Source organism: Electrona antarctica, assembly GCF_951216825.1.
Source record: "Electrona antarctica genome assembly, chromosome: 11".
Taxonomy (NCBI): domain Eukaryota; kingdom Metazoa; phylum Chordata; class Actinopteri; order Myctophiformes; family Myctophidae; genus Electrona; species Electrona antarctica.
The window spans coordinates 41,857,667-41,997,017 of record NC_136792.1 but is presented as its reverse complement, the minus strand read 5'-3'; the positions used below and the strand labels follow the sequence as shown (position 1 = coordinate 41,997,017).

Below are 139,351 nucleotides of genomic sequence, written 5' to 3'. Positions count from 1 at the left end.
GCTTGCGTGCGTGCGGGCGGGCGGGCGTGCGTGCGTGCGTGCGTGCGTGTATGTGTGTTAGAATATGGCCCATTATGCAAGTTCAGTTAACACTCCCACGCCCAGGACGAAGTACTTTGTCCTTTCTATTAGTAACGCCCGACGCCCAGGACGAAGTATTGTCCAAAAGACGAAGATTATTGATACGAGAACGGATCGCATGGCTCTATAGCCCAGGCGCGCCTCCTGCGCAATCCTTGGTGACGCGCAAGAGTGAGACGTCATCGAAAAACTCCCTCCTCTGTTTAGCTGATGAAAACGAAAATCTTAAAACGTTCATAACTCGCAATCTAAATCATCCCGTCTTTTTCTGAAGACGCTCCGCGGTCCAGTCGCTAGTCTCGATAGATTTATTCTTGTCTCCCGTTGTTGTCGATCAACTCTAGAGTGGTGTGGCTATTGTTAGCTGCTACACACACAGCAACAACTTCCGCCGGTCCGTCCGGGTTAAAGGTTAATACTTGAACCTTTAATGAAACTATAAAATAAGAATAAGAAAAATAAGAGGTAGTTAGAGGGAAATGGTTGGGACCAAAAACTGGACACTGCTTGAGCTTACACCCCTTTCTGAAGAGAGTATAACAACAGAACAAGTGGCAAGGCTATTGGGAATTGCCACAAGACAGTAAGACACAGAGATGTGCAGACTGGTGAAAAAGAATTGCTCAGTGGTGTGGTGGTGGTCAGCATGGGCTGACCAGTGAGGTCTGGCCATATGGCCTGGTAATAGAGGGTATGCTCGTGACATCATCATCATGCCCGGAAGTTATGCGGGAACGCCTACTGAGTGGCAAAAAAAACACTTTTCTGGCCTTGACAGCCCGTACATCCACACAGAAAGTCTGATCTGATTGCATTAAACGACGCTAAGCGGCATTAAACTCACTTTGCCATGTCACTTTGCCACTCGATTTACCATTCACTTTATGCATGTGCATACCCTCTATAGCAGGGGTGGGCAACTGGCGGTCCGGGGGCCACATGCGGCCCCCACCTTCACTTAATGCGGCCCTCAGGTTAATGTCAGAATTCTGATATAATATTGGTTTCAGCTGATTACAATTCCACAACATGCAAACATGACCCGCTTTAATTACTTCAGTCTAAATTAGTAGCTCAATGCTTCAACACAAGTATAATTAAAGGCATTTGAAATGACATAAAAATATTAATTTTCAGGATTCTGATTAAAAAAATAGCAAAAATTCAAGATTTCAATTCGAATATAGCAAAAATAGCCGATCTACAAGCTCAAAACGCGTCGCAGCGTGACGCGTTTTGAGCTTGTAGATCGGCTATTTTTGCGACGACCGTAATATATGGCCCTAGGGAGTGAGTGTTGAAATATAGTGGCCCTCTCCATTGTCAAAGTTGCCCACCGCTGCTCTATAGGCAGTGGCATGGCAGGCTGGCTGCATGGCTCCTATATAGTCCTGAGAATTCCAGTTACTTCCAGCTTCAGATTCCGCTAGGGAAAAGGTGAACTGATGAGTAACACGTGTGACACCAGGCAGCGAGCTCACCAACTGAAGGGGAGAGAGGCCTCAGTCACAGCTGTGGTCTGTTTTGTTGCACTCTTCTCAGCTGAGTTGATTGATCAGCCAGTAGACCAAAACAGATGGTAGAAAAGAGAAGATAGCATATCAAATAGTATTATTTATGGAAGTGTTTTGTGCCCTATTTTGGGACTCACTCCATTTACAGTAATGCGAGACAGCAAGTTTCTTGTTATATGGCGGAGAGCCGGAGACAGCCGTTGAAATGGAGTGTCCACAGCATTTTAGGTCCTCAGCTGTGAAAACATTTTGCCATAATAAGCTAGCTATGCAATGGCAACCCAAAAATGTATCTTCGGCAAGAAGTTATTTGAGTCATGGATGATTCCGAACTTGAATTAGGCAAGAGCAGACAACAGACAGATGTGATACAAACTACATGCAGACACACTGTATATCAGGGGTGCCCACACATTTATGACGTGAGATCTACTTTCAAAATGACCAGCTCAACAAGATCTACCCACTGAAAAAATAAGTGTACCATTGCTGAAAATAATTTAAATATATAATGTACCTGGGGGGGCTTTGGAATAGGGAACGCCCAATGCATTCTCAATGGCAATAGCACAAACTTTGGCATGCTACTAGTCCTACATACTTAGTAGGACCTAGAAACCCCATTCAAACCTATTTAGGTTCATCTTACGGTGGACATGTTTGCCTGAAAAGAAATCTTTGAAATGTTTCATAGTTTTAGAAATATAGTGCTTTCAAATTTGAGAAATTCACAATGGGGCTCAATGGCAGATATTGGCACGTCAAAAAAGCACTTTCACCTAGAAACTCCATTCACACTTTTTATAATTCAGCTTACTGTGGAGACACATGCTGGAACTTTTTACTTTGAAATGATTTGTAGTTTCGGTGTTATTTAACTTAAACGCCCAATGCATTCTCAAGTATATGATTACACAGCTTAAGTGTTATTTAAGTATGGTTATAAGATACTAGAGCGGTGTTATCAGGTTATTCTAGCACCATTTTCATATTATATGATACTGTACTGCTTTGATGTGCAAGTTTCTCAGCTCGACAATGCAAGTCAGAATTAGAAATTATATCATGGTTGGATCAGTAAAAGTACCAGCTTTATGTTAACTCAAATTTAAGGATGAGATCCTGTGCCTCTCGGATAGGGACCACAGTTTTTCCCCTCACTGTATATGTTTCTTTTCCCTTTTTACCTCCATTATGATGAATTCCTGTACTGTTCTTTGTCTATATAGAAGTGTCTATTTGTACGTCTCTAAATGTTTTGATGAATTGAACATGGTGGACCCATGTTGTAAACAAGTGTAATGCTTAATTGGGTCGTCCACTCACAGTTAACAGCCTTTGTATTGAGTTTGTGCTTGAAATGTACTGTAATTCTGCAAACTGCAGAATCAAGAATCTGGAGCACACGGATCATCTTAAAAGCTTTTTAGACAGTATAGTATCTTCATCGTATGAAGGAGACAGGGATCTGTTTCCCCCAGCCTTTTCCTTTTTGATACCTGCTTTATATTATGTTGTCTTGCTGTCTACAGTGGAAAGTAAAATGGTTGGCAATGTCAATCATTGGCCATTACATTTTCAACCTTTCTGACTAAATCTAATGTTCAACGTTATTACTGCCATAAAGTAATCTGATGGCGGCTGAAAATGATCTTCCCCATCAGTCTGGCTGCTCATGCCAGCTGCCAGCAACATCCCTACACTCATAAGATATTTCTTTTTACTACATTTGCCAAGTGTCACTCAGCTATGTTTAATACATTTCAAGAAACAAAAAACTAATTTAATGTAGTAATGTCTCATTTGTTTGTGTTTGAGGGAGAGAATGCAATGTATTGTAGGGGTTCGCACTAAAGTGTTGAAGGACACAGGATCCCAAGTGACAATGGTAGAAAAAATGGCAAAACTGATACTTATCAGACCATTACAAGAACGTATTGATTCATGGTGTATTGGATATCTCCACAGCTAATGGAACAGAGATACATAAGCCTATAGCTGCACAGTGGTGGACTTTAGTATGCCAGAGAACGGAAATAGCCTATCTGTATGTGCCAAGCCTGCAGTGTTGGCGGTCGCGTGCACGCGTGGCAGTATCTTGAGTGTACAGGGTTTGATGAGGGCCCAGGTAGGGCCGGGCCTTAATTTTCGGGCCTGTTGAGAACTCTAGTTTTCACCGGCTGCCGGGCGCGCCTGCTCTAATAACTTTGGGGTAGGCCCGTCTAGAGTTTGAAAGGACAGGTATCAGTCAAAAGGGAGACATCGAAGAGGAAGGATGGATGGGGAAGGATCAACATATGGAATGTCAGAACAGGTTCTGACATATCCATATATGGAGATCTAAGGGTTGGAGGTTTGAGGTCAGATGTAGAGTTGCTGGCCAATATTGATGACGTCAGGGATCTCCATATATGGGCTTAATTGTGACAGCAGGTCACATTTACTATGACATCAGGGATCTACATCACTGATGATGTCACGTGATGGCACGAGACCTGGGCACCATATATGGGGGCTTTCCCCAAGCCATGTATGGGGATTTTGAGTGATACACTGACTGACTGACGGACACATTTCATAGTAAATGTGACCTGCAGTCACAATTACAAGCCCAAAATGAAAAATATGTTTATGCACAGCCATGCTTCTGAATTGGGTGCAAGACCGACAAAGGTTGTACTAAAAAGGTCTACTCAGAAACCCAACCAAACCCTCCATGGCCTGTGGGCCTGCGGTTCAGCAGCTTATACAAAGATCTCAGGATATGGAAGCACATCTGTGAATCACACAGGAAGTGATCTTATACTACAGATCCAAACAGTGCCTGGCTGGCTCTATACCCAGTCGAGGCTATTATGCCCCATATGGACAAAACCGAAGTTTAACAGCTTAAGTGTTAAACTCTAAAAGTAAAACTACAGTAGTGGTGTGAATAAACATACAGAAGGTATACAGCACCTTAAGAAATGCTGTAGGCCTATACTGCTGCTATACTTTTTGTTTTCCTTCTTTTTTTAAATCACACCCGTGTGAACTGAGTGGTGCAAATCACCCCCCCCTCTCTCTCTCTCTCATTAGCAGGCAACAGTGCATCTCTCTGTCTCTGTTTCTGCCACAACAGCGCCCCTACTGGTACTCATGAGTCACACATGAGTCACACACATTAACACGAGTCACATAGGTTAACACGAGTCACATAGGTGGTGAACACGGACATTGCTGTTCCTTGGAGTGGTTCGGTTGCACCACTCAAAAAAGAAAAAAGAACAAACCTGCATACTGTATATGACGCTACTCTTCTATAATATAATGTGTATACCTGTTCTCCCTCTGTATAGAGGGCATAGCAGTGGCGGCCATTTTTAAGGCAATGCATTTTCCCCATAGAGATTCCATAAATATATAAATTTTAAGCCTATAATCAAGCCATCCAGGCCAGGGTCCTGGTGAATCATGACCATAAAACATTTGATTCTGTGAAAAAGAAAACCCCGTGTGGCTTGATTCTAGGCTTGAAATAACTTTGGGAATCTTTGGGGAAAACAAATCTTTGTGGAACCACAACATGGCCACCACTGCTATGGCCTATAGCCTATACTATATTACCCATCTTTATATTTGTTCAATTTAACCATTTTTCTATTCCCTTTTATCTGACTCTACCTCTCTTCTCATAGAATACTACAAATTGATAGAGCACACACAAGGAAAATAATTTCACCCACAGCTTTACACCTGTAAACCTGTGATGTGACACATAAAACTGATTTTGATTCTCTGATGAAAATTGCAAACTCGACCTGAAAATGTACGTTCTGTTTATTTAATAGGTGGCGAGATGGGGATACACTTGTTACAAACACGCATACTAGCAATGATCACTATCGGAAAGCTATTTAACACTAATTTTAACAAAATGATAATCACTAAACCACCTTTTACGATTTAAAATGAAAACAAAATTACTGTTTTACTCTGGGAGGACATTTCTATCACAGTTCTGTATCTTCTCCACTAGAGGACAGAACACTCTAAGGAAAAGATAACAGGTTTACACAGTAACCAGATCGGTTAAAAGGCATTGGCAATCTTAGGGGAAAGTTAGACATGTTGAAATTAAGAATCAACACATTTAGAAGGGCATTTTTTTCTAAGAGCTTTGTTGTTTATACCCCCTCTGCAAAATGCATTCATGCCAAGCCTTGTATGTTTTGAAAAAGAAGGCTGATTTCATTGGTAGCCTATCTTTGGGAGGGAGGGAGGAAGGGGGTGGCCCTTAACATGTTTCTAACATGCCATATGTGTACCACACAAGTTCGTTAAAATTGCACAGTTGCTTCTACAGTAGCCTATGTCTCAAAATAAAATCTCAAAGATTGTTGATAATTATGCAATCCTATAAAGGGGAGAAGCATCCCCATGGAGATCAGTTTAGAAAGTTCAGCCCCCTGTCGAGTGCATCTCTGGCTTAAGGCCTGACAGTTGGAACAGTGAAGCATGAGCCATGCAGGCAGCTTAATCCACGGGCCCCAAATCATGTGGATGCAATTACAGCGCAGCAGCAGCAGCACAGTCACCCTCGATTGCTCATTTCCGAGGTTCTCAATGGTGGAGACTGCGTCACCCATTTTATGAAAGGCCCTCTGCGTGTTCATCACTGATCTCAGATTTGTCATAAAAGGCACTACAATTTCAAAGCCGTAGATTAAAGCCTCCCAGAAGAGGAAGAGATAAGACATCTGCATTTTTAAACGGTGGTTTTGAGCTCCAAGCATCCACACCCAGAATATTGATGGTTTTCAGTAGTATATCTTAAAATAACGGTTTTCAGCAGCTTTAATTTACTTAGGGATGTCCCCATCATGTTTTTTTTGCTCCTGATCCAATTCCGATCATTTGATTTTGAATATCTGCCGATACCGATTTTTCCCGATCAGATATAGGCCTGTTATTTTTAGAACACTTTTAGAACTGCCATATCACAATAGTACAATATCCAATCTAATATCATGATATGGATATAATATTGATACTATAGGGATGTCCCGACCACGTTTTGCTCCTGATCCTGATCCGATTCCGATCATTTGAAACTGGCATGATCGGCCCCCAGATTTAAAATAAGTTTAGATGTGTCACAGTTTATGATGTTTTTTGATTGATTGTGTAGGCCTACTTGACAGTTTGCATGGACAAGCACAGGGAGATACAGTACAATACAAGGTCTGCTAAAACTATCCAAGAAAACCTATTGGATTTGATGTTGTACAATGCAACAATGTCAGACTTCAAATGTACTTACTTTACTTGTTTTTGTCTCCACCAGGCCGAAGGCATGGGGAGAGAGTATGTTTTGCACTCCGTCCGTGTGTGTGTGTGTGTGTGTGTCCGTCCGTCCGGACGGACACACACACCCCACATTTTCCAGAACGGCCTGTTATAGCGCCACCATGAGGCAGCTTTTCACATTTTTTTTTACCTAAAACTGCACCGATCTGCGTGAAACGTTGCATGCACACTCCCTAGAGGCCAAGGACAAACCGTTGACCTGCATTTTCCGCATCTGCCTTTTATAGCGCCACCAGGAGGCCGACTTTTGTAAAACACATTTTTCCAGATTCTGTCCAAAAATCTTTACACAGTATCTCTATGGTCATGTGCTCAAGTTGGATCTGTCCGATATTTCATATTCCATCCTAATTGGCTATAATTGGCTTTCACAGTTTGCAAGATTGCCCCGTTTTTAACAAAAGCCTCAAATCATGAACGCAGCATGCAATTTACGTGAAATCTTTCACACATTTTCTTACTAGGCTGAGGAATATATCCCACCCTTTTCACATTGGCCTGTTATAGCGCCACCAACAGGTTGATTTTTGCAAAACACATTTTTGGAACAAAATGCCTCAAAAACATGTTTATATTAATCCTAAACATTTTGCCAAACATCTCACAGTCCTATCCTCCTGGTGGAGACCTGTGCCCAGAAGGGCACTTTTTCTAGTTTTCTAATAAAGTTGTCCTTTCTTATGTTCCCCACCCCCGGCCCCCACAGATGTAAAGCCTCTTTGGGTATCATGAAAAGCACTATATAAGTCCCAGATATTATTAAATTGTGGCTTTTTTTTTCTTTTTCAAAAGAGTGGTGTGTGCCAAACATTAAATAGCAGACAACAGCTCATTGTTCTATGCAAACTCAACAGGTTAAGAATTGCCCAGGGATTACTGGTACTGTATAGCTACTCTTCCATACTGGGAAAGACTACAGAGTTGTGCTCAAAATGGTCTGATGTCCTTCCTTTCCCTCGTACTTTAACGATTCTGAACCTGTGGGACAGTGGGCTGCGAGGATATTTGCAAGTGCGACCCCAAATAATTGCCAAAACACTAACCATTTATTGATTTTATAATATATAAAAAGTATGTAAAAAAAAAAAGGTATTAAATGGTATTTAGTCTTTAAAACCTTGATTTAAAAAAAGTTTTCATTGCGAAAGTATATTACGTTACTTCCATTGATCCAAGCTGGAACACAATTGATTGATCATTAAAACAAACATTCTCCGAAAATGCACATGTCCTCAAGATTGGGACATTCACATGCTCACAACCGGTGGCTTTGCAATGTGTTGTGAGCTTGGTGGCATTTGAAATGGGGCTTAAATGGTTAAACATGATAGAGAAGTCAGATTTTGGAGAGTTGCTGGTTCAAATCCATTCTGAGGGAAAATCGGGAAGTAGGAGGTGAACATTATAAGTGCCCAGCAAATCTTTCCTGGTCAAATAAAAGCTGTGTAATGGGAAATGTCTGGGAAGTAGGTCAAGGGAAAATGGCAAGAGAAGAAAAGGTACCGAATCATTTGAGGAAACCCTGTGCATAGCCTGGCCCAACAGCTCCTGATGAAAACCAGATGGAACAGAAGGGAGAGGGCAACAATCTCAGGATGTATCCCTTTTCCTTAGGGGGAACTCCCTCCTCCGACCACCAATAGAGGAGGGTGATGCAAGAGTTCTCAAAACTACCCACAGTGAGCTGAGAAGTGATGATTGTTTTGAGAGGGAGCAGCTTTTTGGCCCTTTGTCTAGGAATACATTTATGGTGTTTCATCAACATTTTGGTAATGTACTGCTAATCCGTCACGGTCAAAACATGATGAAGTTAAAAAGAAAGAAACGGCATAACTAAAAAGACAAATGCAACCCTGCTGTCACTACCTGTCAGACTAGTATCAATCAGTGTATTCCCTATTGTGCAACTTAATTGCCATAGCATGAACTTACAGTGAGTGAGTGATGCATTGTGATCTTGCCACCTATTCTTTTGATTGTTGCTACGAAGTTCAAACAACTTTTAAAAGTTTATTTGAGGCATTACACTAGCGTTGCACTCTACTTGTGTGATTATTTAACCTTGTTTTTTGGGGGGGGTTTTAACCAAAGTTTTATGCTTACTCTGCTCAAGGGGTTATTCCAAATATAAATTAAATAAATAATCTCAACACACAAATCCAATCTCACACTGTAAATCACACTAGATAAGAGTTGTCTGCTAATTGCTTATGACAAGCTGAGTATTAAGTTGCATCGTTCTCAAGTAGGCCGGTGGCCGACGGGCACGTACAGGTCTAGTCTTATAAATTCATACTAGTCAACTTACTTACAGTATCAAACTGTTACAAAATCATGGATGATGATGATGATGATGATGATGATGATGATGATGATGATGATGATGATGAACATCTGAAAGAGTGAGACTGATTCATTCTCAAAAAACGATTAGACAATAGCCAGTCGCAGCAACACTGCTCTCATTTGGCTCAAACACCTCTCTTGGCCCAAACACTCTTGGTTTAACGTGGTACATAGTCCATGAGCCAGAGCCTCAAAATTGGGCTATGATTATCAAATTAGTGGGCTAAGAAATAGTTATCACCACTTCCCCAGTTGATTATTGACATGAAGACAATGATGTATTGTATTACAAGTTTTCTGAAATTGTACATTTAATATGAAAATCTGCCTCCTGAATCCCCACTTTCTGTTCACTAACTCATCTTACTTGATAAACTGAATAACTGATCATTTGGTCCTTCAAACGTTTTGGTTCATATGAACCAAACGCATTAGTCATTTTGACTTGAGGGGTTTAAAAAGGTAAAACAAGCATACAAAACTAGAATTTGGCCACCAAAAACATGTTTCTTTTACGCCTGCTCAAAGTATTTTCTAATTTTCATCTCATGTGTATGCATCCCACTGTTTCTCAACCAATGGTCCATTGATTATCATTTCCTAATAACAATGACTCAACCAGACAATCCAGTGCTTTTCCCCTCTTGAGATTGTAACTCCCTTTTTCTGTTGAATTTCTTGACCTCCAACTTGTCAGCGTGTATAACTCATAAATGGATGCTAAGCCCTCAACAATTGACCATTTAAAGATGGCGGCCACCACTATACTGAAATATATTACAGCATCTTTTTGACCAAAAAAAGAGGTATAGAAACTTCTTTTTTTTATTTTATTTTTAGGTTTTCATATATGGGGAATCCAATTAAATATTCAGATTTCAAATAAAGTGTGAGTAAATTGCGCAAAACTCATATATGTTGTCGCATAACGTTAACCTCTGCATGTTGTACTTTCACAATTACATCTGATAATCTGATATCATCATGATGTGTGACTGAGTGGCATAATTTACTAGCCTGGCTAATAAGCCAGACTCAAATCACACTGTCGTGTGGTATTTGAGTCTGGAGATGCTGTGTATGGATCTTGTTTCCCGGGGGGCGGGTTCAAACATTTTCTCTTTGACGCAATTGGTTAGAGCTACTGTCAGTCAAAGGTCTCAAGCATTGAACGTCACTGTACCAAAGCCCGCCCATATTGCATACCGTGTCCCGATTGGCCACACCAGTTCTCTGGTGTAGGAAATGGGCGTACAATTGAGCCTCTCCAGACCGTAATCCGCCGGCAGGCAATTTTAGCCAGGCTAATAATTTACTCCCCTGTTTTATTACTGTTAGTTGTGTAAAGAGATAAGAAATGTGGGTGGATGATTTCCATGAAACCATGTGGTTTCAAGAGAATAACCGTCCGATACACAGCTCAGCATATTTCCTGTCAGTAGGCTGGGGTGCAAAACCCAAACTCAACTGTACTACACCATGCCATACATATTAGGGATATTAGTAATACCAGTGGCCCTTGAGGGGGTTCCAGGTGGTCCCCAGCTAAATGATAGAGAGTAACCAAATGGAACCTTAGATCTTTAACTCTTGAGAGCATAAAATGAAACGAAATTTGGTTTCATTTTAAGCTCTCAAGAGTTACATTATTGTTAAACATCTGCATTACTAAATTTACAAGAAGTCTACACAATTAGAGAATGTAGAAGAATTGTCTTTCCTGTTCTCTCCTAATGGTACCAACATCAAATACAGCATGGAATTGTGGACAACAGCTTACATTTTGGTGGCTCAATTGCCGAAAAAATAATGGGCCTTGACATGAAAAAGGTTGAAAACCACTGCCCTATAGTACAACGAGACTATGGAGAACATACCATCATCACCATCATACCTTGTATTAAGGTTTTGCAAAAAAAAAGAACGGACAAAGGAATTGAAAAGAGAGAGAGAAAATAAATGAAAGAAAAGCATAAACAACAAGAAAAGAGAGAACAGGGCATGATTTCAAATCAATGAGTTACACTGCTAGAATATATCATATGGAAAGTGGAGGACACACAGATGCTGCATGCAGACTTAATGCGTGGGATCAGTGAGACATTTGAGCAATGTGTCCTAAGAATTGCTGCCAAATCGCATGGAACTTGCTTGAATTATCCATCATAACATAACACATTTTCTCCATGTGTAATATACAAGTCAGTTCAGATAACCAAGAGTGAGGTCTGTTATTTCTGAAATACTAGGACTGGATGTGAGGTCTGTTATTTCTGAAATACTAGGACTGGATGTGAGGTCTGTTATTTCTGAAATACTAGGACTGGATGCAGTGGCGTGCACAGACATTTAGAGGGGCAGGTGCGCAAGTGAAAAAGGGCACCTTGTGCAGCGCGTGGAACCGGCCGGTTGCCTTAATAGTGTGACTGAGATGTATAGATTTTGGGGCCTAAATAATATATTAGAAGCTATTTTATCAAGAATTGATCAATGTCACCATGGTCCACATACTGTAGTTAGTACTGTACAAAAAAAAGCTTTTTATGCTTGTCCTCCAACAGCATATTGTTAGGCTCATTAAAGGTGTAATTCACTGTCATGCACTTTAATGTCTAGACTTTGAGCTTCCTCCTTTTTGGCTGTTAGGTGACACACACACACACACACACACACACACACACACACACACACACACACACACACACACACACACACACACACACACACACACACACACACACACACACACACACACACACACACACACTAAATAAACATGAAACTAATAAAACTGCTTTTCATTCATGTGATTAAAATGATAAAACAATATATAGATAAGGTTTCACCCTGCTATCAGTTCAGAGTGATACAGAGAGAGGTGGGAGGTCAGGAGACACCACATCATGAAACTGAAAGTGTTTGTTATCTTTTATGAAGTAATAACAGGTCAAGGTCAAGGTCAAGGTAAACTTTATTGTCCACAAGGGAAATTTGTCTTGGGCTTTCACCCCAGCTACAACCACACATAAAACATCAATGACAAACAAAAATACATTACAGAGGAAGACACAACATTACACAATTGCACACATGATGTGGATAATCTAGCCTCACACAGTTACTGCTGTTTCAGAGCCTCGTTCAACATCTTAGTTGATGCTGGTACAAATGATTTTTTAAATCTGATGTACTTCCACTTTGGTTCTTTGTATCTTCTCCCAGAGGGCAGAAGTACAAACTCGCCATTTAAAACATGGGTAACATCACTGACGATTTTTTGAGCCTGTTTTAATGTAGCCTGCTCATAAATAGACTGCAGAGAGGGGAGTTGGTAGACACAGCAATGCTGCTGAAGACCTTTCTGTCTGTCGTTAACCTTTATTGAGTTTTATTGGAATTTATTCTGCACTGTAATTGTATTCCCCCCTTATTTTGTCTTTTAATATATGTTTTTTTCTTTTCTTATGTTTTAAACGGTACTAAAATGTCCTTTTATAATGTGTCTAGTGTTCTGCCTCTCAGTGTGTTCATGCTTAATGTGTTAATGTAAAGAACTTTGAATTGACTCGTTGTTGAAATGGTAAATGGTGCATGTAGCGCCTTTATCATCATAACAAATAATAAAAAAAAACATTATTAATTACTAAAGAGGCCAATTTTCACAATATAAATGATATAAAAGTGGTTCCTTCACAATTTATCTTAAATAGGAATATGTCAATGTATTGAAAACATAAAAAATGACATTTCAGTCTATTTTCTACCTTATTTAGTCAAACATAGTTTTATTATGTTTCAGCACAGTGGTGGCCGCCATCTTTAAATGGTCTATTTTGAGGGCTTAGCGGCCATTTTTTAGTTATACATACAGCAGATTTGGATTCAGCAGACCTTAATACCCCTAGAAAACATGTATGTAATAAATTAACACGATTTGCCTTCGGGGTTCATATTTTTGGGAAACGGACCCAGTCTGAAAGAGAGTTTGTTTCCCCCCAGATTGCCCTTACCTAAATCTGCCAGTTCAGATCACTTATTTGTTTATTTGAGAGGGACAATATATACATATTTTATTATTTTTAATTACTTTCACACAAGGGTTGTAAAATGTATGTTAAAGGGTCATGTAAAAATCCCTGCATGCTCCTTTTCGGGTCAAAGAGTTACAAGGTTTAGCCTTGATAAAGCAACCTTTGTCATGTACACAAACAGCTTAACAAACACGTTTGTGCAAAATAGCTCTCTCAGATTTCCCCTCTGCCCTCCCCAGAGACTGAAAGTAAAAACCGTTGCAGTGTTGAGAGAAATATGGGCCTATGGTTGAAACAAAGTGAATTATCTGCTTGGCCACTCTTTCGGGGAATGGTCCAGCAAGGTCACATTACAGTACATTTGCTTGATAGTCGCTCAAGCAAGCGTGGAGTGTTTAATAAAGACACCCTGGTCAAGCTTGCCTGAAGTAATTATGCACACTTCAAAACCTCCCTCTCTGCACTGAGTAATTACCGGTACATTTCAGAGCCAGATCTCTGCACAGAATGAAAACAATAAGAGCTTTCCTTCCTCAATCACACACCCTTAATCACACGCCAGACAAGACTCCGGCCTAATGGGAATATGAAACTTAGAGTTTTACTTTAAACAGATGGATGTACAGTACATGGGTATGCCGACACAGACCATGATACCCTGAAGAAGGCAGTTTTACTGCCGAAACGTTGGTTTTTACTCTGCATCCTAATAAATAATCGGCTCTTTGGCTCTGTGTGCAGCCACTCTTTTGTCTTTTTAAGACTTAACTCTTTAGATGTTTCTGCCGTGAGCTGGCACCACTACTACTACTACTAAGACTGGTGTGCGTTTAGCATCCTCCTGCACAGACACAGACCATCTGTCAGAATATCAGACTCATTTTCTCACTTTTGACACTTTAAATCGATCGTGGAATACTACAGCATGAGGAAAATGTGTGTAGTATCTGGGAGCCCCAATGCATGTGTGTATTGATGTCATGTAGCCTATATCATGTGGAACCAGTACGATGGTAACTCCAGACAGCCTGAGCAAGGCTAGGAACCCCTTCTCCCTCCCCCTGGTGAGATAATGCTATACTGTGATGCAAACATGCCTTTATACCATTTCACAAATTCACAGTCTATATGTTTACATGGACATATATGGTTCCATGTTACAAGTGATGGTATTTCTTTGTGAACTCATAGGCTACCAATAGTTTGATACTAAGGTGCACGACGGCTATCTTTGTCCTTAAATAAACGCTAAAACCTGAAATGAGGACAACGCCTTGGACTCTCCCTTCCTAATTGATTGCTTGGTCTAATGTTCAAGCAATCATAGCAATGAATAGTATAGGATTAGATTAGACTCTAATCCTATACTATTCACACCCGTGAGACTACATGTGAAGCATGGTTGAGGCAAGAGGTTGAATGCGTGCAAACAATTGTAGGCGTTCATGGTATGATAAAGCACATTCATCAAATGTCATATCCTTCTCACGGATATGTTGTGTGCCCTTGGAAGCTGTGTGTGCGTGTGTGTGTGTGTGTGTGTGTGTGTGTGTGTGTGTGTGTGTGTGTGTGTGTGTGTGTGTGTGTGTGTGTGTGTGTGTGTGTGTGTGTGTGTGTGTGTGTGTGTGTGCGTGCGCGCGCGTGTGTGCACGTGTGCATGCAGGTGTTCTACATTGCTATTTTCTGTCTCCATGTACCGATGTGATATGCTCTATTCTTTATAAAGCATGCATTATAAATTTTCCTGCTTTTCACGTGTGGTGTTCTTCAGCCGAAAGTATGCATCTTCATCACTCCCCCCCACCCCCCCCCCCCCCCCACCCCCCCCTTTCCATTCCATTTGAACCAACACAGAGACGTGTTCAACAATAGCATTGACTTGTGAAAAGATACTAACAGCTAGAGCAGTATACTTTTACAGCCAAATCCTTAATTTAACTCTGAGAGTGAAAATAACATAGATAGTGTGTGTTGGATGCGGTCAATAAGTGGATATCAACGTTACTTCTGTGTGCTTCGCCCTTATGTGTATATGTGATGTGATCCTCCGTTTGTTTGCAAGTGCACTGCAAACATCTAGAACATGTAAGATAAGCCTAGAGATAATTTTCCTTGGCTGCAAGGACTTAACTGTAGCACTACATGATCCTATCACTCACCGGTCCCTCCCTGCACTGAAGACACACAACATTCCAGCATTTCATATCTTTGCTGCCCCACTTTTAACTACTCTGTCGAGTGTAACCTGAAAAGACTGTAGGCTATCCTTTTTGTCTCCACCAGCTGAAGGCATGGGGAGAGTATGTTTTGCCCTCTGTCCGTCCGTGTGTGTGTGTGTGCGTCCGTGTGTCTGTCTATGGACAGCTAATCTCTGGCACCGTTGGCTTGATCACAGCCACACTCTGCACACACACTTCCTGGATGCCAGAGCTGAACCTCTGTCCCAAGTTTTTCACATTGGCCTGTTAGAGCGCCACCAGGAGGCTGCTTTCTGCAAAACACTATTTTGGACAGTACACCTAAAGATTTTGTCCAAACATCACCATTAAACGAAACGGGTCTTTGAGATTCTTCAGACTCCATCCTGATTGGCTAAGATTGGCCTCCAAAGTTCGTAGGAGTGCTCCATTTAGAAGAAAATGCCGCAAATCATGAACACATTGTGTGATTTCCGGGAAATTATGCACACACATTCCCACATTGAGCTGTTTCAATAACGATGTTATTATGACTTTTCTTTAATACAATTTCTTTATTCCTTTGAGACACTACTTGAAAAGTATTTTGTTGTGTACATATTATATAAAATCGACCTTGGGTAATAAGCGGATCAGGATTAATTTTGAATGCTACATGGAGCGAGTCTTGGTTTTCTTGTGTCTTAATTGCTTTGTTCTTGTGTCTTGCTTTGTGAGAATATTCCACTCACAAATCCAGAACATGTAAAAGTATAGGAACGTCATGTGCAAACTTTTTTTAAGGAGTGTTATCTCTTGGCAGTGTAGTGCCTTCTAATCTGTGAAGTTCTGCTCACATTGCATGTTGTGCGAGAGTATATTTTGTGTCAGTGTATGCAAGATATATTCATGTGCACAACTGCACATGTGTCCACACTTTCTCATACATTATTGAGTGACCTAAGCGCTTTCTTAGAGTCTCTAGGACATTCAGAATACAAATCATATTGTAGCTGCATTGCAAGACTCCCATGAGAGCAGAAACATTTGGCCTGGGTTTTCCTGGGGTTGCATTTATTAAAAGGAAACACCACTCAACATCGCTCCTTATGTAACCTACAAAATTAAATAGAAAACAGTCATGTTATATCAATGGTTCAGGACATTCCAATCAATACTGAATATGAACACAGCAAATTATTGGAATATCGATGTTAAAGGTGACTTGATGAGCACATTCGTTTTCAGAGCCAAGGATAGTTCTGTAGAATAAACCATCTACAACCTCACAAGTTTGAAGATTGGCTATTTTCTGTGATTGTTCGCCCCAGAATAGGTTTCATGTGTTTAAAATATTTTATATTTAATTTAATTTGTGCAAGCAAGTGATGAGTTGGTGTTACTTTATTTTTCTCCATAAGGTGTACATCACAAAAGAAATATAATTTAAAGCCTCAGAGCTGGGGTAATTTGATATTTGATTTGTTGAACCTACCTTTGCATTCCACAGATGACTCTGCAATTTCACAGTGTTGAAGTGAGAGATGAGAGTGAAAGCTGGGCTAGTTGTGATGGATGAATGGTTGGGTTTGTAGGTCTCTACATGCTTGAGCTTCAAGGAGAATTGACATGTCAAAACGTAAAGAAATAGACAAATGACCGTATTCGCTCAGTACAAGATATTGGAAAATGTAAATCATTGGGCCTGCTTTCTATCGTATGACTGCTGTCATATCCGTACCTTATGTTGTGTGATAGTAAATAGTCTACTGGTATATTCTATTTTTGTTTCAGAAGAGCAACTCATGAGTCGTGACACATGTCTACTTCTCTAACATAAAATAAACCAATGTGCTCTGACAAAAACAAGTTAAATCTACCTTTGAGCTTTGAAATAACATGCTTCCCACCTGGGTCAAACACGTGTAGCTTATTTACTCCATGATATTATGTTCATGCCAAGGCAAATAGTACTGGTCACATAGTGAACTATGTAAACATGACTTGTAAAAACTAGCTAGACCAAACTGACTGTCTGTCACTATACATTGAGATGAAATGACATACAGATAAAACAGACAGGATACACTGAACCGCCCAATATGAGATTGAGATGGACAAATGCTGCACACATCTGGAAATGTTTTCAGCAGTGGGGTCATCCACTAAGGAAAACCTTCTCAGACAACCTCTCACCCACTTGCCTGAAGAGACATGCACTCATACATACAAAGACACACACACACACACACACACACACACACACACACACACACACACACACACACACACACACACACGTATACACACAAACACACACACGTATACACATTACACAAACACATACGCCCAGAAATGAGAAATATAAGTAGACACGTGTTCTCAAGCACAAACAATCATAAGTACACTCTGGTTCATACAGTATCTCCCGAGGTCCCAACTTGTATGCTAAATGAAGTGTCTACGATTCTTTGCAGCCTTATGGACAGCAACAAAGCACAGTACTGTACTCAAGCAAAAAAAGTGTTTTGATTATTTGTAGTCTACTTCACTATTTGTATTGATTCTTTTGAGTCCACTACATTTCTAGGAAGGGAAAAAGTACATTATGAATCAACTATTTAGGTCCTATTTCAAATGTGATGAAAATAGCAGGCCTACAAGCTCACAACGCAACTCGTTCTGAGCTTAGATCTTTTTTTCTCACTATTATTGATATTTTTAGTACTTTGTAATTTTACTTTTTAATGCCTAGTATTTTAAAAAGCATGAACATTTCCTCCAATACTTAACTACTCAATTGGGTACAAATTTGACTGAGCAACTTCCACTTGCATTGCAGTAATATTTGACCAGGACAGGAGTATATCTATACTTTGTTGACTCAAGTACTGGAGTTGAATACTTTGTCCGCCACTGCATTTTGCAGGCCTCAACAACAGGCAACACGACAACAGGCTTCCTTTTTTTTTTTATATAACACATGTCCCTGTTGCAATATGTGAAAACCCCTTTGTTTAGTCAGCCCTTTTCTGCCTCTGTTTTTGGCTTATGGGTCTCTTGGTATTTCAAAGGAGCTGTGCTTTGGCAGTGTCACAGGAGCCAAAAGGGCATTATGTGAATGCTTCTCTGTGTCCGAGGAGGAGCTCACAATGGAACTCTCACTCCCAGGCACGCACACACACACACGCACGCACGCACGCACGCACGCACGCACGCACGCACGCACGCACGCACGCACGCACGCACGCACACACACACACACACACACACACACACACACGCAGCACAGAGCACACATGTCTGTGTGCTGCCATTACATACTCAGCCCTGTCTCTTTCTCCACTTTCCTTCTCCTCCTAGTATGCATATGCATGTAGATGCACAGATATGCTTAGGGACCCTCACTCACACACACTCTCTCTCTTTTAACCTGGCACTGAGTGTGCTCTCTCTATCTCTTTCTTCCTTTGCCCTACTCAGTTACCCACTTTCCTGTTGGGAGGCCTGCCAGCAGAGAATGATTCCCTACTAAAAGCACTTGTGAGTCTGGCCCCTTGTGTTGTAAAAGACCACTCAAGACCAATAGAGGAGCGGGTATCTGTGTGACTGTAGTGTCTCTGAAGTGAAGCAACATGTTACTAAATTGTTAAACTAAATAAACAGCTGTGAGCTCAAACCAGTTGAAAAAAAAGCTTTCTCCCTTTGCTGTGAATAGACACACCCTGTTATGAGTCACTATTGTGCCAGAATTTCCTTAAAATGTACATTGGGGATACTGACATCCAGCGTTGGTCCCACAATTGAGTTTTTAACAACATTAATCCTGGCATCTCTATTTTGGGCATATCATTATGGGCCTTTTTTAAGCTCACAATGTGGTGCGATGTGAACCATTGTGAGCTTGTAGATCAGAGTATTAGGGCTTAGTATATGGCTTAAGTTAAGTGTTTAAATGTTTCTACAAGGACACCTAGTAATTGTTAGAACAAACCAATAAGAGTGATGTAGTCACAGTATTTAGTTTCAGCAGACATGAGTTAAAAAGAAATGCTACAGAAACTGATACAATATCATTACATATATTACATTACAAATAATCTGAATGCCAAGTGTGAGAATAATCAATTTATTACCTATAATTTGTATGCAAAGCTATGTACAGTATAATTACACAATTATAAACCTCAACGTCGGACAATTCGTTTTCAATTTCACCCTGAATCAAATAACTGTGAATGAATGCTAGAACACAAATCATTGACTGACAGCTTCAATTAAAATCTTCAATTGATCTGAGGACAAAATGAACAGTGACTCCAGCCCTGTTTCACACAGATATCCGACATTCATCTGCAGTCATGAGGCAAATTGTCCTTTAAGGCCAACAATAATACCACAGTAATACCAACGCAAGTTTACATGTAGGCCTACACTATACAGCATAATGCAGGTTGATGTCTTATATGTTTCAACGTGAAAAATATCGGCAAACATAACTACACTTCTGATTACTTGTGATATTTAAATCTTCGTGGATATGTCAACAACATGGAACATTATTATTATAATATGATCACTGTCTCTTTCAGCCTATCAGATCATGATCAAACTTGTCTACATTTTTTCTGGAATACAACCTAGCCTAAGCCGATTTGCTTTGGCACGAGAAATGTTGCGTTTATGCTTGGTCATGGGGATGTGTCAGGCTTTGATGGGTCAGGTAAAACCTCTTGGCAATATAAACAGCATTATTGTTGCGTAATGTGTGTGAAAGGCAGCAGTTAATAAACCCCAAGCGATAGGCTGGAAACATGACTTGTTCTAGCTGTTGCTAGAACAAGTACCACCACTATGCCCAAATGGCACAAATTGACACCTTGTGTTTTGTTAATTAAAAACAAAAAAACTTTTCTACCCATTTTATATCACATCCCGGTCATATTGTGCACTAATATGACCAATGTCAATATGCACAATACGACCGGTATTCAATTTTCATCAGTATCAGTATGCCAACTTTCATACAGTGGTAAATGCATTACTTGTAGTCTATTCTATTGGCAATGGATAGTGGGACTTTACAAGAAATCTCTAAGAAGAGAATACCAGCACTCACGGACATGTCATTTAACCCATTTAGGCCTGACGTCGGGGAAAAAAAACGTTCGCTCTGAAAGAATATATATTCAAAAGATTTGTGCCGCATTTTTACGATTTTTCAAAAATAGCTAAAGTATAACATAATGCTTAGTTAAAACACCAAAAGGGGTTCCCGCCCAAAATGGGTTAATGGATAGTGGGAAACAATGTCATTACATACTAATGCTTACTGTGTGTGTGTGTATCAATTTCTGTAAGACAATATCTCCTTCTACATGAAAAAGAAAACCTGTAGTGGTTATAAGTAAGGATGGTAAGACACTACTAGATGGTACCAAAGCGGTGTCCTGGATATCATAATCATTGCAATAGTAGGTATTTGCATTGCCTGAGATTTGGGCCAAATAAGATTTGGCTAATAAAGGAGTGGCTCCTGAACCCAAAATGCATTTCATGATAGTCTTAGCGAAGCTGACCTAAATACACATACATTATAATGCTAATAAGGTTTTGTCTAGGCATTATGTTACACATTAAGTTCAGGTATAAGGCTACTAATGGGTATGTTTAGGCATTAGGTTAATACATGGTTATAGGCGTGTGTTTGTTTTGGTTACGGTAAGGGTTAAGGTGAGTTAGGTTTATCTGTAATCTGGGAGGTGAGCCAATGATATTGCATGACCTCAAACCCCCGGATTCAGAGCTTTTACCTGGGTACCGGTACTGGTTCAGAAGCCACAACCTACTAAATATCGCACATGCATTGGGTGAAAAGTACATTGTAACATTACTGAATAAAGACTGAATTTCCATGTACACAGTATCACCTTTTGGATTCAATAAACATCCATAAACGTGACCAAAGGCCTTTGGAACACATCTTCCGCACAGCTATCTTTAGAAAAATAATATGAATCATGACATGTTTATGTAATGGCGGAAATAGGCAGTGTGGGCATGCCAAGCTGATGCTTGCCTGCAAAAATGCATCATGGGACGCAGGAACACGGAGAAAGGCCAAAACAGACAGAAAGATGAATACACTAATACAGTGGAAAAATATGGTTTGCATAACTTCCAAGAGTACAAAAAGCACAGTTCTGGCACAGAAATGTTTGTCTTCAAGGCACAATCTCATGATGCAATGCCCTTGACATTACAGCTCAGCACGTCGTCATGTGTGACCTGCCCGAGCTGCCAATGGAACTGCCCCTGTTTGCGGGTCCTCCAGCAGTGGATGCCATGTCCTAGTGTAATATCCTTTATACTGGGCAAATGGCTCAGCAAGTTACTTGGCAAGGATGTCACCGCGGAGTTGGACAAATTCAGCTCCAGCAGCGAGTCCAGTCCACTGAAAACCATGGGGCTCAGCGTCTTCAGCTTGGGATTGTTGGATAGATCCAACACTTGAAGGCTCTGCAGGCCCTTGAAGCTGTGGGGTTGGATCTCCTGAAGCTCATGGAGACTGCTGAGAGACAAGTGAACCAGGTCCTTGAGTGAAGTGAAGGCCCCCTCTTCGATGCGGGTGATGGGGTTTCCATCCAGGTTCAGGTATCTCAGTGGAACGGCTTCAAGTTTGGGGATGGTGGTCAGCCTGTTTCCTGTCAGAGTTAAGCTCTGGACGTGTAGGACTCCGCCGGCCTGAGTCCTGGAGACTGATGTCAGCAGGTTATTAGACAGATCCACAGTGACAGGCTCACTGTGAGCTTTGGTGGTGAACGCATCCATGTCAAACTCCTGGAAGCGGTTGTAGCTGAGGTCAACTTCTGACAGAGGGAGGCCAAAGAAACAGCTGGGTGGGAGGCTCTCTAAGGAGTTGTGGCTCAAGTCAAGAGTCTCCAGGTAACGAAGCTTGGACAAGGCTTTCGGACTTATCTGGAAATTGGATGACAAGGAGGAGTTAAAGAAAGACATGTGACAAAAGTCATACTAATACAGTTTTCATTAGTAGTCAGTACCTTTTTTCTTTCCTTTTTTACCACATGAATGAACCTAGGCGAACATTCAAGCTCACAACAATGCGTGGTGAACATGTAGATCTGCTATTTCTGCTATTTCTTTAATGTACAACAAGTTTAAGTGCTTAATTGAATTGAATTACTGTGTGATACTAAGACAGACCTGGGTGATGTGGTCGCTACTGAGATCCAAGCTGACCAAGGTGGTATAGCCAGGACCTGTCAGCATGGCATCATTGAGTGGACCCACGGTGTTTGAGGACAGGTCCAGGTGAGCGGTATCCAGGGGTATGGGGATAGGCATGGTGGCACCGGGCCCCATCGCTTGGCATTCCACCCTGGTCAGGCTGAAGCTGTCGAACAGGCCAAAGCTCTCCACCTCACAGTGGCAGGCAGGGTGACAGTTCCTCACTGGAGTGCCAGCGTGGACGTCCAGCAGCGCCAGAGACAAGCCAAGCCACAGCAGTCGTGCCATTGTGTTCTGAGGAACAATTAATAGTGACCAGAGTTATATGAGGTAATGCACTCAATATTGCTCTCCCGCTAGCTGGAAATGTAAATGAGTTACTGGAACAGTGGGTTCCAGTCAGTGTTAACTGGGGATTTTCTTGACCCTTTTGACAGAAACCTATTTTTACAATTGGTACTTCTATGAGTAATTGAGAGAGACAGGCAATCGATTGTTATACATTGCTGAATGAAGCCCTGCTAGCTGGCATACAGGCTGTTCTGATCCTTCTTACACCCCCACATGACCTAAGTGATTTGAACTGACAGACCATGCTACCACTTGCCAGCATGGCTAAAAACACCAAATATTGTAAATAAACTATATCCTGAAAAGAGGTAGTTGATACAAAGTTACAAACATACTGTATTAATGAGGACAAAAGGTAGAGCAGGGAACATAACAACTACACAAGACTAGTCTTATGTAGCCAGACTACTATTTCACAATATCTGAATGCTCTATAGAGTTTGGAACTACACCACCCAAAAGCAGAGAAAGGGGAAGCTATCGTCATAATAGTTCTATGTTTGAAAATATCTTTAAATTTAAAACATACTTTTGAATTCCCATTTCTGCTAAGCTGTAAGATGGAAGCATTTGAAAATTGTGGGAGGCAACAGTCTGGCTTGGGGAGCTAACACAAGACTGGACAGGGCTTTATGGTACAACAAGAGCAGCTTCAGGCTATGTAGACCTAGACAGTATATGGCTTCTGTCATGGGAAAAAAAGCAACTGTAGTCCTTCGTTTTCTCATTTGATGTTAAAGGTTTATGAGGTCAATTAAGTCTCGAGTGACTTTTTACAACCCTGTTGTAAAGAAATCTGTGGAAAGGCTCAGCCACAAAACTAAAACAAACAAATTAGTTTATTTTAAGAAATTGTTTCATGTGTCAATGGAAGCCGACCATACTATAAGCAGAACATACTATATAACTATTTCATGAATACAGTGATTCATTACGGAGGTATAATGGTTAGGTAATCTGTGCACCAAGCAAAAGACTGTAGAGATTACATAACCTTTTTCTTTAATATATTTTTTATCCCACGATTTTGTAACTCATTTTTCACTCCTGTGTCAATTATCTAATGTGATCCTGGGCTCTACACACCCTCCGCCAACCTGGGGAGAGCAACAGACTTGAACTCATGCTTCCTTCATGCATGAGTGTCCAAGTCGCTCCTTTACGCCTGACAGTGGGGAGTTTCCCTGGTTGGACGTAGGGTGTGGAAGGAACACGTTATTCCAACCAGTTCCTTTCCCCTCCATCAGGCGCCCCGGCTGGCCAGGGGGAGGCAGTTTAGAGACCAGGATTACTGCATGTTTTTTGTGAGGGTACCAACCCTAGGGGACACGGGGAGAACATGCAAACTCCACACAGAAAGGCCCTTTCGCCAACCCCGCCTCGGGTATGAGCACTGATGGCGCGGAGGAGAGGACACACCGCCAGTGCGTTCGATTCCCGAGCGGGAATCGAACCCAGGACCTTCTAGCTGTGAGCGACAGCACTACCGACTGTGCCACCGTGCCCCCTACATAACTGAAAGAGAATTGGAGCTTGCTTAACCCATTTTGGGCGGGAACCCCTTTTGGTGTTTTAAACATTACTGTATGTTATAATTTAGCTATTGAAAAATAGCAGATCTACAAGCTCATAGCGCGCCACCGAGTGGCTCGCTACGAGCTTGTAGGTCTGCAATTTTTGAAAAATTGTGAAAATATTTATTTCAGAAAACTGGAGGATTAAATGCCTTAAATGCCTAAAGTGTCCAAGATAGCGGCTTTGAATGTATTTTTAACATCCATGTCGACATTCTCCTGCACCAAAAATCAAATCTCTATACAGCTACAGTAAGTTAGATTTTGAGCTTAATCCATGTACACTGCACCCCCCTGCACTCCACTTATTAACATTCCACATCAAAACCCTTAACCTTCAGCTTAAGGTCTCCTCTCATTTGTGGTTTTAGGGGAAATTGGAGAATAATGTTCCCATTTGAAACACCATCTTTTAGTCCCACCCTGCCACCCCAGGGGGACTCTTTGATCCTTGATCAAAGACTTCATTTGCACTTTCTAAGTGTGCACAATACAATGACAAAGCACATTTAAAACAACATCAACAAGATAAAGGATATAGAATGTCACATCTTCAGCAACTGATTAATGAGCCCTTGGAACTCTAGGTGCATTCACAAGACTTCACAAGACCAGAAAGAAAACTACTCATCATGGAAAAATAGACTCACTCGTATTTACTAGCTAAGGCTCAGTTACTGCATCGCTGCAAACCACAGAAAGAAATCCTCTAGAAAGTAACCAGAAAATGCGATCAAGTGAATGCTTTTGGATAACCATGTCAAGTTATGAGCAACTATTTTCAGAGAGAAGGGGGCTAATTAAATGCTCATTAGACAGTAATTTATCCCATTTAGGCCTGACGTAAAAAAGAAAAAAAGTCTTCTGAAAGAATATATATTCAAAGATTTGTGCCGCATTTTCACGATTTTTCAAAAATAGCAGACCTACAAGCTCGTAGCGTGCCACTCGGTGGCGCGCTATGAGCTTGTAGATCTGCTATTTTATCCCAGAATGGGTTAAACTAATATAAGAATATAATAACAATAAGTGCTTGCGGCTCCATTCAAAATCCTTCACAACACAATGGCATAGGTCTATATTATACTGTACCTCTGTTCACAGCTGTCACTGAGCACCAGGCCCCTCACAACTGTAAGTCAGATGTTAAATGGTAACAGCCAGACGTTTGAGAACACAATGTCTCACCTAATCTGCTTTTACACAAGCTTATCAAACACATTAGGCGCACTGTAATAGATCAGATATACTCCTAAACACACACGCACAATTTGGTCAGAGGTTATCATTGTGTAACTCATACAAAGCAGTCACAGCTAAGCCTAACCGAGGCATGACTTGGCATTTGGCACCAAATTAATAATTAAAGGCCCATGTTTTAAATGTAGAAATACATTCTGAAACAGTATGATTATATTTTGTATGGCAAATATGCCATTTGTACTTTTGTTTTCACAATATTAGTCAGTTTTATAACAATGATTACCAACTGAAACAAACGTATTATAGCCACAAAACAATGGCAGTGCACATAAGTAGAGCTCTGCTAATAACATACTGTACAAATGTTACATAACCTAAGTGTACAAACTTGAGACAAAAGAAACTTCCTTATTATGCAAATTGGGAAGTCAGAAATACAAACTTTAAAAAATATATATGTATATTTTTTCAATACACAAATCTCACCCTAAAAAAACCCGAAAAATGTGTATCATGATAAGAGAGGGAAATATATATTCAGTATTCACCACTAAAGATTAAACGCTTTGTAAGAAAATTGAAAGCATTATTCACACTAGAGCTAGTATACACGTAGCGAGTAGTTATGTAACAGGTATGTTATGTAGCGCATACTCCTTGAAATACAACATGTGAGCAGATTCCGATTCCAAAGATCAAAGTCTGCTCAAAGAGAGTTGCTGTTGCTGATTTGTTTTGCTTTCTTTTCTTCTGCCGTGATTTGGCTTTTACAGTTGCAACTGTAACAAGTTAAATTTACTTGTAAAAAGTATTGTACTGTTTTATTCATTCACCACCACTTAATTTTGCAGCTGTTATAAAGCATGGTGGTGGTTGTAATTTTCACTCCATTTCATTGGGCATATCGACCAAGGTGTCTGTGTGGTTGCATGTGTATATGTGCGTGTTTTGACCTGCGCTGTTCGTTTTGACCACCCTCATATGACCGTAAAATCAAGTACAAACAAGACATAACCTCCTAAAAAAAAGCTTAATGAGATACTCTTATCAAGCAACCCATTCTTCCTTTGGAATGCATAAGGGACTGGGATAACATCCTGGTCTTAAAATGTAGCCTTTTGTTCCCACATGAAATGTTCATCATTTGAAAGAAAAATTTAAAATACAAAAAACGTTCGCAGAAAATTGCAGATTACAAGCTTTCAGCTGAGATATTTACTGTCCATTGTTTTCACAGCACCAGCAGCAGTTTCATTTCCACTTTTCTTTTTGCCGCCTTTGCTCTTATAAAAATAATGACTCAGTGAAGGTTCCTGTAGGATATCATCATCCAACCCAATGTTAACAAGTCTGTCTCCCCTCACGCAAGCTATGAGACCATAAAAAACGCCTGCCTTGTCAAGAAACCACACCCAAGCTATACTGTACCCACTAGACTTGGGAAAATAACAGTGATACTGAGGGGTCATTAGGTAAAATGTCAGTCACTCTAGTTATCATGTCAGCATCCCCTATCCATTTGCCTTTCAGCCAGGTCTCTAATATATCTCTCTCGATCTCGCCTTCTTCACCTATATATTGCCCCATCTGTTCTTTTACTCGGGATCGTGAACTTTCAACACCAGGTGTTCCTCTCAACCTTCACCAATAAATCTCAGTTAACACCAATCTGCTTTTAACCCCCGGCTTCAAATCAAGACGCATTCTAACCACAGTAATTAGCAAATGGCAACAGCAGTTAGAGCTGCAAAGTCCCTGTAGAGGCCAATTGCCAGTGGCCTTTGAAGTCCCACCCTGATTGATACCATCTCACTTTCAGGTTTCCTGTTTTGACATCTTTATCTATAGTCATTCTAGTGGCAATCTGATAACCCATCGTCAAAAAGTAAAGGAAAAACAGCGCCCTCTTTTCTAGAGAGACTATTCTAGTGGCAACAGGTATCGTCGCCCATAATCCATCTCGCCCTAGTTTTTTTCCGCCGACCTCATGCTGACCGCTCGGTGCGGCGGTTCTTGTATTCTTTATTTTGTTTTACTGAGAATAAGGTTAGAAATAAGTTTAGGGTAGGCATAGGGTTAGGTTTCGGCACCGTTTTACTGAGGTTAAGGTTAGGAATAAGGTTAGGTTTAACCGTTTAATTCCAGGATGAGCAGTTCCGCCGGCTGTCCGCCCGGAGCGAGTTGGTAAAAGGAAAACTTTGCTGGTATTCTTTCATTCTACTGTGTTTAGTGTTGGACAAAGTGACATAAATATATTCTAAAGTGCAAATTACGATGTACATTTTCTGTTTTGAAATCAATGCATTGTTGTATTTAAATGTAGAACGTTTACCAATTTGAAATCGGTATTTGACTATATTTTAAATAGGGCATGAGTGATTGATTCATAATATATATATTTGTAAGTTTGAGACAAGTTTAAGACTCGCCTATTAGTTTGCATTGCACTCAGTGTGCTATTTCCAAACATGCCCAGTGTGACTGGCATGCTCAAATGCCCTATCTATAGTGCCCAAATAGTTGGCTTTGTGTTGTAAATCTCTCATTGTCTCGTTACCTGCAAGGTGTGTTTTTAAGCCTGTTAAAATAACATGAGAAATGTCCCTATAGGCTATACAGTACCAAGTTGGCCATACCACCCATGACCCATTTTAAAACAAAATGTGAGATGCCAGAGGGGGTTAATAACTAAATAATAGGCAATAGTAGGCCTCTGGTCAAATATGGCATTTAATAGCAACTTAAGTAGGCCTATTAGGTTACTAACCCCGTCCTGTCCTGTCCCACACAAGCGATACTTCTGTCCCTCAAATGAACAGTTTGGATCTAGATATACTGTGTGGACATTTTCCCTTTGGAGTATTTTAGACAGTTTAAGACAGTTCTGAACAAACGGGAACATAACAAAGAAAATCCTACAAGCAATAAGCATACATTTGTTAAATGGCCTCCCACAACAGTTCATTGTTAAATTATATGAGAGAGAGAGAGAGAGAGAGAGAGAACACGTGTGACCTCTTTGCCAAATATGTAGCCTATCTGCTTTGATGAGTCCACAGCAAAGGTGTGCACAGCAGCACAGGGCACTGAGGGCACACTACATTTCACGTGAGCTTGTACATGCTGTGGCAGACGGAACGGCAGTGCTGCTGTTCATTATCCACAGCCAGGCTGCCTGGCCGGCCTTATCATTTGATTAAAACACAGCATGAACCACAGGACCCCTGCCATACCCCTCCGGCTCGGGACGTTTTAGAGGCGGGCACATCGGGTAGCCTACCTATGCAGATCAGGTTTCTTGCAGCCGTGGCAGGCAGCTGTGTTAGACGACCGATCGCATCCCCGGCACTGGCAGCTACCTTTTTATGAAAATAATGGAACTTATACTGTTGTAAAGCAGCGTGTGTGCCACGTTAATTATAACTGTAGGCCTACTGTGCGTCTGCATCATTCCCCCGCCCCTTTCCGTTTTGTCAATCACAACTCCGCATGTCACTTCAGTGCGCATCATCAACAAAGTTATACAGGCCATTACACAGTTTGCGTTACAGAAGTAGATCATCTCACACTTCCATAACTTGCAGTAAAGGCTAAAATAGTCTAAATGCTTAACAACTAGTCGTATACCAAAACAGCGAAGCCAAGGTGGGTTTCTCAATTCTCTGATCCAGCAGCGAAATGTGAAATATGATCTGACCAGAGAGAGGTCTGTAGCTTTAGTGCTGCGCAGCGGTGTCCGAACTACTTACTGGTAGTAGCGGAAGACTTATTGGTGGCTATCAAACAAACCGCACTATAAAGGTTAGCTGCCGCGGTTGTGTTTTCTAACATTATCTCGTGTACATTCCGTCTTACCTTGACCATGATACGAGAGGGCAGAGTGGGTTCGGCTGCCGGACAGTCCGCTTCTTTTTGTATCTACTTCACGGAACCGCGCGACTCCGCTCCCATTTTCTTACTTCGTCCCCACATACAGCACTTCACAGCGTCCGTAGTTTAGTGTCACCTCTGGATTCAGTGTCTCTGGACGTCTGAGTCCGCCGTTGGCGATGTAACAATGAAGTGTCAAGAGGAGGAGGAGGAGGAGAGACTGCCGCCTCTTCTCCCATCTCTCAAAAAGTCTCCTGGTGTGGGGTTTCCGCCGCAATCCACTCCTTTTGGAGAAGCATATTATGCACGTTTGGGCATGCACACAATACGCACTCTAGTGGAGAGGCCGCAGAAAAGCCACATGAAATAAAAAATAATAATAATTAAAAAAAGAGGGAAAAACTGTACTATTATGCAACGAGGCGGCGGGTTCGACTCTTTTGATGGTTTTCATTTTATGGGGAAACTTGTATAAAAGAAAAAAGAAAAGAAAATACAATAAAAGCTCAAAGCTAGTCTGCATGGATATAGTCTAGACTAGACCCGAGTGGCATGGGGAGATGATGCAAAGTGTAGATTCCCACATCCCACTATGGGAAACAATGTTGCCAAGGAATCGGATTAATGATTATATGTGGCCAAGATGCAGTGATGGGGGAAAAAAGTATAGGCCTAATCAATTGTTTTACTTAAGTAAATGATTCACTACAATGTAGAAAAAGTCTGGAATTCAAAATGTAGGCTACTTGAGTAAAATAACAAGTAGGCCTATTGGCATTTGGCATCAACATGTACTTAAAGTACCAAAAGTAAAAGTACTCATTTAATTTCAAGTTTTCAAACGTATTAATATCTTTAGAAAATAGCTATCTACAAGCTCACGATGTAGCTATTTTCAAATGGCCACATGTTATACAGCTGAAGTGGTTACTGTATGTTTTGTATTATTAACCAAATTCTACAAAGTAACTAAACTAACGTTATCAAATAAACGTAGTGCAGTAAAAGCACAATATTTGGATCCGAGATGTAGTGGAGTAGAAGTAAAAGTATTGGAAATTAGAGTACAAATACCTCAAAAGTGTACGTAAGTAGGCCTAAATGTTACTTTCCACCACTGCCAAGATTAATACAGCCTTCTTTCAAGAATGCTATAAGAATGACTGTTTTGATTGATTGGTTGATTGATTGGTTGGTTGATTGATTGATTGATTAACAATTGATTAACAATTGTTTGTGTTATCCTTTTAGCATAACCTTTGACTGTAGCCTGTTAACAATGTGTTAATAAAGTATTCAATAAATCAACCAATCAATCAAATATCAAACTAAATATGCATGTTTAATGTTTAATGCAAACACAAACCATGTCAACTTCATCCAGGCTAATGTATCAAGTCCCTAAGGAGATGATCTGAGAGGATGAGGTCAAGTATGCAGAGGTCTGATTAACATCTGTTGCTACACTCTAAAACGTGGGTTTGTCCGGATTGCTAAGGGTCCCATAAGCACTGTTGTTGGACTTATGACCCTATATGCTTATATTGGGGCGACTGTGGCTCAAGAGGTAGAGCAGGTCGTCCAATGATCCATGGGTCGGCGGTTCGAATCCCGGCTCCTCCTGGCTACATGTCGAAGTGTCCTTGGGCAAGACACTGAACCCCAAATTGCTCCCGATGTGCTGGTTGGTACCTTGCATGGCTTCCGCCGCAATCGGTGTATGAATGTGTGTGTGAATGGGTGAATGTAATGCACAATCTATGTAAAGCGCCTTGGATAAAGGCGCTATATAAATGCACCATGACCATGAGAAACTCCCTACTAGACAGGGGCTATTAATAAAATCTGGGAAATGTGTTTGTAAATGTGTCAACTAACATATCCCACATTGGTTTCTATTCAACCACCCATTCCAAGCATTAGTTCTGCACGAAAAACACACCTTGGGCTAAATTTGTCCATAGCCAGTTGCCCAAATGTGCCCAAATGTGCCGACCTCATCACATTTGTGATGACGGCTATGGCTGTTTTTAGCCCAAGGAGTGTTTTTCGTGCAAAACTAATGCTTGGAATGGATTCAGAATCATGAAAACCCCCTATTGACACACATGCCACTTAAAGCATAATGAAATTTAGAACATTTTGTCTTATATTGGTTGTTGATGGTACCCCAACTTTCAGCAGCTGTCAAAAATGCCCCTATAGGGTGGTTGAATAGAAACCAATGTGGGATATGTTAGTAGACACCTTTACAAACATATTGGTAAAGAAAATTCTTGGTAAGAAATGTATTCCCAGATTTGACATTATTCTGATAATATTCCCTGACTATAAAGGAGAACGAACACAAAGAACACCTGCTCAAATGTAAGGGGTATGTGAAGAAGCAATTTTATGAAAGGGTTTTTGCCATGTGCTTGAAAAGCGCCAGGACTACATTTGCTACTTCTCTACTAGCGACCGTACTGACTACCTTAGTGGACACTTTTTCATGATTGGCTTATGGCAATATATCCAGTCTAGCTAACTCCTTGGACGCCCATTCCCATAGGGGGGCGGTAGGTGCCGAGTGCCAGCTAAATGTGCAACATGAGCAAAGAAGAGCGGCTCTTGTTGTTCTGTCTGAAACGAAAGTACCCATACCCCCTGGTCTACTGAGGCCCACAGAGGCCTACTAGCAATGTGATCATTGTTTTGTTTAGGGGGAGCTGAATGTGTTATTAGGCTCCGATCATGGTGCTTAATCTCATTATGAGCCATAATGTCACTAAAGATGCGGGGATTTTTTTTTTATGTTTTTTTGTGGCTTTCGCCTTTATTTTATATATTTTATGGAGGGACAGACAGTAGGCTGACAGGAAATGGGGAGAGAGATGGGGGGAAGACATGCAGTGAGGGCCGTCGCCGTCGGGATCGGGAGTCGAGCCCGCGGCACACTGCCAGACTGGATTGCCAGCCATGGCCCAGGCCGATTTTGGCTGTTTCTTACATGGATGCTAGCGGTGGCTAGCGACAAGGCTAAAATAAGGTAAATAATATTGTTTTAAACTCTGGATTAAGACACACGTCACACACACACACACACACACACACACACACACACACACACACACACACACACACACAGTATACTGCACATCCAAACACACTCACAGCACAGCTGTTGCGTTGTTTAGTCCTAATGTTGTGTTTGTATGTGTCTCCTCACATATTCTCCAAAGCTGTCATGCGGGGGTCATCTCCTTCAAATTGCTGGCCAGTGGCCACATACTCTCACCAGCTGTGTCATGACCTACACGCCCAGTGTCACCCTACATACTGAATGCACAAACCTCCAGATCCCAGACTGGGGTTCATCATCTATCCACACATGAGGCTATAATCATTTCATGAGCCATATGAACTCAAGCCCCTCTTTATTTTTTAAAAACAAACAAGATCAAGTGAAAGGACCTCTCTTCTGCTGTAAGAGAATCTGGGAATGTTGAAAGCTCTGTCTACTGTTTGGGTGGAGATAAGATAAGAGTTCAGACAGCTAGCATGTGTGATAGATTGAATACTAGCTCTTTCAAATGCTCATGCCTGTAGTAGAATACAGTGGGCGCTAACTAATGCTGTTCTCCGTCATTAATACAGTGAATGGAGACAAAGCAACACGTTGTCATAATGTCATTACTCATCTTTTCCCCTCATTCAAGGGAACTACGCAGAAAATGTGTTTGTGTGAGTGGGGGCTGGGTGATGTGCCAAAAGCACTCACTGTGTCCCTACTCCCTGGCGGGAATCGAACCCAGGACCTTCTAGCTGTGGTGCGACAGCTAAGATCTTTAAGTGAGGAAGGTATGCAGGGCCCTGAACGGCATGGCCAGTGTATGGAATTCCAACCTCCCCCGTCAATTTCAAACTCAGCTTCTATGCAACGGTAGAATCTGTTCTCCTATACGCCAGTGAAGCCGCAGGACCCTGAAACCAACCCTGCAGAAGTCTATGAGTCTAGACGGGTGCTACACCAGAATGTTGCATGCAGTAGCCTACTAAACATCAGCAAGAGTACACATGTTACAAACAAGAATCTGTATAATGGAATGCCATGGGTGAGCCAGGAAATATAGCAGCGAGAAGAATGAGACTAGCAGGACACTGCCAAAGACACAAAGAGCTGCCAGACAGCAAATTAGTGCTGTGGGAACTGGGAACCAACACATGGGCACCGGTCATTTTGGTTGTAATTCTTTAATAAATATTTATCTTCTTCTTTTTTTTCCTTCTTTTTTTAACATCTGTTTATTATGATTTTTGGTATACAGGCATTTCAAGAATGATTAACCAGTAAGTTACAGATTGGAAAAAATAGCAGAAACATAAATATTTATCATTAAAGGAGCATTCAGTGATTTGGGTGATTTGGAAAACCACCCAATCCGCCCCGGTAAGAAAATGTGCACATGCACGCTCTACAGTGGGGGGAAGTGCAACAGGCCAACAGCATGTGCACCAAGGCCCGCCCCCACTCGATCATGATTGGAGGAAGGCCCCTCTCATCCTGATTGGATGAAGGCTTTGCCACCCGCCACCAAAACTGAAACTAGGGCTTTTTGACCCCAGGGGCTCACTGGGGACAGGGAGGAACTCCTTATATGGTCAGCACACTCTATAGTAGGGAGGATTATCCAGAAAAAAAGAAAAAACAAGTGATATTTGAATTAAGTCAAATCACTGAATATACCTTTAATATCAGGATTTAGAAGGCATTTTTAGAATCAGCCTCAGGTCTAAATGGGTTAAAGGTATTGTAATTGTGTACTTTTTGATTTGCGATAGTTTTTTAACTTTAAAAAAAATTAAAGCACTAGTTCTGTATTCTAATTTTTGCTTTTGAATTAATGTTTGTTCGGTAACAATCTCTCCAGCGCTTTAGTAAACAATGAAAATACAATTTCAAGTCAGCATACCAATTTCATCCAATCCGGAGAGAGATCTCATACAGCGTACAGGATAAATAAGTGAAATTGGATGACGTGAATGAAATAAATAAATGAGCAGACACATTGGAATTGGAATAAAACATTTAAGATGATATAATTTGTAATTTCTCCTGTTTGGATGAAATTTAAACCCATCTGAACATTTATTTGTGTTTAATTTCCTGTGTCATTATATACAAATTCAAAAATAGAAAATCTACAAGCTCATATAGTGAAACATTTAGAAAATCTTTGAATATGTTTTCTTTTAAAGATTTTTTAACTCAAATCTGTGCTTCTGTGTAGGTTCCTGAATGTTTTGATTTAGGGAGCCGCGGCCAAATGCATATAATTTTGGGGTAGGCCTACTATTACTAGTTTGATCACCACTGATATAGAAACATTTGTTTTTAGAAAACGGCTAGGATTTAGAAGACATTTGTAGAATCGGCCTCAGGACATGGGGATGAAGTATTTGCAATGAACAAATACTGCAATGGTTACTTTCAGAACACAGAGCTTCAACAAAAAGTTTTAATCTTAACCAAAAACATATCTCAAAACACTGTTTACTTTATGTTGATGAAGTGATTTGAATAACAATCCAGATTTTTGAGGTCCACAGAGATAAAACAATGGCCGCCGCCTAACTAACAGTAAAAGTTGCATCTTTCTTTCTTTCTTTCTTTCTTTCTTTCTTTCTTTATTTCTTTTTTTCTTTCTTTCTTTCTTTCTTTCTTTCTTTTTCTTTGAGTGAAGGCTGATTTATCGTTTTGGATATGCACCAGTTTGTAGTACAAGACATTATCCAACAGATGGCGACAGAGTTATGCAAGAGCTATATGACATACTGAATTTACAGAATTTAGTATCAACTAGTCTACAACTAGTCTACAACAAAATCGATTTGGTACCAAATACAATTTGTTTTTAGAAAATGCTTGTCAGATTTTCTGGGGACAATCAGGGTTTTTGTCATTAGAATATGGTATCCATACAGTAGGTTTGTGTGCCTAAGACAGTCTATCTATAAATATCTATAAATATATCATATTTAATCTATAACGAATTATATGAGTTTGTCCATTCTGAGCTGTATGGATATCAAACTACAGTCATTGTTTGTGAGGATATGGAGGTCATGATCCTTTGCCTCGGATACTGTGTCGGATAAACTGCCCCTGTATCAACATCAGTTACCTTTCTCAGCTCCTTTGAGATGACCTCTGTGATGCTCTTTTACACACATTTTTAGTTGAGTTGTGATAGCATACACTGTCAAATAAATTACAGAACAGTACATTTGTACACTCGTGTTTATTTAGTGGATTGCAAGTGCTTTTGCAGGACAATGAATACTCTCATTCTCTGCAGGATGTATGCATCATCGGCTAGATCCTTGACATCACATAGGCCTGATTCTAGCATATATTAAAGGACCACTTCACCACTTTTCAACCTATCTTCATATAATAGGTCCTTACTAATAATCATGAAAAAATGGCGCAATTCTTTTCTACTTGGTCTGTGTCTCATAGGAGGGCTGTGGGCAGTTCAGAAACCGTCTTCCAGTGACATCATCGATGGGGAATACAAGCTAATAAAAACTGCAGGCTTTCTAGTCCTGAAAAGTTGCAATGCGAAAATGGAAGCCATCGTTCTCACGATAATGAAAATCTAAACATTTTTGTAAAAAAATCTTGTTTAAAAAATAATCTGCCTAATGATGATGTCACTGGAAGACGGTTTCTAAACTGCCCACAGCCCTCCTATGAGACACAGACTGAGTAGAAAAAAATCATGCCATTTTATCATGATTATTAGTGAGGACCTATTATATGAAGATAGGTTGGAAAGTGGTGAAGTGGTCCTTTAAAGATATACTTTAGGGCACGCTTCCAGACTGCTCCTACCTTGAACAAAGGTAGGAGCAATCAGGGGGAGTATGTCGTGACAGTGCAGTATAAGGTATGGGTATTGCCCATTGGTGTCCATTCACAGCAGGGGTGGTGTTCTGCTGAGCCGTCATTTTTCCCCTCTATTCCTGGATGTTGTACAGCGGTATCAAGGTGTTACATTTAAGAGGCTCATCGGCTTATGGGATATGGGTCAACAAAGGTGGAATGGTGATAGCCTGCCCTGGTGTCAGTGCACGATAGCATGATGTGAAGCATGCCTGCCTTTGTCTAAATGTTGACTTTTCCAAATAGTATTAATTTACGATATTATATTCATATTTTGATACATACAGCACATGTGTATATACAATTGTCTTGTAACTTAGATGTTAGGATATTTCACACCTAGTACATCCTAAACACCACAACCCACTGAGTAATAGTCAGCTATTAGACGTCTGTCTAAAAATGGGTTATATTAAACTTTCTAAAAATGTTTTTTTTTAGCGGTCTAAGCTTTTTTTAGCGGTCTAATCAACGTCTAAGCTAAGCTTAAGCTTAGCTTAGACGTTGATTAGCAGTTTTTTAAAAACGTCTATATATAGACGTTGAAACGACGTTGTTTCAACGTCTAACCTAAGCCTAGATAGCTAAAAAAAACGTTCATTTTTAGATCATTTATAACCGCCGCCATTTAGCCGTATATTATACGTCTATTAGACCAAAAATGCTCAGTGGGAACTCACATAATTGCTATTGGTAGGCCTATACTGGCTGATGCAAGGCCAAACAAGGGTCTAATCAAATTAGACAATGTTATTATTTGATCCTGTAAGTATAAATCAACATAGTCAGTCCTTTAAACTGACACCAGTGTTCATTCTTAGGTTGTAGCCTAGACGTTTTGGAGTGAACACTCTGCTCATGCTGCAGTTTCCCGGGTGGTGGTGTCAAAAGAGCTGAAAAGACTGACACACACAGATATGAAAAGCTCATGGGGCTCCTTGGCTGGGGTAACCCTTCGTTATCTCTAATTACTCCCTGCCCACCAAGGTGCAAATTCATTTAAAACTGCAGAGCCTGTGCAGTTGGTATATTAGACCAATTAAGGCGCGGTTCAGGTGTCTTCGTGCAACAAGGTGTCTCCATGGTAAAAAGCCTCGGCTGAACTTTGAGTTTGCATTTGTCTGTGTCATTTTTATCATGTTATCATCAGTTAATCTTAATATCTGATGATTTATGTTGCGAGTGTGGTGGGAAAGGTATTCACTTCTTCCTTATAGCAAGGTTTAGTTTCTCCCCAACCCCAGCCTACAGTATGTAGCCTATGCTGTCAATCCTCTTATATTGTGCCTTACAGAATATGGATTAGGTTAATGAGTCTACGCCTACGCTCGACATGCTCTCAGGTCACTTTGAAGGGATTGATTGGGCCTAGAGCCCATCTAGACCTGCTTTCTTATTAATTAATATATATCTTATAGATTCTTTTAATGTTTTTTTATTACTTTTCCATTTCCAATGTTTGGACCGGTTACCGCAACACTGTGGGGAAACAATCTTTATTGGGAAGTACTTTTTTATTTTATTTTATCCCTGTAAGAGACTAACTAGAGAAAGCTAAATTGTGTAAAGTGTAAATTGACCGATAGGTCTGTTATGGTTCCTTTTCAACCTGGGAGACGTTGCCTGCGAGTGGAGTGGACCTGTTTGCGAACAACTAAACTGCGAGACATAAGTAGCTCTCCAGGGTGCTGAAGTGGTCTCTGAACGCAACACATTGAAGATTTGCCCGTCACTCAGCCTATCTCAACATTATGACTTGTGGTGAGATTCGTGAGAATATACCTTTTGAGTTGAGTTCAGTGTGACTAGATGTTTGGAATGGTGAAGTGGGAATTGCTTGAGAAAGTCGGAGTGGGCAGTTGTAAGATTCTCTTCGGAGCTCGAAGCTGTGCAGGCGTGCCAGACATGGTAAGATTACACTTTTAGTTCATATTAAATATTACACATTTTTCGATTCATTGGACTCCTATAATACATTATGTTGATCTGTTTTGTAGGTGTCTTTGGACTCATCTGACCATGCTATAGTGAATATAAACATTCACTATTAAGGATATCCTGGAAGGAGGAAAATGCAACATATTCCTCAAAACTTTAAAAGGGCGTTATGGGAGTTTTCCAACTATCCATGTATACCTGTGATCCGAAGGAATAATCTTGCAATATTGCCATTGCATAATTTTATGCTATGGATTCTCCTTGGAACTTTGATGTTTCCATGTTGCGTCCGATGTATAATATTCAAAGTGGGTGTGCTTGGGCCCTGGAACTGCGACCCAATTTACTCCCGGGCCCTACCAACTGCGGCAGCCAAACTGGCTGTGAGCAGAATAAATGAGGACTACAGTTTAGATCTGGGTCTGAAAATGGACTTTATTATTCTTCAAGAGCCATGCAGGACCTCGCAAGCTCTCACCACTTTTATCTATTATGAGAAGATAGCTGATGCTTTTGTGGGACCCACGAACCCGGGTTATTGTAACGCAGCCTCACTTCTGGCCAAGAACTGGGATAAGGCTATCTTTTCTTACGGCTGCATCAACTATGAGCTGGACCGAATCGTTGGCTTCCCGACATTTGCCAGGACTTTGCCATCCCCCACAAAAGTCTTATTCACTGTGTTGAAATTCTTCAGTTGGGCCAACGTTGGGGTAGTGTCTTCCGATGAGGATATATGGATGGATACTGCCAGTGCTGTGGCCAGTGCTCTCAGGAGTAGGGGACTTCCTGTTGGTATAGTAACAGCTATTGGGATAAACGACACTGAGATTGAGAGAACACTGAGAAGGATCCAGGCTGCAGGAAAGATAAAGGGTGAGTCTGCATAACGAATCATTTAAGGGGACATGTTGGCTAGAACAGGTGACGACGATGAATCTGATTGAGGGATGTCTTAACTCTTTGGGAAGTATACAAAACAAATGCTTGCATCCAAAGAAGGAGTCTCCTGGGATCTGATATTCTATCAGTGCCACTGATATTCTATCAGTGCCACTGATATTCTATCAGTGCCACTGATAGTGGGTATCTCACCACTGTCTTGTGAGCAATGGAAAACAAATAAACAGGCTGTCTTAGATTGTGTGGTTGTCAAAATCGACAGTGGCGTGCACAGATAGACACTAGGGGGTGCTAGAGCACCCCCTGCCCTTTTGGCATTGTGCCCTTTTTGTTTTGTACACTGTACAGTCTGTGGACCATGGTGACATTGATCAATTCTTGATAAAAAAGCTTCTAGTATATTATTTAGGCCCCAAAATCTATAAATCTCACACTATTATGGCAACCGGCCGGTTCCACTCGCTGCACAAGGTGCCCTTTTTTCACTTGAGCACCTGCCCCTCTAAATGTCTGTGCACGCCACTGAAAATCGACAATGCATTGTATGAACAGCCAGAGTTGGAGTTTAGGCATTATAGTTTAGTTATATATTACTGAACAAACACTCTATAGCAATTATTACTATCAGACCTTTTAACAGGAAACCTTTTAACAGGAAGACTGCATTTAATAGGGGGAGACTGCAAACCTGGAGCAGGCTTAACACACCTTAACACAAAGTCAAATGAAAGTTAAGCAGAGCTTGTGGAACAGTTAGAACAGTTTGTACTGTAGATGAAGGTATAAATACCACCCTTAGAAATTAAAATCCATTCACTCTCATTGTTGCACTGTGGACGGTTCAGAAACCAATGACATCATCACTGGGGAGTCCAAGCTAATATAAACTACTAGCCTTTCGCTTCCTGTAAAGTTAGCATGCTGAAATAGAAACCATTGTTCTTACATTAAAAAAAAGGTTTAACTAGAAAAAATGCTCCTCGGAGCTCATGGTCTCCGCCAGTTCAGGTAGGTTATTGTGGGCCAGAAATGTTTGAAATGCACCAAACAGGATGGAATATGAAACATCTAACAGATCCGTCTTGATCACATGACATGCAAAGTTTTGTGCCGATCGGTCCAGGTATAGGTAAAAAGCGCCACCATAAGCACTATTTGAAAAATGTAGGGTGGCATTTTTTCCTTGGCCTAGTGGCAATGTGTGTGCAAAGTTTCACAGCAATCGCACACTGTTCATGATTTGAGGCATTTTGTTCAAAACGGACCACTCTAGAGATACTGTGCACCGATTTACATGATCTGTCCAAATATATATAAAAAATCACACCCGTGTGAACTGAGTGGTGCAACAGACTCCCCCCCCCCCCCCCCCCCCCCCCCTCTCTCATTAGCAGGCAACAGTGCAGCACTGGCACAACACTTTTGCCCCTACTGGTACTCATAGTCACACACAGGTTAACACACAGTCACATAGGTTAACACACAGTCACATAGGTTAACACACAGTCACATAGGTTAACATACAGTCACATAGGTTAACACACAGTCACATAGGTTAACACACAGTCACATAGGTTAACACACAGTCACATAGGTTAACACACAGTCACATAGGTTAACACACAGTCACATAGGTTAACACGGACATTGCTGTTCCTTGGAGTGGTTGCACCACTCAAAAATGTGTCTTACTGGTGGCGCTATAACAGGCCGATCTCTAATCGCGTCGTCACACGAACGGACAGGGTGCAAAGCACAGCCTTCGGCCTGGCGGAATCAAAAAGTTTGAAATCTTGTTTCAAATGACAAACAATGATGCCAACTGATGATGTTACTGGTAGGCTCTGAGGCTCTGACACATTCCTGTAGTGTAGAGTGAGTAGACAGAAATGGTGGCATCTTATAATGAATATTAGTGAGGCGCAATTATATGAGCATACGGTTGAAAATGGGGGAAGTGGTCTTTTAAGGATGTTGAAAGAGAGCTGCTCTGACAATAGCTCCGGGAGTTTAATTTCAAAACAATGTCTTTTGGCAGAATAAAAGCAGAATAAAAGTTTAGTAAACATTTAGTAGAGGCAGCAACGTTTAACCATAAGGTTGACTGCCCATGCATGCACATCCCTATAACCTCTATTTCACCTACAGGTATAGTACCCCAAATAATTCTGATAACATTTTGATCCAGATTTTTACATAATTTGAAAACAAGGCAGCCACACAAAAAAAGCAGGCTTAAGCCCTCCAGGCGCTAGCAGAGCGAGTGCCCGCACCAAGCAATATGATGGCAAGGCTGTTGACTCAGAGCCACCTGAGTTACATACTGATAGGGTGCCAGCTAATCTATTTTGAATTGCACAATTGCACTCGTACTCGACAATTATATTAAATGAGACTACTTTGGGCCGGCTTAGCGGTCCACGCCGGTCCAGGCACCTAGGCAGATAATCCTGACAGCGTGTCGCGGATTCGAGTCTCGATCCCGACGACCTTTGCTGCGTGTCACCCTCCCATCTATCTCTCTCCCCATTTCCTGTCACAGTACTATCTACCTATCAATAAAGGCATACAAAAAAAAAATGCTGATATGATACCTATTTATGCTCTTCAATATTGTTAAAAATAGATAAATACAAATAAACTGGCCATTGTAAATGTGAAATTGAATCAATACTTAGCAATTGCATGGCCTATTTCTCACATAATGTTATCTGGCTGTACTGGGCCATATACTGTAGGCCTATATCTCTGCTGTCGGGCAGAAACCAGCTTACTCCAAAATGCTTGTTTTTTAGGAAATTACTTTATATATTGTCAGAGGAATTAGCTGGTTTTGTCAAAAGCGCTTTTTAATACTTTTCATTGGTTCAATATTGTTTTAACCAAAACACAGACGTAAAGGGTGTTCAATAGTGTTGATGTGCTCCAGCTCTGCAGCCTCCACTTTCTCCGGTATTAAGCTCCACTTAATCACCCAATGCATGCTGGGTATCAACCTGCTGACCTATGCCTACCAGAGCCTTATAGTGGAGAGAGTTGTGTCAATGAGGGGGCAGAAACAGCGGCAGTCACGCGTGGTTCATGTACAACTCAAAATGGTGACGAAGGCTTGTAGACTCCAGTGCATTCCGTAAACCTCCAGTTCAGGGCTTTGTTACTATTCAAAGGTTCTGTAGAAGATGAAGTGAACGGAGGTAACACACCTCTCCTTATATCTGATGCACTATTTCACTTTAAAGGCCTCATACTCCAGTTTTAGGTGATAAGGATGACCTACGAAAACCACAACATGATATCACGCCGCGGTGGTAAGCGACTCACCGCTCACACAAACAGATATGTTTTTACTAGCCACCGTTTCGGTGGTCACCTTATACAACTGGAGTATGATTAGGCGCAATGGTGAATAGGCGAATAGGCAGCTGTGTGAACAAGTATAGTTGTGACCGCAGGTCGCATTTACTATGGAATCGTGCATTTCCTGTCAGTGTGTTGGTTGGTTGGTTGGTCACCCCAGGCAAGCCCCCATATATGGCGCCCAGGTCATCGTTACAAGAAGATCCTAGTGATCGAAACGTTGAATCAATAAACCAGTGGAGCTGAGTTTTTCATACCAGTGTTGCGGACTCTATTTCTTCCTCTTGTACTGCCATTTGTCCAGCACCTGGGCTAGAGTGGAGGTGCATTCTCTATTACCTTTATCACGTAACATCAGCCCACATATGGTGCCCAGGTCATCGTGACATCACGTGACATCATCAGGGATGGATATCATAATGGACATGGACATCCCTGGTGTCATAATGCGACCTGCTGTCGCAGTTAACCCCCCCTCCATATATGGAGATCCCTGATGTCATCAATATTGGCCAGCAACTCTACATCTGACCTCAAACCTCAAACCCTTAGATCTCCATATATGGATATATGTCAGAACCTGTTCTGACATTCCATATGTTGATCCTTCCCCATCCATCCTTCCTCTTCGATGTCTCCCTTTTGACTTATACCTGTCCATTCAAACTCTAGACGGGCCTGCCCCAAAGTTATTAGTGCAGCCGCCCGGCAGCCGGTGAAAACAGTTCTCAACAGGCCTGAAAATGAAGGCCCGGCCCTACCTGGGCCCTCATCAAACCGTGTACACTCAAGAGAATGTCCCCGCTACCACCCTTAGATCTCCATATACTGTATGGAGCTGACATGTTCTGACATTCCATATGTTGACCTGACCTCATCAAACCCTGTACACTCAAGACATGCTCCTTATATGGCCAGTACAGAATTCATTCCATGTTGGTCTGACCCCCCATGCCAAAGCGCCAGCACTCGCCCAGCAGTCTGCCGCCAACGAGGCGGATGCGTGCACGCTTCTCGCCCTCAGGCGTCTTACTGGTGTATAGTGTCATAAGTTGTCTACTTGGACCAAGCCCTACCCGAGCACGAGAGCAAGTTGAAGTTGAAGTGAGACACACAGTTCGCTGCAAGCGCATGTTTGATTAACACTGTATACATTTACCAGCAGTAAGATAAGACGCCCTGAGGGCGAGAAGGGTGAGGAATCCCCCTGGAACGGCAGACTGCTAAAGGAGCGCTGGCGTGTCACGAGGCGTGACCATATATGGAGGCGAGATGTCACAAGGCGTGACCATATATAGAGGCATGATGTCACGAGGCGTGACCATATATAGAGGTGTGATGTCACAAGGCGTGACCATACATGGAGGCGTGACTAACATACGGATATGCAGGTTTTCATAGTAAGTGCGACCAACGGTCGCAAAAACATGACTGTAGTCACCAAAACCTCCTAAACTACTACAGTCTTAATGTCTGTGCACATACACTTCAGAGCTGTTGTAAGTCAAAGAGAACAATGGAGAGAGTTTAATTTTATTTGTTGTTACAAATGTTTGTCAGTTTATGGCGGCAAGTTCTTACTTCCTCTTGCAAAGGACTCGCAAATGGAGTGTGTCAAAGGGACAAGGGGCATGTTACATTTGACATTGCAGCATACACATAATATGTTTATTTTGTCCACTTTCATGTTCATTGGAATGTCCACCCTGAGAATCTGAGGCCATGGGTTCAATTCTCACTCGAGTCATTTAAAAAAATATATATTATTATATAATTATTATATTTAATCAGCAAAAACACATTGATATAAAGTCCCTTTTTCAAGTGGGAACTAGCCAAGAAGCAGGATAAAATGACACAACTTTGACATGCATTACAAAACAACCAACAACAAACAACATAACATCCCATGATACCAAAATACCAAAAATTACATACAAAATCTCTAAAGTGATACACTTTAAAGATGGAGTGCCGTGATTTCCCCTCCCCTAAATTGCATCAGGTACTATGATTATACTAAGTTCATTAACTAAGTATACCTAGCCTGCAGGGAGCATTCCTTTCCAGGGTTTATAATCCGGTCGGGAGCGGATGATATTGTTACATCATGTTGTAGTCGTTGTTTTGTAGTCATCAATCTGGAACTTCCTTTCCTACCTTCCAAATAAAAGCGTGACTCGCACTACGCTTTTTTTTTTACTGCTTTTTTTGGGAAGGTATTATTCTTCCAGTTTGGGGTAAAGGATGTTCTGGTTTGAGGGTTCCAGCCCGATGACTATAAAACAATGACTACAACATGATGTAACGATATCATCTCCCGACCAATTAGCACCACCCACCTGAACTTAAGCCTCGCCCACAGCTGTTGTTGTATGATAATGGAGTAGGGGTTATGGGGTATTCCGATTGGGCCTTTTGACTCAAAGGCTTTCAGCTTTCAGGAAGAATCAAAAAATCACACCCGTATGAATGAGTGCAAGGTCTTATATAGTCTGATCAGCTATGTCAGTGACGTCACACACTAACCATGGTAACCATGCTCACCTGTGCACGGACACGTACACAGGTACACAAACATTGCACGGACACGTACACAGGTACACAAACATACAGACAAAGCTGGTTATTGGAGTGGTCTATTAGAGTAATGCTGACACCGTAGACACGTAAAAAAAGAAAAAGTTCAAAAATCACAGCACTCCATCTTTAAATAACGGAGACCCTTAATATAGGATCAGATCAGATTCAGAATACCCCTATTTGGTAGGGGAATCGTAATGTGCTCCAGAGTACAATATGATACAAAAGTGCATGTCCATGTATGCAGGTGGTGCCATCATTGACTGTACCTAGGCTGTGTCCACCAAAGTGTTTTTTTCTGAGCACAGAAAATGTTTTAAATTGGTTTTAAACCCTGGCTGTGGTCAGCAGGAGCAGGACAGCTGACAGGCAGGGAGAAGAAGTACAGACATTCTTGGTGCCCGTCTCTGCCAGCTTGTCTATAAACAATGTGTAGCCTACCTCTCCGAATTGTGATCGTCATTATTATGTTCCCCAATACAGATCCATCCAAAGTGGTGACCTACTTACAGTAAGCCTGTGGCTCCAGTGCTCACTGTTTGGCTATTTTAGCCACCACCAGGAGGCAGGAGCAGAAATTCCATCCAGATGTTTTGTCTGGTGAACAGGTCGGGTTAAACTTTATGGCCACTGGATTCGATTATCCTGACCTAGATGTAAATTCATAACTGCTGGAGTCACAGATTTCACCTATGTTTTGCAGTGAGTATATGGCTTACAAAAGAGAAGGTACTTATATAGTCCCATAGTATCACGCTTGGGTCCTTCCATTCATGTGATACACTGTGATCAGAGGGTTTAATTGGCTTCCTCATACTTATATAAATAACAAATGTCATTCAAATTCCCAGGCTTTTGCTTCCAGTCTGCCCCTGCCAGTTCATGTATGCTATGTCTGTACTATGAATTGGAATTTAGGCTTATAACATCATGTTTTCCCTAGTGATAAGATAATGACAAGTTGCCACACTACTTTTCAATATGTTCACTGTTCAAAGATGTGTCTCCAACTGTGGTTACACCATAATGATGTCATGAGTCATGACAGACATTTACCTCTTCCCCCTGAATCCCCCATGCCTTTTCATACAACAACAACATTGTCATCACATGATTCAGACAGAAAACAGAGGGAGGTCCTGGCTGAGATTTGTGCTCTAATAAATGCACTTGTCTAGTAGTTTAACTATGTTATTTATTATGTTAATTAAATTTGTTGAGTTATAGCCTACTGACTGAATTGACTTTTTGTCGGAAGTGCATAAAAACAAAACCCCAGACAACAGACAGCAGGCAGCCCATTTATAAGGTCTTGCATTACAATTTACAATTACAATTTAGGCATTTAGCAGACGCTCTTAATCCAGAGCGACTTACATGCCGACGACACCCAATTGTATCTCCCCATCAATCCTAAAGACCCCTCCAGTATACAAAAACTCCACGCATGCCTCGCAGACATAAAGAACTGGATGTCAATCAATTTTCTACAACTAAACGACTCTAAATCCGAGGTTCTCATTTTTGGTCCACCCCAAGAAAGAGCCATGTTAGCGCAAAACCTGGCCTCTCTTACCCCAAATGTAAAGCCCTCTGTGAGGAACCTTGGTGTTATCCTTGAACCCGACCTCAATTTTGAAGGCCATGTAAAAAAGGTCATTCAATTATCATTTTTTCACCTTAGAAATATTGTCAAAATCAAGCCCTTCCTATATCCACCCCTGATTTAACGAAAGTAATCCACGCATTAATTTATTCACGTCTCGATTATTGCAACTCCCTGTACTCCTGTCTCTCCAATAAATCCATCCAACACTTACAACTAGTTCAAAATGCTGCAGCCCGAGTCCTGACCGGTACACGAAAATACGACCACATCTCACCAATCCTGGCATCCCTGCACTGGCTCCCAATCACTTTTAGAATAGATTTTAAAATCCTACTTTTAACTTTTAAGGCCATTTCTGATCTGGCCCCATCCTACATATCTGACCTACTTAAGCCCTATATCCCACAGCGCACCTTAAGGTCCTCAGACAAGGCGCTGTTAGAGGTCCCAACATCTAAGTTAAAAACAAAAGGTGACCGGGCCTTTGCACTCAGAGCCCCAGCTCTCTGGAATGCCCTCCCCCTCGAGATAAGGCTTGCAGAATCTGTCCCCCGCTTTAAATCCCTCCTAAAAACTCACTTTTATAAAGCTGCTTTTAACACCTAAACGTTTTCTAAACATTCCCTATTGTTCTTATGTCCTACTGCATTTCTGTACATTGCCTGTTCTTTATTTTTTATTGTAAACTGTTGTTTTTGGTGTGCACTGCATTTGTTCTTATTTTATTTTTTGTAAAGCACTTTGTAACCTCGTTTTGAAAGGTGCTATATAAATAAAGGTTTATTATTATTATTATTACATTAAGCAATAACAAAAGCATGGCATATAAAAAGTAGTTATCATGAATCATGCGTAAACTAAGAACGTAACAGTTCTTCAAATCCTGACAATCCTCTGGTGTACAGAAAGTACTGTAGAATTGCTACTCATTTCACAAGTTGCATCTTGTTGTCCGCGTTCAGGCAATGGCAACTGGAAATGACACAGAGAGCAAACACACACAAGACTTATAGGACCACATTGCATGGTCAACTAAATTCACATATCACACACGGTTACTTTACTGTATGCAGTGCCGACAGTATAGAAGAGTCTTTCAGGATCATGGACATGCTTTAATAAATTAATGCATAATGTCTTGTTAAGCCTACCGGGTGTCTGGCGCTTTGCTCTGAATTAATTCTGACAAAAAGTCAATCATTGATAAATGTAGTTATTTTTCTCTTTAAGTTAAAAACAATCAGACCCGTCTGAAGTGGGTGGTGCTGTATTGTACTTGTGCTGTACTGTACTGTACTGTACTGTACTGTACTGTACTGTACTGTACTGTACTGTACTGTACTGTACTGTACTGTACTGTACTGTACTGTACTGTACTGTACAAGCCCTCCTCCCTGGCCTGTGTGTGTCTGTGTGTTAGGCTGTGCAACAGTGACACTTGGTGGTGAACAAACGCTATAACGCTATTTTATTTCGTGCTTAGACAGACAGACAGACAGACAGACAGACAGACAGACAGATCCAGGGACCCAGGGACACACATAGCTGTCTATAGGAGTGGTTGCACCACTCAAAAAAACAACAGCAGTCACAAGATAGCCTATTAACATGGTCACCATTGTGAGCACCTTTAACCACTCAGTTAGGCTATGAGAACAACATGGCAGATGTACAGTTATGCTGTCTCTTGAGTGCAATAGCAGTATAACTCCATGCACACACTTGACAACTCTCCACTGTGTTTTCTTTCTGTGTTGCAGTCATCATCATGTGCATGCACTCAGTCCTAATTGGAGGAGAGCCGCAGGCTAACTTTCTCCTCAAGGCCCGGGATATGGGCCTGACTCGGGGCCAGTATGTGTTTGTGCCCTACGACACTCTCCTTTACAGCCTACCCTACACAAACACCTCCTACTTCCCCCTGCAGAACAGCAGCAGGTTGCGGGAAGCCTATGATGCTGTGCTCACCATCACTGTTTCTTCAGAGCTCATGTCCTTCAACGAGGCATTGGACATGGCCACAAGTTCAGAGGAGCTGCAAATTGGCATGGAGCCAGAGGAGGTAAATTGATCATAGCATCAGAGTATAATAAGCCTTCCTTGACCAGGACAGTGATTTTATTTTCTAGAATGACATGGAAGTTCTGTAGAATATATGATTGTATGCATGTTCTTCTCTATTGTTACTTTTACCGAGAACTTCTGGGGTCACTGTGTGGAGAATCCCCTTGTTCATTCACTTCCATTTGTTTCACAAACCTGTGTGTGTAGCATGTGAAAATATGTAAGTGCTCCATCCTACTATAAATGCGCCACGTCTCTGTGGGTCGGACCCACGGTTCTCCAGAACCACCACAAAAAGCTCTGGTCAGGCTCTGCTAGTGGGCATATATCAGCCTAAATCCCCTCACCTGTGCAATTTCCAGCCTCTGCCTCAGCCAATTGATTGCCATGGCAACCCCCACACCTGCCAATTGAACCAGTCCACTTTTCACAGTCAGTTTGCAGCACTCTTCAGACATGCAGGCAGACAGACAGATACAGAGAGCTCATGTGGGACACAGACAGACAGTTAAAATGGGTGCTATGACAACAGGCATTGCATACTAGACAGGGGCGGAACAACTTTGTACCGGGCCGGGGGGGTGACCGCACGATCGGATCTCGCCGAAGTTCCAGACCCACAGGAACGTGGCCAGGGTGGCCAGTTCCGGCGACCTGCCCCGCATCCGAAACGGTCGAGAAATGACAGAGTTACCGTGTGGGGGTCCCCGATGGGTCCCTGTACTGTACTGTACTGTACTGTACTGTACTGTACTGTACTGTACTGTACTGTACTGTACTGTACTGTACTGTACTGTACTGTACTGTACGTAATGTAACACCCCAATCATCATATATGTGTGTGTGTGTGTGTGTGTGTGTGTGTGTGTGTGTGTGTGTGTGTGTGTGTGTGTGTGTGTGTGTGTGTGTGTGTGTGTGTGTGTGTGTGTTAGGCTGCGCAACAGTGACACTTGGTTGTGAAAACCAACCAAATGCTATTTCGTGCTCAGACAGACCCAGCCAGGGACACAGTAGCCTCGGTCCCAGGCTTACTTATCTGCGAAAAGAAAAGCATGGTCACAACGTAAGGCAGAGAAGCTATCGGCGGATGTATCCTCCGGAACATCCGTCAGATGTATTTCCCCCGGATACGATATTTTTCCCAACCAATCACAACACTTGTTTCATTCGCGGAGAATGTAAACTGATTTGTAAAGCATCAACGTAATTTCCTTGGGCGATACTTCCGCTAAAATCCTGCAACTTCTGCTGATAGTCTTTTCAGCGTAGGTCTTGCCCAGGGTGGGGACACAGCCAGGGACCCAGGGACATATAGCTATCTATAGGAGCACCACTCAAAAATCGAGGAAAATATACCTGCCGGAAAAGCATAATTTTCAAGATGCTGTCAATGATGGCTACCGGGAGCTTAAGAGCAGTGCAATGCAGCTCCAATAGAGCAATACTGTACATCCTCATCTCAGTGGTCATGTGTGATTCTATGACCTGATTGACCTCATCTTGTGTTGCAGGTCAACCCACTGTTTGGGACCATTTACAACAGCATCTACCTGCTGGCCAGGTCCATCAGCAACGCCAGGAAAGCTGGCAGGTGGCTGTCAGCCTCCAACCTGGCCTACTTCACCAGGAACACCACCCTCAATGGCTTCAACCAGAAGATCATGGTGGACCCCGGGGGAGAAGGAACCACCAGCTATGTCCTCCTGGATTCTAATAGGAGGGGGAGTCGGCTGTACAGCGCATACATACTGGACCTGACAGTGGAAGAACTTCGCTTCACTGGGACCGGGAGGTCTATTCAGTTCCCAGGAGGTTCCCCGCCAGCTGCTGACTCCAGCTGCTGGTTTGACCGCAGCATTATCTGCAATGGAGGTAAAAGGCCTTTGGTTTGGTGCGTGCCCGCCCACTGCCCGTGTGTGTGTGCGCGCATGCTCACGCACACGCACACGCGCATGCTCACGCACACGCACACGCGCACACACATTAATTCATTCAAGTTTGATTTATTCTCGAAATTACACTGATTAATTAAACTCATTTTCAGCGTCGTCGAGTAATACAATATCATATAAAAAACATCACAATACATCAGAAGATCAGGAAAAGGAAAACAACATATACAAACACACGCACGCACACACGCACGCACACACGCACGCACGCACGCACGCACGCACACATGCACAGTTGCACAGTTGCACAATGCACACACGCACGCACGGTTTTGCCATTGTATTATTACTGATAAAGCAGATGCAACTGAAATACATGTGTGTGTATAACATGTGGCCATGTTCACTTGATGTGATACATGTGTCTATTGACTGTTCAATTGCATTCCTCCTGTGTGTGAGATCTATCATCCACCTTCCCTTACCATCATTCTTTCGCCTATAGGTGTGGACATCACCTATGTCATCGCGATATTGGTTGTCATCGTCCTTCTCACTTTAGGAGGAATCGGTCTCAGTTGTTTTATAAGGTACATTACGTAAATAGCAATATGTTCTTGTGTATGTAAATTACTGATTAACCATGGTGTTCCTTTCCCCTATACTTCCTTTGTGCATTAGCTTATTTTCCACTAGTAACGTTAACTCAAATTCTGTATACAGACAGAATATAAAAGCATATATAATACATTTAACCCTGCATTATGATGTGAAAATAAATGTATAATCAATGGAAAATTGAAATTGAGAGTTGGGTTCAGCAAAAACTAAAATGAGAAATCATGGATAATCAAGGATATTGAGAATGATGGCTTTCATTGTGTTCTGAACACATTTTATTAATATAATAGCTGCTATAATTAACTATATAAATAGCTGCTAAAATAGCTATAATTGGTGTCACTTTCATGAAAGAAAAATTGTTTCATACTCATCAACTTGCACTAGTATTTCGAAATTCTAAGTATTTCGAGTAGGCTATACTACAACTGTACTATTGCCAAAGATTGGATAGATTTCTATATCTCATCTGAACCCTAATCTGGTTTGCAGGAGAAGAGTCCAGCATATGCAGATGGTCAAGGGGCCCAATCGGATTCTCCTGACCCTAGACGATCTCACTTTTATCGAAGTACAGATGAGCAGTACGGTAAGGCCCTTGTCTATCGTCTAGCAAACCGTCTTATTAACAAAAGTTTAGCACCTAAGTTTGAATATGTTCTAGCGTACTGTCCAGTGATCTACAGTACTTAAAACAGATTTTCTTTACTTACAGACTACTCAGCTACGTGTTTCAATAATATCGAAGAGATATTCTCAAAGTGTTGCTCAGTAGTCTGTAAGAACAATATAATATTGTTCTTTTGCCTATAAAAATCACACTCGTGTGACGTGAGGGGCGCCTAGATTTTTGGGGGACATGTTGATGTTCTCATATCCGTGAAAACTGAAATAATGAAATAAATGTATTACAAGATGGTATTTATATGAGCGAGATGTTGTCTTGCGTTGTCCTTAACTGCCCTAAACAAGTACATAGACTTGGCTGGCAAAAACATTCATCATAACTACCCTAAGCAAACATTAGTCCATAGATGTGGCCGGTGATGGGGCATTTATAATTATTAGGCTCTAAACAAACATTAAAAGTCCATAGACTTCACTTGGCTGCCACAATTTCGGAAAGACATGCATTGGAGGAGGGTCCCTCAAAAAGGTTGTAGTCCATATTTTGGGAACCTTTCTCACCTGTCTGTCATAATTGAAAATAAAGGATTATTTTACCTCAGTCTTTACAAAGTGATACACGTTTAATAATTCTTATAAATAGAATAAATCCCCATAATAACAAAGCCAGTGATCGGACAGCAGTGTTGCCCCATAAGCATTAAGCAGCAGCATACTGGTGATTGCAGACAGCCAGTTTTAATGTCAGTAATTCTGTTTGTGAGTCTGCTATGTCTAATCAACACTTACTGCACTCTGCACTGTATGAACTAAAGATTCATGATTACATGTATTCATCTCTGTTGTCCCACAGAAAGATTTTTCAGAGTCTAAGAGTGCAATCGAGGGGAATAGCGTAAAGTCTGGAGACAACTCTGTGAACAGCGCTCATTCAAATGGGGCAAGTAACATAGCTGTGTACGAGGTAAGTCACATTGAAATTACAGCTGACAATGACATCCGTGTGAATGTCCATTTGTAACTCTGAGTGTACAAACTACAAATATATTATTGCATTTGCACATTCTCAGAGCTAAATTCACACTGAGGATTTGACTGTGTTCCTTTCTGTACCTTGAGCTCTGCTGTGCTTATTATTAGTACAATAGACAATCATGCAAGCTTGCCTATATGTTTTCCTAACTGTGTTGTCGATCTCCCAGGGTGACTGGGTGTGGCTGAAGAGGTTTAAGGAGGGACAATTCAAGGAAGTGAAGCAGAAGAATGCCAGGATTTTTACAAAGGTAAAGCATTTGAGCTTATTCCAAAACTGTGTTCTTGCTCCAAATGACATCAAGTTTTAGAGGAATTCAATACCGCCCAAAGTCAAGGTCAGAGGTCAAGAACATTCATACTATAAATAGAAAAAGATTGCCATCATTCTACCGCCTTCATTCTTGCTCCGATTTGAATGACACTTTATACATACACTTTATACAGGGGCTTAGTACCAACCAGAGTAATCTAATCAGAGAGTGCGAGAGAGCGACACTAGCGTTGACTCCCATTGTAACAATGGAATGCGGAAGTGCTCATTCTATCTCAATGGGATAGTTCCAATGTTTGGAACTATAGGCCAGAGGTGCCCGCTTTGCGGCGAGATCAAAGCGTGTCGCCACTCTCTTACTAGATTACTCTGGTACCAAGATAGTGTTTCAGCATTCTGTATCCAAGGTCAAGGTCAAAGGTCAAATTCTGTCTGTCTGTCTGTCTGTCTGTCTGTCTGTCTGTCTGTCTGTCGCACGCATGCACGCACACACTCAATAGATATAATAGGTCTCTCTATATTGAAGATGTATCTGAAAGCCACATTGAAATGTTACCATTTGTTCCTTTTGTGATCTCATCCGCTGTGTTTACTTCCCTAGATGAAGGACCTGAGAAATGAGAACGTGAACCCTTTCCTTGGGTTCTTCTCGGACCCACCAGAGTTTGCGATAGTAACAGAGCATTGCTCGAGAGGCAGTCTGCAAGATCTGCTGAGGAATGAGGATGTCAAATTAGATTGGATGTTCAAGTCTTCACTGCTGCTTGATCTCATTAAGGTAAGTTGCCCATTGATTGGCAGTTGATCATCATCTTGGCATATTTGGCTGTCATTGTCATTGGCGTCAGAACAAGGCAACCATTTCTCAAGTTTACACAAAGGTTTCAACAGCAAAATAATGTATTTTACTGTCCTGCCAGGGTATGAAATACCTACACAATAGAGAATTCCCCCATGGCAGATTGAAATCTCGTAACTGCGTGGTAGACGGACGTTTTGTGTTGAAGATCACGGACTATGGCTTCAATGAGTTGCTGGAGTCCCAGAAAGCTCCTCGGGAAGAACCACGATCCGAAGGTAATACAGTACATACACACACACACACACACACACACACACACACACACACACACACACACACACACACACACACACACACACACACACACACTGTCAATTGAAGTATATGCTCAGTCACCTTCTTTCCTCACAGATCAATTTTGGACAGCTCCAGAGTTGCTGCGGGATCCAGAGATGTGCCATAAAGGGACCTTTAAGGGAGACGTGTACAGCTTCGCCATCATACTCCAAGAGGTGGTTGTTAGAGGACCACCCTATTCCATGTTGGGGCTAACGCCTGAGGGTAGGTGTGACTGATTGGTTGTTAGAGGACCACCCTATTCCATGTTGGGGCTAACGCCTGAGGGTAGGTGTGACTGATTGGTTGTTAGAGGACCACCCTATTCCATGTTGGGGCTACAGCCTGAGGGTAGGTGTGACTGTTTGGTTGTTAGAGGACCACCCTATCAAAGATGGTCTATTTATGAAGATGGGTCAACTTCATTGGAGCCACTATAGGCGAAATGGTACACAAAGCCTACAAATGGTCTCCTAAATATAGTAGGCGTGGTTTGCTTCTCCCCGACCTCCCCTCCCCTCTCCCAGGCTGACAACAACACTAACGTCATGTGAATGAGCATTGAGAGCATTATGGCAAATGTCAAAATCAGCCCCCATCAACCAAGAGTCTAGGAAAATTATATTATTAAGCATTGGAACACACATTTCACACATGTCCATTCATTTCACGTTATAATATTCACATATTGTCATCTTAAATATGGGGCCAGAGCCCCCTATGTGTTGTCCGTCAAATTGCAGATGGACAGAGAGAGGCTTCCGGACTCATCTCACATCTCACGAGAGTTTGTTGCTGGGATAAAGAAATGTCATTAACAAAGTAGATTTTCTCCCGATTTGTCTCGCTAAAAGAAGCCATTTTACTATGAATATCTTGTAAATATTGTGTGCCTTGTGATGATTGGGTCCAGTATTTAGTTCAGTGACCATGGAGTTAAGGAATGGTTCAGAAGCTGCGTTCACGTTCATTCTCCCATTGGAAATGAATAGACTCCAACATTCTTCCCGTCTCCTAATAATGTTTCCGCCCACCTCACGCAGATACGGGAAGTAAAGCAAAGTTGGCCTCTCTTGCTAATTTTCCTCTTGGACCCTATTCCATGTTGGGGCTACCGCCTGAGGGTAGGTGTGACTGGTTGGTTGTTAGAGGACCACCCTATTCCATGTTGGGGCTACCGCCTGAGGGTAGGTGTGACTGGTTGGTTGTTCGAGGACCACCCTATTCCATGTTGGGGCTACCGCCTGAGGGTAGGTGTGACTGGTTGGTTGTTCGAGGACCACCCTATTCCATGTTGGGGCTACAGCCTGAGGGTAGGTGTGACTGGTTGGTTGTTAGAGGACCACCATATTGCATGTTGGGGCTATCGCCTGAGGGTAGGTGTGACTGGTTGGTTGTTAGAGGACTATCCTATAGAGCGTTGCAGTCCCGCCCCCTCGAGAGACCCGGAAAAGAAATCCCCGTTCATTTTCCTCATAGACTTTTCAGAAAGTATTTATTTAAAGACGTTTACGCAGCGGACAAAGCCAACTCTTGTCGTGACAAATCATGACAACAAACACAATTTTTCGGGCCAAACAAAGAATTAGAAAGTAGAAAAAAACGGAAAAACGGATTCATTTCCTGGGCCTGGCGTCGTCATGAAAGGGGGCGGGACTGCGACGCTCTATTGCATGTTGGGGCTACCATAATGGAATGCCCGGTTGGAGCATTGGCCACACGAACTGTAAAATGTGTGGTCAGGACATTTAACTTAACTGACAGAGTGTACAACTGTAAGCAAATACGGGTCCAATTGGTTACAAATGGAAATTAAGACTGAGACAAATGTGTCCGTGGCAAGACTTGACCTTGTCTGTGGCAAATCTTTAGATGTTTTTCTTGTTGAGTGGTGTAGCCAATCCAATGCACAGCAATGTGTGTCCCTATGGTTTTGTCTGTTTAGGGTACCAACAGGTGACAAAGTGGATCTGTTGAGCTTCACACTGTGCACAGGTGCACAGTTTTTAGCAGCTATTTCGTCACACACACACACACACACACACACACACACACACACACACACACACACACACACACACACACACACACACACACACACACACACACACACGCAGTACAGTACAGTACAGTACAGTACAGTACAGTACAGTACAGTACAGTACAGTACAGTACAGTACAGTACAGTACAGTACAACTCAATTACTGAATGCCAGCCCTTTTCATCAGAATATGTATGACACTGATTTACTACATATATGACACTATGGCGCATTAGGACTTTTTATTTTCAATGACCCCATAACTCTGAGACATTCCCCATAACTTTGAGACATTTTTCTGAAACTGTGCACACATGGAACCACATGGATTCCAAAGGAACTTTGAAAAGATTTTGAAGACTTTCAAAATACTTTAATACTCTGTTCTGGAAGCCTGCAGAACCATGAACTAACCACACAATCTAGGTGACATTTCACCATTGCAATCACCAGATATTTCATTGTCAATTTTCCATTTTTTTCAAAATGTGGTTTTAGCCACCATTTTCCCTACTGCCACATATGCTTGCTACTTCCAATTTATTTAGAGGCCTTGATGACCTCTCCTCTCACCTCCACTCAATGCTGGCCAATTTGTTTAAATGTCCTCTGTCTGCCTTTCCATGTTGTACAGGGATACCTTGTTATCAGATAACCATGTGCTGATGCATAGGGAGCTCTGCGCTTAATCTGCTATCACTCAAGCTCAGTCTTACTTTGTAAGACCTGTGTTGTTGAATGAGTGGTATCCTTCTCACTCCCATAAACACATTTCCTGCCACTGATGTAAAAACTGCATTAATTTATAGGCAGTCTGAATAAAAAAAAGAAAACAAGACATGGTCTAATAACGGCGTGGCTTCCTTGTGTACTGTATATCTGATGTCAGTTCAGTACAGGGTGGTGAATAATTATTACATTATGAATTAAATATTCACACACAGAAAGAATAGTAGGGACATGTGGGACATATTCAGGGATTAACTGCCATGGCATCATTCACAGGAGATGTTCTGATTGGTGCAACAATTTGTGAGATTAGTTGTGAAACAGCTAAGGACAGACGGACACACGGACACTCTAAAGACAGCTCACCCCTTATTAGGCGCTATGCCATAAATTATGACTGCCTCTTTGCTAAATTGTTTTAGTTCTTCAGATTTACAACATAGGCCTACTTTATTTACTGATTGAACCAAAGGCTGTGATCTTTGTTTTACTTTTGCAGGATATGCAATATTTCAATATTTATTTGAAACCTTTTACGTTCATTCAACTATTTCCTCAGACCCACTGCTGTCTTTCTGTCAGTAATTTCCCCCCCTCTTAATTCCAATTATGTCTGCATAATATAATAGCTTGTTGAGTGTAATGACATCTTAAATCAATGTGCTTAGAACTGCCACAACTCTAAGAATTGTATTCACACAATGTTCTCCAATGTTCACCAGAGATCATCCGCAAGGTGAAGAAGCCTCCTCCCATGTGTCGCCCCACCGTAGCCCCTGACCAGGCTCCACTAGAGTGCATCCAGCTGATGAAGCAGTGTTGGAGTGAACTCCCTGACCGAAGGCCTGCTTTCGACGAGATCTTTGATCAGGTCAGTCAAGACCCTATAACAGTGTAACAGACTGTGGTTGAACTGGGATGTACCGATGCAAATTTGAATATTTGAGTACTAGAAGCACGAACCGCCCGTGTGTGTGATCGCAGTGCGATCCGAGTGAGATACACACACACTTTATTTTTTTATTTTTTCTCCACGAATGTCGTGTGCCCGCTGTCCGTGTATATTCTCGGAACATCGCATCACGGAAAGGGAAAACACAAAGCTAGGTTGAAAACGCAGGGGTCGATACGTCGATACGTCGGTACGTCACCGACGTATCGCGGCCGCGGAGCACGGGCGTAGGCGGCGCTTCCACATGCGTCACGGTCTCCAAACTTAACTGTGCACGAAGTGTGCGCTCACAACTTGTCACCGTCTCAATTGTATATAGATGAAGCAGGTCATTGTGGTTAAATAACTTACCGGTAGATAGATAGTTATAAATGTATAATTTTAAAAGAAGCTAGCTAGGTTTAATATTTCACATTATTATACATCTCATGTTAATTTAGAACACATTTTGCACTGGAATGAATAGTTGAGACATTGAGTGTGTGTTTACTGCACACCCACATGTTCATACTGTACATACTGGTAATAATCAGGTTATGGCATGCATTGCATTAGTGCTCTGATGTGATGCGATGCAAGAGTGTGGAATAGCTGACACCAACTCGGGACTGCTGAATCGCTGGCCTCCACACCCCTGTCTAGCATTGGGGTCTTGAGCTCTGCAGTTTTGCTAGCTCTGCTGTCCTGCCACATTGTGTCTAGAATAGATACCGGTAGTTGGTTCTGTATGCCTTTTCCCTAGCCTGACACATAACATCATGGATTCACTCACGCCTCCGGGGAGTACGCGTAGTGAATCTATACGTTATCAGTCTGGCCAAAGCCTGCTGTGCTGTGAGCACTGAGCATCCAATGTGTCTCGGCCCCATACAGCAGCAATGACTCCACTGTAGCATTAGTGCTAATACAGCTATAACATGTTTTACCCGGTTGCTCTACTATTACAAATACTTTGCTTGTAAATAGTAAATAATTTTGACCGTGCAATTTTGGAATTCGTATAATGTTGTGTTTGAATATTGCTTTAATTGAGCCAATATGCAAAGGTTGACCTGCATGGAACACACAGCATGATTGATGATTCCATGATTGAGTCCTGTCCGGCTGTGTTTTGTCCCACCAGTTCAAGCTTATCAACAAGGGTAAGAAGACCAACATCATTGACTCCATGCTGCGAATGCTGGAACAATACAGCTCCAACCTGGAAGACCTGATCAGAGAGAGGACAGATGAGCTAGAGGTGGAAAAACATAGGACCGAAAAACTATTAGCTGAGATGCTCCCACCGTGAGTTTTCACACATAATAGTATGGTTGCACGCACGCACGCAGGCACGCACGCACACACACACACACACACACACACACACACACACATTTAACATATTTATTTGCATTCACATTTTACAAGAAATTCTTGAACACAAACAATAGTGGATGTGCAAACTTGAAAAACTCTACAAGTGCTTCAGGATACAGATCACGGGTACAGAAAGCATCGCCTTCTCCATATATGGCGACTGCCAATATTGCAGACACTGAACAGAATTTTGCCGATGCCTTAGCTCTTGGCTTGGGCATGCCTGCAATCTGCAGGCCCCTCACTACCGAGGCTTCCAAATATGAACACAAGTAGTTTACATTTGTAGCCAAGCTGTATAATAGCATCATTAAGACGCTGGTACTTAAGCACCTTGGTAAGGAATGCCTCTTCCAGACTGTGGTCAAATGTACATGCCACTTCCAAAATGGTCACTTCTCTACTGTCCTCATCAACAACAACAATATCTGGTGTATTAGCTGTGACATCTGAAAAGGCATCATTTTCATTATTGTGCATGAACATGGCAGTTGAAACACGTGAGTGCTTATACATTTTAGATGATGAAACATATGAACTTATGTCCTTAGCTAATAGGTCAACAATTCTGTCGTGCCTAGCAATGTACATTCCCTTAGCAGCCATTAAGAATATGTGACAGTGTTTCTGTAACTGGAGTGTGGTCATGGTGCAGACAATGAGGAGGAAACGTGTTAGGGTACCACAGAGAGAGATTGAGTCTGGTTGGAAGGACCTGTAATCTGGCTTTGACTGTAAAGGTCCTCATCAACTGCATAATTCTTGAATATTGTATGAGATACGGTGTGGTCTGCATCGGGAAGGCAAGCAAGCTTCCCCTGTAGTTTTTAACCAGTCCAGTGTTGTTGTTGTTTTTGCTGTTGTAACATTACAAGGTACCTCCGTGCATTGACTGGTGATATATGGTGTTCCGCACCAATTACAGTACTCCTTACTGAGATCGAACAGTTGGTAATAATGTCCTCAGAAACTGCTACAGATTCAGAGTCAGGTCGAACCCAGCACAGAGATACTCCAGTTCTCACACAGAGGTCATTGAGGTCAGGGCGTCAGGTCAATCTGACGACACCCCAAACCCAGTAGCATGTGAGTCCATTTTAGGGTTGAGCTATCTTCTAAACCCCAAGAAACTTGGCTCGCCCTCTGCTGCCAGTGGCACTTTACGCCGTTTCATATCTAGAAACAGAGAAGATCTAGCAAGTTCCCTGACAGTCGTGTCATCACTGTTCAGCATGTTTATCAAGTGAGCCAGCCTTGTGGCGTTATATATCCACTCCACGTTCGGCACGCCAAACCCACCGTCCTGTTTGGACTGGAAAATAATGTCTCTGGTGGTGTGGGTGGTGTCTACATTGTCGTTTTACATGCTAGATGAACGTTGGAGAAGAGGTGTTGTACTCTAGTCAGGGCGCCCTGCCTAATAGCCTCCAACTTCATCAGCAGTGGTAGTGGTGAAGCGTCAATCAGGTTCAGCCTAGCTGTAAACTCGGATGTTATGTACTCAACCTGTTCTTTCCATTCCCTGATATTAAATCTATGCCCTAGGTTGTTGTATGACTCATGTAGGTCATACACACGTATGGGAGTTGATGGTGAACTCAGGGCTTTTGTCAGCCTTAGACTTATTACACACACACACACACACACACACACACACACACACACACACACACACACACACACACACACACACACACACACACACACACACACACACACACACACACACACAGTGAAAAAAATAATTACAAAATTATACCACACACGTGCAGATGTAAACATGCATTTTCTCTTCTCTTTTCTGCAGCTCTGTGGCAGAGGCTCTGAAGACAGGAGGCGTTGTGGAGCCAGAGTACTTTGACGAGGTGACAATTTACTTCAGCGACATTGTGGGCTTCACCACCATATCCTCACTCAGTGACCCCATCGAGGTGGTTGACCTCCTGAATGACCTCTACACCCTGTTTGACGCTGTCCTTAGTAACCATGATGTCTACAAGGTCAGCTTGTGTGTGGATGAGAACTACTTTGAGCAACACACATAAACAAGCGCTTTGGATAAAGGTGCTATAGAAATGCAGACCATTTTCACGATGTACCTTAAAGGCGTAGTGAAACGGAAATGGTGGACATTTTATTTTGAAGTTTCAGACGGTCTCAAATTGAAACACCGCTATGAAGTTTCTGAACCAATCAGAGCGTCGCATCCCTTCAGGGGATGGGACGGTAGCTAGGGACGGTAGCTATGCTACGCAGGACAGCGTGTGGATGTTTGTTTACAAATCAGATAGTCGTCCAGCTTTACCAGTTTACTCTTATGTGGCTTATTTCTACCCTATAATGTTTTCAGATACATTTTTTAGCGTGATGATTAAGTTAAAACCGAGTAATACACTCTCTGGATGTTATCTTGAATGGGAATAAAAACGGAAGATTAATCAGTAGCAGCTGTGCAGCCTGTGCTGGACGGATGCGGAGATATGGGGAATTAAACGGGTGAGCTTCATTTTTATTGGCTTTTATCGCTGTGGGCCTCGACACGTCATCACGCAGCACGTTTTCGTTTTCAGGAAGTAATAAAAAAAATATTTTTAGTTTGATATAAAAACACACAAAAATGAAAACTAAAACTTAAAACTTTCTTGCCGCCAGCATTAAATCGCGCATTGCCAAGGTTTTATCGCACGGAACACTTATTTTGAAGAGCCAAATATCCGTAACCGCATGTTACAATGACAAAATGCTGTATGTGGTGTCTTGACGTGTCTTGTGTTCTCTCGCTCGGTGCAGAAAAAACCCGACCGCGAGTATCACAGCGCCTGCTGTCGGCCGTTGAAAAACCTTGTTTTTTGAAAACGACATTCATTGCACCGATTTAACACCGTTTTCTACGGTTCTGGCGGGCTGCATGTTAATACTAATATTTTACAACTGAGTGAGACCCTCTCTCCAAAATACCTTTTGACACAGCAATCGACATGAGGGTTTATATAGTAATTCAGTAATTAATGATGCTCTTTGTTACAAATATGTCCATGTTTCCTGTAGGTGGAGACCATTGGCGATGCTTACATGGTGGCATCAGGTCTACCTAAGAGAAATGGCAACAAGCATGCTGCAGAGATTGCCAACATGTCTCTGAACATCCTCAGTTCAGTTGGAACCTTTCAGATGCGACACATGCCTGATGTACCTATCAGGATACGCATAGGGATGCATTCAGGTTGGGATATTGTTTTAGCTGGCATTTAATCAGAAAATAGAAAAATAGATGCGACACTCAACACTATTGAAAATATAAACCGGTAGCGTTTCAGCCCATCATTGGAAACTTGGAAAGCTGAGTTTGCTTTTTTATGGATATGGTAATGTGAAGCCATTATTGGACTCAGGCTGTTGAGTGCAAACCTTGGTAACGCTGGCATTTAACCCTACTTTCCTTTGCCCCATCACCCCAATCACCACAATCTCTGGTGTCATCTGTGATTTTCTTCAGTATTCATCAAAATACAGAACAGTTGTAGTGAATCAGGGAGAGGAATTCATCATCATTCATCATCTTTTGTTTTGATTTGTTATGCTTCATATGCCTATTCTCTTTATTCAGACCGCAGCCATCTTGCCAGCAAGGTGATACCTAGGTGACACTTCCCATAGAGAGCCCATTCATCCAAACAGAAAAGTCCTCTCTAATTATTATATTAAACACCGTCAAAATCACCAACATTGCAGCTGTAGGGAAAGCTTGAATTATCCTCTTTCAATCTGTAAAGTTTGTGTTTAATAAAAATCCACCGTAGACATTTTATGAGCTACTTCCTGTCAAGAAATTCCTTGCAAATGATTATTTTCTAAGTATCAGAGTATGGAAGCGCTCGTTATCAGTAATCCTGCTGCCTCCTGCATTATGTGCACATTCAAAACGGTGGTACGCATCGGCCGTTGAGTGATAGTCAACGAGCACTTCCAAACTCCAGCGCTTAGAAAAAATCATCTGCAAGGAATTTCTTGACAGGAAGTAGCTCATAAAATGTCTACGGTGGATTTCTATGAAACAAACACTTCACCGATTGAAAGAAGATAATTCAAGCTTTCCCTACAGCTGCAATGTTATTGATTGGTGATTTTGACGTTTAATATAATTAGAGAGGACGTTTGGATGAATGGGCTGTCTATGGGAAGTGTCACCTAGGTATCACCTTGCTGGCAAGATGGCTGCAGTCTGAATAAAGAGAATGCCTGAGCCTATGACAATCAATAACTTCTGTGTTTAGCTTGTTGTTGTTGCCTCTTCACAGGACTGTACAGTGTGGATGCATGGCAAGTTTACTCATTCCAAAAGGCCTCATTGATTTTAGAGATATTTGAGAGAGGAGAAAAACATATATGAATGTATTGTGATTACATTGTACTGATTAGCTTAAATGTATCAATGTATATTTGCAGGGTCCTGTGTAGCTGGGGTGGTGGGTCTGACCATGCCTCGCTACTGCCTTTTTGGAGACACAGTCAACACTGCCTCTCGTATGGAATCCACTGGGCTGCGTGAGTCTCCTACATACTCTGTTCTGTCTCCTATCCCTCTTCTCTTCTCTTCTCTTCTCTTCTCTTCTCTTCTCTTCTCTTCTCTTCTCTTCTCTTCTCTTCTCTTCTCTTCTCTTCTCTTCTCTTCTCTTCTCTTCTCTTCTCTTCTCTTCTCTTCTCTTCTCTTCTCTTCTCTTCTCCTCTCCTCTCCTCTCCTCTCCTCTCCTCTCCTCTTCTTGATGAATTATATGTTCATTATTCCCATTCTACATTGGGATGTTTTGTTGTTGGTTTTTCACATCAACTCTGTTTCTCCCTCAGCTTATAGAATCCATGTGAATATAAGCACTGTGAACATCCTCCGTTCTCTCAATACTGGTTATAAGATAGAGGTCAGGGGCAAAACTGAGCTGAAGGTAAGATTATCTCCACGTCTGCAATCCTCTTATCGCGATGCCTTATTCATAAAGTGGAAGTTGATTCTCACGTGTGAGAGTGAGTTGATTCTCACTCTCACACGTCTAACCCTAACCCACATTACACCTCACATGGCACCCCTTGTTAATGCTTGAGTAGTTTTCTCAAGACAAGTCTTAAGAGGTTTTGGTTAATTTCAAAACTGAAAACAGGATGAGACTAGATCTTGATTAAAATATACATGATACGATGTGTAATTTGTATTAAACAGGGACTAACATAAAAGACTAACCTGCCACATTTGTTATGATTTTATGTTACAAACCCTTTACTAACTTTTTCAAAGTTCTCCATCTAACACGGACCGAATGATTGATTTATTTATTTATTTATTTATTTATTTATTTATTTATTTATTTATTTATTTATTTATTTATTTATTTATTTATTTATTTATTTATTTATTTATTTATTTATTTATTTATTTATTTATTTATTTATTTATTTATTTATTTATTTTAAATCTTTTTCAGGGTAAAGGAATTGAAGAAACATACTGGCTAGTTGGAAAATCAGACTTTACAAAGCCTTTGCCAAAACCTCCAGTTATCAAACCAGGGTAAGAATACACGGTTTACTCTTTGTTTTTGCAATGGTTTTGTTTTTGTTTTGTCAGAAACGAATTATTGGACTCAGCATCACCTTACAGATTGTTGCCTTGTTTTAAATTACAAATAGTAATTTCAGAATTTTAGCTGATGACGACGACGATGACGACTATTATTATTACCACTGAGGGCGTGAAGCGCTGAAACAACAGAGCTTCTTAATACGACAGTTATTAATCTGGTGTCAGTGAGGTCAGATGTAGAGTTGCTTGCCGGCTCCATATATGCGGAAGTAGGTCCAGTCTTCTTCATCTATGGCCATCCAGGGCTTGATGAGGTTAGTGTCATGATCTTCATACAGTAAATGGAGATCCAGGTGATGATAGTCAGCTCCATATATGGAGCGGCTTGCGGCTCGCGACGGCGTCCTCCGTGAGACTCTGGTGGTGGCGCTGATGCTGCTCTCTGTTCAGGCGGCGCTGGCTCGCGATCCTCTAGATCGGGCGAACGCTGGCGCTTTGACATGGGATCAACTTTGACCAAAAAAATGCACAATGAAAACCAGGTTTTGATGCCATATATAGCGTGTCTTGAGTATAGGGTTTGATGAGGTCAGATCGACATATGGAGACGGCCATATATGGAGCGTAGCACAAGGCTTGACGGACTGAGAACCATATATGGAGCGTGGCATGAGGCGTGTCACGAGGTGGCGTGATCTTCATATATGGAGACGGCCATATATGGAGCGTGTCACGAAGCGTGACAGACTGACAACCATATATGGAGGTGTGACGCTTGACTGACAGGTATTGCTGGTTTTCATAGTAATCAGTGACCTACGGTCGCAATTATTACTGGACAACGGTGTATCCCACCGACTCAAGGCCGGGCACTGCACTCCCTGTGGTGATGTGGAACGCGCATGTGTCAAATTTGAAGTCGGTGGGGCGAACGTTTCTCGAGTTATGTGGATTACAGACGTACATGCATAGAGACGTGCTGCATTTATAGATAGATAGAGTAGTAGTAGTAGTAGTAGTAGTACTGTATTTGGCCCAAATTCAACTATTATTCAACTATTGCCTACTGCTCTGCTACCCAAATAATTTTGGTAGCAGAGCAGTGAATACTAGAAAGTCTGTTTAAATTCAAGGTGTAAGTTTTAGTAGTTGACTTGTCTCCCTGTTAACACTTTAGAATTTTATGTTAACAATGATCACCTGACTGAGGCTGCTGTTGCATTATTGAACAATGCATTGTGTAACAGTGACTAACTAAATTAATGATTCACTATAAATAAGAACTCTGAATGTGACTTTAGGGAAGACAACCATGGACTGAACCCGGACGATATAGCTGCGTATATGAAAAGGAAAGCGGAGAAAAAGCGTGATCATTCCCGCTCAGTCCAAACATAGGAGGTAGCTCTTGGTGTTGTGGTGAAAATCAAGCTGTAGATGCAGTGACGTATATTGTGGTGTTGTGGCTTTTGTAATCTGTCAGAATGTTGAAGCACTGCATGACACCATCACCCCCCGACACATGCACGCACGCACGCACGCACACACACACGCACGCACGCACGCACGCACGCACGCATGCACGCACGCACGCACGCACGCACGCACGCACGCACGCACGCACGCACGCACGCACTCACACTGAGATGTGTGAGCACAAACTCGTGCACATGCATACATACAAGAGGCACATCTGAATGTACACACGCACGCACGCACGCACGCACGCACGCACGCACATGCACACAGGTTCTAATGCACACACATAGACACATGTATGTGATCTCCATTATTTGCCTCTTGATCTACTTGTCTCATTAATCTCTTGATCTTATCACCTTCTAAATCTTTCTAAGCAGATTCATCTTTTCCCTGGGAGAGGTCCTCTTAATTTAGGTCAAGCATTTTTCAATGTGCCTGGTTTTGTTCAATTCTCCAATTTATTTTGTGGCGGTATTCTGTCTGTGATGTTTTCTAGCCTTCTTTTATTGTTGTTTTGTGGTTATCATTCTGCTGCAGTGGTTGTTATAAACATTTAATGAATATATGTCCATGCCTAGAATTGCACTTGCCATTTTAGTAGTGTAATTTGGAATATTACATCATACCAGAATGCATTGAGTGGCACAAATAAACCCAGAATCTAAACAATATGTGTCCAGACTGCAGCGTTATTGGTATTTTATATAGCGTAGATAAACAATATGGTAAAGTTGACCAAATCCAACCAGAGCCTTAACTGCGGGTTCTCCTCTACAATGACTCTGATTTTGGCTGTTGTTTGGCTACTTTGAAGGATAGTAAAGGAAAAGCATATCAGTATAGTGTTCCTTAGCTCTTTAAAAACTGTCCTATTGAAATGGCAAGTGCAACGCTGGCCCATAACATACTGAGGATGCTGAGCCCTAACTCTAACCTTTCCCCCATTCAGGGACAAATGGCAGGAGATGGTAACAGAGGAGATTAAGACCATATTTCGCAAGGCTCACAAAAAGACCTGAGCAAGAGGACACAAGGGTGAGATAAAAGCAAGAAAAAGGACATATTCGCACAACGAGAGCGGGCAGGGATGGCTGCAAGGGGTGAGCAGAGGATGGAAAGCACAACCATACGCACAGTAGGCTTAGGGCGGACTCCTATAATAGGATTGATCAGTGTCTGCGGGCTAATCTGCTGCAAGCTAGCACAGCAGAACAAAAACATCACTAATGTGATGAGAGCTGAAGGCTTTACCAGCCCGCACTGTACTCTACCAGTGGTGCCACAAGGAAAGTTGCACATCTTCACTCCTCTCTCTGTGCTCATTGGCCACTGAGTGGTCTCTTATGTCATATAGCAACCAGAATGAACAAATTGGAAGATAACACTCCACCTCTCGCCCATGGGAAAATATATATTGAGATATTATTTTCTTTACAAATGCATTGTTTCTTTGCTTTGCTGTGGAGGCACAACTTAGAGATATTTTGGGTGTTTTTCCTTGAGAAAGGAAGTAGTAAAGAACGAGGGTTTCTATGGTGGAAAAGGCTGCTACGTAACTCTATATATAATTATAGTGTCACTGAGCTACAGGACTCTATATTTCTATTGTGTTTGTATCAATGGGGTGGTGTGTGACAGAAGAATGAGACAACACCGTTCAAAGTTGCATTAACTACACAATGTTATGACTTCATTTGAACTGTGAAGCTGTATGTTGTTGTTTTTCCCAGATGTTGCACTCTTTAAAAGGAGAGAATTATAGTCTTGATGTCTGAGCCAGAAAAAACAATGTTTGGAGAAAAGAAAGGGTTGACATTTGGCTCTTCATTTAGGATGGAGGGATGTGCAATTGAAAGACATGGTTTGAAAGCAGTCTGCGATGGATTTTTTTCCATCCGTCACCACATGACTGGAAATCAGGTCATGAATAATGAACATAATATCCGCATGAAGTGCCCATAAAACAACATGGGTGTTCATGGGTTCACAAATATTTATACACAATATAGACAGTTTATACTTCTGTGTTATATGGAAGTATAATTATACTTATAGGCTACTACACAAGAATACAATTAGATAAAAAATGGAAACCCACACTGTTCTGACTGATGTACATCATGAGTAGCCTACTTAAATGTTACTCCACATGAGTCATCCTTAATGCTGCCTTCATTGACAAGAGCACCATCTGTCGTTCAGGTGATGTAAATGAACTCAATGTACTTAAGGACTCTGAAAATGGACAACTTACAAAAGAGAAATAATAATACATATAGTTGGCCGCTGCCTCATTATCTTTAGCAATGAAGCATGCATGTGGATGTTGGAGGAAATAGCACATAATCATAATAACGGGAATAAGAACACATTATTTATTCTTTATGTATAGTTAATATGAGCAGGATCACCTGGAAAAGTGTACAATATGCATTTTATTTTCAATATTCATTTCTTTCTTGTAATGTATATGTTTGTAAATGTATTAATGAGGTACATACACACATGTATGTATAATGGCATAATGAAGCAAATAAATCCTTTATTTGTAACAAGTTTGAGTTTACTCCATTGCACTATGCAACCAGCATCAGGAGATGGCGCCAAGACCTTCCCTCAGATATCATTCATTTGTTTAAATGTTCATTATTCACCCAAGCAGAGCCTTCAAGTTAATTTGTGTCTGAGATGAGTCACGGAAAGTGATACATTAAATGTTTGCTATTATACGCCATTCATTTGTAAATTAATTCCATACTTGGATTTCTTATTTTCTCCTTGGCAACCTCATTTGAATATGAATATGAATTTGAACATTGTATGACCTGCAAACAAATTTATCAGACGAAGATGAAAAACTCATCAAAGAACACTGCTGGGATACTATTATCACTATTATTTTATTATCTCAGCTGTGCTGGATTGGAACATATTTATAAGCTTCGTCTAGGTCTAGTCCATATATAGCCCTAATGCCGTTGCGGCATTATGGACCAGAACTATGGACCAGAACTATAGGCCTCTTCATACTCGCTCCATGAGACCCCTGCACTCCAGTTTCAACATTTCAAGCTTTGTGATTGATATAGCGAAAGATCAATCTGTCTCTGAATCAAAGACCTGCTGACTGTTTCTACTTAGAAATAGGCCTACTAATGTTTTGAATGTAAGAAAAGCTTGACGCAGACGTTTGGGTTGGAACTCTGGGTTGGTGTGTCCTTTAGGCCCATAGCCAGGAGGAGGAGTCAGTTGTCAAATCCCCACATTCCAGGAAAGGTTGGAATGCTCACCCTCCAGCCAACTGGAAACTATCTGTGTAAAGCCTGAGAACTGATTCCCCTGGTTAAATATTATAGCTAAATATTAGTATTGTATTGTATTTCAGTAGCATTTCTACTTTATGCACGCACGCGCATGCACACACACATACACACACACACACACACACACACACACACACACACACACACACACACACACTTCATCAGGAGTGTCCCCAAAAATTAGCAGATAACCACGGGTCACAATTTTCATTATTTTAAAACTTTAAAAAATATATATTAAAAGGAACATTTTTGGACATAATGATAATGCATGAAAACGCAGATAGCTTAGCCATGTAGCCTACCTGTTAGGCCTACTGCCAAAGACCAGGATAATAAAACGACATTGAAATGTAGAGCGATCATCCTTAATATAAGCATGCTGTCTGCAGTGTCTGCTGTTGATTTGCATAAGGCACATAATGGTGATTAGCCCGTGTTCTCAAATGCATTATTTACACCAAAACCACTTGTTTTAGTTCTTGCTAAAATCATTAAGCTCAGCCAACATACGCACGCACGCACGCACACACACACACACACACACACACACACACACACACACACACACACACACACACACACACACACACACACACACACACACACACACACACACACACACACACACACACACGCACAAACACATACACAAATATTTTGTTCATGTGATGATTTAACCTGTGAAAGTATATTAGTCACCCAAGTTACTCCCCAAAAAACAAAAAAATTACAGAAGAAACCGCACCAACATACACATTATTATAACTCATCACGCATCTTGTCTCCGTTGGGTCGCACCATTCTGCCAATGTAGAGGATGGAGTTGGTCTTGTTGTCCTTCACCAGGAAGATGAAGGGATGGTCGACGTAGAAGAGCCTTGGATCTTTCATCTTGTCCGTGGCGTACATGCTGGTGTCCATTGGGTTACCCTCTGTGCCCAGCTCAAAGGCGGAGGCATGGAAGACATCGGAGAGGTAGAGGTCCTTCTTGCCGGAGATATTGGACAGGTCAGCCTTGGCCTTGTCCACAGCCTCTGTCAGACCAAGCTCGCCAAGATTTTTCTGGAAAGAGGAGAGGAGATATTAATGGATGGAAATAAACCAGCAAACCGATAGATTGTGCATAGATTGTGCATCACCCATTCACGCACCGATGTCGGAGGAAACCATGCAAGGCACCAACCTGCACATCGGGAGCAATTAGGGGTTCAGAGTCTTGCTCAAGGACACTTCGACACTAACTCTGGGGGGACCGGCCACTCTACCCCCCTCTATTACAACAATTCCTTTGGCAATATTATTAAATTAGTTTTAGCCTTTACTTTAAAGGAGCATTCAGTGATTTGGGTGATTTGGGAAAAAAAACCGGTCCACCCGGTAACAAGATGTGCACATGCACACGCTCTACAGTGGGGGAAGTACAACAGACCAACAACACATGCACCAAGGCCCGCCCCACTCGATCATGATTGGAGGAAGGCCCCTCTCATCCTGATTGGATGAAGGCTTTGCCACCCAAAGCCCAAACCGAAACTAGGGTTTTTTGACCCCAGGGGTTAACTGGGGACAGGGAGGAACTCCTTATATGGTCAGCACACTTTATAGTAGGGAGGATTATCCAAAAAATAAGAAAAAATAAGTGATATTTGAATTAAGTGAAATCACTGAATATACCTTTAATGTATCACAGAGTGGAAATATACTTCTACAGTATGGACCTTTGTCTTCCTACTAAGAAACAACCAAAAAAACAACAACATAATCACTGCTTACCTGAAGGTTGTGGCTGACTTCCATGCTGACCTTCGGGAGGGAGATGGCCACGGCCCTCTGCTCCATCTTGCTGAGCCAGGTGTCCACCTGCTTCCTGGTGAGAAGCTTCTCCAGCCGCTTGAGGGGCTCCAGGTGCTGTGGCATGATCATGATCATGGAGGCCTGCTTCTTGCCCAGGGGCATGCTGAGCACAAAGACCCGGTTCTCTGCATCCTCGTGGAAGTCATAGAGACCTGCATGGTAGGAGCAGATATAGGAGAATCCCAATGTTTGTAAGTTGTAATAACATGTAATAAAAATGTGCTGCTCAGCTTTTTATGTGTTTTAATCGCTGCATTGTTGTGTGTTTCTCTCACTTTTGCCTTGTGTTATTCAACAATGTAACAATTTTAATTGAAATACAATAACATGGAATAATGCTATTTTGACTGATTTGGTCAAGTGGTACTGTATCTAAATAAAAGTAAAAATTGTATAACCCACCTGTGCGATGCATCATTTGCATAGTGATTTGCAATGACCGGGAAGACATGAAAATACGGTTGTCCACCATCTTCTCATGAAATCTCTCCTCCCAGTGAGCTGTGCATGGGCAAACAGGAAGAGATTCAGTTCTCTTTTACCGTTGCAAATTAACCACTTATTACCACTTTATTATTAACCACCTTACTCCAATAACTGGGGTCTATACTAGGCCTCCTCCTTTTTTCCCTCTACACCAAATCTCAATTGTCAAAGATATAGCCAATCTACAAGCTCACAACACGCCTTGATACTTATAGATCTTCTATTCTCAAATAGGGATGCTTCTTGCTTGATGATTTTTCAAAGGTTGGTGAAAAACACTCCTGACAGTCGATGTGTTCATTCTCTACTTACGCTTAAAGAACATGGCGTTGACAATCATGGCTCCATCTGCATTCTGCACATCCTTGGTGACCTCAGGCAGTTTGCCATCTGTTGAATTGGCCGCCCACTCATTGATGGAGTTGACGGCAGTCTTCTTGTCGCTGAAGTTGATCTTTAAATGGTCATAGTTGTAATGCTTCTTGCTGTTCTTCACAAAGTCATCGACAAAGGACACAGAACTGGGCCCATACAGGCGGTTGCTGATCTTCCAGGTACAGTTTCTTGTCTTGGCATCACTCAGCTGATGTCATGTTAATATAAAAGATGAGATGAGTTAGATATGGTTAAAAACATACATTTTCCTTAAAGGGAAATTGCTGAAGTCAGAAACATATTTGCAGTGTAATGTTTTGAGACCAATAGTTAATTAAGTACAATAGTTATCAGAAGTCTGTTGTTATCCAGATTATAACAGTTTTATAGGACAAATTAATACATTTGTTTTGGGGGGAATTTAGAAACAATGTAAACACAATTATTTCATTACGTTCCATTAAGCCTACCTCTGCCAGCAGCTCGGAGATGCCTGTGTGAACATGCTCGTCTTTCAACTTGTCAACGCTGAGGACAGTCTTCACCTGGGAAGCTGTGGAGGACTTGCCACCGAGGGCCACCATCCCCAGGGAAGAAGCCACCACTACAGGGGAGATGAGGATGTTCTCTGTGTCTTTCTCCTTTGCTATGTTGTGGTACAGGCTAAACCAGAAGCAGAGATACAGTATACAATTATTAATTACCATCATTCTGAGATGAAGAAAGAATATGTCACCTGACAAGTTGTACACATAATAAACTAGAAAAAGTGCCCTTCTGGGCACAGGTCTCCACCAGGAGGATAGGAGTGTGTGTGATGTTTGGCAAAATGTTTAGGAGTAATATAAACATGTTTTTTTGTTTGTTTGTTTCTTGCAACAATTTTCTTTTGTTGAGGAAATGCAGAGCCAGATCACTCATAGCATCTCTGAGGATAGAATTCTGGATGAGCAGGACACTCCAGGCTACTCCTGAAAACTTTGGAAGGCAATCTTAGCTAATCAGTGTAGAATCTGAGAAATCCAACAGGCTCGTCTTGATCACATGACTACAGAGATCATGTGTACCGATTTGCGTGAGATTTGGATGAAATCTGTGCATCTGTGCGACTAACATAAACAATGTGTTTTGCAGAAATCGGCCTCATGGTGGCGCTATAACCGGCAGATGTGGAGGGATGCAGGGAAAATGTTTTCCATGGCCTCTAGGGAGTGCGCATACATAAGTTGTATACAGATCGATGCAGTTATAGGTAAAAACAGGAATTGGCCTGTTATAGCGCCACCGTGAGGCTGATTTGGGGAAAAAATGTGTCATGTCGTCCTCAGCCTAGTGGAAATGTGTGTGTATAATTTCATGGAAATTGGACACTGTTTGTGATTTGTGGCATTTTGTTCGAAACGGACCAATCATGTGAGCTTTGGAAGCCAATCTTAGCCAATCAGGATGGAAGATGGGAAATTGTGCAGATCCGTGTTGATCACATGACTATGGAGATAGTGTATACCGAATTGTGTGATGTATGGATAAAATGTGTACGAGTTATCTACAAAAATGTGTTTTGCCTAAATCGGCCTCATGGTGGCGCTATAACAGGCCGTTGAGGAATATTTGGGGCAGAGGTTCGTCGTTGGCATCCAGGGAGTGTGTGTGCACAGTTTGGCATGGATCGGGCCAACGGTGCCGGAGATTAGCTGATAACGGACTGACAGAAGGACGGACGGACGGAAGGACACACACACGGACGGAGTGCAAAACATACTCTCTCCCCATGCCTTCGGCCTGGTGGAGACAATTAATATTAGGGCTTGTCGCCACGATCTGGATGATCCCCGGTTGCTAGGAGACACATACTACACTACAGGCAGGACGTGGGGAAAAGATCTCCGCTGGCCCTAGTATGTTGTATGTATCTTTTTCAGAAAAAGGGATTTATCTCAGATTTTTTGTTCCCAGGTTGTGTTTTTGGTCCAAACAAGCTTTGAAGAAGAAGAAGAAGAATTGAAGCTGTGAACTGAAACAAGATGGGGTTAAGCGTCTTGCTCAGGGACACTTTGACACGGCTGGGTGAACTTTGGACCTTCTGATTACCAAACGGCCTCTCTCTAGTCTACCCATTCAGCTGCAGCCCTCACCCCCCAAAAAGTATTTGGAGAATGCGGGCATCGATCCCGCTACTTCTCGCATGCTAAGCGAGCGCTCTACCATTTGAGCTAATTCCCCTTGTACTGTCTTTGTGCTGCAGTGTGCTCACTAAGTGCGGGGCTGGCCGAATTCCCTCCTAACCCCCCCCCCCAAAAAACAAATTAAAAAACTCCACTCTTGGGGGCTATTATTAATGTAGTAGCCAGGGAGAAGATGGGGTTAAAGGGTAAGACCACTTTTTTAGAGGTTTGGGTTGTTTTCTTACCTTATTATGGGCAAAATATTCCATCCCATGAGTTATTTCGCTCCGTTGTGTTGTTTATTAGCAATTTAAGAAATAAAAATAGTCGCTCATTGACTTCCATTGTAACGGGGAAACAGCTCTCAAAGTCACTCATTGGCACATGAACCAACGCAACAAAAGCTGATTCTGACAGTTTATGACATCAGGAAAACGCATGCGGTTTTATTTTTAATAAAAAATGTCAACTTTGTCTTGTTTTGACTAATTTGTGTAGAAAGAAGATCCGGTAGGTATGCCTACGCCGACCGAATCACTGCTGTAAAAAACGATCTGATTGGACCAAAACTGTACACCACTTCCTTATTGGAAACGACGGAGATGTAAACAAAAGGATTTGATCTCATCAGCTTGTCACTAAAAACATACACAATGGACGTGTTTGAGGGAGACACTTTAGAAGACACTTTAGAAGAAGTGTGTAAAGTGTCTGTGTCTGGGACTGCTCGTATGCGAGGCAGCAGCTGCAGCTGGGTGAATCTCAAACAGCGTGGAGACTTCTGTTTACAAACGAAACCTCGCAAGACGTCACCGCGAGAGTTGGGAACGCCGTAGTACTGCTCCAGTCTATCTCCGACTAAAATAGTAACTTTAAAAAATCTATCTTAAAAGACGAAAATAAAACCGCATGAGTTTTCCTGATGTCATAAACTGTCCGAATCAGCTTTTGTTGCGTTGGTTCATGTGCCAATGAGTGACTTTGAGAGCTGTTTCCCCGTTACAATGGAAGTCAATGAGCGACTATTTTTATTTTTTAAATTGCTAATAAACAACACAACGGAGCGAAATAACTCATGGAATGGAATAGTTTGCCCATAATAAGGTAAGAAAACAACCCAAACCTCAAATAAAGTGTCATGTGTCTTAGGGACACGTGAGCTATGTAGACTGGCAGGATCGGGAGCTGTACAATGTATTAACATTATATACAATAAAATGTTTGTTTAAACGGTATTATGCAATATACAATATGATATAATATAAATAAATATAAATATAGAATATAACGTCATCAATGTTAAATCATGAGCAATCTGAGAACCCATCGGCAAAAAACAAAGGAAAAACAGCGCCCTCATTTGAATACAACAGTCATGAGTAAATCAGTCAGTGTTGATGCTACAATACAAGTTGGTGTAAATTGCTTCCATGAGCAGAACAAATAGCTTTAACAAAAAAAAGTGTACACCAAATAGGCTACCACACATTTTGATGTGTTCAAGCTAAGCGTTAACAACACAGGATATCATCACACCTCAAAGCCAGGTTGAAGGTGTTGTCAGCCAGTGTGGTGGCATGGCTGCTCAGCTTCTTGACCTCTGCAGAGGTCATGTTGTCAGCCAGTGTGGTGGCATGGCTGCTCAGCTTCTTGACCTCTGCAGAGGTCATGTTGTCAGCCAGTGTGGTGGCATGGCTGCTCAGCTTCTTGACCTCTGCAGAGGTCATCAGGGCCATAAGGCACAGCACAACAATCCACATCCTGTTTGCCTCGTCAAGCAGCAATTACAGCCTGTAAAGAAGACAACAGTAAGTTAAGTGTGTAAAGGTTAGACCTCCAGAAAAACGCATGCAGAAATCCTTGATTATGCGTCTTAAAGTCCTTGATTATGCGGGCTAAAATACTTTTGCGGGTAGTTGTGAAATGTGTGGAAGGTTGCGAAAAGTTGAAAAAGTTGAAAAATCCGGAATGTTGCAAAATATGCGAAAAACATTTAAATGCGAAATATGCTGAAAGTTGTGAGTAATGCGAAATATGTGAAAAGTTGCAAAATATGCCATTTGGCTGATTATGCGGTAAATTATGCATACATGGATTTTTCTGGGGGGTCTAAAAGGTTATTCATGACCCAGAGTTGAAAAAAAAAAGTTTTACGTAAAGCAGCACATATGCACCAAGCCAAATTCATATCATACAACAGTGACGCCCTCCGAAAATAACTGATTTTCAACAGCAAAAGGGGGGCCGTTTTTCAATTGAAAATCAATTATTTAAAGAAGTTAGGATTGAGGTTGTGAAATGGGATATATGACCGATTCATCACAGTGCTCCATATTTAGCTGAAAGTTGTGTGGGAAAGGTCACAGGCTCAGCATGGATTGTAATCCTGTTACAAGGGCCCAGAGGAAAAAGGGGCAGGGTTTGTTGAGAAGCACACTGACTGAAGCCTCAAGCCGAGGGAAACCATTCCCCCTCCACCGCCCCAACTGCAGACATGTTGTTTCCTGCCATGTTAGCAGGAAGGAAGCCCTGAAGTCCAGGTTTTCTGCTGCAACTTACTACTACTTAACCATAGAGCTCTGTGTGCTGACACAATTTGTTCCTTCACTTGAGGGAGGCCAAATTGTTTGGTCGAAACGTTCTTGTACTCTGATGACCTGAGTCTTCTGACACTTTTTGCAAAATTGTCGGAGCAAAGATGTTGTGCGGATCTTTCTTTTAAATAATGAATTGCATTTTATAGCGCTTTTCCAAGTGCTCAAAGCGCTTTACAATGGTTCATTCATTCATACATTGGGAGGTGAAGCGGTGAACAGTCGACGGCAGCGTCCTCACTTCCCACATTCAATTTACAATTTACAATTTAGGCATTTAGCAGACGCTCTTAATCCAGAGCGATTTACATTAAGCAATAACAAAAAGCATGGCATACATCACATGTATAAAAAGTAGTTATCATGAATCATGCGTAAACTAAGAACGTAACAGTGGAGTATCTATGTAAACTATACATACTATACTATATAATATATTATACATGTGTACTATAAAGTGCTATGACTACATAAAGTGCAATTCTAGAGCTGTCTACATAACAAGCTATAAGTCTGTTTAAAATACTATCTAAGTCTACATAATGTGCTATCTAAGGGGCTAGGCTAGGGCAAGTGCTGCGGGCCATGGTGGAGTCTGAAGAGGTGGGTTTTCAGACTACGGCGGAAGATTGGGAGTGAGGCTGCAGTTCTGACTGCAATGGGAAGTGCATTCCATAGTTTTGGAGCCAGAAGGGAGAAGAGTTTGGGACGTGTGGAGCGTTGTCCCGGCGTTTTTAGTGAAGGTACCTCCAGCTTCCCTGCGTTGGCTGATCTGAGTGAGCGGGAGGGTTTGTAGGGTACGATCATACTTGTGAGATATGGGGGGGCCATGCCTTTGGTTGCTTTGAATGCCAGCATCAGAGTTTTGTATTCTGTGCGGGCAGCGACCGGGAGCCAATGGAGCGAGCGGAGAAGGGGGGAGACGTGTGAGAATTTTGGTTGGTTGAAGACCAAGCGTGCTGCGGCATTTTGGATCAGTTGGAGGGGCTTAAGTGCACATGCCGGTAGGCCAGTAAGGAGGGAGTTGCAATAGTCAAGTTTTGACAAGACTGTTGTCTGGATTAGGAGCTGGGCTGACTCCTGGGTGAGGAACGGTCTAATTCGTCGTATGTTGTAGAGTGTAAACCTACAGGATCTAGTGACAGCTGTGATGTGTGTTTTGAACGAGAGCTGACTGTCCAGGACAACACCAAGGTTCCTGGCTGTCGGGACAGACTTTACCAGGGCGTTGTCTACGGAGATAGTTAGCTCCCGCATAGGGCAGGACTTAGCTGGGAAGAACAGAAGCTCACACACCAATGGTGGCGAGCTCACACCGACCGACTCATTGGAGGCAATGTAGGGGTCAGTGTCTTGCCCAAGGACACTTCGACATGTGGACAAGAGGAGCCGGGATTCGAACCGCCAACCCAGGGATCATTGGACGACCTACTCTACCTCCTGAGCTGTGGCTTACACCAGCGACCAGCACCAGCGACTTACCTGAATGTGCACAACATTCGCCTTTGAACTATGTTCCTCTCGGGCTTTAGTTAATATGTATTCTATTCAGTATGCTACAAACATATTAATGTGAGAATTTAAAGAGGTCCCAAAAACATAATTTTCTTTCACCATGAAATATTATGGCAAATCCTTGTGCCCAGGATATTCTGTTTCTTACATTACAAAGGTTCTATGATCTATGATAATGATCTCCAAGTTCAGGGCATGTGCCAGCAAGTCTAATCTACACAATCACCCTTTTTTAGGCCAATAGCCTGGCATTTATCTGATGAAGACTCCAGTTGGCAGGCTCCTTTGCTCCTGTATATCCCTGTCTGAATGATAAATGTTACACACATTGCATTTGTTTTGTTTGGATACCTTGAATACTTTTCATACTGATCTGGTCTGCCATTTTCATTCTTTATAGATTCTGAAAGACAGACAAGAGGTGCATTTTGGTAATCTCCATAGACAGAGCAGACAGAAAGATGTTTATCTCCCAGCTAGTCAGGAAACCAAGCAGGGCAGAGCGAGGAGAGAAATGGATACAAGACGGGAGTCGGATTCAAACTCGAGGCCTTGCGATTCACAAGGAATATATAGTCTGTGCACAAAATGGAATCCAAGCAGAAATACATCATTTAAGCTCTGGTGGAGAAATATTCTTTCCTTAGTGTATGTTCTAATCTACAGCATTCTTCCTTTAGCTCTGCTTTTTAACCTTTGTGAGCCACACATGTATTCATGAATTAGCTATAATCTTGTTACCATCATGCAGAAACAAGCAGACACATTCGCTCTCATTGGGTTATATGTGATCCACACAAATAAAACACTTTTCATCCAGTTGAGTCCACAATACCCGAGTAAAGAAGGATCCAAATTCCAGAGATTCATTAGAACGTCCGACCACCCAAAGGAATGAACACAGAGTCATTCAATAAGGCTTACAGAATGTGTACATGCATATCGAATCTAGTCATGCGAATCAATATTCAACAATATGCATGCAACAGACTAACATCTTTAACATAATCTCTTAGTGAAGTTGCATGACAAATTCTGTTTTGTAGATCTACTTATACACAGTTTTCCTCTTTTCAGTGAAATCCAACAACAAAAAAGGTAAGAAGAAAAGGGTGCAGGTGGGAGTACAGGACAACCTATAAAAGCTCAAATGTAAAAAAGTGTATCACTGTTACTTTGTAGACAAAGCTCTTGTAGACAAAGCTCTCCTTTCAGAAAACAAAACCTTATCAGCAGTGATCATCCAATCCTTACCTGGCACAGAACTGCTAGATTTTCTCCTCCTTGTGTTTCTCGTAGAGTGTGTAGCTTTGAATGCAGGGTCAACTGCTCTATATACGCTTTCAGAGAAACTTCTGGAAATGGGTATGGGATATTCAAATGAGTTGGTCTGTCTTTCCCCAGGAATATTCTAGCTGGAAGTCTGGGACGTCCCACTTTATCCAGAGGCTACAATAGTAGGAGTGGACTACAGTAAAAATGAACCCCATATGAGCGCTGATCTGATCTCTGTATTGTGTATGAGTTCAAACCAAGGGGGTTGGGGGATCTGATCCCAGGTCAGTACCTAGAAATTCTCAACTCCCATAGTTTTTAAGGTCTTAATGTTGCTAGCTGACTCAATCACCCCCACTAGTTTCATCATATCTAAAAACAGAGATGAAATATAATTACGAAAATGCATTGATTTAATCCATAAAAGTACATAAAGTCAATGTCATTAGAGCATGTTCCTCCCTGGAGAGACGTAGCACTGAATCAGTGAATAGGCACATTGTGTGCATAGTGTACTAAACATCCACTCCCTCAAGAAAGACGAACAAAAGCTTATCCTGATTAACCTACAAACACAGATTCATTCTATTCAGGTATTCTTTTTACTTTTTGTTGCGGCAAAAGTATACAAGTTAAGCCCTTAAAGGACTTCAGAAAGAAGTTGCATTCTTTCAGCTCCGCCATCCCCCACACTGCCACGTCTACAACTGGTGGGTGGTTCAGGGTCAGGGATGTGGGTGGGATGAGGGAGAGGATGGGAGGGGAGCTGCAGTCAAGGAGGAACCATTGCCGTAAATAGTGGTCGTGAATTAAAGACCTGAATCCTCTCCTCTGGGAGAGACTTTACAGAAACAGATGTATGCTGAAAACCTGAAAACCATCATGCCTTTCTGAGTTCTCTGATGCAATGCATAATGCAGGACCAATAGTCATCTTTTTTCTTCTTTTTTTTAATGTTTATTCATTTTTTGTTTTTTACAAATATAGTAAAGTAAATTGAGAAATACAAACAGAGTAACAAATACAAAAAACTTAAACACACACAACAACACACAAATTCCAAATCAAGACAACCAAAGAACATTCAAAACAAAACAAAATAAAATAAAAATATATATAAAATAAAATAAAACCCACTCCAATATAGTCAATATACAAAGCAGTTCATGGTCACAAACATCATCCAGACAAGGCAGGTTGGCTAGTCAGGCGACAGCTATAGTCATCATTATAACACAAATCAGTGTCTGTCCTTTTCTGTGATTGTGCATATTCAATAAATGTACAAAATCTTGAATAATATTAATTTTAGAGTTACGTTAACAATGTTTATATGTCTAACTAAAACGTTTTCCTACCATGAGGATGTCCTTCTATTTGCAGCTCTACCATACATTGTCCTGACTTGCCTTCCATTGATGTGCAAGGCCAAGGGGAATTAAGCACCTGGGCCAGAAGCTTCTAGAACATTGTTTGATCTGCGCCGTGAACATACCTTTCTTCAATACTTGTTTATGAATAGCCTACCTAGATTTCAATATCCAGTTTACATAGATTTATATACTGGTGTACATTTGCATTGTATACATAGATTCATAATATACAGTAAACATAGATTTACAGTATATTGTACTAGTGATACTAAATGTGTGGCTCTGGCTCTGCTACATTGGTCGAGATCTGGTTAATGTCTTTCAGATGATTGAGAAGTTGGGGGCAGTTACCTCTACCTGATATCATTGCTGTATTTTCACAAACTCTCGCGATCTGACTGGAATGGGCATAACCACAATGGAATCACAGTGGAAACATATGGTCTAGCTACATATTATTTCCACCCCAACGTCAGTTTAGTTCACCTGAAAAGGCTGGATACATTTTGGTTTCATGTTGTTTCTCTCCCTTGTTTATGAGAAAATTATATACAAGTCCCACCGGGTTTGATTTATAAAGTAATACAAAAGAAAATGAATATGCTGACAAAAAAAAGTCTCAAAATACCCACTAACTTGCAATTATACAAGGGTAGTTTTTGTCTTGCAAAACAGTAGCTGTCAAAACATTTCTGTTGTTGTATTATATAACTTTAGAGAGCATCTAAACTCTAACATTTGAAGGCACTGCCTGTGAGGTCATCATGACACCTGCCAAACTTTCTACTGCTTCAGCAGCTTCACTCAGCCAGACGTTGGACACACCATACCATGCAGAGGACTGATTGTATGTTACCATGATGATGCAAGACCTAAGAATGTTCCATTTCCTCTGTGAAATGATGCAACCTTATTAAGGATTACTACGTGAGTACAGCTGGGAGTGAGTGTTAGCGCTGTAACCTAATTATGCAAGTTAAATGCACAATAAATCAAACTCGCATCATGTGTTTTGATTAGATAAAAAGCAATGGTAATAACCATCATCAATTTATTAATGAAAATCGGCTTTATTAAATGTAGCATACGAAAAGGTAAAGGCTGTTCTTATGTCCACTTTAGTTAGAAAATTACATGGTAATACATTTTGGAGACACTGATGCTGTGTAAATGTGTTCATGTGTGAATAAGATTCTATGCATTTATATATTTAAAAGTGGCCTTCCATTTTCCTTTTAATTTTTACTGTCAAGCTATAACGTCAAGGTTCACGTAAAATGTTGTAAGTATAAGAATGTAACTCACCAGTTTAAAACACGCAATTTACTATGAAAACCTGCATTTCCCATCAGTCGTCTCACGCCTCATGTCACGCATCGTGTCACGCCTCCATATATGGTCACGCCTCGTGACATCACGCCTTGTGACACGTCACGCCACCATTTATGGCCGTCTCCATATGAGATCATAACACCTCATCAAACCCTGTATAGCCATACATAGAGAAGACTGGATCATCACCTAGATCTGCATATATGGAGCTGGCCAGCAACTCTACATCTGACCTCAAACCTCAAACCCTTAGATCTTGCCCAGCAGTCTGCTGTCACCCAGGCGGATTCCTGCACGCTTCTCGCCCTCAGGGCGTCTTAAGGTTATTAATATAATAATAATAATAATAATAATCATCATCATCATCATCATCATCATCATCATCATCTCAGGCAAATAATTGAATACAAATATTTTGATAATAAAAATTCAAACAGGTAAAGCATAACATTATGAAACCTATGTGAAGAAATGTCTACTTCTGTAGAATAAAGAAATGTGAAGTAGCCTATAGTTGAGGAAAAGCCAGAGATCCAGATAGAATTAACATGCCCTCTAGTGGGAAAAGTTACACACTTTCCTGACAAGAGTCAAAGTTTCTTCAGAGCACACAGTGTTTTATAATTGAGGGCACACAGATTAGAGGAAAGTTTGGATTCCCCTTAATTGAAGTACTCTTCATGGCCAAAGGGCACCAATTCAGAATGACACCGCATTAAATATTAGGCTAATCCACAGACAGAGTTAATATTCTTTTTACCCTATAGGGTCATTGTACATTTTGCTAATCACTCCCAAAACACAGTTCTACAATAGTTCAACAATAATTCATTTTGAAATGAAGTTAGTTTTTCCTCCCGTGCAAGTTAGATAATGGTGAATACAAGCCCGCGGGGCTATATCTTGCGCCTTAACCCTTGTCCCTAAACTTATTTGCCATTTTTTACTATTTAAAAAAACCTTTTAAAATAGTTCAAATAGCTGATCTACAAGCTCACAACATGTAGATGTAGATCGGCTAGTTGAACTATTTTAAAATGATTTTCAAAATAGTAAAAAATGGCAAATAAGAGACAAGAGAGTCTCTTGAAGAGACTCAGATAAGGGATAAGGGTGGCGCAAGATGGGTCCGACGTCTGTTATCAATGGCACTGAATGGCACTGTGACCAAGTCACCACTAGATGGAGGCAAAACAGCACAAAATAAACTAAATTCCTTTCTGTGCAACAATCCTCGAATGAAAAAAATATTATTTTGAAAAGGTAGGTTCTGAGAGAATCCTATTATTATTATTATTATTATTATTATTATTATTATTATTATTATTATTATTATTATTATTATTATTATTATTATTATTTCAAACCTTTAAAATTGATCTTCTATCTTTCAACTTGAGTGGCCTAATAAAAATAATCCTCACTGAGACCCCCTTTCCACCAGTTGGTTCCCAATGGGAACCGGTTCAGTTCTTTTTGGTTCTTAGTCCATGAGCCAGAGCTCCAAAATTGGTGGGAAAAACTAGACCTATATATTAAATTGTTTATAGGATCAACACAAGTAAATTAATACATGATAACCCTTCCGCAGTAGTAGCTTTTTCATATTTCTATATTTCTATTATTTTGCATATTTTCCTACATAATGCCTCATTTGCATATTTCAAAATGTAAAATTTGTAATACAATAAATAATTGTCTTCGTGTAAGTAATCAATTTGGGAAATGTCATGGTGATAACAATCTAATATAGGTATGGTTTTGCACACTCAATTCATAATTAACGTTACAATTTTGGAGCTCTGGCTCATGGACTAAGAACCAAAAAGAGCTGGTTCCCATTGGGAACCAGCCGGTGGAAAAGGGGCCTCAGACTGTCACCTAGCTCCATTTGGAACCTCTATCTACGCTGCTGCGTTAAGCTCAGCAGCGTAGATATAGAGGTTCCAAACGGAGCTAACTGTCACCTAGCTCTGGTCCATAAGTAGAAGGAGTTCCTATATAGAGGGTCTTCACATAACACATTGCTCACACTCATCCTAGCTCCTTATCCACACATTGCCATTTGACAATCTCCACCGGTTGTTAGGTATAGGCCCCTGCAGGTAATCCCCTCTCCCTGGCTGTGTTGGCCTTTTGAAAGGGGGTGGAGTTCAGAATGAAACTACCAAATGGAGCTATTTTGACCCATGGAGTGTGGAGCAGGGGGGTGGAGCAGGGGGGTGGAGGGGGTGGAGCAGGGGCGTGGAGCAGGGGGTTGAGGCTGTGGGTTCAGTGAATTACCAGCAGGGAAATGTCACAGGAAATCTCCCCTGTGAATACTTTCACTCCTTTGCTTCCGCTCACTTGACACACACACACACACACACACACACACACACACACACACACACACACACACACACACGGGTCACTGGGTGGCCAAATCTAAAGTGGAAATAACGGTAATGGGTCGAATAAAAACTAAAATGCAGTCTTGGTGTGTGCAACCCATTACCGTCATTTCCACTATTATGATTTGAACGGGTAACGCACCATAAGTCAGAGCAGGTCACAAGAAAAGTTATCTGGCCAAATCTAAACAAATATGTTTTGTCTGCCAGTCTTGGGCCTCAGTCACATATAAAAGACAAACAAGAGGAACTAACCAGGTGCTCAATGGAGGTAGCAGGATGTGATAATGATAAAAAGGTGCTCACACGGATCAAAAAACGGGATCAATACATGATACAAAGAGAAGGATCCGGGAACACAAAGTTAAAACATGAGGAACGCCTTTATTGATTAAAAGGCAACTGCCAACATCAGGACAAGAAGGCATTCTTGCCCTGATGAAGACCTGTTAGGTCGAAACATGTTGGCAGTTGCCTTTTAATCAATAAAGGCGTTCCTCATGTTTTAACTTTGTGTGCCTGGATCCTTCTCTTCTTCTCTTTTTATCACATATAAAAGACAGCTGTCTTCTCAGTGTCTCTGGGGGAGAGAGGGGCTTGAAGCTTGAAGACAGCCATGGAGCACGCTTGTCTCGTCAAAACCACAACATTTATATTTACATTAATTGATTCATTCATAAATGTATTTTCCTTTGCCATCCTTTAGGCTTGGTCAGTAAGGTATACGGTACTATACGGTAAGGTATACGGTATAGGCTACCAATACCAGCGTTACAGTATACAAATCTAAATAGCTCAGGTTGTGCAGTGGGAAAGTCCCTGTCCACCACCACAGAGGTTGTGGGTTCGAATCCACCATGGTGCAACGGGCTTTGGCGGCCATCGATGCGAACACAATTTCGGGGGAGGGAAGCCAGGCGGGGAGGGTGTCAGGGTGATATTGGTTATTGCATGTACTCCCAAAGGCCCTCAGCATCATCAAGGATGCCTCCCACCCCAACAACAGACTGTTCCACCCCTCCCATTCACAGAGGAGAAAGGGCTACAGATGCCGCAAGACTTCAACCACCAGATCCAGAAACAGTTTCTTCCCCTCAGTCATTGTCCTCTTGAACTCTCTGACCAAGAGATAAGTATTATTGGTACCTACTGGGTGCTACTACTAACACATTATGATTACTTTTGTACTGCATTGGAGTGATGCAAACAGATCAATTTCGTTGTACATGTGTGTAAACAGTGTTCAATGATAAAATAAAATCCATCCATCCATCCATCCATCCATCCATCCATCCATCCATCCATCCATCCATCCATCCATCCATCCAAGGCTGGCACCTGTTAGCAGGGAGTGTTGGGCAGGAGGAGACTCCTGGTGGGGCTCCTCACTGGCAGGTGAGTCAGTAGGATGCAACAGCAGTGACAACACAGACGTATGTGGGCATAATGACTAGATTGGGGAGAAAAAGCAGGTAAAAACAATATTAAAAGAAAATCTTGTGTCTAAAATACAGATGCTCCTTTTTGTAAAACTGAAACGGATATCTCTAGGTCGTCCTCAGACGAGCCCTCAGCCCTCCATCGTCGGTTCTCCATACATGTGGCCTTACTTAGACTTAGACTTAGTTCCTCCCGTTCCTATTGGAACATTGGGCGACGAGTCCTCTCCATTTACTCCGGTCTCTGGCGACCCTTCTTGCTCCGTGCCAGCTGACACCCATCTCGCTTAGGTCTTCCTTAGCTGTCTGTCTCCATGTCTTCTTTGGCCTCCCTCTCTTCCTCTTTCCACCTTCTGGCATCCAGTCCATTGCCACACTTGCCGGTCTCTCTCTTGTGGCCAGTTTGTTGGTATTCTGCGCTTCTGCGTCGTTCTTGAGTACATCCACGTACATCCACGTGTGGGACGTCCTCGTGATCGATGCCCGTGTGCTGGTTCCCACAGCACCAATTTGCAGGCTGGCAGTTCTTGATGCCTTTGGCAGTGTCCTGCTAGTCTCATTCTCCTGGCTGCTATTTTCTGGCTCAACCTTGGTATTCCCTCATACAGAGTCTTGTTGGTAACATGTTGTGTACTCTTGCTGATGTTAAGTACGGCACGCAACATTCTGGTGTAGCACCCATCAAGAGACTTCTGCAGGGTTGACTTCAGGGTCCAGCATCCACTGCCATATAGAAGAACAGACTCCATCGCTGCATAGAAGAAGCTGAGTTTGATTTGACGGGAGAGGTTGGAGTTCCATACACATTTTACACAAATACTGTTATGTAGTATGTACTGTACTGTATATACACCGATGCAGGAATTCAAGATTCAAGATGTGATTGTGACTCACTCATACAAGTATACTGTGTAGTGAAATGCTTGATGACATGCTCCACAAATATAGACAAAATGATAAAAATAAATAAACATTTATTAAGTACAAACTTAGCAGCAATAGTAATAAAGTGAAATGGGTGTAACGTATATGTCAGTGTACACTGTTTATGTGTAGAAGAATACAATTGTATGCAAAAAGCACAGCTGAACAGGAAATTGTGACAAGGAGGAGAAGGGGGTGGAAAGATGATTTTCCATTATTTTTAAGAAATACGTGTGCTTGTTTTTGGTGTTTTTGGAGAAAGATTTGGATGAAGGCACACACCACACACATTATCATGCTGGATTTCCATCAGAATGATCAGCAGCAACCGTTTCCTTGGCGATAAATCTGACCACTGTTTGCAACAATTCCTCATACAAGATGAGAATAAATCTTTTAGTGATTAAAACAACAGAAAATATAGTATAGGCTAGTAATGTTCCCTGTCAGGGAACATTACTAGCTAATTGTCCCTGTCAGGCCGAAGGCGTTACCAAGACTTTGTCATCCATCCGTCCGCCCTGCGTGCGTGCGTGCGTGCGTGCGTGCGTGCGTGTGTGCGTGCGTCTGTCCTGTGTCTGTGTACAGCTAATCTCCGGCACCATTGAACCGATCAGCGTGAAACTTGCACATACACCTTGGAGGCCACATTTTTCACATCGGCCTGTTATAGCGCCACCAGCAGGCCTTTGCAAAACCTTTTTTTTACATCTACAGATTCCTACAGATTTCATTCATACATCACAGATTTATCATATTCCATCCTGATTGGCTAAGATTGGTTTAAAAAGTTTGCAGGAGTGGTCCTTTATTATGAAAAAAATGCCTCAAATCATGAACGCAGCGTCAAATTGCCATGAAACTTTGCACTCACATTCCCACTAGGCAAGAAATGTCACTACTATGCCATCGGCAGCCATTTTTCAACACTGGAGTCGCAGGGATGTGCTCAACTCTTCTTCTTGTTAGTGGTGTTCGGTGGCTGTGACCAAAAACATTAAAGGTTTTTGAAATTTTATTGGGAAAGACAATATGATCTAGTTCCCCCCAGTTTCAGGACACTCAAGGGAAAAAAATGCTTTTTTCTACGCAGCCACTACTCTGTGGAATGCACTCCCTCCAGCCCTGAAATCCTTAAATTCTCTTGCAAGATCCCGGGCGGCTGGCGTAGCCGTATGGGCACCCTGGCTGGTAATCCAGTCTGGCAGTGTGCCGCGGGTTCGACTCCCGATCCCGACGGCCTTTACTGCATGTCACCCCCCCATCTCTCTCCCCATTTCCTGTCAGCCTACTGTCTATCTCTCTAAAAAATATAAAATAAAGGCGAAAGCCACAAACAAATATCTTTAAAAAAAAATCTCTTGCTAGATTTAGGAAAGACCTTAAATCATGGCTCCATCTGCACACTAACTGGTTATAGCTTCCGACCCTGGATAGCCCTTATCTCCCATGCTTTGGACTCTTCTCTTAAGGTACCTCGATCTTGTCCCATGCGTATAGCTCCCAGCCTTATATATAAGGATTATTTGTTTCATGGTTGTTTTGTTTGTCCAGTCATGTTTGTGTATAGTTTCATGTTACAAGGTGGGCCACAATGGAAACAAGCGAAGGCTTTTTTTGTGTATATTTGGCCATTTGGTGTTTTTTTTAAATGATGTCATTTTCTGTAAATTTTCTTAAACTGCCAATAAAGTATTCTATCTATCTATCTATCTATCTATCTATCTATCTATCTATCTATCTATCTATCTATCTATCTATCTATCTATCTATCTAAAGATACCAAACTGCAACGAGTGCATTCATTATTGAAATAACTGCAACAAGTGCATTATTGAAATAACTAAAGATATTGTGAGCCAAACAGCAGTTAGTTACTTTGATTTGTGTATTGGTGTAATGTGTATTTCAGCCAAATGGGGCAATACACTATCATAAATCAGTGAGCTACGTGTCTGTAGCATTTAATTGTCAAAAGCAGGATTACAGGATAAATACAAAATTCTCTTGAGGGCAGTTTTTACAGATGAAAGGAGTACTGCTGATGACATACAAGTTTTCTTGTGATGAGTGCATTGTGAGTTCTTGTGACAAAACGCAATGCTGTTTAATAAGATGTCTTGTGGATAATGTCAATAGGCTGAGGTCACAATCTTTGACCTTTGGACAAAATCATGTAAGCCTACAGAACATGTGACACTTGTATTGAATAGCATCAAATGTATTGGATAAATATGATAGGGAAGGTTCAAGGTCAGGATGTAAACTTCCAAAAGGAAAAAGGTCAAAATGATCGAAATTACATTTTAGGAAAATGTTGCATCAACCGCATTGCCATGTGCGTGGAAAGAAGACATAGGCCTCCTATCATTCAGATATTATTCAGATGTTATTACCGTATCAGGTAATCACAAACCAAAACTGTAAATTTATGAAAAAAGTGAGTTGGCACGCGTGTGTGTGTGTGTGTGTGTGTGTGTGTGTGTGTGTGTGCGTGCGCGTGTCGTGTTGACAGGTCTCGTGGCGCTGTGCTGACTGTATTTGTCCCGTAGCTTGGTGACGCTCTCACACTGTACAAGAGGACAGGCGAACTCCTCCCACTAGTCTTCCGACTGAATGACTCGCCCGGGTGTTCACACACAGAGCTCACACACACCCACGGCATGCTGGCTTTACAGGGACAGTGCTCAAGCGGACGTAAAAACATTTTGGGACTACTAAAGTGAACAACATCAACATGACACAGAACAATTAGATCAAAGCTGCTGGCTGCAGGCTTTTCATAATTTACTAAAAGAGAGAAACCGTATCAAGTCCACTCGTCCTTGACGGGACGGGGTCTCTTTTGTTTTCGTTGTAGGGGCTGTTTTGGCTCAGCGTTTTGTCACTACGTTTCCAGACCACCCACCTATTACCTTTACGGTCCAGTTTTGTCGCTTGGGGGCAATAATTTGTCTGGAGGGGGACTTCTGAGGAGAGGAACACAACTTCACGGCGAAACGGGACCCAGCGTTGGAAGAAATATAAGTGGAAGCTTCGGACAGGTGAGGTGAGTGTTATGGATGTGGATCTATTGGATACCTTATAGTTACTTTATAGATAATAGCAGGACGTAAACTAGAGTAGTCTATTTGTGTGTTTTTACGTTTGTATAACAATGTCTGTGTTGTTGCAGCCATTAGGCTAAAGCGTATTTGTCCATTTAGTAGGCTCACGTTACTTCTCTCTCTCAGGTCTCGTGTAACGTTACAGGCTCAAGAAAAAAATAAAACAGTCGGCAGACACGCCCATGATGTTTGTGGACCTTGGCTTTTCAGGCGTCCCCTTTTGTGGACATTGGTTTAATTTGCATACATTATTTTACTATCTCCCAGACTCCCACGTGTCCTGTGCCTCTTTATCATATCAGAATGAATGGCGTTTGATTCATCATTCATCAGTCTGCCTTTGAACTCCTAGTAGTAACCTACACAGCTATAGGTGCTGAATCAGTGTGGGTGGGTTTCCTTTCCCCCACATAATAGCCCACTGGATATGCATTTGATGATGGAAATTTTGTGTGCTCATGTGCACCACCACCACTCATGGGTCTAATCCCCATGGATTAGGATTTTCATGAATTAATAACGCCACTGGATTTTTATTCACTTTACCCACCATGGTTGTGCCTCTGGGAATTTAACAGTTCCTTCCCATTTCCTAGAGCAGTGGCTTTCAACCCTTTTCATATCAAGGCCCATTATTTATTTGGAATTTAACCACCATTTGATGACATTTAGTCTCTCAGTCCTAAAATTAAAGGATATTTCGTTGTTGTTAATATAATATTTTGTCCACTATCCATGCTGTATTGATGTTGTACCATTTAGGAGAGATAACGGGCAAACTTTGATCAAAATAACAATTCTTCTACATTCTCTAATTGTGTAGACTTCTGGTAAATTAGGTAATGCAGATGTTTAACAATAATGTAACTCTTGAGAGTGTAAAATGAAACCAAATGGTTTCATTTTACACTCTCAATTTAAGAGTTAAATATCTATAAGGGTCCATTTGGTTATAACTCCACCATTTAGCTGGGGACCACCTGGAACCCCCCTCAAAGACCACTGTCCTAGAGGCTGGGAGGTGGTTATAGGAAGTGGTGGAATAGCTATATCCTTTTATTTTCATGGTTATTTAAAAAGTGACAAGTCAGAAATTGCATCTACTCAGAACATTCCTTGTATGAATCCCCATATAAACAATGATCACATCTGTCATTTAACACAGAAAGTGCAGAGGCCAAGTTGTACACTTCCATTTTACAGTAGTATAGGCTACTATTAGTGGAACACATCTATTTTAATTATTTGGCTAGTTAACAACTTTCAACCTGCCCTGTTCCTATTTCAAGCATGACATAGGAGAAAATACCAGCTCTACAGTAGATTGGCTATTTTCACCACACATCATTGTATGATGGCATTTAATAGAGATTATGGGGTTAAGCCATTTGCCACTCATTCCTAGCAATGTATGAGTGATTTGGTAACAAACATATACAAGTAAATGTATTTTTGCGTTTGGTAGAGTTTCAGTGTTTTTTCTATTTATTTCGTTTTTTATTTTTACGCAGTGGAAATAAAAGACATTATCTGACTACTTTGCCACTTGTCTTTGACAATGCTATAGAGCAAGAGGAGGATATGAACATCTTCATCAAGTGCACTGTCTGCAAAGTCCAGAGGGTTAATTAAAGGGATATTTCACTTTAAAAACATAGGCTTTATGAATAGGTTGGTTGGCCATCATTGGCTATGAGACGAGAACAACAGTTTTTCTTTAATATTTTTTGTTTATCAAAGCCTTACTTTGGGGTTTCTTAAGAAAGCCTTACTTAAGAAACCCCAATGTTCTGAACTGGGTAAGACGGCTTTTTATTACTACGCCCCTCACATGTGGAACTGTCTACAATCAGTTTTAAAACTGAAGAATTTCATTTCACTTTAAAAGGCTTGTAAGGAATACTTTGAGATCTAGCTGTACTTGTTCATTCTGAAATGTATATTATCTTGTAATATATTTGTGTTTAAATTGTATGCTGTTTACTGTAATCAGGGTGTCATTGGAAAAGAGAACTGGCTCTGAAAATAAAAGGTAATTTTATCATCTATTCTGGCTTTTGTGAGCACCACAGACAGTATTTATGTTGCTTGATTCAGTATTTAGATATTTGATATTCATTTTAGAAATGCACTCTGTCGAGGTGCCAAACTGCCAACTTGCGCCTTGCACACAATAGGCTATACATGGCCTACTTGTGCGCAAGCAGAGCGCGCAAGTACTGCTACTAAGTACTAACCAATGTCTGTTACAACTATTACTATTACTTTAGACCCGTTATAGACCTTTACCAACCAACGTACCTTAGTTATGTCACCAACGTAACACCAACATCAACAGCCAATAAGGGACCACCATTCTTACCCCAAATGGTGCATTTATATAGCACTGAGGGGCAGCAGTGGCCGAACGGTTTGCGGAGCAGTCTTGTTATCGGAAGGTCGCCAGTTCGAATCCCCAGACCGGCATGTTAAAATTACCACCGCTGAAGTGCCCTTGAGCAAGGCATTGAACCCCTACCATGAAATGTTCTATGAGCAGGGTCTGGCTGTAAACAAGCATCTCGAGCTTAGTCCATTCACCCTGGGTAAACAAAGAACTTTGCTTTGCTTACCTTTATCCAAGGCGATCACCAAACGTACCTTTGTTACATCATCAAGAATGGTGGTTCCCTATTGGCCGACGGATTACAGTACTTGCACGCTCTGCTTGCGCAAGTAATTACGTCACCATCAACAGCCAATTAGGGACCACCGAGGACAGGCCTACATACCATACATACGCAGCCGACCAAAGTACTTGCGCGCTCTGCTTGCGCAAGTAACAGGCGCACCTCACGTATTAGGAGGGCAGTATCAGTCACAAGAAGATGTGTGTATTCGTTGAATCTATCATGGTTAAAATGGAGGTTGAAGTTACAATGGGTTTGTATAGGAAGGGGGCGGGGCAGCTGAAATGAATAAAATATCTAAATACTGAATCAAGCAACTTAAAAACTGTCTGGGGTGTTCACAAAGGCCTGAGTAGATGATAAAATGACCAAAAGTCTTTTTTTAAAGTGAAATATGCCTTTAACTCGGAAAATGGAAATTGACCGATTAAAGAAAGGAAGAGAAAGAAAGTAAAAACATGTTATGCTGTTGTTACTTAGGTTTGAACTTGAAGTGAAACATTTTGAAGATAGCAAGAATGTACATAAAGAAAGAGTATAATTCAAATGTGACGAGAAGTGACTGGTCTGATCAAGATGTTGATACAATGTTTAATTATAAATTTAAGACAGGTCACAATCTGGCCTTTGGGAACGTTTTATTAGTAGAGAGCTATATTTGTTTCACAGTGGGACATGATTGACTTGAACTGGGAAGAATTCAGTGGAATGCACCTGTGTCCACAAGACTAATCCCAGATTACTGGCCAGTTTTCACACACACACACACACACACACACACACGCACACACGCACACACCGTTGAGATTACCTGGGTTTACCCCGAGTCGGCTCATTCTGTCAATTACTCGCTCTCAAAGGCACCAGAGAATCTCGGCCAGCCTACGACTACTGTTTTACGTAGGCTGTCAGAGATCGTTAAGTGCCTGCGAGGGTGAGCGCTGAGGGCACACAATGTGATTACAAATATTTTCACGTCCTCACACTAGAACGACGATTCATGTTAAATATCAGTTGCTCTTAGTTAAAGTCTGTGCTCAGATCATTTTGTGGTATTAAACAGGTTGATTTACTTTTGCCTACACTTCACTCGTCTTATGCATCATGCATGAGTGACTACAATTTTCACAACGACATTTAGTAGTCAAGTGCTTCTGCGAAGGGCCGCGTGCCAGTATCTACATCTTGCATTAACATCTTGTATTGATGTTTTTGGTATTTTCCAGGCTTTGTGCTTTGTCCAAGAATATTAAGCCTATATCTGCCTTAGGTATACTGTAAGTACTCCTCAGGGGAATAAGTAACTGACTGAATAATATGCTCTTATTCCTCATGCCAGATTGTTGTTGTCAGCGAGTGCTTACGAGAGAGACAAATGTCTACAGCTGTGAAATCGGCCCTCTTGCATGTAGGATCACCATTAACGCAAATGAGAGGCCACAGCATGATAGAATTATCCCAAATAACACATGGGTCCGGAAGACTGACTGTCAGGAATGGTCTGTTATTATTTCCTGTCCCGTGGGAGTGAAGTTGAAGTGTCTCGCTCTCGCTCTTTTCCCATACTAAAGCACCCATCTACCATGCCCACCACCGGTAAGAACACCGGACCCGTATCCTCCCCACAATGAGTAACATGAGTTCAAGAAGTGTGCCAAACCACGCCACTGTATCTACCATTAGCAGACAAATAACACAGAGGGGGGTCTACTCTGAACCACTGCAAGTCAACACTAGTAATTGGAACATAATATTTTCATTTCAGTTATTTAACCCATTTAGGCCTGACGTCGAAATAAAAAAAACGTTCGCTCTGAAAGAATATATATTCAAAGATGTGTGCCGCATTTTCACGATTTTTCAAAAATAGCAGACCTACAATCTCGTAGCGCGCCACTCGGTGGCGCGCTATGAGCTTGTAGATCTGCTATTTTTCAATAGCTAAAGTATAACATAATGCTTAGTTAAAACACCAAAAGGGGTTCCCGCCCAAAATAGGTTAACCTAGCAGTAGAAGATAACATACGTTAATATGTGTGCAAGATATGCACGCATATTTTGGGCTAGTAGCAGATGCTTTCATGATCCTCCTCAGTGATGTACCGTAATTGGAATCAGAATAAGTTAGTCAAGTACCAAGCCAGGTCAAATCTATCAAAATAAAATATTCGGACACACAACAAAAATCCCACATAATTAATAATGTACTGTCCCTTCCCATTGTGCGTGAAGCTGAACTTTCCTCTTCTAGCCTGGATTTGAACGCCAGTCTCCCGTACAAGTGCTGACATTTTTACCACTGAGCTACAGCCTGCCTGCTTGCTCAGGGGAGAAATATAATTTTGACTTTCTGGTTAAAATGCGTGTCAAGGATGCTTTAGAAGAAGATGGATCATTGACGAAGATCTGTGAGGTTGTTGTGAAGCAGTAAACTCAGTGGTGTGGCTTTCTCTCTCAAGATTTCAACCATAGCGTATAGAGTCGTTTTCTCACATAATCGCCTAAATTATTCTAACTGTAAAACCGCTTCAAGGAAAATAATGCAATGTGTAGGTAATTGAAGTTGAGAAGAACTTGTCAAAGAACTTGTCTCAGAACGTCTCAACATACCTGCAAATCAGCCGGTTGCTTTATAAAGGGAAAGCACTTGCAGATGAACATTGAACACAGATTGAGTGACTGACTATACTCTTCTATCAGACCAGAGGCCAAGTTGAATTTGGTGGTCCATCCAGCAGGGGAGAGGACTGGAGCTACACTCCTCCAACAAGGAGGAGTGTAGCTCTGGCTGTGGCGTTCATCGGATAGGTCCAGAGATCATGTGTACCGATTTTTGTGAGATTTGCACAAAAGATGTAGGTGGAAGGGCAAAAAGTGTGTTTTGAAGAAAATTCGAAATGACGGAAAATCTATCCCTACGGTTCAAGAGTTATAAGGCGAAATGTAAAGTTGGCTGTTATAGTGCCACCATGAGTCCGACTGATGTAATTATTCATTACATTAATTTTAATAATTATTATGAACCTCCCCTCCAAGTGTTGTAACTGTAGCTCAGACGGTATGTAAGTGGATGGGAATATTTAATTCACTAATAAATTCGTTATTAATTTATAATTTGGTAAATTGGAAAAAGGGCTTCGTTAAGACCTCCATATTATTATGGTCAATGCCTGTGTGAAAAGTGGGTGCGATTGGTGCAGGCAGTGAGGAGCTACGACAGTGATTCTGACACACATCAGACATTCATTCAGACAGACATTGAGTTAATTATAGTATGATTATAATATGATATGATATGATATAGTATGATGATATGATATGATATGATGATATGATGATATGATTTGATAACCTTACAATTTGTATTGCACATCATACAGTCCTATAACTTTGACCAACACATTTTTATATACCCCCACCCAAAAAAACAAACAAACAAACAAACAAACAAACAAACAAAAAAAAACATTTTCAAATACTTGTGCACAGTGCACCTCTCTGTCTTGAATAGAGCAATAGGAAATACGCTCTTATGAACATGTTGCCTTTGTTATTCGGGAACTTGAGCACGCTTCAAAGTCAAGCATTCAGACAAAGTAGTAGGCTGTGCTCCTTTCTGATAGTAGGTAACAGTACCTCCCTTGCTCTCTAGAATGAGGTGCTTGTGTTCCTTTCCTTCTGGAAGGAAAGGGCAGTGAGTGTGGGATATTCCCACCATACTGCACCATCAAAGCCACAGTCGGGTCAGTGTCCAGACTGTCCACAATTATCAACCAATCTACCAGCTATATACCTTGTTTTGCTGCAGTTGAAAATGTTCTAGACTATTTCTTCCCCACCAAAGGCAACAATAATGAATTGTAATCGTGTATCAAGGTATAGTAGGGATGCACACGCAGATCTGACACACCAAAGGTCCGACATGCGGAAACAACGGTCGGACATGCAGTCGAACATGTGCTGCTCCCGTGCTTGTGGTTTGAAATATCGGACAGATCCGTCTTGAAGACATGACTATAGAGATACTGTGTAACGATTTGCGGGACTACTCCAGACAGCGCGTCCGTCCGTCCGTCCGTCCGTCTGTTCGTTTTGTATGCTGCGGCTTCGTACACACATAAAGAACAACTGTGCTGTGCTCTGCCTGTGTTTCATGGCCGCCCCAATGCTTTTCCAATGGAAGTCACGTGGTTTGACCAAACACTTGTGTTTGATTGCCCCCCCCCTCCCCCCATCACACACAACTGTTTGGTCAAACCACGTGACTTCCATTGGAAAAGCATTGAGGCGGCCATAAAACACGGACAGCACAGAGCATGTTCGTCTGATATGTGTGTACGAAGCCTGCCAGTAAAGTAGACCAAAGTTACCTCCTTTTTTCACATTTTTAATGTCTTTAGGGCTTGGATTGGGCTAGCTGAAACCCCAAAGTCATACGTCAGATACAGATCTGCTGCCACGCCGTTCCCATGTGGACCTCAAGACCCACATGATTAATGAGTTAATATTGGAAGTGTTTTTATCTGACCTCTCTGCTGATGTCTGTGTGTTTACGGTTCCCCTCACAAGGGTAACAGAAAAACAGATTAATGACAGGCAAAGCTGTCTCTCAAAGATATGTGTAAGCCCACTTTCCCACTGATAAAAACATGCTGCTGTGGCCCTGACCTGGCTGGCACAGACAGTGGTCATAGCGCCTCAAACTGAGGACACATCACGCTGGCTGAGCACTGAACTCAGTGTGACATCAGCACATGGTGATGTCAGTGAAGTACCCTTGTCCAGACAGACATGCAGATGGCACCGTGCTAGTGGCTACCAAAATAATATTCGCCCATATTGCTCTCCCGCTTGGCTGTAAAATGCAAAAAGAGCAACGAGTGTGGCTGGGAGAGTGGCGTAGTGTTTTGAAACGTGGTTAGCCAAAAGGAGATGCATTATTGTTATTATTTGTTATTATTTTGATCCTGGCACCCAATCAGTCCTTGAACAAGACACTCAATTCTTACTGTGCACTGCACTGCACTCATTATAAGTCTCAGAGAGTTTCAGTTCAGTGACACAAATGAAAGTGCTGCAAAAAGTACCATCAACGAGGTCCCATTCGTTCACACTATAATAGCCTCCTGCCCCATGTGCCTGAATGCCATGGATGCTTATGTCAGCTGTTTCCTTTCCAAGCCACTGTATCAGCTGCACATAATTAGCAGCCAACATCGGAATGACTTTCCCATATCCCTGCGAGGACATCAGACAGTCTGGATTCTAGCCACAAGCTCCTCTGCCATTGTTTACTAGTTCTGACACAGACAGTGGGAGGGTTTAGGATACACACCATTATACTGTAGGTTGAATTGAGTGGAAGTACACTCAGTATGCACATTGTGGACTGTATCAATGCAATGCTTAGTTCACCCCATTTTAGAATAGCGTTTAGGCATTTACTTTTCTATAGACTGTAGAAGACGGTGAAGCGTGATCAACAATTTAGGTGAAAATTCAAAACAACCCACTGTATGTATGCCCAATGGTCTGTAGTAATATCACCTACTGTATGATATAACTTGGGTTAACGACAGCTGAGACTTTGTTGTACAAAACAATGTTACAAACTCGTTATAGGTGGAGGAAATGTTTGGATGTTTCAAGCGAGCATGATTATTTGTTTGTACCCTCCTCTCCCCAACCACCATCCTTTGCTTCCCACCTGGTCATGTTGTTGGTGTTTATGAGGAACATTTGACCCATATGAAGGAACTTGTTTTGTGTCATACATTTTCCTATGTATGACATGGAAATTCATATAGTCAAACTGTGTGTGTGTGTGTGCGTGTGCGCGTGCGCCTATATATATACACATACACATTCAGTTGTCATCTTACATGATCATGGTGAAAAGATGAGGTTTTTTAAACATTGTATCATGGTTAAAAGATAACATAAGTTGACAAATTAATTCATGAAGAAGTATATTCATTTTTTATTGGATGATGTACAACGACACTCTCACTTCACACGGGTGTGTGATTTTTGTTTTAGATTCGGTCTCTCATGTCTAAAAAAGGGATGCCACAGACATGGTATTTACATGCTTCTGGGTTTTTGTTTTTTAAGAAAAGCTTAATATAGACTAATGGTATGTTCCCAAGTGATCCCGCTCACTTCACAGTCATTTGTGGGCCCTGGACAGTTGGAATGGCAGTGTGGGTGGTAAGGGTAACTGTATCTCAGCTCCACTTGGCTGTGTGTCTATTTTCATTTTGGTTTACTGTGCTCATTAAAAAGCATTATTCTTTAGTGTTAATAATTTGTCCACTACACTACAATACCCAATACATAAGATAACATGATTGGTAAAACTGATGATCACAGTAGCAGAACGTATACTGTAGCTAAGACGCAAAAATACCAATGTTTGATGATTTTTGCACATGGAAATGAAGATCGATTCTGTGTTGGTGTTAGCATTATGTTATGCTTTAGCTATTGAAAAATAGCAGATCTACAAGCTCATAGCGCGCCACTCGGTGGCGCGCTATGAGCTTGTAGATCTGCTATTTTTGAAAAATCGAAGAACGACTGACATAGAAACATAGCTTTTTCAGAAAACTGTCAGGATGTAGAAGACATTTTTAGAATCTGATCTCAGGTCAAAATGGGTTAGAAAGCCGGTGCATTGCTGTGATGATAGGGACGTCATTTCTCTGATTAGTCCAGTGGCTGCTGAATATTACTACCGGCATGAAACAAATGTGCCTTGAGCTGTATATCCATTATCACACCAAACTAGGCTCCTTCCTGGAATATTATATCTTACCAGGACATTTCCCTCATTATTTCTGATTCTGGGAGTCAGGTTCTGCTCTGTAGTCGGATGCTGCTGCCATCATGTCTGGACTCTGGATAGTGTGCCTGGGAAATCACAGACTGTACCGACGTGAGAATGTTAACCCATTTAGGCCTCAAAATTAAAAAAAAGATCTTCTAAATTCTCCAGTTTTCTGAAATAAATATTTTCACGATTTTTCAAAAATAGCAGACCTACAAGCTCGTAGCGCGCCACTCGGTGGCGCGCTATGAGCTTGTAGATCTGCTATTTTTCAATAGCTAAATTATAACACCAAAAGGGGTTCCCGCCCAAAATGGGTTAAGGTGTGAAGCATGTTCAACTGGCACAGTTTTCTGTTGAAATGTGACAAAAATAAACAATCTCACACATTGTTAGGCTCAAGCAATTTTTCATTTATGAGATGATAAGATTTCAACCCCAAAAAATATCAGAACAGTTGTGTTTTAGCTTAGATGACCAATGCAAAGGTTTTTGAAATTATAATGATCTGTATCCAAGGAGCAAATGTTTTATATACATACAATACAAATACATTCCATTTATTTGTGGGCATCTGAAATCATAGGCTTTGATTCAAGCTTCCGACTGTGCTGGCAAGACTCTGTATATACAGTATCTGCCACAGTGTGGTTAGTGTGAAGATTATTGAATGCTGCACACACACATCCTTTGCTCAAACTATTATTAGTTTCCTCCCATTTGTTAAGATGAATAGAAAACACTAGGCAAATTCAGACTGGCAAAGCAACTGAGACTGACAATACATGTTTACCCAACATAGATCATATTTGTTTTGGAACATGTCCAATCATTTGTCTAATATTAACCCATTTTGGGCGGGAACCCCTTTTGGTGTTAGCATCATGTTATGCTTTAGCTATTGAAAAATAGCAGATCTACAAGCTCGGCGCGCTATGAGCTTGTATGTCTGCTATTTTTGAAAAATCGAAGAACGACTGACATAGAAACATAGCTTTTTCAGGAAAAAAAGACATTTTTAGAATCTGATCTCGGGTCAAAATGGGTTAATACTGACAGGCGGCAACTAACAATTGCTTCTAGCAGAGCTATAACAAATGAACAATCTGTGATGCAGAACCCTATTGCCAGACCATATATTTCCTCTTCAAAGTCCATCAGGGTGTCCACTTGTCCAGCTCTTTCCCCTGCTCCACCTGTTTCTGCTCCATGGTCCTTTTTTTCTGGATAGATCCTTGACCTGGAGTAGCACAGTAGCTCAGCATGACATCCAGAAGCCTAAATCTCCCCTGGCCAAGGGGGGGGGATTCCCTCTTGACCTAGTGGTAGATGTTTCGTTTCCCACAAAGGTGACCCGAGTGTGTACCGTGTCACACAATTTGCTCTCCAGGAGTAAATACACCTAGAGAGCAAAATATGCGCTATCAACTATAAAGGGGCAAAGTCCATTTATTCGCCACAATGACGGCCTGCATCCTGTAAGCCAGACTCCATTCCTGGCTGTTTGTGACGAACCCCTTATGTAGCAGGTTGTTTTAACACCTTTCTTTAACCCATTTTGACCTGAGATCAGATTCTAAAAATGTCTTCTACATCCTGACAGTTTTCTGAAAAAGCTATGTTTCTATGTCAGTCGCTCTTCGATTTTTCAAAAATAGCAGACCTACAAGCTCGTAGCGCGCCACTGGCGCGCTATGAGCTTGTAGATCTGCTATTTTTGAATAGCTAAAGCATAACATAATGCTAACACCAAAAGGGGTTCCCGCCCTGGGTTAATAAGGCACTGATCAAAGATAATGTATACTCTATATGGAGAATGTGAACTGGTGGACGTGGTTTTGATTATCATCATGATCATTATGAAAAGATACCTAAAATGTAATGATCTGCACCACCATGAAAGATTGTATTGTAGCTCCCTGCAGATTTCTGTCAAGTTGTTACTTCAACCTGATATCCTTCCTTTTTGTACTTTGCATAATACAGGCTGTCATCCAAACTATTCAGTAATTACCTTTCTTTCAAAAGAGAACAATGTAACCCAGTAGAAGTAGATCTAGGTGCTTGGTGTCACAGATTGTCATTTCCTTCTCATTTTTCCTGGGAACAGTCTACGGTGTCGCTGTATCCAAAATCACTAGTGATTCCGTAATTTTGAAGTGGTTTCCAAATATATCCTAGTGAACTTGTCTTACGTGTGTGCGTGCGTGCGTGCAGTTTTTTTCCCCTGATCGGTTAGTCCCCCACATAGAAGTCCTATAGGGGCCACGGTGGCACAGTTGGTAGTGATGTCGCCTCACAGCTAGAAGGTCCTGGGTTCGATTCCCGCTGGGGACGCTGTGGGCGCTGGCGCCGTGTTTCCTCCTCCGCGTCATCAGTGCCCATACCCGAGGCGGGGGTTGGCGAAAGGGCCTTTCTGTGTGGAGTTTGCATGTTCTCCCCGTGTCCCCTAGGGTAGGTACCCTCACAAAAAACATGCAGTAATCCTGGTCTCTAAACTGCCTCCCCCTGGCCTGATGGAGGGGAAAGGAACTGGTTGGAATAACACCCTGTCAGGTGGAAAGGAGCAACTTGGACACTCGGGCATGAAGGAAGCATGAGTTCAAGTCCGTTGCTCTCCCCATGTCCCCCATATATGGGGACTAGGTTGGCAGAGGGTGTGTAGAGCCCAGGATCACATTAGATAATTGACACGGGTGAAAAATGGGTTACAAAATCGTGGGATAAAAATTATTTAAAAAAAAAGAAGTCCTATAGGGACTAGGAGTAGGGTGTGAGTGAATTATTTGAGACAGTTATTCTCCGCCCTGAACTATCTCTGAAATTACATAAAGTGGTGTTCCAAACGTATGCATCCAGCATTTCGTCACTGTCGCCGGGTGGAAGCCGTATGTCCAAAATTGTTTATTTTTTTATTATTGTTTTAAAAACATTTAAATATAGTGAAAAGCTCAAACTCACTCACAACATATATATTTTAGGCCAATAAAAAAAGACTATATAGTATATACCAAATTTCCCGCTTTAAACAAAAGAAGCCTGTCGGCCGCCGGACTAATTTACATGAATTCAAATGTCTAATTTGCAGCCAGACAACTTTGGATGGAAATGTACTTTGTAGCTAGTAGTACAGTTAAATTTGCATAGCTATTAATTGATTGCTAACTGACCAACATCTGTTGGTTAATTGATTGCCATTGGTGTCTCTTGTCTCAGGTCTATTTAGTGTGCATTATGCATTTGTCATAGTCATTCACACAATGTCATTCACACCCTGATTTCAGATTTGAAGTGGAAACATTGGTGCAATATTAAATGTCACTGCAGTGCTATACTGTAATTGTGTGACTTTGCCCACTTTGTAATTCTTATCAAACCAAAACGATATATTAAATTCACACTGAGTTGAGGTACAGTAACAGTTCCATGGAGACTATTCCATCCTCAGTGATTCATCGGCTGCCCAGATGGTGACATCTAGACTATCCTTCATGACACCTGACCCAGTTTCACCCCTGTTGAGAGTGGACCAATATTCATAACCCAGTTTCACCCCTGTTGAGAGCGGACCAATATTCATAATCCAAATGAGCAGAGCGAATAGATTTCTAGTGTCCAGTTTGTCCACCCTTCATTCATTTGTTAATTTTTTATCATCTGAAATTGAGTGCCACACTAGCTTATACCGTACTGTTCGTCCTTTTATTTGGTGATATTAACGGAAAGCTATTTGGCATTTTGTTAGATCGACATCTGACCCATTTCTTTCTTCTTGATGAGCGGCCCACTTGATGAACATTGAGTGGAAGCAGTCAATTTTGTTTTCCTCCATTAAAGTGTATTTATATAATATATTATGCACACTATGTCAAAAAGACAACCACTTTGGCTGTACAAAAGTGTGTGTGTGTGTGTGCGTGTGTTTGTGTGTGTGCGTGCGTGCGTGCGTGCGTGCACAAGGCAAAGATATCCCCTTCCGTTGCGTCAGATTATGTCAATTGGCTGCAGGTGTTGCAGTGCTGCTTATTATCATTGATAAATTGTTAATTGTGTTACGGCATGCAGGAAATCAAGGTGCCTGCCCTGTATCTTGAGGCTATTCTTGACATGAGGCTACAATAGCATGAGTTTGATCCCAACCAAAGCATTCACAAACTATGCCATGTTTAAGCCATTCTGGGCGGGAACCCCTTTTGGTGTTAGCATTATGTTATGCTTTAGCTATTGAAAAATAGTAGATCTACAAGCTCATAGCGCGCCACCGAGTGGCGCGCTACGAGCTTGTAGGTCTGCTATTTTTGAAAAATCGAAGAACGACTGACATAGAAACATAGTTTTTTCAGAAAACTGTCTGATTTAGAAGACATTTATAGAATCGTACCCAGGTCAAAATAGGTTAAGCTAATTGAGCTTTCATTTTATATTGTGTTTCTTGGACTCCCTTCACAAACTGGACACAGCACCACACTGCTTATAACCGTGGTTCTTCCCAGTGCTGTAGTCTAGGTTTTTGCCAGCTGCTTGAAAAGCGGCTGGACAACATGTTGATCTACCTCTACTAGCGACTGTGGTAGAGACCTTTTCATCATTGGCTGCCTCTAGGCTGCCTCTAAGCCAATGGGAAACGTACCCATAAAGCCCATAGTCTGAACGGCATAAAGCCCATAGTCTGAATGCCGCAACGTGAAGCCATATTGGCTGCATACTCTGAACGCAGCAACGACTTTTGCCAGTAATAATGGCATGATATTTGTTTATTTATTTTCTTGCCATCTACGTTTATATTCGTAGCTAGGCTATTTGGACCTATCTATGCCAGCTACGCGTATAAGCGTAGACAACCGTTTAATCCATATATGAACGCGCCGACCGTTTGTTTACCTTTTAGCATTGCTCCGGGTAGAATAGCCCTCCTCCGTCACCACCAGCGACGTTGAGCCTCCATTATAACCCGATTTTCAAAGCGCCGTATCTCCAAAGGTTAGAGAGCTGTCCATGGTGAGCCGGCGCGCACCCGACGATCGTAAATCATTTGTGATTTTGTATCGCATCGCTGAGAAAATGTAGCTGGTTGTTCTGCTAGCTAAAGGCTGTGGGCTGTGTTGTGTTGTGTCGTTCCACTTCCGGAGGCCCCCACCTTCCTGTTTAACCCGGAAGGACAACAACTCCATAGAGTGGGCCTGGACGGGCGGCCCCTGGGGCAGTACCAGCATGCTAACACTAGGGGCAGCAAAAGAGTTGTTAAAGATATTATTTTTTTGCTTTTCTTTTTTTTATTGATAGAGGGATAGATGAAAGTAGGCTGACAAGAAATGGGGAGAGAGATGGAGGGTGACACGCAGTAAGTAAAGGCCGTTGGGATCGGGAGTCGAACCCGCGCCACACTGCCAGACTGGATTACCAGCCCAGACAGCTATGCCAGCCGCCCGGGTCTGGCATTTGTACGTTGTAATGGTGAATGATTTAGTAGCAAATTGATGTAATCTCTTTTCCCGCAGTCTTCTGTAAAAAGTCAGCCTGACTCTGTTTTACTCTGTCTTCGCTCCATCCTCCAGTACATGCATGCAGTAAATGCATGTGATTTGTAGCACAAGGCTGTGTTAATTTGCGTATTAATGGGGTATTTTGTGGTTGTTTGACAACTGAAGTGTGTGTGTGTGTGTGTGTGTGTGTGTGTGTGTGTGTGTGTGTGTGTGTGTGTGTGTGTGTGTGTGTGTGTGTGTGTGTGTGTGTGTGTGTGTGTGTGTGTGTGTGTGTGTGTGTGTGCAAACGCACGCGTGTATGTGCCAGTGCTAGCAAAAGGTAAAAAATAAATAAATAAATGAAAATCGGTTAGGCTTCTTTAATTCTTTTTCCTTTTAATCTTTATCTGCCCATGCAGCCAAATGGCCAAATGATCCTCAAAAGCCCTTTTAACAACTGTAGGCTGCACTCTGTTCATGTGAAAAACTCAATTCCCTTTCGAGTTTGTTATTCTTGACTCAGGAGGGAGGGGGACTCCTCCCTCAGACAGGCTTTGAAGAATGTTCTCACTCTTCGTCTCAAGTTCAGGCCCTGAAGTCGACTTTCCTCACCCGTTTCCCACACCACTTTATGCAGGGTGTCACAGGGTGTCAAAATGTCAGTTACGTATACTTTTTCATTCATTACAGTGTGTGCACTCTGCTAAATGGTGTAGCCTGCATGCTCTAATTGGATTCTTGCAATAAAACTTTTTTTAACACAAAGCTTGCTAACGATTTCCTCAGCCTTGGAAGCTCTGATGCTACTGCTGATAGTATTGGTGGACCAACCTTTTCCAAGGCCGACAGCAAATGTTCTCTTATAGCGAGAAGCACAACGCAAACGTCTAAAGAAAGCTTAATTGGTCCACTCCAATTTATATATATTTCTTTATTTTACCATCTTCCATTCTGGAGATATTTATCTTTATGTAACACCTGCTTTTGTAGTAACGTGCTGTTCTTGAACAGAAAGCCGAGTTAGGGACCATTTTATGTCAGACATTGACAGGCAGATATAAAAATGAACACAAAAAATATCCTATACATACTATACTATACATCACTGAGGATACGTCCCAGGTGCATCCATGTATGTATGTATTTTGTTTAGTTATTCTATTCATAGTGACTCATAGGAACAGACTACGTGACAACCAGGAATAGTCTGGTGACCACCGGAGAGACGGGTGGCAGCCGGAAATTAGACGGCACCCGGGAGCAGTATGGGTTGGCGCCCCAGCCTGTGTCTTCCGTGAGGAAGAAGCCCAACAAACCCATGGTGAGGCCTTTAGGAGGGCCATTCAAGCCTCAAGCGGCACCACCAAGGGCAAGGTGGAGCCTGCGGAACTGTTGCGGCTCGAGAATCCACTATTCCTGAATAAAGTGCCTGGTGCTGGGAGTCTGGTGCAACGCACAGGGCCTGACCTGGTGAGAGCAGGAGTGGACCTGGTGAGACGTAGGAGGGGCCCGGACAGGAGTCAACCCACAGAGCCTAGTCCTTCCACGCGCCAGAATGGTACCTCCCAGTCCCGGCAGAGTAGTTCAGGAAGAACGGATTGAGTGGCCCTGGTTTTTCCCTAATGGGACTGATCGAGGGTAGCTACTGGGACGTAAGTCGGGACTTGATCACCCCGGCTGGGTCACCTGAGCGATAGGTATGATGTTGCGAGACCCGAAACCCCGATGACCTTAGGATACATCACTGAAGATACGTCCCAGGTGCATCCATGTATGTATGTATTTTGTTTAGTTTAGTTACACCGAATGAAAGCCCTGAATGTCTACTTTGATCCCATCTACCCTTCGTCGGTAATTGGCTTTTGAATGAGCTACAGAATCAGCATAGGGACTGAGGGAACATATTGGGGCTACGTTACTACTGTTTTGTTTATTTTTTATGATGATGATGATGACGGATCGGACAGACGCCAGACGGGCAGATGAAACAATGCAAAGACGTATTGTCATTATTTATCCAGCTATGTACGTGTCTGTCACTGTATCGTTCCAACTCGGCTAGCCGAGTTCGCCGAGGGACAGTGGTGTTGCTGTGCAGTGTGATTCTGTTGACTGGAGTTGTGCGCTCGCATGGGCGCCGCCATTACGTTTACAGAGACTATTCTACACAATGCGCCCCTCCCGTCCTGTTTTCAGGAAGGGAGGGGGAGATGCTTTTTTTCCTTTTTTGATCACGTGACCGGAGTGTTGTGGGATGAATCGGGGCTGCTTGATCTATTGTCCGGGTGTGTAGAAAGGCGATTGAAAGTAATCAATAATAAAGTGCTCGAAACGTATAGATACGTGTCTCGCATCGGATGCATGGCTAATTAAGAACGTATATATACGCGGATCGCGTTCGGAGTGTTAAGCTGTGATGAATATAAATGTTTCCATATCTTTCCATATGTGCCACATCTACGTACATACGTGTGTACGTCTGTAATCCACGTAACTTGAAAAACGTTCTCCCCACCGAACGCCGCACGCATTCCACACCCCCACAGGGAGTGCAGTGCCCGGTGTGGAGTCGGATAGCCGGTTGTCCTGAACCAGCACAAAAGCCTCTGCCCAGGCTCTGGACAGGGCCTAAATTCGCCACTTGATCACACATGATCACCCATTGATCTCCATATATGGCCTATATGACATCACAATGTTGTTCTGACATCTGTATAGACTCCATATTTGGGCATGCCTGACAAAGAACTCCATGTATGGGCATAAAAGAGACACAGACATAATAATGGCTAGTAGTCCAGTGCCCAAAGTCCTCTGGATCTGACCACCCCTAAATCTCCATATACTGTATGGAGTTGGCCTGCTCTGACATCACAACACTTCATATTTGGGCATGCTTGACACAGAACTCCATATATAGGAATAAAGGTACACAAATCGACAGAAATCTCCATATATGGGCATAAGAGGGACACAGATAGAGGGGTGGAGCGGGTATTGCATAGGTTGGGCATGGATCTCCAACTTCCATCGTTACCGACTCGGTGCTCCACAGCCGGGCACCAGTCTATAGTCTTCATAAACTAGGGATTTGCAGTGCACCATGCCTGGAATTTTGTCATTTTAGGGACAACGCCGCTATGGCCTCAGGGCATATCGTTTTGTTTTTTAGGGGCAGAAGGCTAAACTGAGGGGCAACGACGGCCTTCATGGCCTCCATGGAATTCCTCCCCCTTAGTGCACACACGGGTTGGTGGGTTGTCTGAATGATTCAAGGAAGTAATTTGGTTGTATAGGGCTAGGGGTATCACAGTTACGGTATGACCCGGTTCTCAAGCATTGCGTTTATAGCCTAATATTGGCTGATCTGTGATTTTCCCCTTAATATACCCATCCTAAATATTATGCTAATATACAAACAAGAAATGATCTATACACAAAACAAATTAACAATAGTCGACTAGTCTGTCCTATCCCTGTTGTTTTCAATTCAATTGTTCTGCAGTTTTCAGTTTTAAATGCCAGAATGAAGTGTAATTAAGTGTAATTTAGTGCAAGTTATTTACAGATCGGGTAGCTTTTCAACATAACACGTGGCGAGGCATACCTAGTATTGGCTGGGTCCCTGTGGGAGAGTTGTGGCAGTCTAGTGGGACCAGGTGTGTTGTAGTCAGGACAAAATTGTAGACCATAGCAACCAGTGGTGCAGTGCTCATTGTACACGGTATACCATGGCATCCCGCCAGTCTTTTGAGCAGGAGCAAAGCACGCACAAAAACAACAACAACCATTGACACCTCTTTACCAAAGCTTACAAAAGCTGCCAGGTGTCAACAGTGCAAATTAACATAGGAATGACCCTGGCTAGATACATATCAATGGTCCATTGTGTGACCTGCTACTGTAGGACTGTCAGTCGAGTCAGATGTTCTGAAGCGGTTTAAAGAGAACATTTGGATAACAGTAGCTGATGGATTCATGAACTAAATTACATTTACGAAACTAGTAATTTCCTAAACATAGTTTCCGACTATTTATACACTTGCGTTGCGTGTCGTAAACCTAAGTAAAATGAGTCACGGCCGTGATTAAAGTAATATTCATGCACGTGCAGCGTCATTAAAATAGTGCTGCTGAGTGCACAACGCCTGTGACATTCTGCAATTTAAATTGTACAACCTTTTGTAATATAAGATCAGATATGGCAGACATGGAATATACTGTGAAGTTGTTTACACAAAGTAAGGTGGTAGGTACAGGGAAAAAATGCTGTTGGTGTACACAATATACCAAGATCATATATGCATTATGCAATATGCACATGCTCTATTTTATATTAAAGGAGCATTCAGTGATTTGGGTGATTTGGAAAAAACCCTGGTCCACCCCGGTAACAAGATGTGCACATGCACACGCTCTACAGTGGGGGAAGTACAACAGACCAACAGCACGTGCACCAAGGCCCGCCCCACTCGATCCTGATTGGATGAAGGCTTTGCCACCCAAAGCCCAAACCGAAACTAGGGTTTTTTGACCCCAGGGGCTCACTGGGGACAGGGAGGAACTCCTTATATGGTCAGCACACTTTATAGTAGGGAGGATTATCCAAAAAAATAAGAAAAATATGATATTTGAATTAAGTGAAATCACTGAATATACCTTTAAAAGAATATAATCATTATTCTGCTGTTGTTATTATCTATGCTGCTGTATTGTCTGGAGGAAGCCAAACCAAAATAGGTTTTACTCGTACACCTGTACACAAGAATGTAATAATACTCGTATGTACACCTGTACGACCTTGAACCTTAAACCTCAAGTCGAGAATGCAGTTTTGTTTTCATCCATGGAGATGAGCAACTATGTAATGAGTCCTATGAGACAATACGGCTGTCACAATAATGACATTTTAGATGGCGATTAATTGTCACACAAATAATTGTGATTATATTGTGTTTTTGACATTGAACACTGGAACATATGAATGAAAAATACATTTCTGTTTGGCTTTTAGGCTTTGCAGTTGCACAGGGCAGATATGACAACCTAAATATACAAAGAAATTACTGTATTTAATAACTACTTAAAATAAATATATAGTGGAAATAGCCGATCTGATAGTAGATCTGCTATTTCCACCATTTTTGAAAATATTTGAAAATATCCGTATGAAATTCTTTCAACGTGGAAACAATTATAACAATTGTGCAAAATTATTCCGATTATCTCAAATAATTGTGATTAGGGGATTGTGTAATAATTGTTACAGGCCTACTTGACAATCGGATATATTGTATTTGTGGCCTATCACAAAGTAGGTCTACCAAATTCCCTCAGCCGTGAGCCTGAGGGCTGAATGAATTTGGTATATTTGATGTAATCACATATACTGTACATACTGTATACAGATGTACATTAAAAACAATCACTACAATAATTCAGAAAATAGGACCTCATGATGCAGAGCAGAACGGGATCAAAACAAATGATCACAAACACACTAGCAGCAGTACTCTGATTAAAATATGACATAACATAATGTATAGTACATGACAGGTGCAGAGCTGGCAATACAGGGGATATACTGTAAGTAGTAGTAGGTCAGAGAGGCTTATTGTCGGTATCAGACAGATACGGTTTTTAATATGGATACAATGTGGAACTGCATCAGGGCGCAACCGTGTATGTAAGCTACCATTAAAACACAAAATCTCTTTATGATTTGACAGGCGTGAAGGTTGGCAGGCCTTTCTGAGCTCTGCCTTTCTGTGCACACCAGTAGTGGGAGGTTATAAACCATCCTCTTGGCTGTCAAGAAGCAAATAATACTTCACCTGAATAGTTCAACGAAGGGGGTAAAACAGGGTTACCTTCGAGTTGTACACATAAGCTTAACAGAAAATGTTACCAATACGTTTTACAGCAGTGTGTAAAAGTCCAACAATGCTGAATGTTTTTTGATGTTAAGACTGAACTTGGCATGCCAAGAATCTGCAGGAGCGCTGGCATTTACCGGTATTCAGAATGTGGGGAATGTGTTTAATAAAATAAATCTCTTTCAAGGCTGAAGACGTATCGCTGAGCAGAGTTAATTTGGCATATGGTAATGGATACAGCGTACAGATGAAACTCAAACACTCAAAGTAGGCTGAGTTTTCCTTATGGGAAGGTGCAACATTTATACAGGGGATTGTATTGTAGCTAAGTGTGGGGGGGAATGTGCTGTTATGTTGAACATGTTTTTTTTTAAAGATATTTTTGGGGGGCTTTTTTTGAGTGGTGTAAACCACTCCTACAACTGGCTTTGTTAGTTTATGTGTCTGTCTGTCTGTCTGTCTGTCCGTACGTCTGTAGAGTAAGGGGAGACAGACAGGAAAGGAGGAGAGAGAGACAAATATCGGCACGTACTTAAAGGGATATTTCACTTTCACACATGTTTGAGGTAATTTTAACGTCTACTCAGGCTTTTATGAGGAACAACCCAGACAGTTTTTAATATAATAAAGAATATCAAATATCTAAATATTAACAAGCAACGTCACAAACGCCTGAGTAGATGACGTTAAAATTACCCCAATAAACTTTGAAAGTGAAATGTCCCCTTAATAGCAAAATATACATTACAAGTTTACCAAACATTAACTTAAATTATTATTCAGGGAAGTTCAGTGCTTTAACCCATTTTGGGTGCGAACCCCTTTTGGTGTTAGCATTATGTTATGCTTTAGCTATTGAAAAATAGCAGATCTACAAGCTCATAGCGCGCCACCGAGTGGCGCGCTACGAGCTTGTAGGTCTGCTATTTTTGAAAAATCGAAGAACGACTGACATAGAAACCTGGCTTTTTCAGAAAACTGTCAGGATGTAGAAGACGTTTTTAGAATCTGATCTCAGGTCAAAATGGGTTAATCCTTGAATTAAGAGGCCAGTGATCAATCGTGCCCATTTGATCGATCCTTCCACAGTTCCATTTCTGTCATGTGTTTTCCAAGTCCTAATTATACTAGCACGGATGCCTCCCTGGACACAGGAGGCACTTTACATCCCAACCGCTGTGTTATCATGCGTGCTCAGCATGGGCAGAACCCAAATTCTTTGTAAGTGTTGGTTACATAGTCTGTGCTGCTAACAATAATCATAAATTGTTGTGGAGATTTCACGTATATAGACCTCATGTGGTTCAGATTAGGAGCCGGAGATATGACTTTGACTCAATATCACAATACAACGATTATTTCAAACCTTTGCCTTGATTACGGTCAATGAACGGCACATTGTTTTAACCCATTCAGACCTGACGTCGAAATTAAAAAATCGTTTGCTCTGAAAGAATATATATTCAAAGATTTGTGCCGCATTTTCACGATTAAAAAAAAATAGCAGACCTACAAGCTCGTAGCGCGCCACTCAGTGGCGCGCTATGAGCTTGTAGATCTGCTATTTTTCAATAGCTAAAGTATAACATAATGCTTAGTTAAAACACCAAAAGGGGTTCCCGCCCAGAATGGGTTAAAATGGTGAAAATAGTAGATCTACAAACTCACAGTCACAATGCGTCGTAGTGACTTTGTACGCACATTCCCACTAAGTTTAGGACGAGCTGTCACACTGATTTGGGCTTCATGGTGGCACTATAACCGATGGCAGCATTTATATAGCACCTTTATCCAAGGCGCTTTACAATGTGCATTACATTAACCTTTCACACACATTCATACACACCGGGACGGCGGTGGAAACGATGCAAGGCACCACTCTACTCATCGGGAGCAATTAGGGGTTCAGTCTTCAGTGTCTTGCTCAAGGATACTTCAACACTAGCCTGGAACTCACCTATGCTTTTTATGGCATAGGCAGCTCCCGATCCTGCCGGGAGAAACTATGTGCAGCTGCTAGACATGAGACTAATTAATTAGAGCGACAGAGAGAGAGAGGAGTGTGTGTGTGTCAATTTAACAAAGGTGCAGACGATCAGAAATCAGCAGAGAGTGAGTGATGTTTGCGCTACTCTATGCCGAATTGAAGTGGACTCGGACCCAGACTTTTTTTTTCTCCCTGGAAATAAAAACGTCTGGGTTTCCGAGGCTACTTCAACACTAACTCTGACGGAGAACGGGATCAAACTGGGAACCTTCTGGTTCCCAAGCGGCCACTCTACCTTCTGATTCACTGCCGCCCTTAAGTAGCATTAGCCACTTAAACCCTATATATACCGTTGTCAGAATAGCAAAAATAGCTCATCTACAAGCTCACATGTACAACGCATCGTGATGCGACACGTAGGAAATTTAGAAATATTTTATAAAACCTTGTTGAAAGTTGATATGTTTCAGGAAGTTTTGACTTGGTTGTCGTGAACATTTAATTTGTGCCCAAGTAGCTTTTCATAAAATCTCTCTCGGTTGAAACCCATGTCCAAAACAGTCACAAGTAGCACGTCGACAAGCTCAAAACGCGTCACTTCACGCCACGTTTAAAGAGTGTCAATCTGATACTTTTGATGCTTTTGGTTAAAATTCTTTGGTTTGACCCGACCTGGGATCAAACACTGACCTCCTATTCCCAGGGCGGTCACTCTAACAACAAGGCCACTGAGCTGATCCAGTAGTAAGGGGTTAATTACCAAACAAAAAACAAAAAAACACCCAAAAAGTTCTGTCCATATATGGAGATGAGAGGTTTCTGCCTCTCTGCTCTTCTGCCCCCCAAGGACAATGTGAGATCTCTGAGGTCCTCTGAGAAAGGTCTCCTAAACGTTCCTGGGACTCAGCGAAAGACAAAGGGTGACCACGCCTTTGCAGTAGTTGCTCCTACATTATGGAACGCTCTACCTTTCACGCTGAGTCAGTTGATGAAAGAGCAGGTTAAGAGCAGGTTAGAAACATTTTTATTTCGTAAACATTTTCCCGATGTTATTTGACCCTCTTGATTATGTTTTGTTTTATTCCTTGTTGTTGTACTGTATTTTTCCTTGCATTATTACACTATTATGTCTTGTTTTAATCTGATTGATTTGATTGTGTTCATTGTACAGCACTTTGTAACCTTGTTTCAAAAGGTGCTTTATAAATCAAATGTACTTACTTACTATAAGGACCTGCAAAGAGAAGAGAGAGAGAGAGAGAGAGAGAGAGAGAGAGAGAGAGAGCACTCTGCTGAGATCCTAGAGCTGAGCCAGCTTTTAACACAGCTGATCTAGTACATATTATGCCACTGCTCATTATAATGGACTCTACTGTGCATGTGTCACTAACCCAGACCATCCCTGATGTTTGATGATGAAACCAAGAATTGGTATAGGCTGTGTATCGTTCTGAGAAAGATCTAAGTCCATTACTAAGCAGCGGTTGAGAAAACGGAGGGCGCATTTACAGTGGGGGATAGTTTAATTGTATCTGTTTTATCTTCCCTTATATGGTCTTTTAACACATTTCCTGTTATCATCCAAAGTGTTCTTCTTCTTCATATCCCCTGTTCCTGGAAAATGCTGTCAATATTTTGGGGTTTGCAACCCAAGTTCAGCTCATTCAGTCCTATTTTGAGTCCTGTTTTTGTTCTTGGCCACGAGTCTTAGATATTTTCTCTTTTTCTGCTCACTAATGGGTTTGGCCTTTGGTCATCACAGTCCTGAACCTCTTCTTTAGTTTACTGGTTTACTCCCTCTGCCAAGGGAAACTGCTGAAGCATTTCCTCCTATGTCTTCTTGATTGGAGGAAACGATGCAGCAGAAATGACATACAACGTCAGCCATTTTGGGGCCTCTGATGTCTTTATTCTGTTTTCACACCCAAGTCCTTTGCTACTCATTGAGAAATACTGTCTGGATACTGTCTGTCTGAAGATCTTATTTTTCCTTACAAATACACTGGGAAAATCTAGGTTAAAGTTGAAATACAGTACTGACTTGTTCCTAATAATATCTTTTACACAGAGAATTTGCCAGATTTGAAATTGTATAACACAAATCCTGTGCTATTTGTAACAAACATTGATGGTGATGGATTGGACTGTGGGGCTACAGCCCACACAGTCTTCTGATATTGCTCAGTGATGTGACCATTTTCTTGGCTAAATGAGACAAGGCAATGTAATGTGCATTCTACAACAAACCGCAGTTCTGAACTGAAGTTGTCACTTGTGGTTATCATTGCATAGTACTAGATCTCTCTACATTGTCAACGAGGCAAAAGCCACTGAGAAACATCCTGTGTGTTATGATTAAAGGGATTCAGCTTCTGAAAATGGCAAAACATGGATACACCATGTTAACTTTGAGATAAATCCTAAATGATATATTATTAGGCTACTTAGTTCAGTTTTAATGTATTCCAGTGTCATTATCTTTTTGTGAGACATTTTTTGAGTGTGAATTTGACTAATGATGGAAAATGTGAGGAAAAAACAAAAACAGATGAACAATACATTATTCCTCCAAGGTTGCCATGACACTGAAGGATAGTTTATTACAACTTTTGCAAGATTAAAGATGGCACTTTGCTGTCCAGTTAAAGCTGGCTTTGACTGACTGAGGCTGACCTATCCAACCTACACAAATCCTAATTTAACTGTGTACAAATCAAAAGTAACCAAATGGATGCATTTGTACACTCGGATTAACAAATGGATTAAACACTGAAGATTTGACTATGTAAAGGTTACTTGGGTAAGTGGAAAAACCCATCATGGCATTCCAAATCCTTCTCCAAAGTGAAGTTGCCTGGTTAAAGCGGTCACATTTCCGGTGAAATGCGGGATTATACTTAGTTACTGCTGTGGCGGCTGTTGGGCAAAGATGTCTGGCCTAGTTTTCTGTCCCTATGTCAACCACATGTCCCCCCCCCCCATGGGGTCACTATTTTGGGCATGGCATTATAGGTGCCAAAATGAAATAAAATCACACAGGCGCACACATTGTGAAATTGTAGATCTGCTCTCGAAGTATCAAGTGGGGCTTACGTGGTCGTGACTCACTAATCGTGAATGAAGTCTACAGGCAGTAAACATGTTGCAATCTGAACCATAACAAGCATGAAACTCCAACAACACAGTGATGTTGCCAAGGACCGGTTTGAGTGCTGTAAACAAGTGATGACATGACATTGCTGAACCTGGTTGTTACCAGATCGACAAACGGAGCCTCTCTCTCTCTCTCTCTCTCTCTCTCTCTCTCTGTAATGTTATTGTTTTTATCCTGGAGGAAGGTGTTGCCTGCATGTTGTGACACATTCCCATATTTTGTATTAGCTCATAATGTCACTTTGACCCTTGCTCAGACATTATCCTGTGCTCTGACGTGACGTCACTCACTTTACCTCTGCGTTTCAACCGAGCTGCTGCAGTTTACGTTTCCGGTCACGGCCGCTTCCGTTTTGTGAAAGCGGACATTTAGCAAGTGAAAATAATTGACAACAGCTTGAGACTAAATAACTACATTGGATCAATTTGGAACATGTGTCATTTCTTTTTTCCATTTCCTGAAAAGTAACGGTTTTTGGACATACATTTATTTTATTTTCAAAATCTTTTTATTCAGGTTTTTGTAACAGTAGCCCAGGGGCAAGTATTAAACAGACATATAAAATATAAAAATAAAACTCAGTCCCCTATCCCACCCTCCCCCCACCCACAATCCCAAGGATAGTCGGAAAAACAGTCTGGAGGAAATAAAATAAATAAATATATCTATATATACACATACACAAAAATACATGCATATATAATTACAAAAGGACATACATTTCCATTCAACAACAACGATTTATAATCTCCCTGAATGCTGAGCAAGCATGGTCTCACACTTTCCCCCCTTTTTGCAAATCCCACTCTGGGTATTTGACTGGCGTGGACAAAGGAAGCCAAAGGGACTGCTTAATTATGCACCATACAGTATTACTACAGTATCTTACTACAGCTTAATTGGAAGCTTCAATCATCCCTTCCATGAAATAGACACCCAGCTCATGGTTTAACTACTGAGTAGAATATCTAAAGTTGCAGTGCTCAAAAGAAACCAGAGGAACAATTAATACACAGATTTGCTACAGTATTCTGCTCGGACCCACCAAAGCAAGAAACACCTAAACCCACCATAGCAAGTGATTTCAAGATGAAAACTAAAATGCTTATAAGCACTAGGGATGTCCCGATCTTTTCGCTTCGCATCCGATCCCGATACCTCAATTTCTGTGTTAGCCGATACCGATACCAAATACCGATACCAGTGTCGTGATCTCATGTTGTGTTTATACAGCAGCTATATCTCGTGTTGTGTTTATAGCAGACTCCTCACTCAAATGTGCACTTGCAGTCTGGGCAACTCCAAAGCAAACTCCACATGTCCCAACATTTTATTTACCTGCCATAGTGTCAACCCCTTACCCCTGTGTCGGATCTGTGGTTAGACTGGCATATTCGCCAATACCGATATAACCCGATATGACAAATAAGGGCCGATCCGATACTTTTCCCGATACCGATACAGTATCGGGACATCTCTAATAAGCACCCACCCGAAAACAGAAAACCACTAAGACTCCGAGGATGAGTTTCCTGACAATGGGTAGAGCATGGTAGCCTAGCTGATATTGGCAGTTTGGTGGCCATCCATAGTAAAATATATTCACTTTTTGCTGTAAAATGCTTTGGATTCATCCTTCCATCTTTATGGTATATCGTTGCTGTTTCTTTTCTTTTTTTTTGTAAATGTATGCTCTATACTTGATCATACTACAGCGTCACACAAGACTCTGAAAAGTAGCAGATCCACAAGCTCGAATGGAAACATGGCGCAAAGAGACACGATTTGAGCTTGTAGATCTACTACTTTTGGTACTTTTGAATTTGAATCAGCAAGAGTACACATACTTACCATTACCAACAAGAACTTTATATGACGGAATGCCAAGGGTGAGCCAGAAAATAGCAGCCAGGAGAACGAGACTAGCAGGACACTGCCAAAGACACCAGGAGCTGCCAGCCAGCAAAGTAGTAGCCTGGCTAATAAGCCAGACCGAATCAGCCGTTGGCAAAAAAAAAAGTCTGGCTTATTAGCCAGGCTCGCAAAGTAGAGCTGTGGGTAGTGCTGTACAGACGATTCGAGGTAGATGTTGAGGTAGCATGTAAGCATTGCCTATATACATTGCGAAGCAACAGGTCATCAGCTTGTTGAGTTTCGGCACCCAGCATTGCCTGGGCTATACTGAATGGGTGAAATAGGCTTTCTCTCTCCCTGTCTCCTTTGATGTTGGGTTGCAACATCATCTTTGTTTTGTGTATCCAGTCCACGGGTATTATTATTAATGGATAACCATATGAACAATGCAGCGTAAGAATTGCTTTATCCGTGCCCGACTGCCCGTAACTACTCAGGCAAATCTGTAGTCTGCTCACATAATGCAGGGTTATACAGTTAAGGTGATTATCTGTGATAAACGGGCTTATCTAGCATGCTTGATGTTTGACAGGGAGGTCAATCAATGTACAGCTGATCTCTGGTACCGTTTTAAAGTCTCTGTAGCAGTGGAGCTGTATCACGTAGCAGCCCATCAAGGACCCTTGAAGTCCAGCTGGGGCGAAACAGCCTCTGAGGGGTCCAGCCGGTGGTCCTAATGGACCACTTCACCACTTTTCAACATCTCTTCATATAATTGGTCCTCACTAATGTTCATGATAAAACACCACCATTTTTTCCTACTCAGTCTGTGTCTCATAGGAGGGCTTTGGGCAGTTCGGACACCCGTCCACCAGTGACATCATCATTAGGCAGATTTTTTTTAAACAAGATTTGTTTTAAAATATATTTATTTAGATTTGTATTATCGTGATAACGATGGCTTCAACTTTTGCATTGCAACTTTTCAGGAAAAGAAAACCTGCCGTTTCTATTAGCTTGGATTCACCATCGATGACGTCACTGGTGGACGGGTTTCTGAACTGCCCACAGCCTTCCTATGAGACACAGACTGAGTAGAAAAAAATGGTGGTATTTTATTATGAACATTAGTTAGGACCAATTATAGGAAGAGAAGTTGAAAAGTGGTGAAGTGGTCCTTTAAGCTGGGGACATACTAAACATGTGCGTTTGGGGTGAGGAGCGCACGCACGCTTCTTACGTCTCTATACATACTATAAAGTGTTACTGCTTGTGTCAAATGAAAAATCTGTTCTGAACAATACAACAATTCATCCACTAGATGGAAGTTGTTCAACATAGGCTATGCAACCGCACTGTTGGCCCATCCATCCATCTTCAACCGCTTATCCGTAGTCGGGTCGCGGGGGCAACAGCTCCACCAGAGAGCTCCAGACTGCCCTCTCCAGAGCAACATTAGTAACGAGGCGTTCCAAGGCCAGTGAGTCGATGTGATTCCTCCAACTGCGCCTTGGTCTGCCCCGGGGTCTCCTCCCATGGTGGGACGTGCCTCAAGGACCTCCCTAGGGAGACACTCGAGAGGCATCCTAACCAGATGCCCGAACCACCTAAGCTGGCTCCTTTCCAAGCAAAGAAAGCAGCGATTCTACTCCGAGTCTCTCTTGCATGACTGAACTTCTCACCCTATCTCTAAGGGAGATGTCAGCCATGTGTCGAAGAAAACTCATTTCGGCCGCTTGTATTCGCGACCTTATTCTTTCGGTCATGACCCACACTTAGACCATAGGTGAGAGTAGGAACGAAGATTGCTTGGTAGACGGAGAGCTTTGCCTTCTGGCTCAGCTCTCTTTTCGTCACAACAGTGCGGTACAGCGACTGCAATACCGCCCCTACTGCTCCGATTCTCCGGCTGATCTCCTTCTCCGTCCGCCCCTCACTCGTGAACAAGACCCCGAGATACTTACCGGTAAACTCCTTCTATCACAGAGAGTGTGCATTGCGCAAATCTAGGTCAGATCAATTAGATGCCGTCACTGCAATGGAGCAGGTCTGACTGACAAATCCAGACACATATTTTCAACTTTTTGTTGTCATGCTGGCAGCCGTTCAGTGTTGCTATGTGCACAATGACACTAACACCTACTATTTATTGAAGAAAGGATGCCCAGGACCACAGGAAAGCATTTCTTCTCTCTACTGCCCAAAAGTTCACCACGGATACTGTAGGTACTGTAACGTTGTAGCCTCGGAAACCCAGACGTTTTTATTTCCAGGGAGAGAAAAAAAAGTCTGGGTCCGAGTCCACTTCAATTCGGCATAGAGTAGTGCAAACATCACTCACTCTCTGCTGATTTCTGATCGTCTGCACCTTTGTTAAATTGACACACATGTACACACAGTACACACTCCTCTCTCTCTCTGTCGCTCTAAGTAATTAGTCTCATGTCGCGCAGCTGCGCATAGTTTCTCCCGGCGGATCCTGCCGGGAGCTGCCTATGCCATAAAAAGCATAGGTGAGTTCCAGGCTAGTAACGTTGTGGCCGTTGGATTGACCCCCTCCGTTCCCCCCGCTCCCCACGGATCTTTTGTAATCTAATGTCAGAGTAGAGTATATGAGGCTTAAAACGGGGAGCAGTTTAGCTAATAACAGGATGCATGGTGGTCTCTGCTGCAGATGCAAATGTGCAGCTGCACAGAGAGAGACCAATATGACTCGACTGGAGGCAGATGACTGTAATTAGCATTGATGTTAAATTAGCATTGATGTGTAGTTTGTGTACTGCTGAAACGTAGCATTTAATTTGCATCTACTTAACTTAGCCTTACAGTAAGCTTAACTGTGGTTCAATGGCTACTCAATAGGTGCACTTTAATTTAAGCACACTCTCATGGCAGCCACACAGCTGTGTGTACCTTCCTCTTGTCTTTGGGTGCCTCCATGCATTTATCAAGTTGAAGTCCTAAATGGAAAACTAATATACAGTAGGCATACACACTAAACAAGTCACCGAACATTACAACTTTAAAACTGATGACAACCAACAGAGTTGGTGTCATTGGGTGCGGAGATATCTGTGTAAGATAATCTGTAAGTTAAAACTACTTTGTACTGCAGGTTCCACCAATAAACATATTTTATCCATGTTTCTCTGATCCTTGACCCAGTTCCCAAGGGCTCCAAACTGCTACTATTATTACACTGACTGATAACAGCGAGAGGTTGTTTCATATCCTCAGATTTAATTGAGGTGTGTTTTGCTGTAACATGCTCCTTCCTGAAGTTCCTGTCCATGGAGACTAGTTGTGATAGCAGTCAGCAGGGCCATAATGTCATTACTGTTATAATGGCTGATTACCGGGTCTTGTGCTGATACATTTTCAGCACCTTGCTGCGAGGACTTGAGTCATTTAGCTGTGATTAACTCACAGCAGACACCCCTGTGTCTGTGTGTGAATCTCATAGAGTTATATTATTATCAAGAGTGGGGACCGGAAATCGCCGCCCATTGGATGTTGCGTTCATGATATATGGCATTTTTTGTAAGAACTTGTCCCAACGCACAAATATCAGAAAGGCAAACACTATGTAGTATGAAAACCCTGTTCGGCAACAAACAGTGGTTGGTTGGGCGTCAATATAATGTTGACATTGTGATATTAGACTGTTCAAGCTGAATAAAAAGAACATAATTGTCCCTACCTGTTTGGTTATATCCACTTCCACATTACTGATCATTTCTCGAAATGTTTGTGCGAGTAAATATCTTCGGAACGCACCAATAGTTATCCCAAACATATTATCTAATGTAGAAGTATTGTTATTTTGGTCAACATTTGCCTGTTATCTCTCCTAATACATATATGGTGTATTATGAATCATATAACTACATGGTTACTATTGGTTAGTCATGGTTAGACACTCCAGTGTCTCACCAAAGTGACCGACTAGAACTGAAGGTCACTCTAAAGCAAGGGTGCCCACACTTTTTGGACTTGAGAGCTACTTTGAAAATGACCAGCTCAACAAGATCTACCCACCAAAAAAAACTATTAAACCATTGCTGAAAATAGTTTAAATATGTATCTGAGGCCGAGGAGGCTTTGGAATACCGGAGCTGGCATTACATATAAGACAAATGCACTTGGAATGCGAAATAGAGCGGGAGAAATGGAATAGGTAGGGGTTTGTTGTATTAATTTGTAATGCTATACCAATGTTTTTGTACACAACAACACTCTTGAAAACAAAATAGGCCTATTGCATTGTGGGTTTGAGCTGACCCTTTTGATGTCAATCAAGTCACCTTAATTCAAGTGGCAGATGCCACTATTTAAATTAAATATTCCTTAGGCACATGTCATGTGATCTACCTGCACAGCCTTTGTGATCTATACCTTTTGGGCACCCCTGGTCTAAAGGCTATCTGCAGGTTATCTCTATAAGTTGCTATAGGCAGCTGTATAAACACATTATGAGGGTTTATCACTCTGGAAGACCACCTGCACCTGGGACTATCCTGGTTGATCAGATCTTGATCTGTATGACAGGTGGCATTTAGCTATGCATTTTATTATACTACAGTGCCTGTCACAGTTATAATACAATCAATACAGCCAGCATGGAATTGTGGACAAAATCTTATCCAACAACAACAAAATATTCAACGTTTTGGGTCTCAAATGGTGGTCCGTGGCCCACATGGCGAATAAATAATGGGCCTTGATGTGAAAATCCACTGCCCCAGGCAGGGGCACCTGGCAGGGTGTGTAGCCTGATGTGGCTCTAGGCTGATCTGATCTGGCGGCCGCCTCTATAACTCAACCGGCTGACACTGACATATTATCGTTCTCAAAATGTTAATATTTGACTTCGAACTGATTGTGGCATCATAGAGATAGAAAGGTCTCACAGTTATGATACTGTACCTCTTAGACATTGACAGTCTGCTGTGCCTATAGTCATTAGTGTTTAACTTTACAGTATACTTCTTACTCAACTTACACCATTTGCTAGTTTTTACGTGTCCATACTCATAGCACAGTTATGTATTTTCCTTCATAATGTACAGTAAACTATTTCCAGCATGTGGAAATAACAACAGGGAATTTAGCACATCTGAGCAATGCAGACCACAGTTAACTAATTATGTATAGCTTTCCTTCTAGGGCCCACTTGAAAATCTAGGTTGGAAAAAAAGTGTTGGTGGCACACCTGAGAGCCGGTTGAATTTTCAGTTATTTTAATGATCAATCTAGCTTGGACCAGTGACACTAACATTGGCCTTTTCTGCCTTTATTGATAGGTTGAAAGTAGACTGACAGGAAATGGGGAGAGAGATGGGGGGGAAGACATGCGGCAAAGGCCGTTGGGATCGGGAGTCGAACCCGCGGCACGCCGTCAGGCTGGCTCAGCAGCCCAGGTGCCCAGACGGTTGAGCTAACCGTCCGGGCCAAACATAGTTCACTGTGCCACTGACACTGAATTGAACTTTATATATATATATTATTAATTGATGCTTGATTCAAGTTGATTGATAATTGGTTGACTCCATTGCAGGGAGCAACTATCAGCTGTGGGGTGTGGGGAACATACCAACAGTATGAGGGTTTGTTTAGAGTTTATCATTGTGTATATAATGTGTGGAATATTATGTAACACTTTAAAAATGTGTGTATATGAAATGTATTGTCTCTGGACATGGGGCTGTTATAATTGTGGAATCAATTAGGGGTTGGTATGGTCCAGTGGGAGGGGCCTAGCCTATATATGAGAAGGGGGACCTGCCACTGTGGATCAGTCGATGTAGGGCTGCAGACCAGGAGGGCCAACCTATTCAGCCATGTATATAGTTTTGCTGTGTTTTGTTAAAACACCATTTTTGCACCATTTATTTGGACACTTTTTCTTTTGGTGATTTTGCTAACAAAGACTCTGACTTGCTATCTTGGGTAATTTTGAACATTTTTGAGTCTTGAATCTAATGCCTTTTTGTCCCCATACTACCTCGCACTGAGCAAAGTGTGACACATAGTATATTTTAAGTTCTATTTTATCGGTATAACAACGAAAACAAAATGTTCAAGGTTTCACATTCATGTTTTTATGTTGTTTTGCCAATTATTTGGGGACCCACTTGCAATGCACTCATCATGGCCCACCAGTGGGCCCTGACCCAAGAATGGACGCCCTGCTCTACAGGGTCCATTGACAATGTGACATCAATGCTATAATTGCTCTTGTGTTTCCATTGTTTTCCTTCCAGGGTCCCTGTGCTGTCAGTGGGATGTTAGAGGTCTGGGGGCGCGGCCAGGACTGAGTGACAGTAGCATGGTGAAGCACCAACCCCTGCAGGTCTACGAGCGTCAGCTGTGTCTGTCATGTATCACTGGGATCTACGGTTGCCGCTGGAAACGGTACCAGCGCTCCCACGAAGACACTACCAAGGTGAGCATGTGTGACTGCGTGCGCAATGGATAGATAGATAGATCTTTATTGTCATTGCTTGCATGAAACAACAATGGAAATGCACGTCTGGAAATGATGTTTGATGGCTTGCTGTAAAGTGGCAGGTCACGTCATGTCTTGCCACTTACTGCAAGCCATCAAACATCATTTCCACTATTAGATGGACGGACGGACGTGTGCGTGCGTGCATACGCACGCACGCACACACACACACACACACACACACACACACACAGACAGACAGACAGACAGACAGACAGACAGACAGACAGACAGAGACACACACACACACTTCAATTTCTTTATTTGAGTCCACATTTCTAAAATACATTACAAGGGCCCATGTATTTTTGAGTGGTGTAAACCACTCCTACAACTGGCTTTGTTAGTCTGTCTGTCTGTCTGTCTGTGCATGAAAAATGAGCATGGTTGCTATGGTCACCCAGTTCACACGGGTGTGATTTCATTACGTCAGACATTACGTCAGACCAGTGCTGATCAGTCTATATAAGACCTTACACCACTCAGTTCACACGGGTGTGATTGTTTTAGTTGCTTCTGATGTCCTAGAATAAATAAGCCTACGTACACAAGTTTATTGTGTACCAATTCTTCATACAACTCACATGTACCCATTTCCATGTATTCAATTGGGTCTGCAACTATGCATATGATGAAATTATGACTTTTGCTTTTAGTAAATAGGGTAAAAAGGGTTTCAAATGTCGTGCTTATTGTGGGTGTTCTAAGGCTTTGTATTTACGTGCTTGCCAACATTTGCAGATAATGACGATGGTGTAATGAGACTCCTTCCCCTTTATTCAGCACACTGCACATAAAGAGATTATAAACCATCAATCCAAGGGTGGGTAGTTAGTGGCTGCTGTTATTGCTCTCTGCAACATGTTTTCAACACGGTCTGGGGACCCCCAGGGGTCCTTGAGGGGTTGCAGAAGGTCCCCAGCTAAATGACTGGTGGGTAGAACGGACCCTTATGTGTCTGTAATATATGGATACTGCAGGTCTATGTGTAGTGGTTAATATATGGATACTGCAGGTCTATGTGTAGTGGTTATTCTGTAATATATGGATACTGCAGGTCTATGTGTAGTGGTTATTCTGTAATATATGGATACTGCAGGTCTATGTGTAGTGGTTATTCTGTAATATATGGATACTGCAGGTCTATGTGTAGTGGTTATTCTGTAATATATGGATACTGCAGGTCTATGTGTAGTGGTTATTCTGTAATATATGGATACTGCAGGTCTATGTGTAGTGGTTATTCTGTAATATATGGATACTGCAGGTCTATGTGTAGTGGTTATTCTGTAATATATGGATACTGCAGGTCTATGTAGTGGTTATTCTGTAATATATGGATACTGCAGGTCTATGTGCAGTGGTTATGGATACTGCAGGTCTATGTGTAGTGGTTATTCTGTAATCTATGGATACTGCAGGTCTATGTGCAGTGGTTATGGATACTGCAGGTCTATGTGCAGTGGTTATGGATACTGCAGGTCTATGTGCAGTGGTTAATTCCATGTGTACACTCTCAGAGTGTGAGGACTCTGAGGATTTTACACCATAGATCAGATTCCCACAGATTAAAAAAGAAGAAGAAACAAACAAACTAGATAAAGTGCCCCTCGGTCCACAGGTCTCCGCCAGGCCAGGTCAGGTTGTGGCCTCCTGGTGGCGCTATAATAGGCCAATGTGAAAAGGGTGCCATTTCTTCTTACGCCTTGGATGGCAAAGGGCCTTTCTCGGCCCCACCCAAGGGGCCAGTGAGGCTATTCAACGTTGAAGCTCTGGGCCCTAGTGGTAGGAGGAGGGACTACAGGCGGACCCGTGGATTCATGACCGGGAAACCCCGTGCAGCTGGGCTTTAACACATTTTGTGCCCAAAATGTCTGTGGACGTCCTGGGTATTACCGCACGTGCATAGCCCAAGACGTCTGTGGACGTCTTTAAAAAAAAATATATATATTTATTTATTTTATTTATTTTATTAAAAAAAATCAGAAAAATCAAAACACTTTTTTTTTTTAAATTTTAACACGTGGTGCCAAAGTTTGTTTTTTTCGCCATTGAGAATGCATTTGGCGTTTAAATTAAATAACTCAGAAACTATAAAACATTTCAAAGTAAAATGTGTCTCCACAGTCAGCTGAATTATAAAAAATGTGAATGGATTTTCTAGGTGAAAGTGATTTTGGGCAGTTAAGCGTGGGCTCTCAATGTGTTAACATGGTTGCACTTCCGCATTTGACCACCAAAATTTGGTGGTCAAATGCGGAAGTAGACGTTCTGAGACGGTACTTCCGGCAGTCTTCCGGGTGCTTCAAAACGCCACTGAGCAACTTCCACTGACATGAATAGCTGGGGGGGCGGAGCTTCGCGACAGTTCAGTCTCTATCCTTTTATATACTCTATGGCCCCACCTCTCTCCCTGTGTTTTAGGATCCAAGATTGCCGCAGCACCAGGAGGGGGTGTCCTTTCTGGGCTGCGTTCACAAATTCAAGACACCTGTCTTGCGTTTGTCTTGTGTCTGTGTTTAATGGCCACTCCAATGCATTTCCAATGGAACCCCATATGGTTTGACCAAACATTTTGTTTGATGGGGGGAGGGTGGCAGAACACATCCATCAAAGCTGTGTTCAGACACAAGTCAGGTGTCAGACACAAGGCAAGTGTCTTGAATGCAGCCCAGTAAGGTCATATGTCAACCCCGCCCGCTCACCTCTGCCCCACCCCCTACTGGTGCTGCGGCCATCTTGGATCCTAAAACACAGGGAGAGAGGTGGGGCCGAGAAAGGACCTTATTATTTGAGACATTTTGTTCCAAAAATGTGTTTTGCAAAAATCCACTTGTTGGTGGCGCTATATAACAGGCCAATGTGAAAAGGGTGGGATATATTCCTCAGCCTAGTATTTCACGTAAATTGCACGCTGCGTTCATGATTTGAGGCTTTTTGTTCAAAAGAATCCCTGCTCTATATGTGCATAGATGAACAAGACGCTTTTCGTGGGAGTGGACAGGCGTGGACATCTTTCACATAACTGTTACCCAGCACACATGCTGGTGGCTCACCTGTATGCCATTTGCTCCATCAGAGCAGGGGTTCTCAACCCGTGGGTCGCGACCCCTCGGGGGGTCGCCAAATTATTTTAGGGGGTCCCCAAATTATTTAAAAAAATATATATATATATTTTTTTAATTCTTTTTTCACGATTTTTCAAAAATAGCAGACCTACAAGCTCGTAGGTCACAACCTGACCTGATGAGCTTGTAGATCTGCTATTTTTAAATAGCTAAATTATAACAAGGCTTAAAACACCAAAAGGGGTTCCCGCCCAAAATGGTTTAAGGTTATTGTAGCAGTCAATTTATATTGGGGGTCGGGAGGGGGCGGGGCGGGGGTCCCGAGACGTTGCCAAAGCATTTTCGGGGGTCCCCGGCCAAAAACGTTGAGAACCCCTGCATCAGAGTGCCTCTTGTCTCCAAGATGCCCTGGCCTAGACTGACTTCTATCCTTCAACATTAATGTATAAAGAACAATTATCCTTGCAGGCTTATGTACAGCAACATACCAGATAACCTTGAGCTTTTAGCAGTGAGGTGAATGAAACGTTATTGTAATATCCTTTCAGTTCCAGTTGTTTGTCAACTCCTGTGGGTGGGGGGTCTTTTGTTTTTTAATTTAGTTTGTCTCGTGGCTTTTGGAATGATGCTGGTCTGCCAGCGGGGGTTATTAGTCAGTCACGATTAAAGCGGCTTAAAGCAATAATATGTCAAAATTTTAATGACCTTTTTTTCTTTTATTTTTTGGTATTTAGACAGCCAGCAATGGGTAGAACGCTCCCCAAGAAAATTTAGTCTCCGTGACACATCTAGGGGCCGCAATCTGCATTCAAAGATTTTCCTAGAAGCTTTGTCATTGGTTGATTTGCCTGTCTGCTTCCTGATTGGATAGTCATTGCGACCGTTTTTTTTTTCGACCAATGACAAAGCTTCTAGGAACATCTTTGAATGCAGATTGTGGCCCCTAGATGTGTCACAGAGACTTTTTTGGGGAGCGTTTTACTCATTGCTGGCTGTCTGAATACCAAAACATAAATAAAAAACAACGTCATTAAAATTTGGACATATTATTGCTTATAGCAGCTTTAAGTGGATTATGTGGCTCTCTATATCAAATAATGCCACGTTGTTGGACCACGGACTGTGACATTCAACCCCCCTCCTGTCTCCAGGGCATGTTGCTAGACACGCATCACTACCCAGCATGTTGCGCGACTCCTGTCTTTATTATATGCAAATGCCTGTTTACTAATAATAGGTGTGATGAAGCTGAGCACAGCGTGTTGGAAAGAGAATCGCATTTGGCTCAGGATGAGCTGGTTGTTCTCACCCCACCTTCCGCCTCACCTCCTCTCTGTGCTCAGGAAGAGAATGTATAAGCAGCCTTCCTGAAATGTTTGGACCAGGCTACACATGGACACAGGCGCACACACACACACACACACACACACACACACACACACACACACACACACACACACACACACACACACACACACACACACACACACACACACACACACTCACACACACACACACACACACACACACACACACACACACACACACACACACACACACACACACACACACACACACACACACACACACACACACACTCACACACTCACACACACACATTACATGCTCTGTTTTTGAGTGGTGCAACCACTCCAAGGAACAGCAATGTCCGTGTTCACCTATGTGACACCTATGTGACTCGTGTTAACCTATGTTTGTGTGTGACTCATGTGTGACTCATGAGTACCAGTAGGGGCGCTGTCGTGCCAGAAACAGAGAGAGAGAAATAGTGCTGCACTGTTGGCTGCTAATGAGAGCGAGAGAGAGAGAGGGGGGGGGGAGTTGCACCACTCAGTTCACACGGGTGTGATTTTTTTTTAAAGATTTTTTTTTGGCATTTCTGCCTTTATTGATAGTTACAAGTGAAGATAGACAGGAAAGGGAGAAAGAGACGGGGGGGAGACATGCAGCAAAGGTTGTCATGAACGGGACTCGAACATGCACCGCGCTGTCAGCCCAGAGCCTATATGTGGCATGCGCTTGGACCGCTAGGCCAGCGAGTGCCCCAAATGCACCTAACAGTATATCAGACTATCAGTTATCCTCTTAGAGATTATTCGACCGATTACCTTTTGCATATAACTAGAAAAATGCACCTGTCCGGCATTTGGCAAAGAAATGAAATGAAATGAAATGATTACTATATTTACCCAGGGTATCTGGGCTAAGCTCAAGAACTTGTTTCCAGCCAGGCCCTGCTCATAGAACACATTTCATCGTAGTGGTTCAATGCCTTGTTCAAGGGCACTTCAGCGGTGGTAATTTTAACGCGTCGGACCGCTGATTCGAACTGGCGACCTTCCGGTATCAAGACCGCTCCGCTATCCGTTCGGCCACCGCTGCCACTAGAGTCCTACCTAAAAGCTCCCATCCCATCCCCCCACACCTCCCTCCACACCGATTCAACCGAACCGTCGATCGCAATTATTCGTGTGACATTTAATTAAAAAATGTCACTATCATGACAGGACTAGCTGGGCCTCGTGTCAAAGCAGTGCAAAGCAGTTTTTTTGTGTGTCTTTGTTGGCAGGACAATTGGACACCGCTGTGCTCTGTTTCCTGTTGTGCCTGGTTGTCTTTCAGGCCAGCTGATAGGCCCATGCTGAGTCAGGGTTCTCTGTTCACCATGCTCTGGGTCTTTGTTTTGGTTGCGGGGGCGGGGGCGGACAGAGCTTGTCTTGTAGCCCTCCCTCTGCACAATCATCATGTCAGATGTACTGTCACTGTCGCTGCTTTATTTTGAAGATACACAAAAACACAGGGTTCATCTTTTGTTAGTAGTTAACACAGCAACATTTTAACCTTTCAGGGTCGCATACTGTATTGTGTGCTGAAAAAGATCAGTTGACGTTGCTGAATTACACTCGGAATGGAGCAGCACTTCATGTGTGTGTGATATATATATATATATATATATATATAGATATAGATATGTGAATTGTAACTACAGTTAATTAGCTATTAGATAAGATAAGAAAACTTTATTATCCATTCAATTTACATAAAATGGACATTTGTCTTTGGCACACCGGCAGTCAGTTTACGACAATAAAAACATTAAATAAAATTCACAAATGTATTAAAATACAATATAAAATGCATTCACATACCACTGCAACAGTCATCATGGGCTGTGGGGATTTGGCGGTGGAACTATTTAAACATTTTCTTATTTAAAAATGTCCAAACAGCAGTTGGCACAAACAAAGTCTTGTAACCCTTCTTTTTAGCTAATTCCACTCTAAGCCTTAGCAATAGGAGTAACACAATTCCAGAGTTTATTTGCATTTAGTGGTGCAACAGTTATCAATGTATTATGCAAGATTATTCATTCAATCAATCAATCAATCAATCAATCATTCATTCATTCATTCATTCATTCATTCATTCATTCATTCATTCATCCATTCAGAAAAAATGCCTACTCAGAAAATTCTGCGTCTCGGAATCAAATGACCATACTGGCGGCATGCCATGTTTAGCCCATTGACTTGACATTACTACTTTACAAAGCATACAGTAGGATCTGTTTTGTTTGATATTCAAGAAAGCATTCACTTTATTTAATTATGAAACTTGCAGGGATTTGCGAAACTTGATTGGTAATCTAACACACTAAACATAATTGTGCGGTAATTATTTGCCTAAAATTATGTTCTCATTGCGTTTTAAATAATACATACAGCATTAAAGCACTGATTGATTTGAAAAACCTAGCCGGAAATAGTACCTGGGGTGGGGAAAACATTAATGAAAAATTAATTAAACTCAAATGTCTAGGATTTATAAACCGAGCAATTTTGATTGACTTCATTATTCAGTATCCTCACGTCTGATCACGTTTTAATAATCTTTTATCAAAATTTAAACAAAGTGAAGTCTAAAAATAAAGCCATTATTGGCCACTCCTATTTGAACTGCTCTTCAATGGCTGAAAGTGAAACAAAATTGATTTTAAAGTGCTTCTTATTGTTTTTAAATCTATCAATGGCTGAACTCCTTCCTATGTTTAAGAGGTGCTCAGTCCATATGCACCGACCAGATCAATGATATAATCAGATACCTATGTTTAAGACGTGCTCAGTCCATATGCACTGACCAGATCAATGATATAATCAGATAAAGGTCTAAACTCCAAATCAGCTTATGGTGCTTTCAGCCACTATGCCCCCGCTTTATGGAATTCTATACCAGGGGTTCTCAACCCGTGGGTCGCGATCCCTTAGGGGGTCGCCACATTATTTTGGGGGGGTCCCCAAATTATTTTCCAAAAAAGATTTTCTTTTCTTTTCTTTTGCAACTAAATGCCTGGGGAAAAAAATGGAAATTAAGAGCTTACATAATACTTGTTGCATGCATAAACGTAATGATTATATCTGGTTTCAGTAGTCATTCATGATATATTTGTATTATTAAGGTTATTTTTGCAGTCAGTTTGTATTGGTGGTGGGGAGGGGGGCAGGGCAGGGGTCGCGATACATGGCCAAAGCATTTCCGGGGGTCCCCAGCCAAAAAGGTTGAGAACCCCTGTTCTATACCACTTGAAGTATTGTCGTCTGCACAGCATCCTCAAGCAGACTAAACAAAAATTTGAAGTGTTTTTATTGTACCTCACTTAATTGTAATTCATTGTTATATTTTAATTATGTTATTACCTTTTTATAAATATGTATTTTTGTCATCGTTGAACTGATTGGTCTAAGTTATCGTATGAAATTGGCTATACATTATATGGCCATAGTTGGCCAAACCCAGAAAATGTTATACTTGTGAATAGACTGGGGGACAACAATGTTGTGGCCCTTTAATTTAACTGTAGCGTATCCTATAGGCCAGCGGTTCCCAAACTTTTCAGGTTGAGACCCAAAAGAGAGATTAGATGTTTGCTAGTGAAAACTATAAATAGTGAAAACAGCAGATCTATAAGCACACAATGCGTCGCTTCGCGCCACGTTACAATCTTTTAGATCAGCTATTTTCACGACGAATTATTATCATTTTTATTCATGATTAAAATGTATAAAAGTATTTTAAAAAATTGTATTTCAAAATAATATATATTTTTTTAAATGTAGAAAATGGAATTTTTACTCGAGTCGTGACCCATACAAATTTGTTCCGTGACCCACAGTTTGGGAACCAGTGCCGTCACCAACATCACAAATAAGTTATGCTGAAGAGTAAGGAATGGATTGGTGTTCATAGTTTCCCTGCTATTTTTGCTATGGTCCTCAAAGGATCATATTACTGATTTGGTTAAGGAGAGAGACAAGACAAAGGCATGGGCAGCTATAGTGTTCTTAGTAGGGCTGGACGATAAGACATCAAATCATTACCTCCATTATTTCAAACTTTTGCCTCGATTACGATTAATCTTTAAATGGTGAAAAATGTAAATGGCGTCACAATGCAACGCAGGCTGAGTTTGTAGATCACCTATTTTTAGAAAATGCCACCCAGTGTGTACACTACAGTACACAAAGAGTCTACTTTGTGTCTCCATCGGGAACCACTGCTGGTCATCAAATTATTGGTTTAGGAATATCCATGAATTAATCGATGGAAAAAAATATATTTTGGGGTGAACTATCCTATCCCTTTAACCGATAGGCAAGCTCATGATGTCACACAACTGCATCTTTAATGATCGCATAATCTGCGTAACCAATCAAGGGCATGTATCATCGGCTGCACGTAACTTGACCGGAGCCAATCACTGAAGTGTGAGAACACAGAATCCTTCATAAACCAGCGGCTCTGAATAGGGAACTGATCATTTCTCATCCCGGGGAGTTGTGACAGACGGTCCAGCACGCCCGCTTGTCTTTGTTCCTTTCGCCGTTGTCTCTGTGTGTGTGATGTGCCTTGTGAAAAGACAGACCACGTCACTCCGAAGTAAGCTGATCTGGCGTCTCAGTAATAATTGAAAGTGTTTCCATTTAGACAGTCTTTACCTCACGCTCACGCACAAAGGCTTCTAAAATAGCAGCAGAAATGCTTTCTTGGCTTACTGACCCAGGAAGCTCATGGACTGTACCTGTTGACCAGGAATCTACATGTCTCCTCTGCAGACACTGCCCACCCCCCAGCTTTTCTGCTAACTCAGTGAAGTTCATCTATGTTCACCAAATGTTTGTTTATGTTTATGTTTATTGAAGGATCCCCATTAGAGACACATGACTGAGCCTCTAGTCTTCATGGGGTCCTGAAATGTTCGACTATCTTTGCCTATTATGATATGCCCAGAATTGGGACATGGGTTCATGTGGTTAGAATGACAAAAAACGGCTGCTTGAGCAGTGAAACTGACTGACATGCCATTATCATGTATTTTGTGCCCTGCCAAGGACTGTGGAGGTTCAGAAGAGTAGGTGCTGTGTGTGTATGTGTGCGTGCACATGCGTGCGTCATCCTCAATGATTTTGAAGGGTTCTTTTTTGTTTTGTTTTTTATTGTCAAATAAAATCAAGACTGTAGACCTGTGAAACGTAGACCTGTGACAAGTGGACTGCATCGCCAAACTGCCCAATGATCCCTTTCTTTTTGTCAAATAGGTTTTTATTGAGAACAGATTATAAATTGTTGTAGATTAAACATTGTGATATGAATTACATTTTTCTTTTATAGAAAACAAAAAATGAAAGAAGAAATACAAGGACAAAAAAGAGAAAGAAAACCCTCAACCCTCCCACCCATACTGCTCAGTGACACCACATACTATAGAATAAAATAGTATTTAAAAAAATGCAATGATCCCTTTCATCTGATTATAGTCATTGGAATAAAATATTGCCCGGAAGGGGGCAGATCGAATCAGGCAGGACTCAAATGAAACGTTTTAGAGTAAGATTGTTCCTTGTTCCTTCCTCTCTGTTTCTCTGTCTGTCTCTCTCATCAAGGATGCAATTTCTGTCTGTGAAAAAAAAGTATACAATTTAGGAGGAGCTAGGCATAATAATCATCTCGGGTGGAAAGGAAACCTCATATGTCCCAAACTGTAAAGGCCTATTCATACTCCTCCAGTTTTAGGTGATAAGTTAACCACAACCGAAGACTACAACATGACGTCACGCCGCGGCGGTAAACGACTCACCGCTCACCCAAACACATCTCTCTGTTTTTAAGGTGGTCACCTTATCACCTAAAAGTATGAATAGGCCTGAATAGTCCAAATCTAAAATAGCAAAAGTAGCAGATCTCAAGCTCAAATGAGCGAGCTCGCCCTCTGTTGTTTGTGTCCTTGAATGTGCGTCTGGGGGACAATAGACACCCAATAGACCCTATGGTTGGCCCTATGGTCCGTCCTCAGGGGAGGCTTGGCCTATGTTTTCATTCCCACTAACAACAATGTATACATGTTGTGAATGCCCCTTCAGTAGCGTAGCTGGGAATCTATTCTTGAGAGATTACAAGCTTGTACTTTTTATGCTTTTGTGTAGGTAGGGCATTCATTTGCGAAAAAACACAAAGTAAATAATATCAAGATAAGAGTTTTGTGCTCGACAACAAGGGACTCTTTAATCCTCTGAGTGGATGCTTTTTCCATGGCACCAGAGGTAATTGAACCATTCACACAGACAACGAGAAAGGGATTATTTTCACTTTGTTTTGTATTTATACATTTATACCGCTCTCTTTTTAACCCATTTTGGGCGGGAACCCCTTTTGGTGTTTTAAGCATTATGATATACTTTAGCTATTGAAAAATAGCAGATCTTCAAGCTCATAGCGCGGCACCGAGTGCCGCGCTATGAACTTGTAGGTCTGCTATTTTTGAAAAATCGTAAAAATGTGGCACAAATCTTTGAATATATATTCTTTCAACGTGAATGTTTTTAACTCGGGTCTAAATGATTTAATGGTTGCTCACTAGGGCTACATGATTATGGCTAGTAAAAATGATAATGAATCACTGAGTCTGTGTTTATCAGCACCAAATCTCTATGGTCATATGTGAGGCTGATGGATGGGTGGATGTGTATAGTGCAATGTTCTGGTTATTATCCGTTGTGTAATGATGAGGAGATGAGGGCAAGGTGGAACAGCTGACCAAATCAGATGTTTAAATAATTACATAATTGTGAAACATCAAATCACGAGCCGGGGCGCCTGATGGAGGGGAAAGGAACTGGTCGGAATAACGTGTTCCTTCCACGCGCTATGTCTGGCCGGGGAAAAGGTGAAAAGAAGCAGCTTGGACTACACATGCATAGAAGGAAGCATGAGGTCAGTCCGCTGCCCCTCCAAGTTGGCAGAGGAAGTGTAGCGCGCAGGATTACATGTCGGACCATCGCATTTTCGCATCGCATCGCATGTCCCCGTGCTTCGGACCTTTGGTGTGTCGGATCTGCGTGTGCACTGTACGATCATAATCCATGGAAACCCTTGATCCACAGCCCCGGCATCAGAGCTCCTCCACCGCTGATCAAAGTTAAGGCCTACTCCAGTTTTCTGTGATGAGGTGACCACCTCATCACAGAAAACTGGAGTATGAACTATGAATAGGCCTTTAGGCATTCCTTTCAATCCTGTCGTGCCCTTCATTAAGATTAAACGCTGTACTATTTGCAGACGGTCAATCAAAGACCCTCGTCTTGTTTGACGATCGCTATTTCCACAAGGACAAATGAGACAGACGGGTTATACCACACTAGCTGACATGACCACTGCTAGAGGGAGAGAGGAAGAGTTATAACCCAAAAATAAAAGGCATGAATAAATTATAATCCAGGTCCAGGCACTCAAGCTAGATTAGAAACAAATGTAACAGGCCTTTAATACGGTGGGCTGGGATACTTGAACACACACCAATGTTCAAGTATTCATTAACCTTCTTCAGGGTGTGTGACCACGACCAGACTGTCCACGACACATCCAGATTTGACCTGGCATAGAGTCAGTGAACACCTAATCGTCATTATTTTAGACAGTTGCAGAGGAAGGAGAAGACGCTGGAGCAGCACGGACAATTCAAGCCTTTTATTTAGGTGCTAGTACAAAAAGACAAACAAGTAATTTCTTGCTGTTGGCCTAATAGCACCTAAATAATGGCTTGAATGTATGTGATGCACCGGACTAGCCGTTCCAGGCTTGAGGCACGTTGGTAGATTCCCTTTGTTATTTAGACAGCTTAGCAGTGATTCATTCATTCATTCATTGATTCATCCATCCATCCATCCATCCATCCATCTTTTATTTATTTTTTTCATTTGAAATTTTTGAAATTTTGGCACTGAAAGAAATATAATTTGGCCCACTATAACGTGTGTTGTTATTATCTTGAATCGCATCTGCTTTTCTGACACACCGTCCATAGCGTGGATGAAGAGATGCTCACAATTGATATTCACTGATGCTGTGGCTTGTCCACGCGACTCTCTGTAGTGCTTTGCGGTCGATGGCGATGCTGCAGTTCCGACCCAGTCAAGATGTTATCTGTGTCGGTACCTCTGTAGGAGGCCCGTAGATCCAACCTACAGTGCAGGACCATGGGCCCCATGCTGAACGTATTGACTTACCTGACGAATGTGAGAGGCGTTGCTGTGCCTTTTTCACCACATGGCCGTGTTGACACAGGTTATACTATTTTGTTGAAGTTATAGAGCCTGTAACTCAAGTCTGGTTCTATTTCTTGGACATTTATTATTTTATGAAACCCTGCACTGTAAGAGCATTGTTGGGGTGCCGATTTCATCACAATTTAGCCAGCTAAAAATAATTCTACTTTATAATTTCCAACTACAGTACATAACTTTCCAATTTTAAAAAGTGAATGCATTTTGTTGTGCTTTTTTGGCAATAGTCTTCTTCTTAGATGGCACAGTTAATGTGGTTGGAAAGATGGTGGGAAATAATATACACACTTTTGTAGAGGTTTCACATCAGACCGGGAACTGTGGATAAAAAAAGCAAATAAGCACACTGACACCCACAAGAGAGTGGTCTGTCAGAACGGTCAGAGTTGGATTGGATTGGTGGGAGCACTCGGTTTGTTGGTTTTCATGCATGAATTTTTTTGCATCACTTCAAAGCCAGGTGCACTGACAGTGTGGCCTCGAGGCTCATGAGGCGTGGCCGAGCAACGAGAGCTGCCAGTCGAGCGAGTACGCCCGTCGAGCAGCTGACGGGCTCATGCGTCAACGAGCATGCCATCCGAGTTAGCGAGCCGTGGTGGATGGAATACAGTAGCCACATAGAATACAGTTATCGGCCGTTTCCATATTCCACAAATACATCGAAGTCATTGGGTGAATCAACACGAGCGCTCCCATGACATAACCAGTTTCTTCCCTCCGAAGTTGTTGGAAATTGATTCAAACTTTGGACACCTATCTTGTCGGGGAAAAAAAAGTATTGACCATAAATAAATGTACTAGTGTATACGTTAAACTGTCATGCTGAGACTATACATTTGATTCAGATATACAGTACATAGGCTGTTTGTGGCTGTGATAGCTTGTTTATTGAAATACGACTACAGCCGAAAACACACACACACACACACACACATAACCCCCAACTTTCTTTCTTTCTTTCTTTCTTTCTTTCTTTCTTTCTTTCACGCTCTCCCCTCTTTCTTCACTATCTCACGTCCTTCTGCCCCTCCCTCCCTCCTTCCTCTAATCCCCATCTGTCTGTCCATGGCTGCCCTCCCATTATCTGTCCGTCTCCAGGAAGGCAACAAGAAAATGTCACTAGTATATAATTGCTGTCTGTCTGTCATTCTCCACCGAGATCCTCAATTTGGGCATCTCAAGTTTTCCTGAAGTAATTCGTCCGCCATTTTAACAAAAACACTTCAGGCCCGTTATCATTTATTAATTGGATTCAATATGCAGCATGACAGTTCCTGACGAAAAAACACATTGAGAGTTGAGACA

At 41.8% G+C, this 139,351-nt stretch overlaps 4 protein-coding genes across 13 annotated transcripts in view; 2 read left to right on the top strand and 2 right to left on the bottom strand.

The window, feature by feature from the left end:
• Positions 1-19,611: 19,611 nt before the first annotated feature.
• Positions 19,612-29,989, bottom strand: tsku (tsukushi small leucine rich proteoglycan homolog). The gene is made up of 3 exons (XM_079514249.1): positions 29,730-29,989; positions 22,723-23,040; positions 19,612-22,476 (listed from the first exon to the last, which is right to left on the bottom strand). The coding sequence occupies exons 1-3, from the start codon at positions 29,736-29,738 to the stop codon at positions 21,736-21,738; spliced, it is 1,068 nt and encodes a 355-aa protein (XP_079370375.1). The 5' UTR covers positions 29,739-29,989; the 3' UTR covers positions 19,612-21,735.
• Positions 29,990-38,189: 8,200 nt separating this feature from the next.
• gucy2f (guanylate cyclase 2F, retinal) lies at positions 38,190-68,565 on the top strand. Its single transcript, XM_079514271.1, has 19 exons — positions 38,190-38,580; positions 38,670-39,486; positions 48,823-49,124; positions 50,638-50,998; positions 51,524-51,608; positions 52,132-52,228; positions 53,120-53,230; positions 53,469-53,549; positions 54,174-54,350; positions 54,493-54,649; positions 54,786-54,935; positions 58,204-58,352; positions 59,557-59,720; positions 61,600-61,792; positions 62,841-63,015; positions 64,239-64,337; positions 64,638-64,732; positions 65,267-65,352; positions 67,796-68,565. Exons 2-19 carry the CDS (start codon positions 38,745-38,747, stop codon positions 67,863-67,865), a joined length of 3,294 nt encoding a protein of 1,097 aa, XP_079370397.1. The 5' UTR covers positions 38,190-38,580; positions 38,670-38,744; the 3' UTR covers positions 67,866-68,565.
• Positions 68,566-69,175: 610 nt separating this feature from the next.
• Positions 69,176-80,460, bottom strand: serpinh1b (serpin peptidase inhibitor, clade H (heat shock protein 47), member 1b). 4 transcript variants are annotated; one of them, XM_079513646.1, is made up of 8 exons: positions 80,416-80,460; positions 79,513-79,564; positions 76,589-76,843; positions 73,358-73,550; positions 72,825-73,095; positions 72,429-72,527; positions 71,946-72,178; positions 69,176-71,234 (listed from the first exon to the last, which is right to left on the bottom strand). In XM_079513646.1, exons 3-8 carry the CDS (start codon positions 76,810-76,812, stop codon positions 70,932-70,934), a joined length of 1,323 nt encoding a protein of 440 aa, XP_079369772.1. In that variant the 5' UTR covers positions 76,813-76,843; positions 79,513-79,564; positions 80,416-80,460; the 3' UTR covers positions 69,176-70,931. The 4 variants fall into 4 exon arrangements, with proteins under 4 accessions (XP_079369772.1, XP_079369774.1, XP_079369773.1 ...); XM_079513648.1 differs by lacking the exon at positions 79,513-79,564 and having other exon boundaries at positions 80,416-80,446; XM_079513647.1 differs by lacking the exon at positions 80,416-80,460 and having other exon boundaries at positions 79,513-79,892.
• A 10,060-nt stretch (positions 80,461-90,520) lies between these two features.
• Positions 90,521-139,351, top strand: part of gdpd5b (glycerophosphodiester phosphodiesterase domain containing 5b) — a 120,158-nt gene continuing 71,327 nt past the window's right edge. For 6 of the 7 annotated variants that reach the window (XM_079513987.1, XM_079513985.1, XM_079513983.1 and 3 more), the window contains exons 1-2: positions 90,521-90,941; positions 125,099-125,280. In XM_079513987.1, coding sequence (XP_079370113.1) covers positions 125,164-125,280 — 117 coding nt within the window. In that variant the 5' untranslated portion in view covers positions 90,521-90,941; positions 125,099-125,163. Of the gene's footprint in view, positions 90,947-125,098; positions 125,281-139,351 lie in introns of all 7 variants that reach the window. The other variant, XM_079513984.1, reaches the window with a different exon arrangement.

Excerpts from the sequence above, each read along its gene's own strand:
- tsku (XM_079514249.1), bottom strand. Across the intron at positions 22,477-22,722 it reads GTAGCGACCACATCACCCAG|ATAAGTCCGAAAGCCTTGTC; the intron begins GTCTGTCTTAGT and ends TCCAATTTCCAG.
- gucy2f (XM_079514271.1), top strand. The coding sequence starts at position 38,745 with ATGCAACATATTCCTCAAAACTTTAAAAGGGCGTTATGGGAGTTTTCC. Across the intron at positions 49,125-50,637 it reads TTGGCATGGAGCCAGAGGAG|GTCAACCCACTGTTTGGGAC; the intron begins GTAAATTGATCA and ends CTTGTGTTGCAG. Across the intron at positions 53,231-53,468 it reads GTAACATAGCTGTGTACGAG|GGTGACTGGGTGTGGCTGAA; the intron begins GTAAGTCACATT and ends TCGATCTCCCAG.
- serpinh1b (XM_079513646.1), bottom strand. The coding sequence starts at position 76,812 with ATGTGGATTGTTGTGCTGTGCCTTATGGCCCTGATGACCTCTGCAGAG. Across the intron at positions 73,551-76,588 it reads ACCTTCAACCTGGCTTTGAG|CCTGTACCACAACATAGCAA; the intron begins GTGTGATGATAT and ends CTTCTGGTTTAG. Across the intron at positions 73,096-73,357 it reads TCTCCGAGCTGCTGGCAGAG|CTGAGTGATGCCAAGACAAG; the intron begins GTAGGCTTAATG and ends ACATGACATCAG.